At 43.5% G+C, this 144,179-nt stretch overlaps 8 protein-coding genes and 1 long non-coding RNA gene across 12 annotated transcripts; 5 read left to right on the forward strand and 4 right to left on the reverse strand.

The window, feature by feature from the left end:
• Window positions 1-385: 385 nt before the first annotated feature.
• LOC117523312 (adenosine kinase-like) lies at window positions 386-26,880 on the forward strand. The gene is given in 13 exon segments (XM_034184799.1): window positions 386-585; window positions 3,127-3,128; window positions 5,225-5,300; window positions 15,517-15,570; window positions 23,804-23,882; window positions 24,008-24,180; window positions 24,751-24,812; window positions 24,815-24,858; window positions 25,032-25,202; window positions 25,379-25,414; window positions 25,516-25,630; window positions 25,958-26,044; window positions 26,142-26,880. Coding segments are annotated over 13 exon segments (1,116 nt in total). The 5' UTR covers window positions 386-493; the 3' UTR covers window positions 26,267-26,880.
• A 3,548-nt stretch (window positions 26,881-30,428) lies between these two features.
• Window positions 30,429-48,222, reverse strand: LOC117523311 (dual specificity phosphatase DUPD1-like). Its single transcript, XM_034184798.1, is given in 3 exon segments — window positions 30,429-30,889; window positions 31,005-31,228; window positions 47,934-48,222. Coding segments are annotated over 3 exon segments (633 nt in total). The 5' UTR covers window positions 48,113-48,222; the 3' UTR covers window positions 30,429-30,659.
• LOC117523313 lies at window positions 30,879-54,372 on the forward strand. Its single transcript, XR_004564473.1, has 3 exons — window positions 30,879-30,891; window positions 33,151-33,152; window positions 54,255-54,372. It is a non-coding gene; the product is annotated as an uncharacterized LOC117523313 (long non-coding RNA).
• LOC117523310 (inactive dual specificity phosphatase 27-like) lies at window positions 53,217-63,405 on the reverse strand. Its single transcript, XM_034184797.1, has 7 exons — window positions 63,131-63,405; window positions 60,337-60,462; window positions 60,014-60,255; window positions 58,288-58,504; window positions 58,091-58,213; window positions 57,792-58,009; window positions 53,217-53,478 (listed from the first exon to the last, which is right to left on the reverse strand). Exons 2-7 carry the CDS (start codon window positions 60,459-60,461, stop codon window positions 53,246-53,248), a joined length of 1,158 nt encoding a protein of 385 aa, XP_034040688.1. The 5' UTR covers window position 60,462; window positions 63,131-63,405; the 3' UTR covers window positions 53,217-53,245.
• Window positions 63,406-78,293: 14,888 nt separating this feature from the next.
• Window positions 78,294-79,451, reverse strand: zgc:153981 (dual specificity protein phosphatase family protein). Its single transcript, XM_034184957.1, has 3 exons — window positions 79,072-79,451; window positions 78,712-78,929; window positions 78,294-78,602 (listed from the first exon to the last, which is right to left on the reverse strand). The coding sequence occupies exons 1-3, from the start codon at window positions 79,194-79,196 to the stop codon at window positions 78,391-78,393; spliced, it is 555 nt and encodes a 184-aa protein (XP_034040848.1). The 5' UTR covers window positions 79,197-79,451; the 3' UTR covers window positions 78,294-78,390.
• Window positions 79,452-82,579: 3,128 nt separating this feature from the next.
• Window positions 82,580-83,502, reverse strand: si:ch211-223p8.8 (dual specificity protein phosphatase 13A family protein). Its single transcript, XM_034184785.1, has 3 exons — window positions 83,215-83,502; window positions 82,938-83,143; window positions 82,580-82,816 (listed from the first exon to the last, which is right to left on the reverse strand). Exons 1-3 carry the CDS (start codon window positions 83,466-83,468, stop codon window positions 82,608-82,610), a joined length of 669 nt encoding a protein of 222 aa, XP_034040676.1. The 5' UTR covers window positions 83,469-83,502; the 3' UTR covers window positions 82,580-82,607.
• Window positions 83,503-85,816: 2,314 nt separating this feature from the next.
• On the forward strand, window positions 85,817-96,920 carry LOC117523294 (sphingomyelin synthase-related protein 1-like). Of its 4 annotated transcripts, none has more exons than XM_034184781.1 (6): window positions 85,817-85,954; window positions 92,588-93,214; window positions 94,937-95,032; window positions 95,212-95,329; window positions 95,422-95,572; window positions 95,649-96,920. In XM_034184781.1, the coding sequence occupies exons 2-6, from the start codon at window positions 92,592-92,594 to the stop codon at window positions 95,951-95,953; spliced, it is 1,293 nt and encodes a 430-aa protein (XP_034040672.1). In that variant the 5' UTR covers window positions 85,817-85,954; window positions 92,588-92,591; the 3' UTR covers window positions 95,954-96,920. The 4 variants fall into 4 exon arrangements, with proteins under 4 accessions (XP_034040672.1, XP_034040673.1, XP_034040674.1 ...); XM_034184782.1 differs by having other exon boundaries at window positions 92,591-93,214; XM_034184780.1 differs by lacking the exon at window positions 85,817-85,954 and adding an exon at window positions 86,704-86,801.
• A 245-nt stretch (window positions 96,921-97,165) lies between these two features.
• On the forward strand, window positions 97,166-103,036 carry LOC117523296 (beta-microseminoprotein). Its single transcript, XM_034184786.1, has 4 exons — window positions 97,166-97,234; window positions 102,205-102,310; window positions 102,596-102,698; window positions 102,844-103,036. Exons 1-4 carry the CDS (start codon window positions 97,232-97,234, stop codon window positions 102,962-102,964), a joined length of 333 nt encoding a protein of 110 aa, XP_034040677.1. The 5' UTR covers window positions 97,166-97,231; the 3' UTR covers window positions 102,965-103,036.
• Window positions 103,037-103,317: 281 nt separating this feature from the next.
• On the forward strand, window positions 103,318-140,690 carry npy4r (neuropeptide Y receptor Y4). The gene is made up of 2 exons (XM_034184779.1): window positions 103,318-103,452; window positions 138,690-140,690. Exon 2 carries the CDS (start codon window positions 138,760-138,762, stop codon window positions 140,122-140,124), a length of 1,365 nt encoding a protein of 454 aa, XP_034040670.1. The 5' UTR covers window positions 103,318-103,452; window positions 138,690-138,759; the 3' UTR covers window positions 140,125-140,690.
• Window positions 140,691-144,179: the final 3,489 nt, after the last annotated feature.

A 144,179-nucleotide genomic window follows, 5' to 3' on the forward strand; every position in this document is an offset into this window, starting at 1 on the left:
ATGGGGCACACAAGGTCTCCGCCATAATTCACTGCAATCCCCCACTTGATCCATTACCAAGGGGTGTGATTTTGACAACCTTTTTAATACTGTAATGGGGACTTTAATCAGACTAGAGTATGACATGGATGGGCTCAGCCCTGAATACTGGGAATTTGAGGCTCGACTTGGAATCAAGGTTTATTTATTTGAGTACAACAAAATTTATTTATTTATTTAATCTTTATTTTGACTCTTTTGTGACTTGGACTTGGGCTCTGATTTAAACACTAGAGATTCAAGACTGGACACATCCTCGACACTTAGTGACTCACTTAGGGGCACTACCAAAAACATGGTGTCTATCTATCCATCTGATGAAACAAGCTTCGATACAGCGATTCGAACAACTACCTTATCGAGTCCGAAACATGGTTCAGAATGCCAGCAGAAGACTATCGCGCTTTGTCACAGGTCATGTTATCGCAGCGTGCTGGTCTGACTGCTCTCAGCTATGGCTTTTGAAGAACCAAGGACAAAAAAACCCAAACTTTCGGAAGGGGAGCAGAAAGAGTCTTCAGCTGAAGAGACATCCACGGAACTAAGGTGACCGGGGGGGAAATACAACAACAAAAGAACAAAAACCGGGCATTGTTTCAGAGTGAGTTGTTGGGCTACGAACAGGGCAGGGGATCAAATCTGTGTTTCCAACGTTTAAATTAGTTTATATCAACAGAGGTCTGAGCTTGAACATTTCCGAGGTTTTGAATCCATTCGGTTCGTAGTGACTGATAGCCGGTGTTAAGTCCTTGTAGGCAGCTGGCGCTAGCTAAACTAAGCTAAGGCAGAGCTACACAGACTTAGCTTTATGAAGTCAAGACTTGTTTAAACTGCCAAGGAGAACTCATTGCTAGTTCAATCCTTTTGGAATATAGTGACTTTTGTATTGCTCATTGCATTGGCCAGTTTAATTCAGAATGTGGAAGTATGTGGTTAACAGCGTGCTTGCTCTCATTTTACAAATTCAGATTGTTTTCAGTGGCAGACAAATCAGTTATCAGACAGGATACACTAGCCCCGCCCCTCCTCACATGCCACCAATTACTTCGATTCGAGGAGGAGGAGCTATGGTTGCAGGGGAAAAATTGATGTAGAAGCTGAATTTGAGTTTTGGTATTTAGATCTTTCTGAACTGGTTTTAGGTTGTTGAACAGCTCTGATTCACACACACTGAGGCACCATGTTTACTGCAAGGTAAGATCATGGAGAAAAGATCTGATGGCATGCTTTCATCTGGATTTAAGTGGTTGCACATGGACGGTAATAATTTGACAGCATATTGACTGGATGAATTGATCTGGAGGAAAGGCTGTATTATGTACTGGAGATTGTTTTTCCTCTCATCCTTACCCCAGTGCAAAGAGACATAAGCACATGTTCATGTGAAGGTGACATGTGCTTGCTCCAGCTGGGTTGTTTCCAGAAAATATGAGCAAGACACTGTTTACATCAAAGCAAGAGAAGACGGCACGCTTGCTTGCTGTGTGTTAAATAACGATATATAGCACTGGTATGCAGTAATAGTTGACATTGTTGACATATAAGAGCAACGTTTGAGGCGTACTCCCCCCACCACCGGCTATAAATGTTGCTGAATGGTAAGTAAGATGACTTCCAGCAGGAACATTAGATGATTGAAGCACATGTTCCTTTTTTTTGTTCTTCTTCTTTTACATTTGCCCTCTGGGTTTAGTCATTTCGTTCCAATCAACCTCGTTACACCCACACATGCACGCAAGATGTTACTTTCCCACTTTCGAGCTGCTGCTATTTCTTGATGTCTCACTACAAAGTTTTATAATGTATGCATGACTGAACAGTTACCACTGTTGTCTTTTTTGTGCATAGTGTGCAGGACTTGTCTGTGTCTGTAGACACTTTGTGTGATAGTACACTTAGATTGAATGGTTAATACTTGGTACTTTCTCTGTATTTATCTACTAGAGAGTAGATGAGCTGATTAGGATGCAGATGTGCATGTTGCACATTCATGAGGATGAGGTACAGTAATTTGTCAAAGCAAAAAAAGAAAGTTCTCCGCGCTTCTGCCAAGCACATAAATTCAGTGCAACCAGCTACAGAAAGACTAGTAGAAAAGGAGAACATCTAGTGCAACACAGAAGTAAGTGCAAAAAAAATTTATTAAGGTGCCAAAAATATAATGTTTTTGGCACCTTAATAAAAATTTTTGCACACGAGGCCTCAATCACTTACACCATCATTATCCCCTAGGGAGTAGCTGCGCTAGTTAGATTTTAAGGTTGTATCATGCATATATTTGCATGCTAATGAGGCTGAAGTGAGTTTAGGGTCTGTTGATCCCTCAAACAGTCATTATTTGAATGTTTAATGACTGAACCGGTTCCGTAGTGTGGCGAATGTGGTGACGTGTCATCAGTGCACACTCCCAGACCTGTCATGGTCTGTGCGATCGAGACTGTATTTTCAGAATGTGTGTATTATGGTGACAAACAGGATGATTTATATAAATATATCAATTGCAAGCAGGGGTGGTGGCCAAGTGGTTTGGTTTCAGTGCAGAAGGTTCCGGGTTCAAATCCCACCCCTGCCACATTTCTCCATGTAATGTGGAGTTGCGTCAGGAAGGGCATTCGGCGTAAAACCTGTGCCAATTCAACATGCAGATCCATCTTGGATTTGCTGTGGTGACCATATAAATACTCAACAAAAATATAAACGCAACACTTTTGGTTTTGCTCCAATTTTGTATGAGATGAACTCAAAGATCTAAAACTTTTTCCACATACACAATATCACCATTTCCCTCAAATATTGTTCACAAACCAGTCTAAATCTGTGATAGTGAGCACTTCTCCTTTGCTGAGATAATCCATCCCACCTCACAGGTGTGCCATACCAAGATGCTGATTAGACACCATGATTAGTGCACACGTGGGCCTTAGACTGCCCACAATAAAAGGCCACTCTGAAAGGTGCAGTTTTATCACACAGCACAATGCCACAGATGTCGCAAGATTTGAGGGAGCGTGCAATTGGCATGCTGACAGCAGGAATGTCAACCAGAGCTGTTGCTCGTGTATTGAATGTTCATTTCTCTACCATAAGCCGTCTCCAAAGGCGTTTCAGAGAATTTGTCAGTACATCCAACCAGCCTCACAACCGCAGACCACGTGTAACCACACCAGCCCAGGACCTCCACATCCAGCATGTTCACCCTCCAAGATCGTCTGAGACCAGCCACTCGGGACAGCTGCTGAAACAATCGGTTTGCATAACCAAAGAATTTCTGCACAAACTGTCAGAAACTGTCTCAGGGAAGCTCATCTGCATGCTCTCGTCCTCATCGGGGTCTCGACCTGACTCCAGTTCATCGTCGTAACCGACTTGAGTGGGCAAATGCTCACATTCGCTGGCGTTTGGCACGTTGGATGAATCCCGGTTCACACTGTCCAGGGCAGATGGCAGACAACATGTGTGGCGTCGTGTGGGTGAGCGGTTTCTGATGTCAATGTTGTGGATCGAGTGGCCCATGGGGGTGGTGGGGTTATGGTATGGGCAGGCGTCTGTTTATGGACGAAGAACACAGGTGCATTTATTGATGGCATTTTGAATGCACAGAGATAACCGTGACGAGATCCTGAGGCCCATTGTTGTGCCATACATCCAAGAACATCACCTCATGTTGCAGCAGGATAATGCACGGCCCCATGTTGCAAGGATCTGTACACAGTTCTTGGAAGCTGTAAATGTCCCAGTTCTTGCATGGCCGGCATACTCACCGGACATGTCACCCATTGAGCATGTTTGGGATGCTCTGGACCGGCGTATACGACAGCGTGTACCAGTTCCTGCGAATATCCAGCAACTTCGCACAGCCATTGAAGAGGAGTGGACCAACATTCCACAGGCCACAATTGACAACCTATCAACTCTATGCGAAGGAGAGTGTTGCACTGCATGAGGCAAATGGTGGTCACACTAGATACTGACTGGTATCCCCCCCCCAATAAAACAAAACTGCACCTTTCAGAGTGGCCTTTTATTGTGGACAGTCTAAGGCACACCTGTGCACTAATCATGGTGTCTAATCAGCATCTTGATATGGCACACCTGTGAGGTGGGATGGATTAGCTCAGCAAAGGAGAAGTGCTCACTATCACAGATTTAAATTGGTTTGTGAACAATATTTGAGGGAAATGGTGATATTGTGTATGTGGAAAAAGTTTTAGATCTTTGAGTTCATCTCATACAAAATGGGAGCAAAACCAAAAGTGTTGCGTTTATATTTTTGTTGAGTGTATATCAATTATACAGCTAGTTTTCAAAAATTATTCCAACATCTGTAATTCAGACAGTCATCTCTGTTTACTCTGTATTCAGAATGTGCATAAAGTATTGTGTTGACACATAAGATATATGGATATACTAATTAAGACACTGACTGATGTGCAAACACTGTGTGTTTATTGAAATTCTAGTGTGCCTATTATACATTTCATGTGCCTCTTGATGTGATTCTCTGATTGTTTTTGTTTTTTCCTTTTGTGTCTCAGACATATACCATTTCCTCTTCCTTTTTATTAACTCAAAGGTTTTGACTGTCACAGGGATGGACTCGGATGGAAATAAAACTGGGTTTTGCAAACTAATGATAAACTGTGAGATCAAAAGCACCGTTGCCAACATCAATTTTAAATTCATGAAATGAACCTGGAGAGTGGTGGCAGATCAAAGAAGAAACGGTGTCAGACTGTCAGACCAGCTTCATTGCAGCTTTGCCTTGATTTTACAAGTCTCTTATATTCCCCCGGTGGGATAAACCACTATTCACTCATCTATTCAGATATTTCTTTGAACTTGTCAAGTATTTTATCGATGTTATAGTTTCAGGCAATGGTGTGAAAGTTTGACATCCAATCTTAAACTCTAACGCAGAGTCAAGCTAAACTATGAGGGTGGCTTCAGAGAATCAAGACAGGCAAAATCAGTTAATTTTTTTTAGGCTCTGAGGCAAGGAATGTGTTAGACATTATTTCCTGGAGGGTTTCAATTTTAAAAATTGTCATTGAGGTAGTGTTTCAAATTGTAATCACATGTGATGAAAACTGTGAAAGAAACCGCTATTCCTTGCTGTTCTGTTAAACAAAACCATATGTTGTATTCTATGTTGTATTTTGTATTAAAGACTGATCTTGTGTTTCAGCCCATGCACTCTTTGGGATGGGAAACCCTTTGCTGGACATCTCTGCTGGAGTCGACAAGGACTTTTTGGACAGTAAGTTACAGGGTTGAAGAAACTGGACTAAAGTACTCATTCCATTCAGTTCTGACATGCAGAGAGAGTCATGTTCAATTATACTCAACAAAAATATAAACGCAACACTTTGGGTTTTGCTCCCATTTTGTATGAGATGTACTTCTGGCGAGAAGATTCTTATAAACAGACACGCAGAACGGTGCCCGCGACCGGCCTGCTTGAATGAGGATGCAGAACACAATGAGCTGTAAAAAAAAAAAAAAAACAGCATGCAAAATTGGACTAAAAAAAATCAGCGAAACCACTCAACAAAATATAAACGCAACACTTTGGTTTTGCTCCCATTTTGTATGAGATGAACTCAAAGATCTAAAACTTTTTCCACATACACAATAGCACCATTTCCCTCAAATATTGTTCACAAACCAGTCTAAAATCTGTGATAGTGAGCACTTCTCCTTTGCTGAGATAAGTCCATCCACCGCACAGGTGTGCCATATCAAGATGCTGATTAACACCATGATTAGTGCACAGGTGTGGCCTTAGACTGCCCACATAAAAGGCCACTCTGAAAGGTGCAGTTTTTGTTTTATTGGGGGGGGATACCAGTCAGGATCTGGTGTGACCACCATTTGCCTCATGCAGTGCAACACATCTCCTTCGCATCATCCGTGAAGAGAACACCTCTCCAACGGGCCAAACGCCAGGGAATGTGAGCATTTGCCCACTCAAGTCGGTTACGACGACGAACTGGAGTCAGGTCGAGACCCCGATGAGGAGACGAGCATTGCAGATGAGCTTCCCTGAGACGGTTTCTGACAGTTGTGCAGAAATTCTTTGGTTATGCAAACCGATTGTTTCAGCAGCTGTCCGAGTGGCTTGGTCTCAGACGATCTTGGAGGTGAACATGCTGGATGTGGAGGACCTGGGCTGGTGTGGTTACACGTGGTCTGCGGTTGGGAGGCTGGTTGGATGTACTGCCAAATTCTCTGAAACGCCTTTGGAGACGGCTTATGGTAGAGAAATGAACATTCAATACACGAGCAACAGCTCTGGTTGACATTCCCACTGTCAGCATGCCAATTGCACGCTCCCTCAAATCTTGCGACATCTGTGGCATTGTGCTGTGTGATAAAACTGCACCTTTCAGAGTGGCCTTTATTGTGGGCAGTCTAAGGCACATCTGTGCACTAATCATGGTGTCTAATCAGCATCTTGATATGGCACACCTGTGAGGTGGGATGGATTATCTCAGCAAAGGAGAAGTGCTCACTATCACAGATTTAGACTGGTTTGTGAACAATATTTGAGGGAAATGGTGATATTGTATATGTGGAAAAAGTTTTAGATCTTTGAGTTCATCTCATACAAAATGGGAGCAAAACCAAAAGTGTTGCGTTTATATTGTTTGTTGAGTGTACTTGTACAGTAGACTACTTAATTGGCGCACACAATACAAATCCACACAGCAAATTTTCCCTCAAGTTTATTTAAATACAGTATATCGCTAATACACTCACCATTTTATATTGACTATAGCCAAATAAATAATTAACATTTTCATTTTTATTGTTGTTTTTTGTATTTAAAGGGTACTTTTACTCTGGCTTCTAAAAGTTCATTTCACTGCTATAGCAGATTAAAGTTAACCATATGGTGCCCGTTTGTTATCAATCCTGATACTGAGTTTTTTTTGTTTGTTTGTTTGTTTGTTCATGGTCTAATGGCTGAAAACCTCATTCCTTTGGACTTTTCCCATTTGGCTCGGGTCACCTGAGATTTGATTTCACACAGGCTTTACGCCGTATGCTCGTCTTGAGCAACTCCAGATGTACATGGGGACTAGGGCATGGGTGGACTTGAAACTGGGGACCTTCTTTTTGGGTGGTGAATGTATTAACCACTTGCAGTCTGTTGACAGGCCTTCCTGGCAATAGGGCACCACAGTCTCATTTGAACCCTGCGTGATATCACGGGATTTGACCACTTACGGGGATCTACGCTCCGCTGTGCAATATATACACAGCATAAGTTCATCCATCCATCCATTTTCTTCCGCTTTATCCGGAGTCGGGTTGCGGGGCAGCAGCTCAAGCAAAGCCACCCAGACCTCCCGATCCACACACACCTCTCCCAGCTCCTCCGGGGAACGCCAAGGCGTTCCCAAGCCAGCCGAGAGATGTAGTCCCTCCAGTGTGTCCTGGGTCTTCCCTGGGGCCTCCTCCCAATGGGATGTGCCCGGAACACCTCTCCAGCGAGGCGTCCAGGGGGCATCCGGAAAAGATGCCCGAGCCACCTCAACTGACTCTTTTCGACGTGGAGGGAGCAGCGGCTCAACTCCGTGCTCCTCACCCTATCTCTAAGGGAGCGCCCAGCCACCCTATGGAGGAAACTCATCTCGGCCGCTTGTACTCGCGATCTCGTTCATTTCGGTCATGAGCCAAATCTCATGACCATAGGTGAGGATCAGAACGTAGATTGATCGGTAAATCGAGAGCTTTGCCCCCCTACTCAGCTCCGCTTCACCACGATGGTCCGATACAGCGACCGCAACACTGCAGATGCGCAACCGATCCGTCTATCGATCTCACGCTCCATCCGTCTCTCACTCGTGAACAAGACCCCGAGATACTTAAACTCCTCCACTTGAGGCAAGGACACTCCACCGACCTGAAGAGGGCAAAGCACCTTTTTCCGGTCGAGAACCATGGCCTCGGATTTGGAGGTGCTGATTTTCATCCCGGGTCGCTTCACACTCGGCTGCAAACCGCCCCAGTGCAAACATCCCCAGTCAGGGTCAACAGCTCTCCACCCGCACCGTAAACAGTGCTGGTGGAGAGCTGCTTCCGCCTCCTGAGGCGTTGGACGGTTTGCCAGAATCTCTTCAAGGCCGACCGTAGTCCTCCTCCATGGCCTCCCCGAACCCCCCCCCCCAGACCCAAGTTTTTGCCTCTGCAACCGCATCGGGCTGCGGCACGCTTGGCCTGCCGGTACCTGTCAGCTGCCTCTGGGGTCCCACCTACTAACAAAGATAAGTAGAACTCCTTTTTCAGCTTGACGGCATCACTTACTTCCGGTGTCCACCACCGGGTTCGGGGATTAACCGCTGCGACAGCACCAGAGACCTTGTGACCCACAGCTACGAGTGGCCGCATCGACAGTGGAGGTGGAGAACATGGTCCACTCGGAATCCATGTCTCCAACCTCCCCCGGGATCTGGGAGAAGCTCTCCGGAGGTGGGAGTTGAAGACCTCGCTGACAGAGGGTTCCGCCAGTCGTTCCCAGCAGACCCTCACAATACGTTTGGGCCTGCCAGGTCTGACCGGCTTTCTTCCCTCCCAGCGGATCCAACTCACCACCAGGTGGTGATCGGTCGACAGCTCTGCCCCTCTCTTCACTCGAGTGTCTGAGACACATGGCCAAAGGTCAGATGATATGACTACAAAGTCGATCATCGACCTCCGCTCAGGGTGTACTTATGGACACCCTTGTGCTCGAACATGGTGTTCGTGATGGACAAACTGTGACTAGCACAGAAGTCCACAACTGAACACCACTCGGGTTCAGATCAGGGAGACCGGGTCTCCACTGTTGCCCGCCCACATGGGCATTGAAATCCCCCATGAGAACAATGGAGTCCCCAGTCGGAGCGCTATCTAGTACCCCTCCCAGGGACTCCAGGAAGGTCGGGTACTCTGCAACTGCTGCTCTGGCCCATAGGCCAAGACAACGGTGACAACAACTCCCCCTCTAGCTGCCACCTTATCGGTGTGGGGGAGTTTGCGTACCCGGATGATCCTAGGAGCTATGTTGTCGGGGGCTTTGTGCTCTCTATAGGGTTCTCCCAAGGCAGACAGGTCCTAGGTGACGGATCAGACTAAGGGCAGTTCAGAACCTCCATGACCAGTAAAAAATCAAGGACCGAGACGTCGCCCGGTATGGCGGAGCCGGGGCCCCACCCTGGAGCCAGGCCTGGGGTCGCCTGGTGGTAGGGCCTTAGCCCATGGGGCCCGGCCGGGCTCAGCCCGAAAGAGCAACGTGGGCCCGCCCTCCTGTGGGTTCACCACCTGCAGAGGGGGTCATGCGGGTCGGGTGCAGAGGATTGGGTGGCACGGCGGCCCGGTCCATGCGCACAGCCCCTGGCTGTTGGGATGTGGAATGTCACCTCGCTGGGGGTGAAGGAGCCTGAGCTTGTGCGGGAGGTTGAGAGATACTGACTAGAGATAGTCAGGCTCACCTCCACGCACAGCTTGGCTCTGGTACCCAACTCCTGGAGAGGGGCTGGACGCTTCATTTTTCTGGCGTTGCCCACGGGGAGAGGCAGAGAGCTGGGGTCGCATTGCTTATTGCTCCCCAGCTCAGTCGCCATGTGTTGGAGTTCACTCCGGTGAACGAGAGGGTCGCGTCCCTACGCCTTCGGGTCGGTGACAGGTCTACACAGCATAAGTTCACACAGAAAAATGGTGTACTGTTTTGTTTGCGGCTACAACCACCGAAGTGGTCGCGAAAAATTTTTTTGTTTTGTTTATTTTGGTTCTCAGTGGAGAAGAGAAGACAAGGTCGATTGGAGATGTCATGACTTGTGCCGGTAAGTGTTAGCCTAAACAGCTAACCAGAGTAGCTCTGTTCTGTCACCTGCAAAACCGCCTCGACATGTTTGCGCTCCGGGTCATAAACAAACTGCAACACATGTCCACTTTCCCACCGCGTAGTCACTTTTTCTTTGCATTTTCACTTTGTTTGCGTGTAATTTGCCCAGAAACCCTTTGAAAATACTGTGATTTTTTTCCCCTGGAAGTAGAGAAATTACGTCATATGTGCCATATTTTACGCCTTTAGCACCCGCCCTCAAACAGGACTGCGGTGTCCTATTATGAACCTGTAGCAAGATTTTGAGACACAGTTTATCTTTATTGGTGTTTTTGCTCACATTTCTTTTACAAAAAGGCAACCTTGTAAAAAAAAAAAAAAAAAAAAAGTTGCCTGTTGGTTGTGAAATGAGGCTAAAGGTTGTATTAAGGTTTCCCAACAATAAAGTGATAACTTTATTTGTGAAGCACTTTTAGGTTCAGCTTTTACAAAGTTCTTTACATCAGCAGTTTTCAAAATCAAAAGTAATCCTTCTTTAGGCTCAACACCATTTGTTATGTATGAATTTGTTTTGTGATTATGCAGCTATCATTTCCATCAGTCCTTCTTGTTGTGTCAACAACCTTAGAATTTTTTCTAGTGCACACTGTCTTTACACTGAATTGACCTGGACAAAGTGCAGCTTTGGGTTCCAGCTCAGAATGAATGATCAAATACACCATGTAAATTTACTAGATCACTCACAGTTCTAATTTAGAATAAGAGTTAAGTGTATTTATACCTTAATCACCAATTTCTTTATCTTTCAAGCCAACCAGTGGTGGGCACAGTTACTCTAATCTTCTAACTGCTAATTATCGAATATAGTGTTTTCATTATAGGATTAGCTTTTCAGACAACTTTGAAAACCATCAACGGACCAATTGTCTTCCGATAAGTTTTGGTCCGATAATTTTTAGCCCACTAACATGTTTTTGCAGGCGTGGTGAACAAAGCTTTATAATTACAAACATTTATTAAGTCTAAAATCAGTTGATTACCTACCTGCTAAATGTTTTGTAGTAGATGCGCAGTTCTATCCTCTGCAAACAGAGGAGAGCTGGTTCTAGAAGAACCCGCTCTATCCTCTGCAGGCAAAGGAGAACTAGTCACAGAAAAGAAAAAAGCTATTTTTTTTTACCCCATACTGATACGCTGACAATATCACCTAAGTCATCCAGAGGCATGCAGTTTTAACTTATGGTTAAAATTTTAGCCAAACTAATTTCGGACAAGTTATTTAAATTAACATCACGTCTAAAGTTTTGTAAAATGAAAATATCAGATATATGTTTTAGTTTTAAAGTAATGCACTAATTTTGAAGGTTTTAGTGTGGGCATGCTGTGCCTAGTGCATTATGGGTAATCTCAGTACATTCATGACAGAAGAAATGCATTTTAGACGCTCTGATCAGGCTCCACAAGGACAGCAGCATTAAACTCTTTGTATATTGTGCCTAAAACTCTCGTGAATATATTCTCTGGGGTTATAGACGTTATTGTGTTTGTTTTACACTCAACAAAAATATAAACGGAACACTTTTGGTTTTGCTCCCATTTTGTATGAGATGAACTCAAAGATCTAAAACTTTTTCCACATACACAATATCACCATTTCCCTCAAATATTGTTCACAAACCAGTCTAAATCTGTGATAGTGAGCACTTCTCCTTTGCTGAGATAATCCATCCCACCTCACAGGTGTGCCATATCAAGATGTTGATTAGACACCATGATTAGTGCACAGGTGTGCCTTAGACTGCCCACAATAAAAGGCCACTGTGAAAGGTGCAGTTTTATCACACAGCACAATGCCACAGATGTCGCAAGATTTGAGGGAGTGTGCAATTGGCATGCTGACAGCAGGAATGTCAACCAGAGCTGTTGCTCGTGTATTGAATGTTCATTTCTCTACCATAAGCCGTCTCCAAAGGCATTTCAGAGAATTTGGCAGTACATCCAACCAGCCTCACAACCGCAGACCACGTGTACCACACCAGCCCAGGACCTCCACATCCAGCATGTTCACCTCCAAGATCGTCTGAGACCAGCCACTCGGACAGCTGCTGAAACAATCGGTTTGCATAACCAAAGAATTTCTGTACAAACTGTCAGAAACCGTCTCAGGGAAGCTCATCTGCATGCTCGTCGTCCTCATCGGGGTCTCGATCTGACTCCAGTTCGTCGTCGTAACTGACTTGAGTGGGCACATGCTCACATTCGCTGGCGTTTGGCACGTTGGAGAGGTGTCCTCTTCACGGATGAATCTGCAGATGGCAGACAGCGTGTGTGGCGTCGTGTGGGTGAGCGGTTTTCTGATGTCAGTGTTGTGGATGGAGTGGCCCATGGTGGCGGTGGGGTTATGGTATGGGCAGGCGTCTGTTATGGACGAAGAACACGGGTGCATTTTATTGATGGCATTTTGAATGCACAGAGATACCGTGACGAGATCCTGAGGCCCATTGTTGTGCCATACAAGAACATCAGCTTATGTTGCAGCAGGATAATGCACGGCCTCATGTTGCAAGGATCTGTACACAATTCTTGGAAGCTGAAAATGTCCCAGTTCTTGCATGGCCGGCATACTCACCGGACATGTCACCCATTGAGCATGTTTGAGATGCTCTGGACCGGCGTATACGACAATGTGTACCAGTTCCTGCCAGTATCCAGCAACTTCGCACAGCCTTTGAAGGGGAGTGGACCAACATTCCACAGGGTCACAATTGACAACCTGATCAACTCTATCGAAATAGATGTGTTGCACTGCATGAGGCAAATGGTGGTCACACCAGATACTGACTGGTATCCCCCCCCCCCCCCCCCCCCCAATAAAACAAAACTGCACCTTTTATTGTGGGCAGTCTAAGGCACACCTGTGCACTAATCATGGTGTCCTAATCAGCATCTTGATATGGCACACCTGTGAGGTGGGATGGATTATCTCAGCAAAGGAGAAGTGCTCACTATCACAGATTTAGACTGGTTTGTGAACAATATTTGAGGAAAATGGTGATATTGTGTATGTGGAAAAAGTTTTAGATCTTTGAGTTCATCTCATACAAAATGGGAGCAAAACCAAAAGTGTTGCGTTTATATTTTTGTTGAGTATATGTAAAAATACCAGAAGAAGCCCAGGTTGCATATCCATTATTTTCAATTGGAACCATTGAAATTGATTCCTGTTTACGCTTTAGAGTCCTGCTTATGTCAGACACTGTCTGTCATCTTTGTTCCAGAGTAATATATATAAGATGTCTGAAATTCAGTTTGCGTTTATTAAATTCCACGCATCTTAAACGTAGCAGACACGGATTATCTGGAATTTTGATTTGGCAAGTTTTCATGGTCTCTATTGCCATCTACTGGCCAGTAGTGTTCATGGCAGTATTCGCCCTTATGCCGCGTTCACACCGGGCGCAATCAGATGCTACAAATTCACGGGAGTCGCATGGCGACGGAAGCGCCTCCTTCACCTGGTGTGTCGCTCTGCTTGGGTGGACTTTCGCTGCGAAAATTCGCCCTGGTGCGTCATCCAATAGGAGGAGCTTCCATTCCGCTCGGCGTCAAGTCATCATGAAGGACCTTGATCACACGGAGCGAGTTGTTGTGAAAAGCTCCCAATACAGAGAGTATCATTATTTGCTGCAGGAGCTGCGTCTGGATGACGGGCGCTTTCAGCGGTCCTTCCGCCGTCTGCGGGACCCAGTTTGAGGACCAACTGTCCCCGTTCACATGCGCACATGTAAACAATAAAAAAAAAAAAAAAAAAAAGAAACTCCGCTGCTTGCTGCAGCTCGCTCTTCCCCCAAAAACTGTCATAATTGTGTTTAGAAACCAGTCACCATTTGTTTTAATTATACATCTGTGTAGTTAATTAATAAAATATTCTCCACAGACGATTCGCTCGCGCACAGCATGTACGAAAATAAGAAAGAAAACTCCGCTGCTTGCTGTGAGGCTGCTCCTCGCTCTTTCCCAAAAAAACTCTGTCATAATTGTCTTTAGAAACCATCACCATTTGCTTTATTATACACCTGTTTAGTTAATAAGTAAAATAATCTCCATGGACGATTCCCTCGTGCGCGCACGTAAAATAAAAATAAAAAGAAACTCCGCTCCCCCTGCTGTGGTGCTGCTGCTCGCTCCAAAAACTCTCTCATAATTGTGAAATAAAGGACAAAAGAGACATAAGTCCTGCTCACAGGCTGCTACCAGAGACAGGACATGTTCACATCTTCAGTCAAACTCCAGACATCTCCACATCACTACATATTCAGTCCCTGATTGGTCATCGCGGCACGAAGAGACGAAAAAGTTCAGATTTTTCAACTTGGGGAGGAGGGCAACGCGACGCAATATCGCGCTACAAAACGCGCAAAAACGCTCAAAAATCGCTTCACTCTGCGTCGCTTCACTTGCGTCCATTGCATCGCGCTACGCAGTTTGGCGCCAAAACGCGTCATTACATAGGAATTACATGGCAACCTGTGGCTGCAGTCGCTCGTGTCGCGCCCGGTGTGAACGCAGCATAAGTACTGAGCGTCTGGGCACCGGTAGATGGCAGTGTTCTATTTATTTTGACCCTGGTCATATCAGACGGTTATCTAATTACAACTTGGCTTTTTTTTTTGCAAATGCCCTTTTTTTTTTAAACAAATAAAAAAATGGCATATTTTACAAAAGCACATTTATATGTAAACACCAACACACACCTCACATTAATATGTTGGTTTTTACGTAGAATGAATGAGTCAACCAATCAGTGTTAGTGGAGGCACATTTTACCCATAATCCCGTTGGCATCTGTCTGTGTTTGTTACAAAACTTCAGAATTAGAGTGCATTATTTAACATTAAAAGATATGTTATATTTTAACTTTGTACAAATGACAGAATTGACATTAATGGAGTTATTCTATCTGTATTAATTTTATTTATAAATCAAAACCATAAGTCAGCACTGCTTTATTTTCCAAGACCTCCGCCTCACTGCGACACTGTTATTGAGTAGAGAGTTGAGGTTCGCTGCTCCTCTCAACTGCTTCTCTGCTGGAAGCTATGTAGTAAACAGGAGCTTCCAGCAGTGGGCAGGGTGCACAAAGACAGAAGTGCTGACTCATTGTGTGGGTCTGTGGTTGCCTTTGATGCTACCAGAAGTGATCGTGGTGTTAAAACTCAAAATCAGCTTGTTAGTAGTTGCAAGTGTACTGGAGACAATACTGGAAGTTATCGGTTATCGGTTATTACCACTGAAGCCAACTATGTGTAACATTGATTAACAAAATAAGTTGACGTTATAGACTTATGGAAAGGCTTTGCACAGTCTTCCCTGGTGTTTTGACAACTGAATCACATTCTGTATATGTTTCACAGCGGTGATCATTTGAGCACAGCCCTTTCTGCAGCCATAATCCAAATAAACAGAGTCCGCCTGTAGAGCCTTATGGTATGAGTTTGAATGTGGGACCATTTTTAAATTTGGGAGGGTATGTAAGAAAATGGTGATTGTTGGTGACAAAATACGTAAACCCACAGGAACTAGATTTTATTAATCTGGCTAATGACCCAGAGAAGCTAATGCATCTTTTTCTGCTGTCTTCTTCACAGGTTTGGTCTGAAGCCCAATGATCAGATCTTGGCAGAAGACAAACACAAAGCAATGTATGTATTGTCCTTTTTTGTGACTCTCTTATCTTACGTCTTATAGAATGAAGCTGAAACTGATCTTTTATCCTGGAGGTCTTACACGTGGATTTAGTACAGTCTGTAACTATGTACAGAGATTAGTTAATGTGCCTGTGTTAATTTGGAGTTTGCTTCTGTCTGTTCTGGTGGTGGGCCAGTCAAAACAGGCGCACACTAGAAATTGCCACAGTCATCCTCTGTTTCTTTTAGCCAGTGGCTGGGAGCAGATTCAACACATAGGCAGACTCGGCCAATAGAAAAATGGGACACTTCACCTCCCAGTTTCTCTGAAGCAAGAACCACAAAGCAAACATCTAACAGCAGACGATAAGATAGTTATGTGTAGAAAGTTTATATTCATGTATTTTGACTTTATGGTATGAAGACAACATGGCATGATAGTCCTTCAGTATAATGTATCTTAGAATTCCAACAAAACAATTCTGTAATTCTAAAATGTTTGTATACATGCTGTTTATTTTGCACAGCAAATGATTTTTGACAATATAGTTTATTATAACTGTAAAGTGCGTGCCACTGTTTATGCAACCACTAAAGAAAATCTTTTACTCGAATGTAAAGTTGTAGTTATGATCCTGAGCTTTGAACTTGCCAGTTTTCCTTGTTTGAAGGTACAAGGGCATACACATTAACTCACAAATTTGTTCCCTGCTGCATTTGACATTCTTAGCACTGGGAGCTCAGTCGTTGAGAGTGAAAGATGCCTATGAAGAGCTTAGTCAGGAGGTCCCTGGACGGAGGTGCATAGTGATGCCAGTGTCTTTGTAGGCTAACCAGTGGCCAAAAGTGATGATGGATATCTTTGGTACTCTCTGGGCTAGGGTGTCACCAACCCTGCTCCCGGAGATCACCTGCCCTGCATGATTTCCATGTGTACCTGCTGGAACCAGGGCTGATAAGTCGAGTCTAGTATTTCCTAGTTCTTGATTGTCTGAGAACACTTCTTCTTCTTTGTTTTTTGGCGGTTCCCATTAGGGGTCGCCACAGCAGATGAATCGTTTCCATATCACCGTGTCCTCTGTATCTTCCTCTGTCACACCAACCACCTGCATGTCCTCCCTCAGCACATCCATAAACCTCCTCTTTGGCCTCCCTCTTCTCCTCCTGCCTGGTGGCTCCATCCTCAGCATCCTTTTTCCTGTATACCCTGGGTCCCTCCTCTGGACATGTCCAAACCATCTCTATCTCGCCTCTCTGACTTTGTCTCCAAACCGTCCCACCTGAGCCATCCCTCTGATATGTTCATTCCTAATCTTGTCCATTCTCGTCACTCCCAAAGAGAATCTCAACATTTTTAGCTCTGCCACCTCCAGCTCTGCCTCCTGTCTTTTTGTTAGTGCCACAGTCTCTAAACCGTACAACATAGCTGGTCTCACTACTGTCTTGTAAACTTTCCCCTTGCTGATATTCTTTGGTCACAAATCACTCCTGCCATCTTCCTCCAACCACTCCACCCTGCCTGCACTCTCTTCTTCACCTCGCTACCACACTCTCCATTACTTTGAACAGTTGACCCCAAATATTTAAACTCATCTACTTTCACCACTTCTACTCCTTGTAACTGCACTATTCCACTGGGCTCCCTCCCATTCACACACATGTACTCAGTCTTGTTCCTACTGACTTTCATTCCCCTTCTCTCCAGAGCATATCTCCACCTTTCCAGACTAGACTCAAACTGTTCTCTACTCTCACTACAGATCACAATGTCATCTGCAAACATCGTAGTCCATGGGGACTCCTGTCTGATCTCATCTGTCAACCTGTCCATAACCACTGCAAACAAGAAAGGACTCAGAGCTGATCCTTGGTGTAATCCCACCTCCACCTTGAATGAGTCTGTCATTCCAACTGCACATCTCACCACTGTCACACTATTCTTGTACATGTCCTGCACTACCCTAACATACTTCTCTGCCACTCCAGACTTCCTCATACAATACCACAGCTCTTCTCTTGGCACCCTATCATAAGCTTTTTCTAAGTCCACAAACACACAATGTAACTCTTTCTGGCCTTCTCTGTACTTTTCCAACAGTATTGTCAGAGAAACATTGCATCTGTAGTGCTCTTTCTCAGCATGAAACATATTGCTGCTCACAGATCTTCACCTGTTTTCTAAGCCTAGCTTCTACTACTCTTTCCCATAACTTCATGCTGTGGCTGATCAACTTTATGCCTCTGTAGTTACTGCAGCTCTGCACATCACCTTTGTTCTTGAAAATAGGAACCAGCACACTTCGTCTCCACTCCTCAGACATCCTTTCACTTTCTAAGATTTTATTAAACAATCTGGTTAGAAACTCCACTGCCATCTCTCCTAGACATTTCCATGCCTCCACTGAAATCATCTGGACTAACTGCCTTTCCACTTTTCATCCTCTTCATAGCAGTCCTCACTTCTTCCTTACTAATCTCTTGTACTTCCTGACTTCCTCTCACCACATCATCCAGCCTTTTCTCTCGCTCATTTTCTTCATTCATCAGCTCTTCAAAATATTCCCTCCACCTTCTCAGCACACACTCCTCACTTGTCAGCACATTACCATGTGCATCTTTTACCACTCTAACCTGCTGCACATCCTTTCCAGCTCTGTCCCTTTGTCTGGCCAATCGGTATAAGTCCTTTTCCTCCTTCCCTTACTATTCATCTCTTGTACAGCTTGCAATATGCCTTTTCCTTCGCTTTTGTCACTTCTCTTTTCACCTTAACATGCTGCATCTCCTTGTAATCCTGTCTACTTTCTTCATCTCTCCAACTATCCCAAAACTTTTTCGCCAACCTCTTTCTCCTTATGCTTTCCTGGACCTCTTTATTCCACCACTAAGTCTCCTTGTGTTTCCTTCCACTGTCCAGATGTCACACCCAGTACTGTCCTAGCTGTCCTCCCTCACCACATCTGCAGTACTTTTCCAGTTGTCCAAAATTGCTTTCCCCCTCCATCCAGTGCTTCGCTCACCTGCTTGCTAAATTTCACACAACAGTCCTTCGTCCTTCAGCTTCCACCATCTGATCCTTTGAGCTTCACTCTCTTCTTCTTTACCTCTAAAGTCATCCTACAAAAAAAAACATCCTATGCTGTCTAACTACACTCTCTCCTGCCACCACCTTACAGTCTCTGATTTCTTTTAGCTTGCATCTCCTATAAAGAATGTAGTCCTTCCTCCACTCTTATGTTACCCTGTGCTCCTCCCTTTTCTTAAAGTAGGTATTCCTCATAGCCATTTCCATCCTTTTTGCAAAATCAACTACCATCTGTCCTTCCCCATTCCTATCCTTTCATACCATATCTACCCATTACTTCTTCATCACCTCTGTTCCCTTCACCAACATGCCCACTGAAGTCCGCTCCTATCACCACTCTTTCATGCTTGGGTACACTCTCCACCACCTCATCTAACACACTCCAGAAATCTTCTTTCTCCTTCATCTCACAACCTACCTGTGGGGCATATGCACTGATGATATTCATCATCACACCCTTCAATTTCCAACTTCACATTCATGCACCCTGTCAGACACTCGCTTAACCTCCAATACACTTTTAACATACTCTTCCTTTAAAATGACCCCAACACCATTTCTCCTCCTGTCCTCACCATGGTACACCAACTTGTACCCACCACCAATGCTCCTGCACTTACTTCCCTTCCACTTAGTCTCTTGCACACACATGATGTCTACCTTCTCTTCTCCATCATATCACCAGCTCTCTCCTTTACCAGTCATACTACCAACATTCAAAGTCCCCACTCTCATTTCCACCCTTCTAGTTTCCTTCTTCTCCCGCTGTTTGTGGAAACGTTCTCCTCCCCTTCTTTGTCGTCTTCCGCCCAGCAGTAGCCCAATTTCCACCGGGCACCCTGTTGGGCAACAGCACCGGTGGACGGATTGTTGTTAACCCGGGCCTCGACCGATCCAGTATGGAAATTTGATTCTTAGTCTGCATAGTTGGGGTTGGCTTGTTTTAACGCTGGATGCCCTTCCTGACGCAACCCTCCTCATTTATCTGGGGCTTGGGAACTCTCACTCAGAATGTACTGGCTGCACACCCCATGTGGCTTAGTTATTGTCTGAGCGCACTTGATTTTGTTAATTAGCAGTGGGTGGAGCAGGAAGATTTGGACAACATGCAGAGCAGTGCTCTCTAACATGGTTGTACTATTGTTGTGTACCTCTGGAATGACTTTGGTGTCAACTGAATGGTTATTTATGAAGACCCAGATTGGTGTACCGTTGATATGTGAGCGAACGTCAACTACAGCTTTGCCATATGGCCCACTTCTTTGAGCATGAATCCAGTGCACATGTGCTCCAATGTTGAGAACCCTTGAATTGGAAATGACAGGATGACCAATGTTTCACCGACTGCAGCAGGTTCGATGCTGGGATGAACTGGTTGTCATTCAGGGCCCAAGGCAATTCTCTAGTGTGGCAGATGGGGCTACATTTCCAGACATGACCTGACGGAGGTTGTTTTTAGCTTCAACAGTTCATGTTTCTGTTCCACCTCAGCAAACCATCCATCTCTGAGCTTAGGACAAGTGTACACTATAAATAATGATAAGAAAAAGAGGGAGGAGAAGAATAATAAGATGAGTAATAAAAAAATAGTAAGAGAATTTTTAGCTCCACGTTCAGTCATCTGTTTTTAAGCTTTTGACATTATTCATTTCAGTATTAGTACGGATATGGTGCCTGGAAAAAAGAGTCTGTTGCTCTATAAAAAAACCCTCCGTAAAGCTAGGACATCTTTCTACTCATCACTAATTGAAGAAAATAAGAACAACCCCAGGTTTCTTTTCAGCACTGTAGCCAGGCTGACAAAGAGTCAGAAGCTCTATTGAGCTGAGTATTCCATTAACTTTAACTAGTAATGATTCTGACTTTCTTTGCTAACAAATTTTAACTATTAGAGAAAAAATTACTCATAACCATCCCAAAGACGTATCGTTATCTTTGGCTGCTTTCAGTGATGCCAGTATTTGGTTAGACTCTTTCTCTCCGATTGTTCTGTCTGAGTTATTTTCATTAGTTACTTCATCCAAACCATCAACATGTTTATTAGACCCCATTCCTACCAGGCTGCTCAAGGAAGCCCTACCATTATTTAATGCTTCGATCTTAAATATGATCAATCTATCTTTGTTAGTTGGCTATGTACCACAGGCTTTTAAGGTGGCAGTAATTAAACCATTACTTAAAAAGCCATCACTTGACCCAGCTATCTTAGCTAATTATAGGCCAATCTCCAACCTTCCTTTTCTCTCAAAATTCTTGAAAGGGTAGTTGTAAAACAGCTAACTGATCATCTGCAGAGGAATGGTCTATTTGAAGAGTTTCAGTCAGGTTTTAGAATTCATCATAGTACAGAAACAGCATTAGTGAAGGTTACAAATGATCTTCTTATGGCCTCGGACAGTGGACTCATCTCTGTGCTTGTTCTGTTAGACCTCAGTGCTGCTTTTGATACTGTTGACCATAAAATTTTATTACAGAGATTAGAGCATGCCATAGGTATTAAAGGCACTGCGCTGCGGTGGTTTGAATCATATTTGTCTAATAGATTACAATTTGTTCATGTAAATGGGGAATCTTCTTCACAGACTAAGGTTAATTATGGAGTTCCACAAGGTTCTGTGCTAGGACCAATTTTATTCACTTTATATATGCTTCCCTTAGGCAGTATTATTAGACGGTATTGCTTAAATTTTCATTGTTACGCAGATGATACCCAGCTTTATCTATCCATGAAGCCAGACGACACACACCAATTAGCTAAACTGCAGGATTGTCTTACAGACATAAAGACATGGATGACCTCTAATTTCCTGCTTTTAAACTCAGATAAAACTGAAGTTATTGTACTTGGCCCCACAAATCTTAGAAACATGGTGTCTAACCAGATCCTTACTCTGGATGGCATTACCCTGACCTCTAGTAATACTGTGAGAAATCTTGGAGTCATTTTTGATCAGGATATGTCATTCAAAGCGCATATTAAACAAATATGTAGGACTGCTTTTTTGCATTTACGCAATATCTCTAAAATCAGAAAGGTCTTGTCTCAGAGTGATGCTGAAAAACTAATTCATGCATTTATTTCCTCTAGGCTGGACTATTGTAATTCATTATTATCAGGTTGTCCTAAAAGTTCCCTAAAAAGCCTTCAGTTAATTCAAAATGCTGCAGCTAGAGTGCTGACGGGGACTAGAAGGAGAGAGCATATCTCACCCATATTGGCCTCTCTTCATTGGCTTCCTGTTAATTCTAGAATAGAATTTAAAATTCTTCTTCTTACTTATAAGGTTTTGAATAATCAGGTCCCATCTTATCTTAGGGACCTCGTAGTACTATATCACCCCAATAGAGCGCTTCGCTCTCAGACTGCAGGCTTACTTGTAGTTCCTAGGGTTTGTAAGAGTAGAATGGGAGGCAGAGCCTTCAGCTTTCAGGCTCCTCTCCTGTGGAACCAGCTCCCAATTCAGATCAGGGAGACAGACACCCTCTCTACTTTTAAGATTAGGCTTAAAACTTTCCTTTTTGCTAAAGCTTATAGTTAGGGCTGGATCAGGTGACCCTGAACCATCCCTTAGTTATGCTGCTATAGACGTAGACTGCTGGGGGGTTCCCATGATGCACTGTTTCTTTCTCTTTTTGCTCTGTATGCACCACTCTGCATTTAATCATTAGTGATCGATCTCTGCTCCCCTCCACAGCATGTCTTTTTCCTGGTTCTCTCCCTCAGCCCCAACCAGTCCCAGCAGAAGACTGCCCCTCCCTGAGCCTGGTTCTGCTGGAGGTTTCTTCCTGTTAAAAGGGAGTTTTTTCCTTCCCACTGTAGCCAAGTGCTTGCTCACAGGGGGTCGTTTTGACCGTTGGGGTTTTACATCATTATTGTATGGCCTTGCCTTACAATATAAAGCGCCTTGGGGCAACTGTTTGTTGTGATTTGGCGCTATAAAAAAAAAAAAATTGATTGATTGATTGATTGATATATTTAGGCAGGTATTCTATCAAAGTCAAAATTGACGTATCCTGAAAACTATAAACTTTCTCCCACTACAGTTTTTTTTTTGTTTGTTTTTTGCTCCTTATCCCAGCTGTATGCTTCTCGGCAACCTCTGACTCACTCTCAGGACCTCTACCAGCAGTAGGTCTGTTTGTTTCCAGTACTGTGTTTGAAGACTCTTCTGTGACACTCACATGAATCCCTCAAACATGCCACGCGTGTGTGTGTGAGAGCCTTCTTTGATAACACTGCTATATTTAGATTCATGACGTATCAAATTAGTGATGCTCTGATTCTCGGATGAACATCTCAGCATTTATTTGCCATTTTGCACTCATGGTTTAAGTAGTACAGTGAATGGTTACTCATGTCAGAAATGTTATACTGCCCTCTTCAGATAGTACATTTCACTAACAGGTGAGGTTTGTGACCCACATGCCCTCCATTCATCACTATGCATAAAACAGGAGTGTGTGTGTGTGTATGTGCTTTTATGATGCCTCCCCCAGTCTGCAGTTAGGAGACACTGGCAGCTATGTGTGGGTGGTGCTATTACTTGAATCATGTCCTTATTCTTATTAGTAGGACAGTATTTCACAGTGTATAAAGACAATCTCTGCAACGCCTGCAGGATGCGTGTGAGGAAAGCTTGTTCCGTTTGCCTTCAGTTCATCAACTTGCAGATTTGTCTTGCATCTTAAAGGGGAGTGACTGAAACATACGGAAAAGATGTGATGAGTGTACCAGTTGTGGACTCAGTTTAGAGCTTTGGAATTCTGCCATGAGGACAGTATTTTTTATTACTATTTATTTATTTTAACATAAACAGTCAGGTACATAAAAGACCTGGCAAAAAATGTCCAGTGAACAAAGAGACAAAGAGGATACATCACTTTGAGATCAACAGAGACTTTTCTGACTGACTCAGTTTGTCAGCAGATTTCACACTTCAGGAAACTGGACAGTGGCACAGTTTTGGGGAATTGTGTGGTATTTTTTGTTGAACCCTTTGAATTAAAGCGAACAGGCTACGCAACAAGCAGCATGCCTTTATTGTTTAATTTCAACTCCATTGTGGTGGTACATGGATACAAAAAATTTAAAATGGTTATTGTCCAAATACATATGGGCCTGGCTGACTGGAAATTCACAAATTATTTGTGTGTGTTCTGCAGGTTTGACGAGCTGGTCAAAAAGTTCAGTGTTGAGTACCATGCTGGAGGAGCTACGCAGAACGCTATAAAGATTGCTCAGGTACATATTCTTGTGCACCAGAATTCCTTCAGCTTTCAGTTTTTAAATTTTAAATTTAAATTCGTTCATTCTGTCAGCACTCTCTGAAATTTTACTGTAGGTGTTGCTGTTGTCACTGTTTGCAGTGGATGATCCAGGAACCTCGTTATGTAGGTACTTTCTTTGGTTGTATCGGCAAAGACAAGTTTGGTAAGATCCTCAAGCAGAAGGCCGAGGAGGGTCACATAGACGCCCACTACTACGAGCAGGATGAAGAGCCCACGGGAACCTGCGCTGCTTGTATCACCGGAGACAACAGGTGGCTAACTGAAATAAATTTCATATGTTGAACAGTGGTGGACACAGCTAATCTAAACGATAGTTCTGATAACCACTAATCTTCTAGGCTTAATGCTAAATGTGGTAACACAAAACTGATAACCTCCTAAAACATTTAGCTGAAGCTGCAGATAACTGCTGTTATTATAGTAATTTACCTTTGACTCAGTATTTTGGCTTAAGCACCCACACCCAAAAAAACAGATTTGAAGAGATGAAATTTTAATTTGTTGAAGCATAAACATGGACATTCCCAATGGATGGATGGATGGATGGATGGATGGTTTAACGTGCTAAGGTCAGACAATGATCAAGATGTACATAAATAATTAAAATAAACACAATTTAAAAAATGTTTGTTCAGTTGACGTTAGAGGAACTACATTTAGTGGAAGGTAATAGGTCCGCAATTAGATTTCAGTTAGCTGAAAAGCTAATCCACTCATGAAAACGTTAGCTTTACTGATTAGCTAAACTGCCACCACTGAGGTTGAATCCACATGTTCTCATGTATCTGAAAGAATATATAATTTTGGTTTTCTTCTTTGAGGTCACTGGTGGCTAACTTAGCTGCTGCTAACTGTTATAAGAAAGATAAACATCTAGACCTTGAAGAAACTGGAAACTTGTGGAAAAAGCTAAAGTCTACTACATTGCGGTGAGTAGAAATTCCCAAAGCTCTAAGTTCTTAAGCTCTAAGCTCTTAAGCCAAAGCTTAAAAAAGGACTGGGGTTAGAATTCATTTAATGTAAGGATGTATTTTGTGTTTAAACACTTACATTAATATCCATCAGAGTTGTAATCAGTGGGGCATTCTTTGTTTGTTTCCAGGGTTTCTTTCTGACTGTTTCTTTGGAGTCTATTCTGAAAGTAGCCAAGCATGCGGCTGAACACAACAAGCTGTTTTGTATGAACCTGTCTGCACCCTTCATCTGCCAGTTCTTCAAGGATAACCTCATGCAGGTTTTGCCCTATGTGGACATACTCTTCGGCAATGAGATGGTAAAGCAGAACGAGACGTGCTCTGAATATGAGCTACACGCTCGCACATACACACAATTCAGTTTTTTTATTTAAAATGATACCAAATCACAACATAGAGCATCCCAAGGTGCTTCACAAGGGTAAAACCTGTTGTACTGTAGGTGCTAATAACAACAGCCTTGTTTGTTATTTAGGAAGCCACTGCATTTGCTAAAGAGCAAATGTTTGAGGTGAGTTGAGTGACAGTGTCTCCTGACATTTGCACATTGTTCATGTATTATTTTCAGATTTCAGTGAGTTAAAATGTAATACAGTGATTTTTGTTTTGTAGACCAAGGATATGAAGGAAGTTGCCAGAAAAGCGCAGGCTCTGCCAAAAGTCAACACAAAGAGACACAGGATTGTTGTGGTGACTCGGGGACATGATGAAACTGTTGTGGCCCAAAGTAAGATTCCTCTCCCTCTTTTCTCCTGACATTTTGTGTTTCTCTGATTCTCTTAGGCCAGAGGTATTCAACTCCAGTCCTCAGTGGCCGGTGTTCTGTAAGTTTTAGATGTCTCTGCTTCAACACACCTGAGTCAATAATTGAGGTCATTAGCAGCCCTCTGGAGAACTTGACTGCATACCGAGGAGGTCATTCAGCCATTTGATTGAGGTGTGTTGGACCAGGGACACATCTAAAAGTGGCAGGACACTGACCCTCAGGGACTAGAGTTGAGTATCCCTGTCTTAGTCCAACAGTGCAGAGTCATTTTCATTTTTGTCTGTTTAGATGGCAAACTTGACACTTTTCCAGTCATAAAGATTGATCCCAGTGATATTGTTGACACAAATGGTGCAGGTGATGCCTTTGTTGGAGGTGAGTTTGTTGTCATGAGTTCACATTGATGCAGTGCTAAGTTACCTTGCATATTTCTTCCTGAAAGAAATGTCACAACTTGTCCTTGATGCTGCAGGTTTTCTGTCTGAGCTGGTTCAGGAGAAGCCACTGGCTCAGTGTGTAAAGGCAGCACACTATGCTGCTAACGTCATCATCAAACGAGTAGGTTGTACTCACCCAGAAAAACCTGACTTCAACTGAGGGCTATGTTTTCTTCACCCAGAACCCCTACACTCAGTCTGCCCATATGTAACCCAGACTCAACTACTTCTTTCTACAAACATGCCCCTCAGTTCATTTCAGCCGCCTGTGATCCGTCTGTGCAGCTTGCAGCCTTTCACACGTGGCTATTCTTTTTTTTGGCCAGTTATTTTGGTGCTTCCTGAGTTCTCCACTTGGGGACACTGTAAGCACTTGCATACAAACCCAATAAGTTCATGTTTTTAGTCTAAATATAAAAGATGCTGTACAAGAATCACAAGGCCAAAGGCTGTGACCATTTTCATTTTCACAAATGTTAAGTGAGGAAAATCCTGTTTTCTTGGATAGTTGTGATTGTGACTCAGATGCTGCTACACCTGGCTGCACTAACGCACAAATGTCTCATACTCTACAGCCGGCACTCATTATCACATTACACATCTGTCTCGTCAATATGAAGACAGATGTAAAGCACAAAAGCTAATTTCATGTCTGAAGGATGCAATAATCCTCTGGCAAGGGAATGCGTACCAGTGATTTCTTTTAGAAATTTTATAACTATTATTCCTGATTACAAGTTTTAATTTAAAAGAAATTTGCCAGCCATGTTGGGATACCAAATGGTTATCTTCAAAGTGCACATTTTTTCTAAAGGACATCAAGTCCTGTGGTTACTTTGGTTTCTGTAACAATGGTGTTTGCTTGTAGGTTGCAGCTGCTTCATCTGAAGAGTGCCTTCTTTCTGTCTTAAATCTTATAGTATTTGAAAGCCTGGTAAGCAAAGGCCTACAGTGTTTTGTTAGTTTGAGATTCTCCATGTTGTTGGCCAACAAAGGCATCTTGCATTCTAGACCAGTGATGCACAACTGGTGGCTTGTTTAAATGACCTATAATATTCTGTTATGGATAAGACGCGGATTGAGGAGCCGTCCAGTATCTGACTGAACCCAGCATGAAATAATCAGAAGCAGTTCCAAAAAGAAAACACATTTATTTTTCTCCCTTTGTGCTATACATGAAATACTAAATAATTAAGTTCTGGTGAGGTGAAAAGGCGGCGCGCTCTCTCAGCGTCTCAACAGTCGGAGTCCAAACGTTCAGGACTCAGGAGTTCTGCCGACACCCCCCCCCCCCCCCCCCCCCCCAGGTGACTTCCCAGACTACTCTGCGAAGGAGGACAGAGATAGATTATTCAACACTTATTACTACAAAATATTGTTTAGAGGCAAACTTATCAGCTACACGTTTAGGTCTGGTTTCAAACTTAGTTCAAAGAGGCTGCTGCTCACAGCTAGTGGAGGGATCATTAATCCGCACAGCCACTGCCGTGAGGAGCACACCAAACATTTCCACAATAATTACTTATAGCTGCGTATAAACGCCAATTTACATTCAGGGATAAACTTTTCAGAATAGTTCACCTCTGTCGTGTGCTGACCAGCGTTTGCCTCTCACCCTCGTCCTCCTTCACAGGCGCGATTCAGACTCTGAAACGGCCCTCAGCGTCCCCACACGGTCGTCACAAGGTCATATTCTCCGGCAATCTTATCCAACTCACTGCTGGTTTAAATGTAGTTCTTCATCACTACATTGGTACCAGCTGGAAGTCCTCAGATCTGCACGTGAACATCACAGGTGTCGTGGATTGTCCTGATAGAGAGCCGCACGAGAATGCAACAGGTGCAGCCAATCATTGTAACAGAGGAGAGAGACTCTTCTGCAGCACATTTTCCTCAGAGAACAGCCCCAAATCACCTGGGAAGGAAAATAAACACAAAACAACCCAACCTTCTCCAGCCAAACCCCCCCCCCCAACACACAACAATATACAGTGCGTCCAGAAAGTATTCACATCGCTTCTCTTTTTCCACATTTTGTTATGTTACAGCCTTATTCCACAATGGAGTAAATTAATTTTTCTCTCAGAATTCTTTCACTATAGTCCATAATGACAACATGGATTTTTTTTTAATTTTTGCAAATGTATTAAAAATAACAAATTAGGAAATCACATATACCTAAGTGTTCACACTCTTTGCCCAATACTTTGTTGATGCACTTTTGATAGCAATTACATCTTCAATTCTTCTTGAATATCATGCCACAAGCGTGGTGCACCTATCTTTGGGCAGTTTTCGGTGACATTCCTGTTTGCAGCACCTCTCAACTTCCATCAGGTTGGATGGGGAGCGTTGGTGCACAGCCATTTTCAGATCTCTCCAGAGATGTTCAATGAGATTCAGGTCTGGACTCTGGCTGGGTCACTCAAGGACATTCACAGAGTTGTCCTGAATCCACTCCTTTGATATCTTGGCTGTGTGCTTAGAGTCATTGTCCTGCTGAAAGATGAACCATCGCCCGAGTTTGAGGTCAAGAGCGCTCTGGAGCAGGTTTTCATCCAGGATGTCTCTGTACATTGCTGCATACATCTTTCCCTCAATCCTGACTAGTCTCCCAGTTCCTGCTGCTGAAAAACATCCCCACAGCATGATGCTGCCACCACCATGCTTCACTGTAGGGATGATGCCTGGTTTCCTCCAAACATGACACCTGGCATTCACACCAAAGAGTTCAATCTTTGTCTCATCAGACCAGAAGAATTTTCTTTCTCATTGTCTGAGAATCCTTCAGGTGCTTTTTGGCAAACTCCAGGCAGGCTGCCATGTGCTTTTTACTAAAGCCACATAGCAGCCCGTCTGGCCTCTACCATACAGGTCTGATTGGTGGATTGCTGCAGAGGTGGTTGTCCTTCTGGAAGGTTCTCCTCTCTCCACAGAGAAATGCTGGAGCTCTGACAGAGTGAATGTAGGGGATTTTCTTGCCCGGCTGATCCCCTCCTGGTAACATGAACATCAGGTTCTTGGTCACCTCCCTGACTATTGCCCTTCTCCCCCAATGCTCAGTTTAAATGGGTGACCAACTCTAGGAAGAGTCCTGGTGGATCCAGTCTTCTTCCATTTACGGATGATGGAGGCCACTGTGCTCATTGGACCTTCAAATCAGACGAAAATATTTCTAAAGTCTTCCTCAGATTTGTGTCTCGAGGCAATCCCATCTCGGAGGTCCACAGGCAATTTCTTTGACTTCATGCTTGGTTTGTGATCTGATGTGCACTGTCAACTGTGGGACCTTATATGTAGATAGGTCTGTGTCTTTCCAAATCATGTCCAATCAACTGAAATTTACTCCAGGTGGACTCCAGTTAAGCTGTAGAAACATCTCAAGGATGATCAGTAGAAACAGGATGCACTTGAGCCCAAGTTTGAGCTTCATGACAAAGGCTGTGAATACTTATGTACACGTGATTTCTTAGTTTGTTTGTTTTTTTTGTTTGTTTGTTGGTTTTTGTTTTGTTTGTTTTTTTACATTTTAATTTTGCAAAAAACTTTTTCACCTGTCATTATGGGGTATTGTGTAATAGATTTTGAGGAAAAATTAATTTCATCAATTTGGAATGAGGCTGTAACATAACAAAATGTGGAAAAAGTGAAGTGCTGTGGAAATATTTTCTGTATGCACTGCATATACATAGATAGATAACAGAGTACCCTGCTTTAATGATAATGTCCACCAGGTGACATAGTGCTCCATTTCAAGAACCTTGAGTATATATAATTCTTGTTTATGCTGATATCTTGTATTATGAGAATGTGTAATCCCTGATGTTTGGCACTTCAGTACCATAGGTTTGGACATGAAAACGTGTTAATTTCAACTTTGTCCTGCCATTATACATATGTGCTGTTTTTTTACATGGTCATACTTGCCAATGTTCATATCTAATATTGGTGACTGGTTTATGCTACCCATCTCTCATCCATCATTATATGTATAATTAGCAAATAAAACTTTTGCTGCTGATCTTAACAGTCTATCCTTGACTCTTGATGCTTTCTGTATAGAACCTCCATAAATCATCAGGTTAACACCAGTTTTTTGTTTTGTACAGAAGAAAACATTAGGCCTTCAACTGAGTTTCTCTAAGGAACCTGTTAATACCATAGACTGTGTATATAGGTTATTACACACCCTTTATTGATATAAACAGCATAATATTGTCCTGTGGTTATGTATGCAGTCTTCCAAAGGGGCACCAGTGGACCAGACTTGGGACTATTTGCAGTGTGTTGTGGTTTTATCATTGGGTATATTATTGGGTATATATATAGATTCCAATTTGCTATACAACATACTTTAGTTTCTATTTGATTAATTGGATGACAGGATCTGAGTCAGATACAGTTCCATTTAATTCCATTTAGTTCCATTTAATTATGAGCCTTGAATTTTCCAGAGTGTCATGAAACTTTAATTATGTAGTAGTTTCAAACAGTTCAACATTCATTTACCTCAGATACCTTTGTTAGGAAAGTATGAGGGATGAACTGTTCTGTTACTGTATGCTGCTGGTTGCGTGTGTCTTTTGTCTCAGCCTCTCCTCTTGCAGTGTTATGTCCAGGGTTCGCAGCTGTCTTAAGAAGCCGTGATTGGGTAAGATACAACGATGCTGGCATACATGTTTTATCACATCCACAACAGTTAAATTATGCTTCATCATCAGGTATGCCAAGACCAAGGTCGCAGATCTACTCCGACCCATCACACAGTGCACCAGCACCTTGTCTGTGACAAAGGAAATTAATTTAGTTCAGTGAGGTACCAAAGAATGTCATCTTCTTGTTATCTTTATTTCATTTCCATGTAAATAAAATGTAATGTTTTTGCTTTCATAACTTACTCTGTGGCTGACTGAGAGCTTCGTGGATGAACTCGGCAGCAGGGGAGAAGTATTGGGAGATGTTGAAGGTGGGCTTGTCATCAGCCTCTATGCCGTAGTACTTAATGGCCATGTCGCTGTAGTAACCGACACCAGTCAACACATTGTTCCAACTTTCCCTCTGCTGCATTCAGACATGTGTGATACCCAGATCCTTCAGGCCAGGCCGCTCCAGAGCCGTCTTTCTGGTCCGTATAAACACACCCAGTTTGAAATTACTGTTCAAACTCTACATTGTGGAAACAGACATGACTTTATTTACACCTTGGGTAAACACTTTGAATTTTCCCTTCCTGAGCATTCTCTGATAGTAAGTTAGAATGTCTAATAGTCTGGGTTTATATATTTATTTATACCCCTGACAGTTGAAGGCAGGTGGACCAACAACTGATTAAAGATTGGTCACATTCACCTACTTTTTCTGGGAGAACTGGTGAACTTGGCCAGTAATGGCTAAGTGATGTCTATCATTTTGCTGTCAGTGACTAATGGAATGGACCAGAAGCCTGCTGATAATGCTGACTTTAGCCTATTCAGTCTGGTGAAAATACATCACATTGGTCAATAACTACATAAACACCTGAACACACTACGGGATGTTCCTTACAGTAATGTCAGGGATGCATGTTTGAGTGGAGAAGAAGCCTTTTAAAGACTGTTGACCTTGGTTGACCTGCTTTTCGAACATTGCTGCTTATTGACCAGTCATGGTTGTCTTCACATCAGTAGAGGGGTCCGAAGTTCGAAAACATGGCATGTTTGTTTACCATGTCAGATTGACAGCAAAAAAAGCCTATAAATAGCAGTGAAGACTCCAGATGAGTCCCAGAAATTGATAGAATAGCTTCCAAAGGTATCTGTATCGTTTGGTATTTAATTGGTAATGTGAGAGAAGATAATCTCGATATTAAATTTTCCTTTTACACATAATCTATTTGTGAACAATTTCTTTTTAATATCGCAAATTTAAACTATAAAATTGAAGACTGTTCTTATGATGCCATCTTAATCTCAGATCATGGTCCAAACCACCTGTTATATCAAGACTGTAAACTAGTGAGAGCTCCTCCAAGATGGTGCTTAAACAGAAATGGCTGGAGGATCCCGGAATTGTCACTTTGCTGGATGACCAGATAAAATTCATACAATTGAAACCTCAGCTAGTATCAGGTGAGAAGCCTTTATCATATTTATAAGAGGCAAATAATCACATCAGAACCATCAGTTCAGAACCTCCATGACCAGTAAAAAATCAAGGACCGAGAGTCGCCCGGTATGGCCGGAGACGGGGGTCCCACCCTGGAGCCAGGCCTGGGGTTGGGGCTCACGCGCGAGTGCCTGATGGTCGGGCCTCAGCCCATGGGGCCCGGCCGGGCTCAGCCCGAAAGAGCGACGTGGGCCCGCCCTCCTGTGGGTTCACCACCTGCAGAGGGGGCCATGGGGGTCGGGTGCAGAGAGGATTGGGTGGCGGTCGAGGGCGGGTGGCCCGGTGGCCCGGTCCATGCTCACAGCCCCTGACTGTTGGGACGTGGAATGTCACCTCGCTAGGGGGAAGGAGCCTGAGCTTGTGCGGGAGGTTGAGAGATACCAACTAGAGATAGTCGAGCTCACCTCCATGCACAGCTTGGGCTCTGGTACCCAACTCCTGGAGAGGGGTTGGACGCTTCATTTTTCTGGCGTTGCCCACGGGGAGAGGCGTAGAGCTGGGGTCACATTGCTTATTGCTCCCCAGCTCAGTCGCCATGTGTTGGAGTTCACTCCGGTGAACGAGAGGGTCGCGTCCCTACACCTTTGGGTCGGGGACAGGTCTCTCACCGTTGTCTCGGCCTACGGGCTGAGCAGCAGTGCATAGTACCCGACCTTCCTGGAGTCCCTGGGAGGGGTACTAGCTAGCGCTCCGACTGGGGACTCCATTGTTCTCCTGTGGGATTTCAACGCCCACGTGGGTGGCGACAGTGAGACCTGGAGGGGGGTGATCGGGAAGCACAGCCTGCCCGATCTGAACCCAAGTCGTGTTCAGTTGTTGGACTTCTGTGCTAGTCACAGTTTGTCCATCACGAACACCATGTTCGAGCACAAGGGTGTCCATAAGTGCACATGGCACCAGGAGTCCAGGACACCCTGAGCCGGAGGTCGATGATCGACTTTGTAGTCATATCATCTGACCTTCGGCCATGTGTCTCGGACACTCGAGTGAAGAGAGGGGCAGAGCTGTCGACCGATCACCACCTGTTGGTGAGTTGGATCCGCTGGGGGGAAGCTGGTCAGACCTGGCAGGCCCAAACGTATCGTGAGGGTCTGCTGGGAACGACTGGCTTAACCCTTTGTCAGCGAGGTCTTCAACTCCCACCTCCGGGAGAGCTTCTCCCAGATCCCGGGGGAGGTTGGAGACATGGAGTCCCAGTGGACCATGTTCTCCACCTCCATTGTCGATGCGGCCGCTTGTAGCTGTGGTCGCAAGGTCTCTGGTGCCTGTTGCGGCGGCAATCCCCGAACCCGGTGGTGGACACCGGAAGTAAGGGATGCCGTCAAGCTGAAAAAGGAGTCCTACTTATCTTTGTTGGTAGGTGGGACCCCAGAGGCAGCTAACAGGTACCGGGAGACCAAGTGTGCTGCAGCTCTGCGGTCGCAGAGGCAAAAACTCGGGTCTGGGAGGAGTTCGGGGAGGCTATGGAGGAGGACTATCGGTCGGCCTCGAAGAGATTCTGGCAAACCGTCCGACGCCTCAGGAGGTGGAAGCAGCTCTCCACCAGCACTGTTTACGGTGCGGGTGGGGAGCTGTTGACCCTGACTGGGGATGTTGTCGGGCGGTGGAAGGAGTACTTCGAGGATCTCCTCAATCCCATCGTCACGTCTTCCGAAGAGGAAGCAGAGACTGGGGACTCAGAGGCGGACTCATCCATTACCCAGGCCATGCACAGAGGTGGTTAGAAAGCTCCACGGTGGCAAGGCTCCTGGGGTGGATGAAATACGTCCTGAGTACCTTAAATCTCTGGATGTTGTGGGACTGTCTTGGCTGACACGCCTCTGCAACATCGCGTGGCGATCGGGGACAGTGCCTCTGGATTGGCAGACCGGGGTGGTGGTTCCTCTGTTTAAGAAGGGGGACTGGAGGGTGTGTTCCAACTATAGGGGGATCACACTCCTCAGCCTCCCAGGTAAGGTCTATTCCAGAGTACTGGAGAGGAGAATTCAACTGATGGTCGAACCTCGGATTCAGGAGGAGCAGTGTGGTTTTCGTCCTGGTCGGGGCACACTGGACCAGCTCTACACGCTCCATCGGGTGCTTGAGGGTTCATGGGAGTTCGCCCAACCAGTCCACATGTGTTTTGTGGATCTGGAGGCGGCGTTTGACCGTGTCCCTCGGGGCATCCTGTGGGGAGTGCTCCGGGAGTACGGAGTCCAGGGTCCTTTGTTAAGGGCTATCCGGTCCCTGTACAACCGCAGCAGGAGCTTGGTTCGCATTGCCGGTAGTAAGTCAAACCTGTTTCCAGTGCACGTTGGCCTCCGCCAGGGCTGCCCTTTGTCACCGGTTCTGTTCATTATTTTTATGGACAGAATTTGTAGGTGCAGCCAGGGTGTAGATGGGGTCTGGTTTGGGAACCACAGAATCTCGTCTCTGCTGTTTGCGGACGATGAGGTTCTGTTGGCTTCGTCAAATCAGGACCTTCAGCGTGCACTGGGGCGGTTTGCAGCCGAATGTGAAGCGTCCGGGATGAAATCAGCACCTCCAAATCCGAGGCCATGGTTCTCGACCGGAAAAAGGTGCTTTGCCCTCTTCAGGTCTGTGGAGTGTCCTTGCCTCAAGTGGAGGAGTTTAAGTATCTCGGGGTCTTGTTCACGAGTGAGGGACGGATGGAGCGTGAGATCGATAGACGGATCGGTGCAGCATCTGCAGTGATGCAGTCGCTGTATCGGACCGTCGTGAAGAGAGAGCTGAGTAGGGGGGCAAAGCTCTCGATTTACCGATCGATCTACGTTCCGATCCTCACCTATGGTCATGAGATTTGGCTCATGACCGAAAGAACGAGATCGCGAGTACAAGCGACCCGAGATGAGTTTCCCTCGCAGGGTGGCTGGGCGCTCCCTTAGAGATAGGGTGAGGAGCTCGGTCACTCGGGAGGAGCTCGGAGTCGAGCCGCTGTGCCTCCACGTCGAAAGGAGTCGGTTGAGGTGGCTCGGGCATCTTTTCCGGATGCCCCCTGGACGCCTCGCTGGAGAGGTGTTCCGGGCATGTCCCATTGGGAGGAGGCCCCGGAGAAGACCCAGGACACGCTGGAGGGACTATATCTCTCGGCTGGCTTGGGAACACCTTGGGGTTCCCCCGGAGGAGCTGGGGAGGTGTGTGTGGATCGGGAGGTCTGGGCGGCTTTGCTTGAGCTGCTGCCCCCACGACCCGACTCCAGATAAAGTGGAAGAAAATGGATGGATGGATGGATGGATAATCAACATCACTAGCTCTAAAGCTAAGCTGACATATCAAAAGGCCAAAACACTGGAAACAAAAATAAATGCGTAGAAAAAGAATACTACCATTCAGGTTCACCTGAAGATCATAACCAATTACTCCTGTTGAGAGCACAGTATAATGAATTATCAGCATCAAAAGGAATTGCAAGTCTTATACAACTTAAACCTTCTATGAACAGGGAGAAATACCAGGGAAGGTGCTGGCATGGTGCATTAAGCAGTTACAGAGCGAGAGGCTTATTACTTCACTAAAGAATAACCAAGGAGAAACCATTATTGACCCGATTTAATTAAATGTAACATTTAAAGATCATTGCAAAAAGCTTTACAGTTAAGAGGTAAATAACGACGCAGCAGAAGAAGATGCTTTTTTTAGATTGAATTCATATACCAGTACTCAGTCATATCTTTAGAGGAAATATCTGCAGCTATTGATAGTCTAAAAACAGGAAATTTATATAAAAAAAAGTTTAAAGGTAGCTTGCTGACACCACTTTTGGAAATGTTTGGGGAATCCTTTGACCATGGTATTATACCGTTTTCTTTGAGAGGAGTGTTGATCACCTTACTTCCTGAGACTAGTAAACCAAAAAATAAATGTGAAAACTTGAGACCAGTTGTCTGCTAAATGTAGATATAAAGGTGCAAGATTTTAGCAAGAAGGATTAAAGGAATTTTACCAGAGATAATTGGTAGGGAACAGAATAGCTCAGTTAGGGTCAGGCAGGGTTTCCACAATGATAGAAATCTTCTAAATACAGTGTTCAGAATAATAGTAGTGCTATGTGACTAAAAAGACTAATCCAGGTTTTGAATATATTTCTTATTGTTACATGGGAAACAAGGTACCAGTAGATTCAGTAGATTCTCACAAATCCAACAAGACCAAGCATTCATGATATGCACACTCTAAGGCTATGAAATTGGGCTAATAGTAAAAAAAAAAAAAGTAGAAAAGGGGGTGTTCACAATAATAGCATCTGCTGTTGACGCTACAAACTCAAAACTGTTATGTTCAAACTGCTTTTTAGCAATCCTGTTAATCATTAAACTAGTATTTAGTTGTATAACCACAGTTTTTCATGATTTTTTCACATCTGCGAGGCATTAATTTTGTTGGTTTGGAACCAAGATTTTGCTCATTTCCTAGTGTGCTTGGGGTCATTGTCTTGTTGAAACACCCATTTCAAGGGCCTATCCTCGGATTCAGGAGGAGCAGTGTGGTTTTCGTCCTGGTCGGGGCACACTGGACCAGCTCTACACGCTCCATCGGGTGCTTGAGGGTTCATGGGAGTTCGCCCAACCAGTCCACATGTGTTTTGTGGATCTGGAGGCGGCGTTTGACCGTGTCCCTCGGGGCATCCTGTGGGGAGTGCTCCGGGAGTACGGGGTCCAGGGTCCTTTGTTAAGGGCTATCCGGTCCCTGTACAACCGCAGCAGGAGCTTGGTTTGCATTGCCGGTAGTAAGTCAAACCTGTTTCCAGTGCACGTTGGCCTCCGCCAGGGCTGCCCTTTGTCACCGGTTCTGTTCATTATTTTTATGGACAGAATTTGTAGGTGCAGCCAGGGTGTAGATGGGGTCTGGTTTGGGAACCACAGAATCTCGTCTCTGCTGTTTGCGGACGATGAGGTTCTGTTGGCTTCGTCAAATCAGGACCTTCAGCGTGCACTGGGGCGGTTTGCAGCCGAATGTGAAGCGTCCGGGATGAAAATCAGCACCTCCAAATCCGAGGCCATGGTTCTCGACCGGAAAAAGGTGCTTTGCCCTCTTCAGGTCGGTGGAGTGTCCTTGCCTCAAGTGGAGGAGTTTAAGTATCTCGGGGTCTTGTTCACGAGTGAGGGACGGATGGAGCGTGAGATCGATAGACGGATCGGTGCAGCATCTGCAGTGATGCAGTCGCTGTATCGGACCGTCGTGAAGAGAGAGCTGAGTAGGGGGGCAAAGCTCTCGATTTACCGATCGATCTACGTTCCGATCCTCACCTATGGTCATGAGATTTGGCTCATGACCGAAAGAACGAGATCGCGAGTACAAGCGACCCGAGATGAGTTTCCTCCGCAGGGTGGCTGGGCGCTCCCTTAGAGATAGGGTGAGGAGCTCGGTCACTCGGGAGGAGCTCGGAGTCGAGCCGCTGTGCCTCCACGTCGAAAGGAGTCGGTTGAGGTGGCTCGGGCATCTTTTCCGGATGCCCCCTGGACGCCTCGCTGGAGAGGTGTTCCGGGCATGTCCCATTGGGAGGAGGCCCCGGGGAAGACCCAGGACACGCTGGAGGGACTATATCTCTCGGCTGGCTTGGGAACACCTTGGGGTTCCCCCGGAGGAGCTGGGGAGGTGTGTGTGGATCGGGAGGTCTGGGCGGCTTTGCTTGAGCTGCTGCCCCCACGACCCGACTCCAGATAAAGTGGAAGAAAATGGATGGATGGATGGATGGATGGATGGATAATCAACATCACTAGCTCTAAAGCTAAGCTGACATATCAAAAGGCCAAAACACTGGAAACAAAAATAAAATGCGTAGAAAAAGAATACTACCATTCAGGTTCACCTGAAGATCATAACCAATTACTCCTGTTGAGAGCACAGTATAATGAATTATCAGCATCAAAAGAAATTTGCAAGTCTTATACAACTTAAACCTTCTATGAACAGGGAGAAATACCAGGGAAGGTGCTGGCATGGTGCATTAAGCAGTTACAGAACGAGAGGCTTATTACTTCACTAAAGAATAACCAAGGAGAAACCATTATTGACCCGATTTAATTAAATGTAACATTTAAAGATCATTGCAAAAAGCTTTACAGTTAAGAGGTAAATAACGACGCAGCAGAAGAAGATGCTTTTTTTAGATTGAATTCATATACCAGTACTCAGTCATATCTTTAGAGGAAATATCTGCAGCTATTGATAGTCTAAAAACAGGAAATTTATATAAAAAAAGTTTAAAGGTAGCTTGCTGACACCACTTTTGGAAATGTTTGGGGAATCCTTTGACCATGGTATTATACCGTTTTCTTTGAGAGGAGTGTTGATCACCTTACTTCCTGAGACTAGTAAACCAAAAAATAAATGTGAAAACTTGAGACCAGTTGTCTGCTAAATGTAGATATAAAGGTGCAAGATTTTAGCAAGAAGGATTAAAGGAATTTTACCAGAGATAATTGGTAGGGAACAGAATAGCTCAGTTAGGGTCAGGCAGGGTTTCCACAATGATAGAAATCTTCTAAATACAGTGTTCAGAATAATAGTAGTGCTATGTGACTAAAAAGATTAATCCAGGTTTTGAATATATTTCTTATTGTTACATGGGAAACAAGGTACCAGTAGATTCAGTAGATTCTCACAAATCCAACAAGACCAAGCATTCATGATATGCACACTCTAAGGCTATGAAATTGGGCTAATAGTAAAAAAAAAAAAAAGTAGAAAAGGGGGTGTTCACAATAATAGCATCTGCTGTTGACGCTACAAACTCAAAACTGTTATGTTCAAACTGCTTTTTAGCAATCCTGTTAATCATTAAACTAGTATTTAGTTGTATAACCACAGTTTTTCATGATTTTTTCACATCTGCGAGGCATTAATTTTGTTGGTTTGGAACCAAGATTTTGCTCATTTCCTAGTGTGCTTGGTGTCATTGTCTTGTTGAAACACCCATTTCAAGGGCCTATCCTCGGATTCAGGAGGAGCAGTGTGGTTTTCGTCCTGGTCGGGGCACACTGGACCAGCTCTACACGCTCCATCGGGTGCTTGAGGGTTCATGGGAGTTCGCCCAACCAGTCCACATGTGTTTTGTGGATCTGGAGGCGGCGTTTGACCGTGTCCCTCGGGGCATCCTGTGGGGAGTGCTCCGGGAGTACGGGGTCCAGGGTCCTTTGTTAAGGGCTATCCGGTCCCTGTACAACCGCAGCAGGAGCTTGGTTCGCATTGCCGGTAGTAAGTCAAACCTGTTTCCAGTGCACGTTGGCCTCCGCCAGGGCTGCCCTTTGTCACCGGTTCTGTTCATTATTTTTATGGACAGAATTTGTAGGTGCAGCCAGGGTGTAGATGGGGTCTGGTTTGGGAACCACAGAATCTCGTCTCTGCTGTTTGCGGACGATGAGGTTCTGTTGGCTTCGTCAAATCAGGACCTTCAGCGTGCACTGGGGCGGTTTGCAGCCGAATGTGAAGCGTCCGGGATGAAAATCAGCACCTCCAAATCCGAGGCCATGGTTCTCGACCGGAAAAAAGGTGCTTTGCCCTCTTCAGGTCGGTGGAGTGTCCTTGCCTCAAGTGGAGGAGTTTAAGTATCTCGGGGTCTTGTTCACGAGTGAGGGACGGATGGAGCGTGAGATCGATAGACGGATCGGTGCAGCATCTGCAGTGATGCAGTCGCTGTATCGGACCGTCGTGAAGAGAGAGCTGAGTAGGGGGGCAAAGCTCTCGATTTACCGATCGATCTACGTTCCGATCCTCACCTATGGTCATGAGATTTGGCTCATGACCGAAAGAACGAGATCGCGAGTACAAGCGACCCGAGATGAGTTTCCTCCGCAGGGTGGCTGGGCGCTCCCTTAGAGATAGGGTGAGGAGCTCGGTCACTCGGGAGGAGCTCGGAGTCGAGCCGCTGTGCCTCCACGTCGAAAGGAGTCGGTTGAGGTGGCTCGGGCATCTTTTCCGGATGCCCCCTGGACGCCTCGCTGGAGAGGTGTTCCGGGCATGTCCCATTGGGAGGAGGCCCCGGGGAAGACCCAGGACACGCTGGAGGGACTATATCTCTCGGCTGGCTTGGGAACACCTTGGGGTTCCCCCGGAGGAGCTGGGGAGGTGTGTGTGGATCGGGAGGTCTGGGCGGCTTTGCTTGAGCTGCTGCCCCCACGACCCGACTCCAGATAAAGTGGAAGAAAATGGATGGATGGATGGATGGATGGATAATCAACATCACTAGCTCTAAAGGTAAGCTGACATATCAAAAGGCCAAAACACTGGAAACAAAAATAAAATGCGTAGAAAAAGAATACTACCATTCAGGTTCACCTGAAGATCATAACCAATTACTCCTGTTGAGAGCACAGTATAATGAATTATCAGCATCAAAAGAAATTTGCAAGTCTTATACAACTTAAACCTTCTATGAACAGGGAGAAATACCAGGGAAGGTGCTGGCATGGTGCATTAAGCAGTTACAGAGCGAGAGGCTTATTACTTCACTAAAGAATAACCAAGGAGAAACCATTATTGACCCGATTTAATTAAATGTAACATTTAAAGATCATTGCAAAAAGCTTTACAGTTAAGAGGTAAATAACGACGCAGCAGAAGAAGATGCTTTTTTTTTAGATTGAATTCATATACCAGTACTCAGTCATATCTTTAGAGGAAATATCTGCAGCTATTGATAGTCTAAAAACAGGAAATTTATATAAAAAAAAGTTTAAAGGTAGCTTGCTGACACCACTTTTGGAAATGTTTGGGGAATCCTTTGACCATGGTATTATACCGTTTTCTTTGAGAGGAGTGTTGATCACCTTACTTCCTGAGACTAGTAAACCAAAAAATAAATGTGAAAACTTGAGACCAGTTGTCTGCTAAATGTAGATATAAAGGTGCAAGATTTTAGCAAGAAGGATTAAAGGAATTTTACCAGAGATAATTGGTAGGGAACAGAATAGCTCAGTTAGGGTCAGGCAGGGTTTCCACAATGATAGAAATCTTCTAAATACAGTGTTCAGAATAATAGTAGTGCTATGTGACTAAAAAGATTAATCCAGGTTTTGAATATATTTCTTATTGTTACATGGGAAACAAGGTACCAGTAGATTCAGTAGATTCTCACAAATCCAACAAGACCAAGCATTCATGATATGCACACTCTAAGGCTATGAAATTGGGCTAATAGTAAAAAACAAAAAATGTAGAAAAGGGGGTGTTCACAATAATAGCATCTGCTGTTGACGCTACAAACTCAAAACTGTTATGTTCAAACTGCTTTTTAGCAATCCTGTGAATCATTAAACTAGTATTTAGTTGTATAACCACAGTTTTTCATGATTTTTTCACATCTGCGAGGCATTAATTTTGTTGGTTTGGAACCAAGATTTTGCTCATTTCCTAGTGTGCTTGGGGTCATTGTCTTGTTGAAACACCCATTTCAAGGGCCTATCCTCTTCGGCATAAGGCAACATGACCTCCTCAACTATTGTGACATATCCAAACTGATCCATGATACCTGCTATGCGATATATAGGCCCAGCACCATAGTAGGACAAACATGCCCATATCATGATGCTTGCACCACCATGCTTCACTGTCTTCACTGTGAACTGTGGGTTGAATTCAGAGTTTGGGGGTCATCTCACAAACTGTCTGCGGCCCTTGGACCCAAAAAGAACAATTTTACTCTCATCAGTCCACAAAATATTCCTCCATTTCTCTTTAAGCCAGTTGATGTGTTCTTTGGCAAATTGTAACCTCTTCTGCACGTCTTTTATTTGACAGAGGGACTTTGCAGGGGATTCTTGCAAATAAATTAGCTTCACACAGGCGTCTTCTAACTGTCACAGCACTTACAGGTAACTCCAGACTGTCTTTGATCATCTTGGAGCTGATCAATGGGTGAGCCTTTGCCATTCTGGTTATTCTTCTATCCATTTTGATGGCTGTTTTCCGTTTTCTTCCACGTGTCTCTGTTTTTTGTTTTGTTTGTTTTGTTTTCTCTTGTCCATTTTAAAGCATTGGAGATCATTGTAGATGAACAGCCTATCATTTTTTGCACCTGCATATAAGTTTTCCCCTCTCCAATCAACTTTTTAATCAAACTACACTGTTCTTCTGAACAATGTCTTGAACGTCCCATTTTCCTCAGGCTTTCAAAGAGAAAAGCATGTTCAACAGGTGCTGACTTCATCCTTAAATAAGGGACACCTGATTCACACCTGTTTGTTCCACAAAATTGACGAACTCACTGACTATATGCCACACTACTATTATTGTGAACACCCCCTTTTCTACTTTTTTTTTACTAATAGCCCAGTTTCATAGCCTTAAGAGTGTGCATATCATGAATGCTTTGTCTTGTTGGATTTGTGAGAATCTACTGAATCTACTGCTACCTTGTTTCTCATGTAACAATAGGAAATATACTCAAAACCTGGATTAATCTTTTTAGTCACATAGCACTACTATTATTCTGAACACTACTGTATACTCTTCATACAGCTGTGATGTCACTGGATGCCAAAAAGGCTTTCGATGGAGAGGAATGGCCCTGCCTGTTCAAAATCCTTACACGCTTTGGCCTAGGGGAATGTTTTTGTAAATGGAAGAGACTGCTGAAATAATGACTAATATTTCAGAAATGGTCAAGATTAAACAAGGTTGTAGACATGGTGAGTCTCTGTCTTTGATGGTATTTATCATGGGATTTGAACCTCTAGCACTTATAGTAAAGAATTGTAAAACTACTTTAGGAATAACCATAGCACAGCAACAACACTGTTTGGCTATGTATGCAGATGATGTCATTATCTTCCTTAAGATATTAAAACATCTATCCCAGCCTTGTTGGATCAAATAAAGACTTTTGGCAATATCTCACGTTATCAGATAAATAACTCAAAAACCTCCATTATGTTTCTAAACCATAATGAAAGGGAAAAACTCACCTGAGGAAGCTGCACAGTTTGAAGTTGTTGATTGCTTTACTTATTTGGGAATTATAGTGTACCAGGTCATGAAAATATCGTTGAACCCAGTTATAGTCTTAGATTCGGTAAATCGCTGTAATCTATACCAGTGTCATTAATAGGCAAAATTAATACTTTGAAAATGAACATTCTCCCTAAACTATTGTATTTATTAAAAAAAAAAAACCATTCCTTTGCCACCTCCAAGCACCCTAATTGTGTAAATAAGCTTTTTACTAGATTTTTATGGAACAATAGATGCCACAGGCTGCGGCTGTTGCTGCAGCATTTACCTTATGATACAGGAGGTCTTAAATGCCTCAACTTATATCGGTATTCTATGGCAGCAAAATTAACAACACTGATCTTCTGTTTTAACAAAGAAGAACGCCCCCTTGTCGAGGGAAATGGAATTTAAAAAACTCAAAAAAATTCTATTGTTAGAAATATGATAAACGTGAGGCATGAAGTTAAGTATCGGTACTTGGACCCAAACTGTTTATTTTGTATATCAATGATTTTGTGAATGTATCCAATGTGCTTGGCAGCATTTTATTTGCTGATGATACAACGCTGTTTTACTCTGGATCAGATATACAGGAAGTAGCACAAGTGATAAATACAGAGTTGGAAAAAGTTAAACATTGGTTTGATATAAACAGATTGTCACTAAATATTAATAAGACAAATTTCATATTGTTTAATGATAGAGCGAAAGAAAATAATGTGTCATTACAAATAGATGGAATGGATATACAAAGGGTAAAAGAAATGAAATTTTTAGGAGTCATGATTGATGAAGATCTTACATGGAAGTCACACATAAATTACATAAAAGGAAAAATAGCGAAAGCCATTGCTGTTTTGCATAAAGTAAAATATTCATTAAATAGTTATGGTTTATTAACATTGTACAATTCATTGATTGTCCCATATTTAACTTACTGTGTAGAAATCTGGGGATCAACATATACAACCTATATACAACCTTTATTTATTTTGCAGAAAAGAGCTTTAAAAGTGATTAGTAACAGTGGTTTTAGAGATTCATCTAATCCATTGTTTATTAAGTATAGGGTACTTAAATTTCATGATTTAGTTGATTTGAAAATATTACAAACGATGTACCAAGTTAATAAAAATACTTTACCAACAAACATTCAAAATATGTTTGAAAAAAGAGTAAGTAGTTATAAATTGAAAGGAATAGAAGTCTTTAAAAAAAACAAGATTTAGAACCAAAGTAAAGGAAAGGAGTATTGCAGTAAATGGTGTCAAATTATGGAACAATCTTAATAAAGAAATTAAAGAATTAAGGTCGCTTAAATTATTTAAAAAACATATTAAATTAGATGTATTAAGTAAGTATGAAACTATGAAGTAAGTCAGTGGGCTGCAAGAAAGTCAAAAAAAAAAAAAAGTAAACTTAATAATGTTTGGAGTGTCTTAAGTTTAAATGTAACCTGTCAGTGATGTAATCTATTAATTAATGGTCATAATTATGAAATGGGTCAGTGGTATGTGACAAGTTAAAGAAATGCAATCTGTTAAATAATGTTGACTATGATGCTGTATATTGAAAGATTGTATTGTTAAAAGGGGCAGAAATCATAAGACTTCTTCTTTCTGCTCCTTTTCATTCTGGTATTGTGGTGCTTTTGTTTTTTGCTTTTCTGTTTTTCTTTTAAATGAATGAAATAAATATTAAAGAAAAAAGTACCTGAAGGACAATGCAACTCTCTCAGGCTTTAGCCCGATAAGTGGAAATGACTTTTTTCTCTGGGAAATTTGACAGAGTTTAAAATGTGGGTAGCGAAGTGACTGCAGAAAATTAGAGATCATTCTGACAGCAAACATTTGATGTAATTTGAAGAACTTGTTGATAAATATAGCATACCACAAAACCATTTCAGCTATTTACAATTGGGAAATTTCATTGGAACACAACAAAATCAGTCGCTACTGCTCCTCCCTCCGTGTCTACAGTAGAAACAGTTATAATTATGGGCTGTTTAGGGAGGGGTTTAATATTTAATTTTATATGACCTGCTGGTAGATGAGTCCTCTGAGTTGTCTATAAAGAAGCTGGTGGTATGGAGAAAAGATTTACATGAGGAAATTAACACAAGACTGGGAAAGGACTTGCGCAAAATCACAATCAACACGCGTCTTAAACTATTACAGTACAGTTGGCTTATGCGTACATACAGTTGTGATCAAAAGTTTTCATACCCTGGCAGAATTTTTTTTCTGGGGGGCATTTTTCAGAGAATATGAATGATAAAAACAAAAACTTTTCACTCATGGCTGGTGGTTGTATGAAGCCATTGTTTTATCAACAACAATGTTTATGCTTAATAAATCATGATGACAACAAAAACTACCCAAATGACCCTGATCAAAAGTTTACATACCCCAGATCATAATTCCATGTAGTATTGTCCCCTTTAACATCAATGACAGCTTGGAGTCTTGTGGTTCATTGTGGATGAGGATCGTTATTTTCTCTGATGGTAAAGCTGCCCGTTGCTCTTGGCAAAAAGCCTCCAGTTCCTGTAAATTCGTGGGGTGTCTTGCATGAACTGCATGTTTGAGATCTCCCCAGAGTGACTCAATGATATTGAGGTCAGGAGACTGAGATGGTCACTCCAGAACCTACATTTTATTCTGCTGTAGCCAATGACAGGTCAACCTGACCTTGTATTTTGGATCATTGTCATATTGGAACATTCAAGTACGTCCCATGCACAGCCTCTGGGCTGATGAGTACAATTTATCTCCAGTATTTTATGATAACGTGCCACATTCATCCTGCCATCACTTTTGACCAAGTTTCCTGTGCCTTGGAGTTCACACATCCCCAAAACATCAATGATTCACCTCTGTGCTTCACAGTAGGAAGGGTGTACCTTTCATCAAAGGCCTTGTTGACTCTTCTCCAAATGTAACATTTATGGTTGTGGCCAATGTGTATTTTGGTCTCATCACTCCAAATGACTTTGTTCTCTGTGCTGTTTGGCGTATTGTAAGCGGGATACTTTGTGGCATTTGTGTAGTAATGGCTTTCTTCTTGCGACTTAACCACGCAGCCCATTTTTCTTGAAGTGTCTCTTTACTGTGCATCTTGAAACAGTCACACCACTTTTTTCAGAGAGTCCTGTATTTCAGGTGAAGTTATTTGTGGTTTTTCTTTGCATCCCAAACATTTTTCCTGGCAGTTGTTGCTGAAATTTTTGTTGGTCTACCGGACCATGGTTTGGTTCCAGCAGAGTCCCTCATTTTCCACTTCTTAATTAGAATTTGAACACTGCTGATTGGCATTTCTCAGTTGTTTGGCTATCTTTTTCTATCCATTTCTTGGTTTATACAGTTCAATTACCTTTTCTTTGACAATTATTTTGCTTTCCCTATGACTCAGAAACCAGAAATGTCAGTGTAGCACTGGATGAAAGAAGCAAGGGTCTGTCCAGAGCCCAGAAACTCAGTGATAAGTAAACAGCTCACAGCTGAGGATGGTTACCTTTTTGTAGCTATTCAAACCTGTTTGTGTGCATGGCACCAGGCCAAAATCACCATGGCATGTAAATGTTTGAGTAGGGTAATTTTATGATTATTATGGTTATTATGTAGGTAGGTAGGTTATTATGATTTTTTTTTAAGAGTAAACACAGTTTGACAATAAATGGCTTCACACAACCACTGACCATGAGTGAAAACATGTTTTTGTGTTATCATTCATATTCTCTGAAGAATGGCCAAAAAAATTATAAAATTCTGCCAGGGTGTGTAAACGTTTGAGCACAGCTGTATATCATTTTATAAATACAACAGTGCTATACCTGATACATGTATTAAATGTGGAAAAGACAAAGGTTTTTTTCACTATATTTGGTAGTGTACTGAAATTAAGTTCTGGGAAACGGCAAGAAAGTGCATTCAGGATATAGTGTAATTCCATCCATCCATCCATTTTCTTCCGCTTTATCCGGAGTCGGGTCGCGGGGCAGCAGCTCAAGCAAAGCCGCCCAGACCTCCCGATCCACACACCTCCCCCAGCTCCTCCGGGGGAACCCCAAGGTGTTCCCAAGCCAGCCGAGAGATGTAATCCTTCCAGCGTGTCCTGGGTCTTCCCCGGGGCCTCCTCCCAATGGGACGTGCCCGGAACACCTCTCCAGCGAGGCGTCCAGGGGGCATCCGGAAAAGATGCCCGAGCCACCTCAACTGACTCCTTTCGACATGGAGGAGCAGCGGCTCGACTCTGAGCTCCTCCCGAGTGACCGAGCTCCTCACCCTATCTCTAAGGGAGCGCCCAGCCACGCTGCGGAGGAAACTCATCTCGGCCGCTTGTACTCGCGATCTCGTTCTTTTGGTCATGAGCCAAATCTCATGACCATAGGTGAGGATCGGAACGTAGATCAATCGGTAAATCGAGAGCTTTGCCCCCCTACTCAGCAAGTAAGAGCAAGAGTAAGGGGAGATATAGTGTAATATCCATTCAAATGCCTTTAGATCCAAAATTCTGCATACTGGGTAAGATAACAAGGGGACAATCTGATATGATGAAATAAATTATCTAAACGTATCAAGCAACTGTAGAAATACGTAGAAATAAAGTAGATTTTCTAGCTGAGTTAACACACAAATAGATTATGCACAGTTGGGGAAAAATTATGTTTGAAAGTTTTTAGCCAAGGTGTATGTAAACTTGTGTTTGCAACTGTATAGATGAAGCCGTCTCTAGATTTTGTGTTTACTTACTCATCACCAATATAAATACCGGGCCAGACTTGATTAACATGTGCATATTTAACTCCAGTGCTGGTCCAGAAGAGCTGTTCCAGGTCTAATGTTCCTGGTGTGATATAATCACTGTCTGGGTCCACCTGAACTGATGTGTATAGGTTTCTACCTCTGGACTTCACCACACAGGAAGACATGATTCACGGTCCAGAGAAAGAGAAAGTCAGCCTTCAGAATCTGTAAATTTAATTACACATTCTATTCATGCATCAAGGCAACACTGCAAAAGCTATACAGTAAATTAAAAATGAAGGTACAAGGAAAGTGAAATCAGGAAGTGAAAAAGGCTTAATTCACATTGCAATTTAACAAAACATTTTAATGCGAAAATTTGAATTTGTGTCACAAATGTGGTGTTATATGTGATTCCTTGTGGGCCTTTCTGCAATAAAACATTCATCAGCTGAGAAACTTAAAAATCTTAATTGTATGCCTCTGCAGCCAAAGATTATGGTCAAGTGATAACGTAACACAAAATTTATATTATTGTGTTTCTAATTTAATAATCATTTGCAAAGAATTCTAACTATGCTGGGTATTCTAAACAAGCTGCAGAGTTATGATGTGTGGGCTTTAGCTGAATATTTGAAAGGTATAGTCCCCTTTGATGGTTTGAACATTTAAGCTTTTTTCAGCACCACTATCATTTTGTTCTAAAGGATTCCCAGTTTTATATTGTTACACTATCATCAAAATCCCTCATGTTTGGAAACAGTTTAGTATTTGGACCCATGTGGAAGGAATGGCATCCTGGGAAATATGTTAAACGTGATAGACCGTCTTTTGCAACTAAAAGTGACAAAAAAAAAATCACACAAAATGGAAAGAAATATTTTCTTAGATTACGTCTAAGAAATTAGATGACATTAGGTTAAATATATCCCACCAAGCCTTAGTTCTGCTACTGCACCATGTTATTGATGTAGGAGCCATCACTGATACATCACCTAGATTTACTGAATTTGATATTATTTCACTTGGTGTGCTGATGAAACATAGAACATCTGCAAAATGTGCAACCTGTATTTTCGACCCGATACCACCAAAACTGTTTAAGGACCTGTGGCCCACTCAGGCCTGCTGTATTGGAAATTATTAACCTGTCACTAACCTCGGGATCTGTTCCTAAATGTTTCACATTTGCAGTAATTAAATCAATAGATAAGAAATCTAACCTTGACCCCAGTCTACTGAAAAATTATAGGCTGATATCAAACCTATCATTTTGTTCTAAAGTTATGTGCTGACGCGGGTCAGAGAACCGAACCAGCATCTGACAATGGCCCAGTGCTAAATAACCCGAAAGCGGTTCCAAGAAACAAATTTATTCCCCCTCATGTGCAATAATCCGTGTACAACATAGTCAGCTGTCTTGGCAAGGTGAAGGACGGTGCGCTCTCCAGCGCCCAAATGGATCAAAGCCCGGCACTTCTGGACTTAGATTCACCGCCGAACACCCCCCAGGTGAATACGACAAACTACGAAAAAGACGGGAAAAACGACGGAAAAGATGAGGTAAGTCAACAGAGCTACAACAAATATCCTTCAGAGGCACACACTATCAGCAACACATTCAGGTCTGAATTTAAGCCTTATGTAAATGAGCAGCTTCTCACAACAGGTGGAGGATCATCAACCGTATGCCACGGCAGTGAGAAGCAAACTGCACAATTCTCATCAATGTTCAAATATACTGCGTAACAAAACACCAAATTACTATTAACAATTATTCAGACGATAATCACCTCTGATGTGTGCTGACAGCATGTGTCCCTCACCCGTCCTCCTTCACAGGCACGATGTGTCAAACCCTGGTGCGGTCCTCAGCATCTCATAACCGAACGTCACAAGGTCGAGTTCCCGGCAATTCTGCTCAAATCACTCATGGCTTAAATGCAGAACGCCATCTCATTATCTGCTTCAGCTGAAAGTCTTTAAGTCTGCACGTGAGCATCATCCACAGGTGCTGCAAGTTGTTAGGCCTGCACGTGAACATCCTCCACAGGTGCAGCCAATAGTTCTGATGAGGGTGAAGGACTCTTCCGCCAGCACCTTCTCCACAGAAAAAAACTGTTTGCATACCACCTGGAGAGCAAAGAAAAGAAAACAGCACCCAAATGTCCAGCCAAACCCCCCAACACACAACAAAAGTGCTTTAAAAAGTGGATTCACAGTAGCTCGTGGCTCACCTTACTGAGAATAACCTCTTTGAGCCACTGCAGTCTGTATTTAGAACGCACCATACCATGGAGACATCTCACTAAAGTGGTAAATGATCTGCCTGCAATGGATTCAGACACCACCACGTTTCTGTTATTGTTACATCTTAGTGCTGCGTTTGATATGGTGGATCATATACTACTCAATAGGACAAGGCTGAAATTTTGGGATTGCTGGGAATGCCATTGCATGGTTGACATCCTACCTAAAGTCGCTCTCACTGTCCTGTACAGTAACGTTACCCCTCACCTTGTCATGAAATACGGGGTTCCACAGGCGTCTGTCTTAGGCCCACTGCTTTTCCGTGTTTATATAGCACCTCTTGGGCATATACACTGAGGCACTATGGAATTACTTTTCATTACTACACTGATGACACCCAGTTGTATGTACCCATAACTGCTGGCAACCTCATACACATCAAGACTTTAGAGAACTGCTTTGCACCAGTGAAAAGCTGGATATCCAGCAATTTCTTACTTTTAAATTCGGACAAGGCTGAATTGATGATCCTTGGTCCAGCAAGATATCATCATCAGTTTGACCAGCTTACACTTAGCTTAGGCTCGTGCATCATACATCACACTGACAAAATGAGCAACCTTGGGGTGATTTTTGATCCCACGTTGTGGTACGTCTTTTGAGCTACACATCAAATAAATCTCAAGGACTGCTTTCTTCCACTGATTCAGAGACTCTGATGCATGCATTTGTCTCTTCAAGACTGGACTACTGCAATGTTCTGTTTTCTGGTTTACCACAGTCCAGCATTAGGGGTCTCCAATTGATTCAAAATGCTGCTCCCAGAATTTTGACAAGAAGCAAAAGGTTTGACCACATTACACCGCTTTTGACATCACTGGCTTCATGTCTCTGTGAGGTCAGATTTTAAGGTTCTGTTGTTAACCTACAAAATTATTCACGGACTCACACCTCAACTGCAAAAAAAAAAAAGACGTGTCTAGCAACAAGATAAAAACACTAAATCAGAGAAAAGGTGCTCAAAAAAATTTTTTGAATTTCATCACAATGTCAATTGTGTCAGTTCTGTGGAAAATCAAAAGGGACTACACCTTTAATAGTCATATTTTATGACATACTGTAAACAGTGTGGCATAGTAAAAACGAAAAGACTGAGCAGTTTAAAAACATTCTGGAATGGTGGCCATCTTGAATTTTTCTATTTATTTTGCTGTGTTTGGCATATAGCTAAAAATCTTATATGTCAAGCAATGTCTGTGCAAAATTTGGTGCTTTTCACATAAAATGCACAACCGTTTCACATATCTGTCCTGTTATAAATGAAGGTGATCTACTTGTAATTTTAGACACTAAAAACATTGAAGGCTCAAATTAATACACTAATTTCTTACATTCATCTGACCTCTGAAAGCATGAAATCTAAATAAGAGTGTATCCTGTTTAGAAAATACACATTGCCAAAGCATATCTTACCTGTTTCTAATGACTGTTGATTCACTGCAGAATAACAGTATCCTGAATGTGTGTATTTATTTACTCAGACTAAGATCAAGAGCATTAACTGCTCTCCCAGGCGCTGTTTAACATGATATTTTTAGAATGCTCAGTTGCAGCACCTGACGTCTACAACCTAACTCTTAAACGCATACACACACACACACACACACGTGATCTGAGAACTCAAATGTGACTATAGTTACCTTTTTAACCTGTTAAAAACATGAACAGAGACTCGTGAGATACAAGCAGGTAGATTTTTACGCAAGTGTGACACACTACATTACAATTCTCCACTAAAGCAGATTTTTAGAGTGGCTGTAGTATAGTATATTGACTTTCACATGCAATGCCAGCATGCAAAACCAGTTCCGTTCTACATTATGTCACATTAAGATGAAAGATGATTAATCTGTGATTCTAAACATTCTATTAAGTTCAGGCTTCACCTGTCAGGCGAGAGGAGACTCACAGAATTTCATCGTTCTCTTCAAGAATGTTCTCTTTCTCTCCAGATATAAGTGGAAAATGTCAAGAAAGTACTTGCTTTCTATACTCTCTCTCTCTGGAGACGGTAGCAGAGAAGAGAACACTGGATAAACTGCTGGACATTATGGACAATGCCAGTCACTCTCTGCACACCGTCATCAGCAACCAGAGGAGCCTCTTGACCACAGACTGCTCCTCCCCAAGTGCAGGACTAACAGACTGAAAAACTACTTTGTCCATCAGGCTGTACAACTCCTCACTCAGGGAGCAGGAGGAGTAACAGGAAGACAGAGGACAGGAAGGAGAGGAATAGTAGTAGTCAGTAGTGAGCAGAATTTCTGGTATTTGTATTTACATTTTGTAAATTGTTTTTTTATTCCACTTTTGATACTCTGTGTGCTTCTTACAATGGTGCTGGAATCTCAATTTCCATGAGGGAGTCTTCCCAAAAGATCAGTAAAGTTCTAGCTAATCTAATCTGCTTTACATTTTATTGAGATATTACCGTGCAATGTAGAATTTTTGTGTTAAAAATGGATGGGTTCTTGGCACACAAGATTATTCATCAACAGCCGCAGCAGTAGGTTTGGTAGTTGGGATTTCCCTTATTGTTTCCCTAATTTCAATTTATTTCATTTATATAGCGCCAAATCACAACAAAGTTGCCTCACGGTGCTTCACACAAGTAAAGTCTAACCTTACAATTTCAATTTTCAATTTTATTAATTTATATAGCCCCATCTCACAACAAGGTCACATCAAGGTACTTCACACAACACAATTCATAGCAATTCTCACAGGTTCCACAGATCCCGTTGATTTCATGACCATTACAGAAGACACCCACCCCAACAAAAACATCCAGTTACTCACCGATTTTGACTTCACCAGTTTATCTAGTTTGATATAGTCATTTATTGATTATTAATGTGTGCGCAGGTGCAGAGAGATCAGGTTGGAACCGACAACTGCTGTTATGTCAGAACACAAATAACTTCACAGCATTCAGTTGCTTGTTCAGTAAAAGTCTACAAAAACATGTCAGGATGAGACTCCAATTTTTTTATTTAATAATAATCGATTCAAACGTGACCTATCAAATCACAGTGCTTTGGGGTTTGTGGTCTGTCTACTTTGAGGCTGAGGTCAGTCTGTATGAGTTGCTCCAAAAATCCACTGTTGGGTCCAATATCTCTGGTCAAACGCACAGCGATGATGGCTTCCACTAAAGACAGGCCGTGGCAGATCATCAGATACGCTAAAACCAGCGCTCCAGAACGACTGACTCCCATGGCACAGTGCACCAACACCTTCCCTGGAAGTACATTTGATAACACTTTTGTTTTAAAGGGAGCCTATTCATTGACGTTCACCACAACTACTGTATATCACACTATCAGAGATGTCTAAAGTTTCACTACCTTTTTCTTTTAAATGACACACTCCAGTTGAACTACAGTGGTCTTTAAAATTTTAAAACCAAGTCTCTTGGTTTTAAAATTGTTTTGACAAAATTAAGTTTATTTACAGAAGCTGGATTTAAAAAAAAAAAAAAAAATAGACCCCCGACCTCGTAATTATGAGATCGGGGGTCTAATTTTTTTTTTTTAATCCAGTGAATGCAGTGCGCTTCCATATTTAATAATGGCATTATATATACATAACCACAAATTCTGCATATGATCTGGTGTTAAATAACAAACACAAAAATGTGCATTTACACATTTTCCAATGAAAATGTACAAAAGTGTAATTCTACATTACTGTAATATGTGCAAAGACTTTGCAGTAAAATAAAACAGGAGGCCTTTAATATTAAAATGTCTGTAGTTGTTGCTTCCAAATAGATTTCTGATCAGAATTTAACTTTTTTTCCTTTGCTTTTGCCTTCTTTTATACTGTGTTTATGCTTGAATATCCAATTATACATTGTGTCAGTTCATTAAAATCATTTTGTGGGGAAAAATTGTCACAAAATTATTTAAATTATTATCCGACTGCAACGATGAGAGATTCAAGTCTTTATTGTGTCACACAGTATGAATTTCTGTGTAGATTAAATCTGACCAAAAGAGAGGCACGGTGGAACAGTGGTTAGCACTGTTGCCTAACAGCAAGAAGGTCCTGGGACTGCTTCCCATTTGGTCCTTTCTTTGTGGAATTTGCATATTGTCCCTGTGTTCATGTGGGTTTCCTCTGGCTTCCTCCTGCTTCCAAAGACATGCAGGTTAGGTGGATTGGGGACTTTTAATTGAACGAAGGTGTGTGAATGAGTTTGTCTGGCTTCGTGTGGCCCTGCAATAGACTGGAGTCTTGTCCAGGGTGTACCACGCACACTTCACACCCTGTGAGTGCTGGGATAGGCTCCAGCTCCACTGTGGGGTTCACCCTGCCATGTTCTTCAATCACTGACAACCTCTTATGTCCTACTTTTTAATCATGTGGTGATCATGTGGTGCTTACTGCATTTCTCTGACTGTACAACCACAATAATGTGTTCAAAAAAAAAAAAAAAAAAAAATGTACAAGGGGAACCAAAAGAGAAGAAGGCCACACATTAGGCTATATTAAGGTTCAAGATGCCCCAGTGCCCTTTATCTAGATCTACCTCTGGATTTATTATGTACTGTAGGCTCAGCCTTTCACCAAGATCCATAAATATTTAATCACTTTACTCCCATTATTCATCCAGGAGTCCTCTCTCTTATTGTCAATCTGTGCATGTGAAAGATTTTAATACAAATGATAATGAAAACAAGTTTGCAACCCAATACATTAGCAGAATCTAAGTCATCAATAGGCATGATATATTTTTACATTTTAGACATGTTTGCATTTTCGTGGCTTTATATATATATATATATATATATATATATATATATATATATATTACACACACACACACACACACAGTGGGGATAATAAGCATTTGATCCACTGTTGATTTTGCAAGTTTTCCCACCTACAAAGAATAGAGCAGTCTGGAACTCTTATCGTAGGTACATTTCAAATATGAGAGACATAATCTAAAAAAAAAAAAATCAATAAATCCAGAAAATCACATTGTATGATTTTTGAATAATTAATTTGCATTTTATTGTCATGCATTGGCCCTTTTGGGGTCAGCTGTTATGATTCTGGACCTTTTTCTGAGTTCTGAGCGTCTGATTCTTTTATTCTCTGTGTATCTTCTCTTTGCCACATATTTAGTTCTGCTTTATTGTTTATTATTTGCTTTCACTGTTGGTCCCTTAGTTGCTTTAGTCTTAGTTTCATTCTGTTTATCACATTTATTATATTGTGCTTCAGTCACAGGATTTTGTTAATATTTATCTTGAGTGTTTCTTATCTGATTATGTTCCATTTGTTATTTAGTGCACTTTCTGTTTATCAGTTACTTTGTTTCATTAATTACATTACTCTGTAGTCATCTGGTTTGTTTATTCTCTGTTTGTCAGTAGTTTATTTTGGCTCCTCTCATTTGTGATTTCAGCTATGCTTTAATATTGGGTTTTGGTTTTCAGTTATCATGTTCATGTTCTGTTCCTGATACTGGTTATAGTTGCATTTTATTCTGTCCATGGTTTCTGTTTTTGCTTCATCTTCTTTGTTTGCCCCTGCACCAGCTCTTGTGTCTTCATCTGTCACTATGACTCTTTTTTGCTCTGTTTTCATCCTCTTCCACTCTTGCACCTGCTCACGTGTCTGTCTCTTTCATCACTCCACTGTTTTCCTGCCTTCACTATCTTGCCTATGCATATCTTTGTTCACTAGCCACGCCCCCTTCCAGAACTTTCACTGACACCTGCATCTTGTTTCACTAATTACACCATCAGTTATTTAAGCCTTCACAGTCTCACAGCTCACTGCCAGATTGTTGTCTTTGTACACTTTCCAGCCTTGTTCCTCACTTTGTTTTTTGCCTGCATGTATTTTGACTCTGCCTCATTTTTTACCTTGACTTTGCCTTGCCTTTGATAGCCCATTCATCATGTTTTTGACCTGTGCCTGTTTATTGTACCACGTCTCAGCCTCTTGCCTTTTTGCTACCTTTGCCTTGCTGCTGGACCTCCTGTGTACTGAACCCCTGCCTGTCATTAAACCATCTGAACTTTATCAGTCTAGTGAGCTTGTATTTGTGTCCATCTGGTTTGTGCCACGCCTGATATTTATTGCATGAAATACAGTAAGTATTTGATCACATACCAAAAAGCAAGAATTCTGGTTCTCACAGACCTGTTAATTTTTCTTTAAGAAGCCCTGCTATTCTGCACTCTTTACCTGCATTAATTGCACCTGTTTGAACTCATTACCTGTATAAAAAACACCTGTACACACAATCAATCACACTCCAACCTATCCACTATGGCCAAGACCAAAGAGTTGTCTAAGGACACCAGGGACAAAATTGCAGACCTGCGCAAGGCTGGAATGGGCAACAGGCAAGCAGCTTGGTGAGAAGACAACTGTTGGTGTAATTACTAGAAACTGGAAGAGACACAAGATGACTGTCAGTCTTCCTCGGTCTTGGGCTCCATGCAAGATCTCACGTTGTGGGGTAAGGATGATTCTGAGAAAGCACAGAACTACACAGGAGGACCTGGTCAATGACCTGAAAAGAGCTGGGACCACAGTCGCAAAGATTATATTAGTAACACACGGTGCCGTCATGGTTTAAAATCCTACAGGGCAGCAAGGTCCCCCTGCTCAAGCCAGCACATGTCCAGGCCCATTTGAAATTCATCAGTGACCATCTGGATGTTCCAGAGGAGGCATGGGAGAAGACCATGTGGAGAAAGATGAGACCAAAATAGAGCTTTTTGATATCATCTCCATTCGCCGTGTTTGGAAGAGAAGAAGGATGAGTACAACCCCAAGACCACCATTCCAACCGTGAAGCATGGGGGTGGAAACATTTTGCAGGTGCTTTTCTGCAAAGAGGACATGACGATTGCACCTTATTGAAGGGAGGATGGATGGGGTCATGTATCTTGAGATTTTGGCAAACAACCTCCTTCCCTCAGTAAGAACATTGAAGATGGGTCGTGCCTGGGTCTTCCAGCATGACAATGACCCAAACCACACAGCCAGGGCAACTAAGCAGTGGCTCCGTAAGAGGCATTTCAAGGTCCTGGAGTGGCCGAGCCAGTCTCCAGACCGTCACTCAATAGAAAGTCTTTGGAGGGAGCAGAAACTCAAAACCTGAAAGATCTGTATGGAGGAGTTGTCCAAAATCAATGCTGCAGTGTGCAAACTTGTTCAAGAACTACAGGAAACATCTGACCTCTGTGATTGCAAACAAAGGTTTCTGTACCGAATGTTAAGTTCTGTTTTTCTATTGTATCATATACCTATTCCATCCAATGAAAGGCAAATCAATTATTTAAAAATCATACAATGTGATTTTCAGAATTTTTTTTTTTTTTTTTTTTTTTTAGATTCTGTCTCTCACAGTTGAAGTGTACCTACAATAAAAATTACAGACCTCTCCATTCTTTGTCGGTGGGGAAACTTGCTAAATTGACAGTGGATCAAAATACTTATTTTCTCCACTGTATTTGTAATTGCACTGTTTGTTCCACTGTGTTTGTGCTGCGGGGTTTTGCATTGTCGTATTTGCATGCTGACCGTTTTTCTTTAGGGCACCGTCTATGAACTGTGCAGTGGGGAGAAAGTAGGGATGGAGGTTGAACTCTGGATGGTCCGCCGCCTCAACGCTGTAATATTCCACATCAAGATCACTGTAGAACTGCCGGCCCGTGTTGATCCGGTGTCGGCCTGCTGCAGCGTTCACGATGTGAGTTACGCCCAGAGACGAGAGTATGGCTTTGTCACAAGCTACAGCCCTGCAGACACACACACCGTACACAAACTGACTCATTATGATAACTCACTGCAACATCTCAAGCTGCTGGTTTTATACTCACTCATTTCCGATGTACAGGTTTGGCCACACTTGATCAACGGGTTCCACTGGCTTCCTGTTGAGCCAGATCATTTGCCTCAAGTCCGTCAGTGATGGTGTTTCCAACTGTGAGGTTAAGTGACCACTGCGGTAATAAAGATGTGTGTGCATATCAGTATGTATGTTAGGTGATTAATGTGCACGGCCGTGTGTCTTTACACTCTTTCAGCCTGTCTCTGTCTCCTCCTCTCCCTCTCCAGGCTCATGTCCAGGCTCCGGAGCTGCTGCAGGAAGCCCGGATTGGGGCAGATGTCTCTGTGTACCCTAACGGCAGCCACTGCCTCCTGCAACTGCAGTCCCTCACATATCATCAGGAAGGCGAGGACCAATGTAGCTGAGCGGCTCACACCCATCAGGCAGTGGACAAAGACGCGTCCTAGGAGAAGACACATCACTGTTATTTTTAAGTCCCAACCATTATGTATAAAGTAAGCGGGATATGATGTCACACTTGAGTGTGTGTGTGTTGGGGTGGGGATGGACTGATTGTCTGCCTGGATGGTTGCTGAAGCTTCACACCGGCCCTACGTGGAGTTGCATAATGCGGCGTATCAATGACGCTGCGGCAATACGCTGAGGGACGCAAAGGGGTCCACAAAATGGATGCAAGAAATTAAACGTTTAATTTTTTTCGTGGACATTCGGTGCAACACTCCGTAACTGTATGCAAGTCTATGCAACTGTGCTACTGTACACCAAGCCTCCGCAATTGTACGCTACCCTACACCAGTCCGGCAAAAAATCCTTTTAGGTTTTTTTTTATCAGTACATGCCTGCATTGTTAGAATTTATTCATCACACTGGACTCTGGACCTTTCCATGTAGTGGTAAATTCTACGATGCCTAAAACATACAAGGTGTTGGGAAGGTGTCGTAGCACGGACCCACAACAGGGGGCGCAAATGAACGGACAATGAGTAAGCCAAAAGGTAACAATTTAATGTTGTGACAACACACAACTAAACACACAAAATTTGTAAAGCCAATTAACACCAGGTGACGTGTGGGCAGGCTCGAAGATAGAAGACCCCGACGAGAGAGAAGCCGCGTCCCACACGGCCTCCACCACCAACGGTCTGAAGAACACCGGAGCCGCCAAGTCCCGTATCCCCAGGTGACCTCTGTCTTCGGCTGTCGACCCTGGTACTGCTGGCAGAAAGCAGAGACAAGATGAATGAGTGTAAGTCCGTACACTCAGTGGTCCACGGTCTGTACACAGTTAGGAGGGGGAACCTCCACCTCCAAATCACACACTCGTGCAGCTCTTGATTAACCACTTATCTGTTCAGAGAGTGAGGCGCAGTCGTCGTAGTCACGCCAAACGCCAAAATCCCAGATAAGGCAACGACCACAGGACAATGGCTGCAAATGAGATCTAGATTAGTACACAACGTGTCAGTCAGCAGAGAAATTACCTCTTGGTAGTCGATTTCTCGGCGGGGAGGTGGAGTTGCAGTCCGGCTTAAGTAGTGGTGTAGATGAGTGACAGCTGGTGTGATGAGTGACAGCTGTCACTTCCTCTGGGTCTGGCGCCCTCTCGTGCTTGGAGCCCGCACTCCAAGCAGGGCGCCCTCTGGTGGTAGTGGGCCAGCAGTACCTCCTCTTCAGCGGCCCACATAACACAAGGGACATTAAGATACTGTAATTACAATAAGGTTGAGGGCCAACGGTCAGCAGGAGTTTCATGTTAATCAAACACTAGTTTGCAGGCGAAGATGATATTTTAAGTCTGCTCAGAAATGAAAACCTGTACTGACTGATGGCCATCTATACATGATTGTATACAGAGAACTGTTGCCTCAGTCGCACACACATTTATAATTTCAGACAAATCAAAGTATGGCTGAATTACAATTTCAGACAAATCAAAGTATGGCTGAATTACCTCCCATGCCCAACGCTGCTCTGATGTATCGTGCTGTTGGGTAAAAAAATGGGCTAAGGATAAAATCTATTGCATCATCAGCCTCGACTCCATAGTAATCCACTGACATGTCTCTGTAGAAGCGAGGGCCAGTCTTGACATAGAAACAGGGTCCTGGACTGGGGTTGGGAGGTCCGTGAGCAGCATTTACAATGTGAGTTATGCCCAAACTGTGGAGAATGCCTTTATCACGAGCTGCCACCCTGAAATACACAAATTAAATTCCCCAGTGAATGATGCAAAACGGCACAGGCACATGTACGGGGTATTTTGTGTGAACCTACTCGTTGCCGATGTAAAGGTTAGGCCAAACTTGATTGACGTGCCCAGTGGGCCGTCTGTCTGCCAGCAGGAACTGCTGCAGCTCAGAGACAGAAGGGGGCTCATATGGCGGGTTCCTGAGAGACATTCTGATGCACACAAAGCCGAGACATTTACTTCATTTTCTCTATGTTTAAATGTTAAAGTAGTCATATTATACACCTTTGCAGCATGGTTATAGAGGTCATCAGGTGTTTTTAAAATAAATATTAAATTTTGTTTATTCACGGTTTTAGAGTATCACAGAATCCTTTACGAGCTGGGGAGGGAGGCCTGAGAATGGCTCAGCTTCATGCTAACTTTAACATTGAAAATGCTGTAGACATGCTAACGCGTTAGCATTGGTCCTGTTTTTAAGTTATAAAAATACATCTATCAACTGTTTCAGAAGACCATAACAGGTTGGTTTAACATAAAAAAGGTAAATATTACTCACAGACATATGCTCTTTGGGGTTTTAGCGGGGAAAAATTAAGATAAAGTGAAATAAAACAAAGAACCCACGAAGCAGCAGATTGAAGATCGAAGCACTGCTTCATTGGTTCAAGGTTCAAAGCAAAGCCGTGCTGCAGAAATGGTTGATTATACAGACCCGCTGCGGGGTCTGTAATCAATGTAGAGAAATGATCTTTTTTCTGACAAACACCCCCAAAAACAATGGCCACTCTGAAGGGAATAAGGGAATCGTTAAGCAAAAAGGCTATTAATGCCAATGGATCGAATCACTTCTTAAGGATATCCGATAAGAACCCTAACAGCAACATGCTTTTTTTTTTATTTTTATAAAACTCACATTAAAGACTCATGATTATCTTAGTTAAACACCTAAATACATATTTTGATTGAACTCACCTCCATAACGATGACTTGTTTGCAGCATTGCTCTTTGCTCAGCATTGCTCAGCATTGTCCACTCTACCACCCACAAATGCTTGTTTACACTGACAAAGAAATTTCGGCCTCCCCAGCAAGAACGCGATTACGCGCGAGATTTGACACCATAAAGGTGTCAATAGAAAATGGCCTTTAGCCACTGAGGTGATGCATTGTCCAAAAAGTTTTTTTTATTGTTGTTGTTCTCTAACAAATGACTTGTTTCAGTGTCTGTAGCTTTAAATGAAAAGAGACTGCTCCAGGCCACAACCCCTCTCCTTTCACAAAAGGGACATCTCCTTTCCTATGTGCTAAATGTCAGTTAGGAACCTACTGTAACCTTACTATTGTATGTACTAGAAGTAAGCAAGCTAGTGGTAGGGATACAATTTGGATGTTATTACCACTATTTTACTTGCCCTGGATGCTTACAGATGACACATATGCGTTTGCCCACTTATGGTGCAAACATTTTTATTTTTATAATTTGTTTGCACACTATGGATGTAGTCGATCATCCAGATACCTTTCGATTACTACAAAATGCATACTCTGTATTCAGATGCATACCCTACTGATTGTGAAGTACTGCTTTTTGCCGACAATATAATAAAGTAGTATGGGTATTTGGATGTAGCCTTTGTTTCTCCCACAATATGGGCGTTTCTCACACAACACAATCCAGTTGAGTGGGTGTGTCTCACGGAGCAGGAGGAGTTCAGATGTGGACTTGTATGACATATGTGACAAAAGTCTAAAACAAGCCAATTTAGGCCAGTTTCCTTATAGTATGAGGATTTACACACATGCAGTCATAGAATATCAGGGATTTTGGAGATATACTGTATATATTTATATTCACAGTTTTAGAGTATCCCAGAATCCTTTGCGCGCTGGGGAGGGAGGCTTGAGAATGGCTCAGCGTCATGCTAACTTTAACATTGAAAATGCCATAGACATGCTAATGCGTTAGCATTGGTCCCATTTTTAAGTTATAAAATACAATGCGTTAGCATTGGTCCCATTTTTAAGTTATAAAATACATCTATCAACTGTTTCAGAAGACCATAACAGGTCAGTTTAACATAAAAAATGTAAATATTACTCACAGACATATGCTCTTTAGGGTTTTAGCGGGAAAAAATTAACATAAAGCAAAATAAAACAAAGAACCAAGAAGCAGCAGATTGAAGATCGAAGCACTGCTTCACTGGTTCAAGGTTCAAAGCAAAGCCACGCTGCAGAAACGCTTAATTACAGACCCTGCAGGGGGTCTGTAATTAAGCATAAAGAAATGATCATTTTCCTGACAAACACCCCCAAAAACAACGGCCACTCTGAAGGACCGATAAGGGAATCGTTAAGCAAAAAGGCTGTTGATGTCGATGGATCGAATCATTTCTTAACGATACCTGAAAGAACTGGTTCTCGACACACAACACTAACAGCAACACGCTTTTTCTTTTTTTTTTTCAATAAAACTCACATTAAAGAGTCACGATTAGCTTAGTTAAACACCTAAATACATATTTTGGTTGAATTAACCTCCATAACAACGCAATGTTGTAAACAAGTTGCTGCAAACGCTTGTTTACACTGACAACGAAATCTCGGCCTCCCCAGCGAGAACGTGATTATGCGCGAGATTTGACACCGTAAAGGCGTCTATGTAAACACGAAACCTCAAATGCGCAGCTTTAAAAAGCAGCTCAAACAGATTTTGCACAATATGACCCCTTTAAAATATTACCTTATGATCTTGATGCCTCTTTTAACAGTATACTTTCATTAAATGTTATATTATGAGAAAGCAACATGAACACATTGGATATTCACCAGTTGACTGAGCAAACAGACTGAGTGAGCAAACAGATTTGAATTTACCTTCTTTAAAGGAGGTTGGAGCTCTTCTGCTGCTGTGTTTACTGTTATTCCAAGATAAAACTTCACAGCTACACACTAACACCTGCTGCCCGTTGCCTTTTATAACTGTAATCATACACTGGCTGCTTAAAAAAAAATAAAAAATCATCCTGCTGCACACTACTGTCAATCAGAGCTCTTTCAACTCATCTGAGCTGTTTTGAATGCAGGAACGCAGCTTTATCCTGCAAAGTCTAATGCACCTGCTTATTTTCCATAATGACTGATAGTTACGTAACGTATCCCGCCACAGTATGGTTCAATGCTGTCAGCCAGAGGCTGAATAATCTCTGCTGCTCTGCTCCCTTAACAGAGACGATTAACATTTAGCAGTGGCATATTTACTTCAGCTGCAGCTGTCACATTGATAAGGTTGTGCCAATTAGAAGGTTATGCTCATTAAAAGAACCTGTATTAGGCATAAAAATAAGAAAAGGAAAATGACAATGCCATGGTGGACTGTAAGGGAACAGTTTCACGGTCTGCTTCAGATTATTTCGATACATGGTGATAGGAAATCTTTGGGTTACAATCCATTTTATACTGAAATTTTTCTTCATTATTTTCTGTATTTGCTGCGATCTTTGCGGAATCAGTAGATACCCTGACTGCATCACTTAAGAAGCTGAGTTAGGAGGCAGGAGTGTCTGGGTTTGTGACTGTCCTGGATTGAGTTTAAGATCCAGGCTTTCAATGACTTTGTGGAATCAGCCATCAGAAGTGTATCTGTATGTGGCGAACGTGTAAAAACTTAGAGACATTCATTTATCTCAGCAGCAGTGACTAGTGTCTGGGTTCTTGGACTTTGATATCAAGAGATGCCTGGAAAGATCTTATAGAGTCATGAGGTGACTGGACAGAGCTGTTTGGTGATGTTGATATCTTTGCAGAATGAAGGATCAAGTCTTTAAGGTCCTAGTGCTTCCTGTCTTATCATATGATTGTGAGACTTTGACGCTAACTCATGATGTGGGGTGACAACCGGATGTCTTTATAGGTCTCTTCAGAGCATCCTTGGGTACTGATGGAATGAACGGGACGGTTCCTTCGGGAGACTAAGATGACGAATATCAATTGCATTATTAGTGAGCGTCAGCTTCGACATATTAGGTACGTTGCGTGTTTCTCTGTTTATGAGCTAGCATGAAGGAGTCTCAGTATTGAATGGCGAAGGCCAAGGAGACGCCCACTGTTCACCTGGCTATGGCAGATACACGGTTACTTTTTAGATGCGGTAACCGGTTGTCTGCCTGGGTGGTTGGCATCCGGGACCCATTGTGGTTCCGTTGTGTGATGGATATGTTAATGTGGCATTAACACATGATCCCGCACCTAATCTGCTGCGATATAATGGAGATAAAATCTTGCTTTTAATCACATTTTTATCCTGACCATCTTCAGTCAGTATCTAATGTTATTGCAGATCATTGTACTTTAGTTGCAATGCAATGCATTGCACTTTTCTCTTTTGAGAGTTGTAATCGTTCTTGGAATGAAAGAGTTCTTGCAAGATGGGTTACGGTAAAAAAAAAAAAAAAAGAAGCCATACTTAATAATAATACTATGAGATAAAATGTATAATTCTTTATCATTCACTCACTCATCTTCAACTGCTTATCCGGGATCAGGTCACGGGGGCAACAGCTCTAGCAGGGGACCCCAGACTTCCCTTTCCCGGGCCAAATATTTTATATAAAATATTTTGGCTTACCAAGATAAACTTTAGTAGTCTTGGCTTGGCATACTGAAAATGGCATACTAAAAAGAAAAATCCTGTGTTTATTAAATGAGATGTGTTGCTTAATTGAGCAAATAATAATGCAGATTTTATTCTGATGCACAGTGCTATTCACAAGATTTAGACACTTTAGTATTTTGATTCCGAAATGCAGTCTTTGATGTGTTCTTTTTTCAATGGATGATGATCAAAAACGAAGTTACAAACTTCAGATCCAGTAGAGGTCAGTATTGGGATTTTGCACAGGTTCCCGGATTCCCTACTGAAACTTCATCTGTACATGACGAAAACATGTGGCGCTCCTGGTGTTCCTAAGCAATTTTCCAGCCAAGTACGAATCAAGCCCTACTCTGCTTAAGATCCAATGAGCTGCACAGAACACTGTGGGTGTACAATTTTAAAAATAAATACAACCCCAATTCCATTGAAGTTGGGACGTTGTGTAAAATGTAAATAAAAACAGAATACAATGATTTGCAAATCCTCTTCAACCTATACGTTTGAATACACCACAAAGACAAGATATTTAATGTTCAAACTGATAAACTTTATTGTTTTTGTGTAAATATTTGCTCATTTTGAAATGGATGCTTGTAACACATTTCAAAAAATCTGGGACAGGGGCAACAAAAGACTGGGAAAGTTGATGACTGCTCAAAGAACACCTGTTTGGAACATTCCACAGGTGAACAGGTTAATTGAAAACAGGTGAGTGTCATGACTGGGTATAAAAGGAGCATCCCCAAAAGGCTCAGCCGTTCACAAGCAAAGATGGGCAAAGTTCCGCCACTTTGTGAACAACCGCGTGAAAATATAGTCCAACAGTTTAAGAATAATGTTTCTCAACGTTCAATTGCAAGGAATTTAGGGATTCCATCATCTACAGTCCATAATATAATCAGAAGATTCAGAGAATCTGGAGAACTTTCTACATGTAAGCGGCAAGTACGAAAACCAACATCGAATCCCCGTGACCTTCGATCTCTCAGGCAGCACTGCATTAAAAACTGACATCATAGTATGAACACTTCAGTTAACACAGTTCATCGCTACATCTACAAGTGCAAATAAAACTCTACCATGCAAAGTGAAAGCCATACATCAACAACATCCAGAAACACTGCTGCCTTCTCTGGGCCTGAGCTCATTTGAAATGGACAGACGCAAAGTGGAAAAGTGTGCTGTGGTCTGATGAGTCCACATTTCAAATTGTTTTTGGAAATCATGGACGTCGTGTCCTTCAGACAAAAGAGGAAAAAGACCATCCAGATTGTTACCGGTGCAAAGTTCAAAAGCCAGCATCTGTGATGGCACCATCAATGCTGAAAGGTACATCCAGAGTTTGGTGCAACACATGCTGCCATCCAAGCAACGTCTTTTTCAGGGATGTCCCTGCTTTTTTCAGCAAGACAATGCCAAGCCACATTCTACACGTGGTGTGGTGGCTTTGTACAACCCCAATTCCAATGAAGTTGGGAGGTTGTGTTAAATGTAAATGAAAACAGAATACAATGACTTGCAAATCTTCTCCAACCTATATTCAACGCTTATTGAGTGTTGTTAGAAGGAAAGGTGATGTAACACAGTGGTAAATATACCACTGTTCCAACATTTTTGAAACGTGTTGCAGGCATCCATTTCAAAATGAGCAAATATTTACACAAAAACAATAACGTTTATCAGTTTGAACATTAAATATCTTGTCTTTGTGGTGTATTCAACTGAATATAGGTGGAAGAGGATTTGCAAATCAGTGTACCGGTATTCTGTTTTTATTTACATTTTACACAATGTGCCGACTTCATTGGAATTGGGGTTGTCTATATACGAGGTCTATTAGAAAAGTATCCAACCTTATTTTTTAAAAAAACATATGGATTTGAATCACGTGTGCTTGCGTGAGCCAACCTTGAACCTTCATGTGCATGCGTGATTCTTTTCACGCCTGTCGGTTGCGTCATTCGCCTGTGAGCAGGCTTTGAGTGAGGAGTGGTCCACCCCCCTCGGCGGATTTTCATTGTCAGGGAAATGGCTGAGAGACTGCTGCTTTGCTTGATCAAATTTTTTTTAGAAACTGTGAGGCACATCCATGTGGACACCATTCGAGAAATTCAGGTGGTTTTTGGTGAAAATTTTATGGGCTTCAAAGACATTAAGGGATGTTACTGTCTCTTTAAGGATGCCCTCAGCAGCTGTGGGGCGCGCCGTGCTCCAGCTGCCATTGACAGGCTGAACAACCATTTCATTTCTAAACGGATGGCTCTGTGGATCCGTGACCATCGTGTGCACTTTCTCTGGTTATCACAAGAGCTGGACATCAACTATTTTCCTGCAGATTTCACTTTTAACAAGAGATTTTGTCATGGAAAGCCGAGCGGATGCTTCGCGCATCATGATGGATTCGCTGCTGGACCGACACAAAACCACCTCCATTTTGGTCTCACAGGACGGCTTTGAGATGGCGTTCAGACAGCTGTCGGTGGTTTTTCAGTCGAGTGATTATCCAAGAAATTGTGGATGTGCCTGGACATGCCAGAACATGTTCTGTGACGCTTCATCACGGCGTTGCTTTACGCGTCGCGTCTCAATTTGCCAAAAAACTGCTGATGTCCACGTCTTTTCACAATTCCTGTGCTAGTCCAGATGACGTCCCGGATAAAACACAGCGTCCAGTTTGAAATGAACGGCACATTCCACTGTTACGAGGAGTTTTTGTCATGGAAAGGAGCGGACGCTTCGCACGACAAGCGAGACAAAGAACACCTCCGTTTCAGAGTGCCAGAAGGACAAGCTGGGACATGCCTTTCAAGGCTTACCAGCCATTTCCCTGACAATGAAAATCCGCCAAGGGGGTGGACCACTCCTCACTCAAAGCCTGCTCACAGGGGAATGACGCAACCGACAGGCGTGAAAAAAATCACGCATGCGCATGAAGGTTCAAGGTTGGCTCACGCAAGCACACGTGATTCAAATCCATATGTTTTTTTTTTAAATAAGGTCGGATACTTTTCTAATAGACCTCGTATGTATATATATATATGTGTGTGTGTGTGTGTGTGTGTGTGTGTGTGTGTGTGTGTGTGTGTGTGTGTGTGTGTGTGTGTGTGTGTGTGTGTGTGTGTGTGTGTGTGTGTGTGTGTGTGTGTGTAAAACATAAGCCACCCCAAGGCGCTTCACAATAGGTCTGAGCAAGCACATAGGCAACAGTAGTTTGAGGAAGAAACCTCAAACAGACCAGACTCAAAGGGTGACCAACTGCTTTGGCCATACTAACAGCAAATTAACAATGTTCAACAAAGAATTTTCAAAGATGCAAAACAAGAACAGGGAAAAAAAAAGTCTGGTTATTGTCTTTCAGCAGTTGTCATCCAAAAATTTTCCTGGATGGTGAAGATCTTTCATATGCAAAATCAATCAAACTGCATCTTTAGACAGGGGAGCAATATACAAAAAGAGTTCAAAGACCGCACCTCAAACAGAAAAAAAAGGAGAGTAAATCAGGCAGAGCTAACAACTGCTAGAACACTATTTCTCTACAGTAAAAGAACAGACAGAATACAAATGTGATCGCCGGCACATATCCTTTGCTTTACAAAGAGTCCCAGAATTTAGATATGATGAGACTGAGTCACGCTCTATTATTAGTAACAAAATTATGTTGAAGAGGATTAATTATTTCAGTACAGCACTAATACAGTGCATCCAGAAAGTATTCACAGCATTAGTGCTGAATGTTTTCCACATTGTTTATATTACAGCCTTTTTCCAAAATGAATGAAATTCATTCCTCAAACTTCTACACACAATACCTCATAATGACAATGTGAAGAATGTTTTAATGAGTTTTTTTTTTTTTTGCAAATTTATTAAAATAATTTAAAAAAGAAATCACATGTACATAAGTATTCACAGCCTTTGCCATGAAGCTCAGAATTGACCTCAGTTGCATCCTGTTACCACTGATCATCCTTGAGATGTTTCTAAGGATTTATTGGAGTCTACCTGTGGTAAATTCAGTTGATTGGATATGATTTGGAAAGGTACACACCTGTCTACATATACTGTCCTAGTTGACAGTGCATGTCAGAGCACAAACCAAGCATGAAGTCATAGGAATTGTCTGCAGACCTCCAAGACAGGATTGTCTCAAGGCACAAATCGGGGGAAGCGTATAGAAACATTTCTGCTGCTTTGAAGGTCCCAACGAGCACAGTGGCCTCTATCATCTGTAAATGTTGTTCAGATCCACCAGGACTCTTCCTAGAGCTGGCCACCCGTCTAAACTGAGAGATCGGGGGAGAAGGGCCTTAGTCAGGGAGGTGACCATAAACCAGATGGTCACTCTGTCAGAGCTCCAGCATTCCTCTGTGGAGAGAGGAGAACCTTCCAAAAGGACAACCCTCTCTGCAGCAATCCGACAAGCAGGCCAGATGGAAGCCACTCCTTAGGAAAAGGTACATGGCAGCGCACCTGGAGTTTTCCAAAAGGCACCTGAAGAATTTTTCAGACCATGAGAAACAAAATTCTTTGGTCTGATGAGACAAAGATTGAACACATTGGTGTGAATGCCAGGTGTCATGTTTGGAGTAAACCATACACCATCCTTACAGTGATGCATGGTGGTGGCAGCATCATACTGTGGGTCTTTCAGGTTTTTCAGTGGCAAGAACTGGGAGACTAGTCAGGACTGAGGGAAAGATGAATGTAGCAATGTACAAAGACATCCTGGATGAAAACCTGCTACAGATTGTTTTTGACTTCAGGGTTCATCTTTCAGCAGGACAATAACCCTATGCACACAGCCAAGATATCAAAGCAGTGGCTTCAGGACAACTCTGTGAATGTGCTTGAGTGACCCAGTCAGAGCTCAGACCTGAATCTGATTGAATATCTCTGGAGAGATCTGAAAATGGCTGTAAACCGACGCTCCGCATCCAACTTGATGGAGCTTGAGAGGTGCTGCAAAGAGAAATGGACAAAACTGCCCAGTGATATGTGTGCCAAGTTTGTGGCAGCATATTCATGAAGACTTGAGACTGTAATTGCTGCCAAAAGTGCATCAACACAGTATTGAGCAAAGGGTGTGAATATTTATGTACATGTGATTTCTTAGTTTTTATGTTTAATGGAGTAGCAAAAAAAAATAAAAAATCTTTCATGTTGTCATTATGGGGTGTTGTGAGTAGAATTTTGAGGGGAAAAATGATTTCCCCCCCCCCCCCCCCCCCCCATTTTGGAATATGGCTGTAACATAAAATGTGGAAAAATAAAGCACTCTGAATACTTTCTGGATACACTGTATGATAGTCATACAAAATGGAGAACAGATGGGTCTTTAATCTGGATTTGAATGACTCCAGAGAATTGGATTGTTTTATCTCAGTAGGCAGGCTGTTCCAAAGAACAGGTGTATGGTAAGCATAAGCTTTGTGGCCTGCTGACTTCTTTTTAACCTTCAGAACACACAGCAATCCTGTCTCCTGAGGTCACAGTTTTAGGAGATGGGTTTTAGGAGTACTGCCCAGTATGCAAAAACACAGGGAAATTTGCTGTTGTAAACTGACATGACAACTCTCATACCAAACAAAGAACAGAGGATTCAGATGACCATCTGTTGTACTGTCATAATTCATTACTGCTCATAATGTGGCACAATAAAGTTCATCCTGAAATGCAAAGTGCAGTCTTTCTCTGTCTCCTTTTATACTTTTGTGTAGAATGTGTACATATGTGGATCAGCCTTGATGGCTTGTTTGGACTTTATCTGAACTGCACACACAGACACCATTGTGGCTGTTCTTGCATTTTTATCTCTGTTCTTTCCACACAGTCAGCTCAGAGGTTCAGCCCATATGGATGTCATATATGTTTTCAATGAACCACTGTAATTGTAGCTGCCAAGCTCTAACCTGTTGTGGGCTGGGGTGTTTGGCTGGCTTGGTTTTTGTTTTCTGTTTCTCCCACCAGGTGGTATGCATTCAGGACTGAGTGGCTGAGCATTAGGACCTCATCCTGAACACCTGAGGCTTGTTTTCACATGCAGGTCATCAGGACTCACAGCTGTGGTGTATTTTGTCTTGATCAGAGATTGCTGCATTTAAACCTTGAATGCACAGTGTGTGATTGCCAGAGACTCGACCTTGTGAGCAGACGTGTGAGATCGACGTCAGGAGAACAATCTCACCATCATGGACGCAGAGACCGCTCCAGGTTTGACGCCACAGTCTGTGAAGGAGGATTGGGTGAGGTCTCACGCTCTTCAGCACACTTCCTGAGGTAATTTGGATTTGGTGTCCCTCACACCTTGTGTTATTGGGCTGTCACGTTATGCTAATTGTCTAATCAGCTTCTGCTGCAGTGGAGATTTGAACTGAGTTGTTCCGTGCCTGCAGGGTGAGAAGCTGATGTATAGATTTAAGCCAGGAAGTGTTTGCTGATTGCGTGTACCTTTGAGTTGTGTCTCTCTGTGTGGAGTTGGACTCACCTCATGTTTTCTTTCTTCACAGACTTGGTTTGTCGCGGCCACCTGGGGGGTGTCGGCGGGGTCCCTGGGTCCGAACTGCTGTGGCTCCGGACCGTTTGCGCTGTTGAGAGCGCGCCGTGTTTCCACCTCACCAGACCCCGGACGTTTTGGTTGTTTAGCACTGCTCACGGTTATGTTTATTAAATTGTTATCCTTTGAACCGTGCTCTGCTTATTTCGTGCTGGGTCCTTTCAAACGCTGGGTCGGTGCTCCGACCGCGTCCGAAACATAACAGTAGTCTCTGGCTATTTAACAATGGACCAGCGGAAGCAGAGACGATATTTTTGCCGGGAAGGCTGCAGCAGATGTTGAAGTTGATCCGGGATCAGTTGCGGGTGCTCTCCGCCCGGGTTGTGCGCGTTGGTGCGCGCATGGCAGAGTTTACAGCTTGGGTCGCGTCGCACCCCGCTGTTACGGCTGTAGCCCCGTGTCCTCCCGTGCAGCTGGCTCCGACGCCTGTTGTAGCAGCCCCGGTGGTATTTAGTTTGCACTTTAAGCTGTTTGTTATAACCTGCTGTTATTTACAGCAGCGTGAATGGGTTTTTACTCTGTTACCACGGGGATTTTCTTATTTGGCACTTTGGCTCCCTCTGTTGGTGACAGTCACATTACCGTTCAGGTTCAAAGGATGGAAAACAATGTTTTTCCATTCTTTGCACTTGACGACGTAGGCCAATGTTGTTGTTGTTTTTTATTGGTCTATTATCTGTTTCTTGTTTTAGTATGAGGTGTTTTTATCAGGGGTTAATTTGTTGTTTTTTGTGGGTTTTAAAGCACTGTCTGTGGTCTGGTGGAGTTGAAAATGCAGGCTGTCTGGAGCATAGTTTGACCCAGGTGACTTTATGTTTGTCTGTTGGTCTTTTTTATTTCTTTTGGTTTCACCTCCCAGGGTTTGATGGGACGGTCCTCTGGGGGGTAATTGGGTTGTTTTTTCTTTTTTTTTGTTTTTGTTGTTCCCTCTCTTCTCCTCTGGCTCCAGCCGTGTGAGCCGTACGTTGTCGGCGTTGCTGGAGTGGTGCAGTTTGGTTATGCTGGGCGTTTCCCAGCTAACCTCTGCACCCGGGTTGGGGGGGGGGGGGTTAGGGGTGTTTTTTTTGTTACTTCCCTGTTCCACCTCCGGCTTCAGCACGCCTTTGAGCCGTACGCCATCGGCGTAGCAGAGGTTTGGGGCAGTGGAATATACCCACAGCTGGTGGCTGGTTTGAAAGTCGGAGGGGTGGCGCCGTCTTGTGCCCTACGCCATTACCGCTGTTCCACTCCTCCCGGTTGACTTTTGGGGTATAGTCATGGTTGGTGTCACTGGACGTACTTCCAGTTTCCACTGCGCTGAGGGGGTGGGGTTGGGGTTGTTTTTTTGTTTTGTTTTTTTCCCCCCCAGTTTCCGTCCTCAGGGTGTGACTGTGGTGTCCTCTGGGGGGGAAAGGGCGGTGGGTCCATCTAGCCGTAGACGGCCGGGGCTGGGTCTGTTAGTCATGAGGGGGGGCGTCTCCTGGGGTTTGATGGAACAGTCCTCTGGGAGGCGCTGGGAGTCCCCGTGGGTGACTTTGGATCCCAGAGGGACCTCGGCTGTGGTTATTACTCCTGGAGGTGGCGGGATGTCCTCTGGGGGGTGTTGGTCCCTACATGTCGTCCGGGGGGGGGGGGGGGGGGGGTGTTAGCATTTTTTTTGTTTGTTTGCAAGCTTAAGTTTGGGTTGTGTTTTTCTTTTCTCCTCTTCCCAGGGTTTGATGGGACGGTCCTCTGGGGAGGGGGGGGGGTTGGTATGGTTGTTTGTGTTTGTCTTTTTTTGTTTTATGACTAAGCAGACTTTAACACACAGTCGGAAGAAGGCTGAGTGCACAGGTTCAAGAACTCCTGGCCAAAATTATGCAAAGTGAACAACTGAAGCAAGAGTCGACAGGAATGAAAGCAAAGGTGGAGACTCTAACAGGTTTGCTAAATGAAACAGAGGGCAAGACCATTAAAGTCAACAAAGGATGTCTCTGCACTGGAGTGTCAGCTGCGGAGCAGTCTGCTGCAGACAGGCTCAGGGTGGGAAAGGATGAGCTCCAGGATGAGAGTGATGGTCTCGGCACGGAGTTCCCTGTTGACAGAGAAGAGGCGGCTGGAAGCGTGCGTTATCCAGCTGAGGGAAGAGCTGGAAGAGCTGGAGAGGCTCAACATTGAGATGATCAATGACTGCATGAAGAAATTAACATTGCAGGTGGAGCAGCTGATGATGGAGCTGTCGTCAGAGCACAGTAACGCACAGCTCCTGGAGACGGGCCTTTCCCAGCTGGATCGTCAGCACAAGGAGCCGAAACTGAAGCTGCAGGAGGTGTTTTTTGTTCCCAGCCAACATTCCAGCCATAGTCCCTGGAGGGGGGCTTTGTTTTTTCTGGCCCAGGTCCGTGTGGTCGCCGGGAGGCTTCCCGTGAGGGTGGGGTACTGTTGTGGGCTGGGGTGGTTGGCTGGCTTGGTTTTTGTTTTCTGTTTCTCCCACCAGGTGGTATGCATTCAGGACTGAGTGGCTGAGCAATAGGACCTCACCCTGAACACCTGAGGCTTGTTTTCACATGCAAGTCATCAGGACTCACAGCTGTGGTGTATGATCTCTTGATCAGAGATTGCTGCATTTAAACCTTGAATGCACAGTGTGTGATTGCCAAAGACCCGACCTTGTGAGCAGACGTGTGAGATCGACGTCAGGAGAACAATCTCACCATCACAGACGCAGAGACCGCTCCAGGTTTGACGCCACAGTCTGTGAAGGAGGATTGGGTGAGGTCTCACGCTCTTCAGCACACTTCCTGAGGTGATTTGGTGTCCCTCACACCTTGTGTTATTGGGCTGTCATGTTATGCTAATTGTCTAATCAGCTTCTGCTGCAGTGGAGATTTGAACTGAGTTGTTCCGTGCCTGCAGGGTGAGAAGCTGATGTATAGATTTAAGCCAGGAAGTGTTTGCTGATTGCGTGCACCTTTGAGTTGTGTCTCTCTGTGTGGAGTTGGACTCACCTCATGTTTTCTTTCTTCACAGACTTGGTTTGTCGCGGCCACCTGGGGGGTGTCGGCGGGGTCCCTGGGTCCGAACTGCTGTGGCTCCGGACCGTTTGCGCTGTTGAGAGCGCGCCGTGTTTCCACCTCACCAGACCCCGGACTTTTTGGTTGTTTAGCACTGCTCACGGTTATGTTTATTAAATTCTGTTATCCTTTGAACCGTGCTCTGCTTATTTTATGCTGGGTCGGTGCTCCGACCGCGTCCGAAACATAACACTAACCATCGTCAACATCTTTTATCTCACCTCCCCCATACTGCTATTTTAGGAACAAATTCATGAGTTCAGAAAAACAGCACAAAGCACAGGTTGGCAATTCATATAACAGCATTTTAAAGATATTAACGATTGGAAGTTGAAAGAGTAATAAAAAAATTCTTCAATACGATTCAGGAACAAAACAATTGCAAATATCTCACTATTGTAACTGTATTTTCTTATAAATTTTAGGAAAGTACTTAAAAATGAAAAGTGGACACATTATTTATTTATGTATTTATTAGGAAAAAAGCAGCAAGTTTTTCTTGCACAACTTTTGTACCATACATAGTCCATAATATAAGAATATATACACCATATCCACATTTTATTTCCATTGATCAATAAGGAATGTACATGCTAGTGCGCATACAAACACTGCAGTGGCTGTCGCCTTTCAAAATGAAATTTGTCATTTGATATGCATGCATATTCATGAACTGTCCAGCAGGTGCCAGTGTTCAGCATGTCTTCCTTTTTATACAGAATCTGGAATAATGTTGTGAAACAAGGTTTCAAAATGTTCCTAAGCAGTGTTGTGAGTTTGTCACTAATTTGCAGTACTGATGATGAATTTTTGCACCGTTCACAGCCACACATTGTCCATTCTTTAAATCACTTTTACTTTCCTGTTCTGTTGTATATTTCATCATTTATTTTGCTTCGTAGTGGGCATAATTTTGTCCCCATGGTTACTAGTTTAACGTGTTCCCTGATGCTGACAGTGCAGCAGGCAGAGTGTGCATGGCATGCCGAGTGTTGAGCAGGCGGCAGACAAATTTGGACACATCTGTGCCTAATTTACCATATATCCAGCATTATATTTGATGCTGAATTATTTGGGACATTTTATTGGAAAAGATAAGCTGCTCTTTTGATTGAACCGGTGCATCAAAGTTATCCATGAACTAATCAGTTCACCCTCATTATATACCCTTTTAATATACTGAGCTATAAGATATGATTGTTTTTAAGTTATTGACCACACAAGGTGGCTGGGATGGATGAACCTATCCACTCATCTACATTTTTACTGTTCAAGCCCTATGCTCGGCCAGCATGGATGGGGAACAATTTTTTAATGAAATATCATGAAATGGAATTTAATTGACCTTTAAAAGCCATCAAGCTGTATATGCAAAGCTCCATGACAAACCATACAAGGTACTGTTAATACTAAACATCTGAAAATGAAAATCAACTTTTAAGAAATGTGATGCATCCCTATATTTACAACATGAGGGAAATGCTTTGACGTGAAAATTTGTCAACTTTAGAAATAAAATATATGACATACAAATATAAATCAGTCTAATTTTCAAAGTCTAGCTTGCAGTATGAAAGTCATATCATCAGCATATGCAGTTAGGTAGGAAGTTATTATTTACATATATTATTTCTATACAAGTGGAGGAGGTGCAACATATCGAAATCCTTTGGTGTTCTTTGCTAATTAGTCCAGCAGCATAGTCAAATATGAAAAACCAGTTGTTCAGTTTTGTCTAAAAATCATCAAATTTGGCACACGTAGACTGTATTCACCTGTACCGCGAGGAAAACCCTCACGGTAGCCGGGCTAGTAAGCCTTCCGGCTCTTAACGCCCGTCCGCCTTCCGCGGAGCTTTATCCAATTGCTTCTTGAAGCCATTAACTGAAGTTACTGTGACTACATGAGCGAGGAGCAAATTCCATTGGTTAATAACTCGCTGGCTGAAGTATTTTTTTCTCAAATCAAGATTACATCTTGTCTTTTCCAGTTTCACTGTGTGGCCTCTGGTCCCGTGGGTATTAGTTACTCTGCAGAAGAACTTGCCCGATTCAACACATTCAAAACCTCCCATGATTTTAAATGTCTCAATTAAGTCTCCTCTTGTTCTACGTACTTCTAGTGTAGTCAGCCTCAGTTTTTATAGTCTTGCTTCATACTTGAGGTTCTTCAAGTCAGGAATCATCTTTGTTTCTGCTCTTTGTACTCTCTCTAACAGGTTTATATCTTGAATATATATCTTGACTGAATATTAAGCCTTCTGGGATTTTGCCAAGGACAGACATGGTAGCCACTAGCCAGTGTCACAATTATAAAAGATGCATCATTATCGAGATATTTGTCTTACCAAGACTCATCATGTTCTCCAAACCATTGGTCTAGGATTGATTACTCACTATTCATGCCATTAATTTTGTTTAAACCAATCACTAGTTTAAAAAATGACCCCAATATTCTATGGGTGTAACAGGAAATCTGCAGAGGCCCTACCTTGTATTGCTTGTGGTATTCGGACCACTTGTTGAAATAGTATGTAATGGGAACAGAACAGTAAATGATTGAGAGGTATTTATGGAAGACATTTTGCAAAAACATTATGTTAGCCATTTTTAAATTTTTAATGGCATGGTTGTTTTTGTGATTGGCAGTATACTGTCTGTATATATCATCTCAAAATAGTTTGAACTGATCTACAAACTAAAGGACAAAATAACCCTTTACAGAGGAAACTGACTTGTGCAAATGTTATTTAACTTATTCACATTTTACTTATTCAAACATTTCTGTTTTCAGTTATCTTCACATATTTTTGTGTCCGAAGATAGCAGCTTAATTGTTTAAAAAAGAAGAAACCATTTTTCAGACAGGTTTCCAAAATGGCCACCATGTTGATTTAAAAAAAAAAAACTATATTAAGGAAAAAATTATCAGTTCCAGCACAATTTGTGAAACTTGCCCATCTTGCTAGTGTAACAAGGTGAAGTTCAGATTGAAACATTGTTGGCTAGTTTGGAATTCCCCTTGGGCTAACAGTGTGCCGGTCTCAAGAACTTGACATTTGGTGTTTGAACCCCATTGTGGCCATAAAGATATGTCACTTCGCTACCCTCGCACTAATATCTACATAATGTCACATCCTCTATGGCTGTCATGAGTCTCCTGGGAAAAATTCCTGAGGGTTCAATATCAAGATGTGCTTATAACATATCAATTTACATTAGAGCCCAATCATTATGTTGGTCGGCTGATATGAGCCTTTCACAAACATATCAGTGTTATTTTTGCTGATATGAAAACTTTTATCAAATAATACAGAAAATCACTTTCTCTTGGAAATGGTATCATGTATATAGTTTGGCCAGCAGAGGGCATTCTGGCAGCATTCTTTACAATTCTGTCAAGCATAGCTGGGACCCCATTACCCCTTGGCCACATAAGCGATAAGAAACAGAGGCAAAGTGACCAGCTGCCATTCATTTTCAATCTTAGTGGGTGCTTACAGAAAGAAGAGACAAGTGCTCCCTATGCCGTCAGCTAGCCGGGGCCAAAATTGCAGAGAAGTGTATTATGGAAAAGCTGAGGGATGCAACACTGTGACTGCCAATCTGATTGAATGCAGTGTGACATACGTTGGTTGGTTGCTCAAACAAAATAATCTGAGATGATGGAATATGCACCAAGATAGCTGTATTTCTGTGTAAATTTCTTTCACATTTTCCCCTCTCACATTTTATAAAAGTTTGTCCTGCCTAAAAAAATTCATATCAGTTGGGTTATCATTTACATGTGTGCCAGATTTAGAGCATTGAGACAAAACCGAACATAGTTGTTCAGTTGTTGTTTGTGCCGCTGGACTAAACTCGAGGAAAAGGGAGGAAGTGAGAAATGAGGAGCGCTGTCAGAGAAGAGGACACAACCTCCTCTTGCGTGCCAACTGTCCATCAAGTTTAAGGAGGAGGGACAGAAAGTTCCTGTTGGGATAGATGGCTCGTTTTTGAGTGACATGCCTGACAGCATCAGAAAGTGACAGATGCTGTCGCAGCATCAAGTACGCCAGGACCAAAGTGGCCGATCGACTCATTCCCACGATGCAGTGCACCAGCACTTTTCCTGCGTAACAGAAAGGGGAAAGGAAAATAGCTGAATGAGAAATGCAGGAGTTTGCTGTGACATGGGTGTGACCGTGACCGTGTGTGTGTGTGTGTACTGCTGGACACACCGTCTTTGCTTTTCAGTGCTTGATGTATAAAGTCAGCTGCAGGTTTAAAGTACTGACTGAGGTCATAATGGTCTGAATCATCTGCTGGGATGCCGCAGTAAATGCAGGCATTGCCGTAAAACCTCTGGTCACCGATGCTGCCTTGCTTGGAGTGTGCTGCATTCAGGACGTGAGTGATGCCGAGCTTACATAATGTAGCCCTGTTCTGTGCTACACCTCTGCAAAACACACACACAAAAAAGAGACCCACAATACAAACTACCAATTCTTTAAAAATACCTTGAAGGCTGAGCAGTTTCTCACTTGGAGAACTCAGCAGGGAGTCCATCTGTTATAACCTCCCCGCTATGAGGGACTCACATGTTGCCGATGTACAGGTTAGGCCAAACCTCGTCCACCGGCGTGAGATCCACTGTGCAGGAATCCAAGATGAGTTCCAGTTCCTTAATCAGCGCCAGGTCCTGTAGCTGGTTGCTCCTTGACATTCTCTTTTGACAACAGGTGACGTTCCAACAAATCCCAGCGCTGCCCTCGCTGCTGTCTGTGTTCTCTTTCTCTCACAGTTAGCTTTGTGTGCAGTGTGACAGTGAGGGACATGAGCAGGTGGGTTTTTTAATGCCACTATTCCAAAATTAGCTATCGGTCTGTTCTCCATAGGCGGCTCAAAGGTAGGGCCTCATGGGGCTGTAGCCCCATCGGCCAATTAAATTACATTTGCTAATCAAAACATTCCACTTATAGCTTAGGTTGTCATGTTCTCTCTCTGTTTGTTCAGTTGGATAGTGAGACAATTTATTTTTTAAGTTTGCCTCTGTACACCACCACAGTTGAGCTGAAATGACACAATCAAGAGGATTTCCCATTAAGGCATTTACTAGCATGTTGTCCGTGAAGATCCACGGGTTCTACATTGGGTGGTGTTTATAAACTAGGTAGCTGACATTTTTGTGGTAATGCTGGTAATAAATTAAGCAAAACTTGTATAATGAGTTTGAATGGCGTGTGAGACCACAATGTTTTTAGAACCTTAGACCTCAACAATTTTTAGTAGAAGAACTCAACCCTTTTATTTCCTGTTAATTATGTCATTTTAATGTTAATTTGCTGTCTTAATGTATTTATAAATTGTTTAGGTTATTGTTATCATATACACTATTATTATTTAAGTTCTCCTTCTATTTAGTCAATTGATTTTTAAATGGACCACAATGAAAATAAGTGCTTCCTCTTTCTTGTGTCATTCACGTATTTTTAACATATTTACAATTATATTATGCACTTGAACTTAAAATCACTCACCACACTCACACTTTTAATATAAAGATGACTTACCAGCCACTGTTGGAATGGCGTGTGTCCAGAAAGTAGTTGGCAACATGCATACACGCACAGCCATTGTAAGTAGGTAGTTTTAATTTGAAAAGCAAAGATGGTGGCTGAAGACATTAAAACCACTAAACATTTCACTCATGGTACCAACGTGAAACTCATGGTAATAGCAATATGGGACTTAACTAAACTGACTGAACCAATTGAGCTACAAAAACACAGCAAATCATTAACACTAACAACACTGTTAAACTAACATAAACTACAATAACATTTAAAACCTAAAAACCCCAAACTCCCATGGTGCACTGCAGCACAGCATCAATTGTTTATTTGTTAGCTAAAATTGCTAATTTCTCAAAAAAATATTGTCATGTCATATATCGTTTTCACAGCAGTCATCATTAACCCAAAATACATAAGAAAGCCAAAAGGCAAATGTCAGCTCTCCCTGGTGTTTGCATGATCGAAGACATACACACACACACACACACACACACACACACACACACACACACACACACACACACACACACACACACACACACACCACACACACACACACACACACACACACACACACACACACACACACACACACACACACACACACACACACACACAGGACACTTGGCTATTATAATATAGATTGTCATTTGCTGGTTCTAGTCCACTGTGCTTTTCCAAGTCCAAAGTCAGCACAGCCATCTACCATGAGATTTTAAAACGCATCATGCTGTCAAGCTTTATGGAGATGCTGATTTCCTTTTCCAGCGAGACTTGACACCTGTCCACAGTGCCCAAACTACTACTAACTAGTTTGCTGACCATGATACTACTGTATTTGATTGGCCAGCCAATTTGCCCCCACAGAGAATCAAAGTGTTATTGTCAAGAGGAGAGACACTAGACCCAACAATACAGACAAACTGAAGGCTACTGTCAAAGCAACCTGGGGTCCATAACCCCATCAGTGGTGCCATAGGCTGATCACCTCCATGCACCACCGTATTGATGCGGTAATTTGTATGTAATTGGAGCTCCAAATAAGTATTGAGTGTATAAATGAACATACTTTTCAAAAGTTTGACATTTCTGTATTATAAATCCTTTTATGGACTGAGGTTATTTTTTTTTCCTATGTGTTGGAGCTATAAGTATCAGTATTAAATTTTTTAAATGCCTGAAATATTTCAGTTTATATGTAATGGGTCTAGAATATATAATATTTTCACTTTGCTAAATAACTGACTAAATACTGAACTTTTTCACAATGTTCAAATTTTTGAGATGCACTTCTATACTCAACAAAAATATAAACGCAACACTTTTGGTTTTGCTCCAATTTTGTATGAGATGAACTCAAAGATCTAAAACTTTTTCCACATACACAATATCAAATATTGTTCACAAACCAGTCTAAATCTGTGATAGTGAGCACTTCTCCTTTGCTGAGATAATCCATCCCACCTCACAGGTGTGCCATATCAAGATGCTGATTAGGCACCATGATTAGTGCACAGGTGTGCCTTAGACTGCCCACAATAAAAGGCCACTCTGAAAGGTGCAGTTTTGTTTTATTGGGGGGGATACCAGTCAGTATCTAGTGTGACCACCATTTGCCTCATGCAGTGCAACACATCTCCTTCGCATCATCCGTGAAGAGAACACCTCTCCAACGTGCCAAACGCCAGCGAATGTGAGCATTTGCCCGCTCAAGTCGGTTACGACAATGAACTGGAGTCAGGTCGAGACCCCGATGAGGACGACGAGCATGCAGATGAGCTTCCCTGAGACGGTTTCTGACAGTTTGTGCAGAAATTCTTTGGTTATGCAAACCGATTGTTTCAGCAGCTGTCCGAGTGGCTGGTCTCAGACGATGTTGGAGGTGAACATGCTGGATGTGGAGGTCCTGGGCTGGTGTGGTTACACGTGGTCTGCGGTTGTGAGGCTGGTTGGATGTACTGCCAAATTCTCTGAAACGCCTTTGGAGACGACTTATGGTAGAGAAATGAACATTCAATACACGAGCAACAGCTCTGGTTGACATTCCTGCTGTCAGCATGCCAATTGCACACTCCCTCAAATCTTGTGACATCTGTGGCATTGTGCTGTGTGATAAAACTGCACCTTTCAGAGTGGCCTTTTATTGTGGACAGTCTAAGGCACACCTGTGCACTAATCATGGTGTCTAATCAGCATCTTGGTATGGCACACCTGTGAGATGGGATGGATTATCTCAGCAAAGGAGAAGTGCTCACTAGCACAGATTTAGACTGGTTTGTGAACAATATTTGAGGGAAATGGTGATATTGTGTATGTGGAAAAAGTTTTAGATCTTTGAGTTCATCTCATACAAAATGGGAGCAAAACCAAAAGTGTTGCATTTATATTTTTGTTGAGTGGCCCTGAGGCACACACTGCTACTCGCACTTATGTCTGGATTCTAAAGCGTGAAGTGGATGACAGTCAACCTCTTGTGATAAATAATGCCACAGATCACTGCAGAGGTCACATCAGGTGAAGATGTGGAAGGACAGGAGTGGACAATAAGATTCCTTCTAACTTTATTTTGGCCTCATTGGCCGTTTGGCCTGCAGCCTTTGCTCCAGATTAATAAGCTGCTGCAGGAAGCCTCTATTTGGGAAAATCCAGCGTTTCTGTTGCACGCAGCGTATCGCGTGTAGCAGACTGAAATGGTGATGAATCATTAGGTAGGCAAGCACCAGAGCAGCTGAGCGACTCACACCCACAGCACAGTGTACGAACACCTTTCCTGAAATCGTAAGAGGCACAGACGACAGGGGCGGGGTCAGCAAAACACCAACAAGTGAGTATAACAGACTTTAATACCGCATCTTTGGGGGAAAAAAGGGGTTCCGATACAGTTCCAGTACCTCCAGATGTCAAAGCCTGGTGAATGAACTGAGCAGCAGGGTCGAAGTAAGGGGTAAGGTCAAAGGTGGGCAAGTCATTGGCTGGAACTCCGTAGTATTTCACTGTTGTTCCGTAAAAATCATCACAGCACAGTTTACTGTGAGCTGCGTTCAGGACGTGAGACACGCCCAGCTGCCAGAGGCCGAACTTGTCACGAGACATGTACCTGAATCACAAATCACATTTAACACATTAACAACCAACCGGACCCTGTTACCTGAATCATAGGACACTCACATGTCTCCCAGGTAGAGGTTTGGCCATACTTCATCTCCATGGTGACAGGAGGGTGGTGCTGAATGCAAAATCTCCTCCAGGTCCTTTACAGACAAACTCTCCCACATGGAATTCATCCCTTCTGGATCCTCTGTAGCACATCTGCACTTTTCATCATCGTCTTCTGGGTCTGCGTCACCTGTGATTGTCCGCTCAGGTTGTTGTGCATCAACTCTTGTGTCTGACACAGGACCGAACGACTTTCTCTCACTCATCTCAACACGCCGTCTCTGCTTCTTTTCCTAAAACTAAACCACTCTGTCATGTGATTCCTCTGGTTGGATTCTGAAAACAGTCGCGGCAGCACTTCAGTCGGTGCTTGATGGTTAAAAACAGGTGGTGCAGTTTGGCAAAGACACTTGGTCAGGCACTCAGAAACCGATATTGCCTCAGAACTGTTCACTCCAGAAAAAACTCATGGATGAAGAGTGAAACATCTTCAACAAACTAAACAAGTCCAGCTGACCTGACTCAGCCTATGTGGTTTTACCTCAGTGTGCCACCACAATGAGGTTGAAATGAAACAGTCACAATGTGCTTATAGTGTAGAGCTTTAGCTTTAATTCAAGAGGTTTAACAAAAATGTTGCATTAACCATTTAGGAATTATGTTCATTTCATTGTAAACATTGCAAAATATAATATACTAAGGTGAAAAAGAAGTCAGCTGGTCATAGAGCCTTTTCTTGTCATGCACCTTGGTTGTGGAATAGGTTGGGAATTGAGATAAAACAGGCAGATTCTGTTGGCTTATTTAAGTTTAGGTTAAAAACTCATTTGTTTTCTTTACCATTTAATGATCAAGAAAACACAGACAGTCTTATCTGTGTTGACATGTTGCACACTGTCGTTCTTAATTTTATTGTGTTTTTACATTTTGATTTGTTTTTATTCTAACTTTTTATTCCTTGTTTTGGGGCTGATTTGGCCCTTGCCCTTGTGAAGCCCCTTGAGAGACTGATTTGGCGCTGTATAAATAAAACTGAAATTAAATATAGTACTCTGTGGTAAACAGAGTAGGAAGTTCTCAAACACTGAGCGACCCTAAAAGAAAGTAGTGTGGAGAGCTACAATACACAGACAATTCTGGAGGAGTTATAGTACATTTTCAGACACTAGGTGATCGTGAAGGAAACTATTGAGGGAAGCCACCAAGACACAGACAGTTCTGGAGGAGTTATAGGAATTTTTCACACACCGAGTGACTCTGAAGGAAAGCATTGAGGGAAGCTCCCAAAACACAGACAGTTGTAGAGGAGTCAGGCTTTTGTATTCATAGTGGCACAGAGAAAGATTATCTTAAAAATAAGACTAGAAATTTTATGTGCAGTTTGGCAAAAGGCACATGGGATCTGTTGTTTGAATGAAACTCCCTCATGCATTATGCATATACGAGGGCTGTCAATAAAGTATAGGTCCTTTTTATTTTTTTCAAAAACTATATGGATTTCATTCATATGTTTTTACGTCAGACATGCTTGAACCCTCGTGCGCATACGTGAGTTTTTCCACGCCTGTCAGTGACGTCATTCGCTTGTGAGCACTCCTTGTGGGAGGAGTCGTCCAGCCCCTCGTCGGAATTCCTTTGTCTGAGAAGTTGCTGAAAGACTGGCGCTTTGTTTGATCAAAATTTTTTCTAAACCTGTGAGACACATCGAAGTGGACACGGTTCGAAAAATTAAGCTGGTTTTCGGTGAAAATTTTAACGGCTGATGAGAGATTTTGAGGTGATACTGTCGCTTTAAGGACTTACCACGGTGTGAGACGTAGTGCAGCACTCTCAGGCGCCGTCGTCAGCCTGCTTCAAGCTAAAAACATCCACATTTCAGGCTCTATTGATCCAGGACGTCGTGAGAGAACAGAGAAGTTTCAGAAGAAGTCAGTTTCAGCATTTTGTCCGGATATTCCATTGTTAAAGGAGATTTTTTAAATAAAAGACGTGCGGACGGGTCCGCGTGTCGGGACGCAGCCGGCGCGGTGCGGCGGCACAGGAAAAACACCTCCGTGTTGATAACCATTTGTAAAATCCAGGCGGCTTTTGATGGCTTTCAGTGGAGTGAGTATATGAGAAATTGTTTAACAGCTGGACATGTTCCAACTTGTCCTTAAGGCTTCCAACAGAGGTGTTTTTCCAGTGGCGGAGCGTCGTGGTGGCTGCGAGCCGACGCTGCAATCCGCCCGCACGTCTTTCATTAAAAAAAAATCTCCTTTAACAGTGGAATATCTATATATATCTATCTATATCTATCTATCTATCTATATATATATATATATATATATATATGTTCCCCTGGAGGAGCTGGAGGAGGTGTGTGTGGATTGGGAGGTCTGGGCAGTTTTGCTCGATCTGCTGCCCCCGCGACCCGACTCCAGATAAAGCGGAAGAAAATGGATGGATGGATGGATGTATATATATATATATATACTCATGGCTCGAATCTAAATCATGATTCTTTGTCACCCTAAAAAACAAATTCTACGTTTCCCTTTGTTGCCCGGTAGGTGTCGCTGTGGCGAGCGTGGGGGCCTGGAGCCAGCAGCTCTTCTTCGCGGCGCGCGTGTTGTTTATTATTATCGTGTCTTCCTGTTTGCTGTTGCCTGGTTGTTCTGAAGCATGTTGGCAAAGAGACACTTCTGCGAGCTGAAACACGGACAAACAGCTCAACTACGCACTTCAACGCGCGGGTCACTGTGAACTTATGGTAAGAGAGTGAACTGCTGTTCGTATTGTCATCTTTAGAAACGCCCAAGTGGACTTTTTTTCCTAGTTTCGTGTAGTTTTTGTCTCGTCCACGCCTTAATAAGAACGGTCAGCGTGTGAAGTGACGTCATTGGGGACTGAATGACTGACTGACTGACTGACTGTGGGCTCTTGTTAAAACTGTGTCACCAATTCATGTGCTGTGTGAGTGTGAATCACTGGAAGACAAACTAGCTGACATGGCACTTTGGGAATCTCCAAGTTAACCTCAGGCCAGACAAGCTGCTTGATGCTGCCAGTTAATCATTTAAGTTCTGCACAGATCAGATCAGGCTGCAGCTGCACGGGTAAGTTATTTATATTTATTTGCACAGACCGTTCGTCTATATTTGGGTTTGTGTTGACCTCAGAGAGCTTTCATGACCAACCCTGCTGGGATGACCGATGTATAATCACACGTATGATATAAGACCTATAAATCTGCATTCTTATCAGCACTGTGATATTAGTTAGGTGTGGCTGTTCGTACTGGGTTCACACATTGGCAAGCAGAAATGTTAAAGGGGATTCTACCTTTAACTGGAGCTGCAGTGATTAGTTGACTATTACATTAATCACTCATTACTTTGGTAATCCTTAAATCATTTTGAGTATTATTTTTTTTTCCAAATGCCCAGCTTCTTGAATGTGAATATTTTCTGGTTTCTTTCCTCCTTTCTGACAGTAGACTGAATATCTTTGGGTTTTGAAGACATCTTCTGACTGACTGATATTTTTCACCATTTTCTGATGTTTTATGGACCAAACAACAAATGGATCAATCCAGAAAAGAATCAACAGTTTGATTGGTAATGAAAATAATTGTTTCTTGCAGCCCTATGAAAAATGTTAGGATTTTATTTTTGTGTTTATCTTTTTGTGTCTGAGAAAGTGGCAAAGCTGTGTGAGAGATTTTCTTCCATATTTCTTCCCTTGAATGCCTTTATAATTTTTGGTACTTTTATGCTTTATATATTGGGATTTTTTAAATATGTCTAATAAATGCTTTTTTTATCATAAATCATTTGTATATTAGGTTGAAAGTTTATTTATATAATTTATGGTTGTGATTTATTGGTAAATTAACAAAAAAAAAATCACTAACGCTAAAAATTCAGAACTTAATCAATAGATAAAATAAAAATCATTAGATTAATCAATTTGCAGTCCAAATTACAATATGACTTAAGTAAATGTATGGCATTTGGAGGATATGCTTGCAAGCCCAGATTTAAAATGCCATAAGTGTATTTGGCATTTTGTCATTTAACATAATGACAAAATGACAATGCATCGCAGCATTGTTGAGCTTGCGCATGAAGTCATTGGAATTTCATTTTCAGTCGTGATTTTTCAGGAATATAGAGAGCCTAAGATTGGCAAAGATTAGGTGACTGCCAGCAAGGTGAACTGCAAATCTCTAACTTTTGTTCAGTGGGTTTTGTTTTTTGAAAGAATGCTGAAGGAAAGAACACCAATACAGAGTAAAGAGAGCAGCACCAAAGCAGAACTCTTCCAACAATTTCATATGCATCCACCACTGCCCAGCAATACTTTGCATTATGGGTAAGGGCAAAACAGCAAATTGAACCATGAGCCTTGTGCTCTGTACTGAATGGTCTGGTGAGCTTCCTGTAATGTTACACCCTGTGGTTATGATCCAGTATGTCATCTGTAGTTGGTGAAACTGTTCCACACAGTCTGCGAACCAGGACAAAGTCAGGATTTTTTGCACTACTGAAACTGGCTTCCACATGTGGAAGTGCATTGTATGCTTCCGGTGTCATGATAAGGATTAGAGTTTAGGTTTAGTTTTGTGAAATGCATAAAAAGTTGGTAAATTTTAACAATACGTCCGCTTCTGGAGCTCAGCTTTGTGAACTTCATGGAGTCTTGCACAGAAGCACAAGTCCAAGTCCAATTCAGGAATATCCTGAAAAAGATTTTTTAGCAGTCACTTCAGAAATGATCACATTAAAGTTTAATATGACCTCGAATACGTGCGTATGCAGGGCATGCATGCGATCATCTGTATGTTGGCTTGTAAATCACTGAAGAGGTGTTATCTGGTTTCAAAACAGTGTTTTTTAGATTTAGACGTGTTTATTTCTCACTAACTTTTACAGTGGGGCAAATAAGTATTTCATCCGCTGTCGATTTTGCAAATTTTCCCACCTACAAAGAATGGAGAGGTCTGTAAGTTTTATCATAGGTACACATCAACTGTGAGAGAGAGAATTTAAAAAAAGTTCTGAAAAATTACATTGATTTTTAAATAATTAATTTGCATTTTATTGCATGAAATAAGTATTTAATCACCTACCAACCAGCAAGAATTCTGGTTCTCACAGACCTGTTAGTTTTTGTTTAAGAAGCCCTCCTTTTCTGCACTCTTGACCTGTGTTAATTGCACCTGTTTGAACTCATTACCTGTATAAAAGACACCTGTGCACACACTCAATCAATCACACTCCAACCTATCCACCATGACCAAGACCAAAGAGCTGTCTAAGGACACCAGGGACAAAACTGTAGACCTGCACAAGGCTGGGATGGACTACAGGACAACAGGCAAGCAGCTTGGTGAGAAGACAACAACTGTTGGCATAATTCTTAGAAAATGGAAGAAACACATGATGACTGTCAGTCTTCCCTCGTTTTGGGCGCCATGCAAGATCTCACCTTGTGGGGTAAGGATGATTCTGAGCAAGTCCAGAACAACACAGGAGGACCTGGTCAATGACCTGAAGAGAGCTGTCACAAAGATTACATCAGTAACAGATGATGCCATCATGGTTTAAAATCCTGCAGGGCAGCAAGGTCCCCCTGTTCATACCAGTACATTTCCAGTCCCGTTGAAGTTCACCAGTGACCATCTGGATGATCCAGAGGAGGCATGGGAGACGGTCATGTGGTCAGATGAGACCAGAATAGAGCTTTCTGGCATCAACTCCACTCGCTGTGTTTGGAGGATGAGAACAACCCCAAGAACACCGTCCCAACCGTGAAGCATGGGAGTGGAAACATCATTTTTGGGGGCGCTTTTCTGCAAAGGGGACAGGACAACTGCACTGTATTGAAGGGAGGATGGATGGGGTCATGTATCGTGAGATTTTGGGAAACAACCTCCTTCCCTCAGTAAGAACACTGAAGATGGGTCATGCCTGGGTCTTCCAGCATGACAATGACCCAAAACACACAGCCAGGGCAACTAAGGAGGGGCTCCATAAGAAGCATTTCAGGGTCCTGGAGTGTCCTGGCCAGTCTCCAGGCCTGAACTCGATAGAAATTCTTTGGAGGGAGCTGAAACTCCAAACCTGAAAGGTCTGGAGAAGATCTGTATGGAGGAGTGGACCAAAATCCCTGCTGCAGTGTGCAAACTTGGTCAAGAACTACAGCAAACGTCTGTCCTCTGTAACTGCAAACAAAGGTTTCTGTACCAAATTTTAAGTTCTGTTTTTCTATTGTATCAAATACTTATGCAATAAAATGCAAATTAATTATTTAAAAATCACAATGTGATTTTCTGATTTTGTTTTTTTGTTTTTGTTTTGTTTTTTTGTTTTTTTTTAGATTCTGTCTCTCACAGTTGAAGTGTACCTACGATAAAACTTACAGACCTCTCCATTCTTTGTAGGTTGGAAAACTTGCAAAATCGACAGTGGATCAAATACTTATTTGCCTCACTGTGTATGACAAAAATATTATATTTATACATAAAGACGTTGTTTTGGAGGTTTTTCTGCCATCTTGGTTTATTTTGTTCGAGCGAGCAGCCAGCTGATTTTGCTGTACCTTTCTCTACTCTGACTGGCTGTCAATGTATGGTTCCCAGCATCCCTCATGGAATTTGAGGGAAGCCCTCATGTAATTTGTGACTATGACTTTGCTACAGTCACTACCATAACTAGTTCAAGGCAGTCTGTTCGTTTGAAATTTTGTAAGTATTTTTATCGACCTGAAAAAAGCTTTTGATGTTATCGACCACTCAAGATTGTTTCACAGGTTACAACAATATGGAATTAGAGGTATTGCACATCAGTGGGTAAAAAGCTACTTAGAAAATAGAAAACAGTTTGTTCAGATAAATAATACTAAACCAGAATTGTGTAACATTATTTATGGAGTACCACAAGGGTCGGTACTTGGACCCAAACTGTTTATTTGTATATCAGTGACTTTGTGAATGTATCTAAAGTACTTGGCAGCATATTATTTGCTGACGATACAACATTATTTTACTCTGGATCAGATATACAGGAAGTAGTACAAGTGATAAATACAGAGTTGGAAAAAGTTAAACATTGGTTTGATATAAACAGATTGTCACTAAATCTTAATAAGACAAATTTCACATTGTTTAATGACAGAGTGGAAAAAATGATGTGTCATTAAAAATAGATGGAATGGACATACAAAGAGTAAAAGAAACGAAATTTCTAGGAGTCATGATTGATGAAGATCTTACATGGAAGTCACACATAAATTACACAAAAGGAAAAATAGTGAAAGCCATTGCTGTTTTGCATAAAATAAAATCTTTGTTAAATAGTTATGGTTTATTAACATTGTACAATTCATTGATTGTCCCATATTTAACTTATTGTGTAGAAATCTGGGGATCAACATGTAAAACTTATACACAACCATTATGTATTCTGCAGAAAAGAGCTTTAAAAATGATTAGCAATAGTCGTTTTAGAGATCCATCTAATCCATTATTCATTAAGTATAGGGTACTTAAATTTCATGATTTAATTGATTTGAAAATATTACAAACAACGCACCAAGCTAATAAAAATACCTTACCAATAAATATTCAAAATATGTTTGAAAAAAGAGTAAGTAGTTATAATTTGAAAGGAATAGAAGTCTTTAAAAAACCAAGATTCAGAACCAAAGTAAAGGAACGGAGTGCAGTGAATGGTGTAAAATTATGGAACAACCTCAACAAAGAAATCAAAGAATCAAGGTCGCTTAAATTATTTAAAAAACGTATTAAACTAGATGTATTAAGTAAGTATGAAACTATGAAATAAGTCAGTGGGTTGTGACAAAGTCTAAAATGTAATCTGTTAATGTCTAAAATGTTTTAAGTCTAAAATGTAACCTGTTAAAAATGTAATCTTTTAAATAATGGCTAAAATTATGAAATAAGTCAGTGGTATGTGACAAAGTCAAAAAATGTAATCTGTTAAATAATGTTGAATAATGATGCTTAAAATTGAAAGATTGTATTGTAAAAAGGGGCATAAAATATAAGACTTGTTCTTCCCTCTGCTCCTTTTCATTCAATGTCTTGTAATATATTCATTTCTGCTTTTCTGTTTTTCTTTTAAATGAATGAAATAAATATTGGAAGAAAAAAAATTTCCCTTCAGGAGAACTCTTTTTTTTTTTTCCAGACAGCGCACATTTTAATCATATTGGCAATGTCATATTATGAATCTCTTGCTTAAAGGCTACGAAATAACATTATAGAGGTGCCAAAGAAAATTCTTGTTTCAATTTAAATCTTAAAAAGCTCAGTGGTTGTACACCTTTTAAAATAGTAACCACAGGGAGAAAACGTGCGCAAATGCAGGATAAAGAATACAGCTGAATGTTAAAGTAACACTGGAATTTACAAATGAATAGAATGTGTGGCTGGGAATCATACCAATACTAACTTGTGAAGCAAGTTCGTGTTGCCAAACTTGAAACATTGTTCTGGGACATTTCATAACCTTTAGCAACACCCATGTTTTGAAACTTTTTTTCTGTAACATTGCAAGATAGGAGTTTTTGTGTGTATGAATGTGTCCTTTTGTTGTCACAAATATGTGACATAGATTAGATTGCAAGGGGTGTTGATGGCATTGGCCATTAATTACAGCTGATTATTTTATCCAGTCATACCTTCGGAGCAGCAGGATGTGCAGTCAGAGCAGTGTTACTACTAGTGAGCTTATTGGCAGGTCAAAGGTTAGAAAACCCAAGCGCACAGAGGACGGGAGCAGGTTTCATCAGTATCTTGAGTGTGAGTGAGGGAGAGGAACAGTCATCTCTGCTCGCTACTGAGAATGGTTTTCATTTGTAAATTATGTGAACTAAAAAAGTTAGGAAAATGTTATTTAATGGTTAGCACTGCAATGACTAAAAAAAATTAGACTACTATTAATCTGACTGGTATCCAGTTCACAGTAGTTTAAGTTCAACATTTCTTCCATGTGGTGGCTTTTAAAACCGTATTTACTTGCTTGTAAGAGGGACCAGAGCCAAACAACAGCACACCCCCTTTTTGAAGAAAATTGGTTAAACACCCACCTGAAAAAAAAAAAAAAAAAATGACATGGAGTATATTGAATCAATGAGAAAAGGACAAAAAATGGACACAATCAGGTGAGTTATTTGTGATATATATCTTTTTTGTGTGATGAAATTAAACATTTTATTGAAATTGGCATTCAGATGTACATGATATTGGCCATGCTTGTGCATTGGCCCACCCTCTCTTCAGGCAGATTTTCTCATTGAGAGCCCTGGGCCCTGCAATAGGAGGATGTATATTTACTGGAGGATGTGTACCGCTAACTATTTATATTTGTGTGTGCAGCAGAATGGTGCCACCACAAGATAATGTGATGGCCTGGCACTGCACGCAAGTGGCCCAGTGGCTGCAGGAAGAAGGTTTCGGGGAGTATGTGGAGTTGCTGTGCACCCATCACCGCCTGGATGGCCCCAGCCTGCTGACTCTGACTGAGGCTGACCTGCGTGGGCCTCCATTGGGCCTCACTGTGCTCGGAGATATCAAGAGATTAGTCTTATCCCTACGCCGACTACAGAGGCAGAACCGGACCCAGTTAGAGGATCTGGGCTTGAGACCTACAGACCGATTTTCAGCTGAAATTCTGCAGAGTGCTGTGGGGTTTGAGTGGACTTGTAATGGAGCTGATTGGAGGTCCAGCATAAGTGACCGTGAGTGTAACGGGACTGAGCTGCGGCAAAGGAACCGTGATAGATTACGTTATAGCACAAGAGAGGGGCTGTGTCACGTGCACTCCAACGGGAGTTGTCAGGAGCACCTGCCAGGCCGATTGGACCCAGAGGTGTGGAAGACGGTCCTCAGCTCCATCTATGTGATGTTTGTGTTCGGATTCACTTCGTTTGTCATGGTTATCGTGCATGAACGTGTGCCAGACATGAGGACGTATCCACCACTGCCTGACATATTCCTGGACAGGTACACACCATCTATCTTTACTGTTGGTGCAGCATAAAAGCTGGTTTTTATTTCACATAGACACAGATTTAGCTTGTTCTCTATCAGCCCAATAGTCGTGATGAAGGACATTTCCTCAGAAACTCTCGACTGTTAATTACTTAAGTCAGGTGAGTTTAGCCAATCAAGAGCAGGTTGCAGCAGGTACAAATGGGAAAATATACAGGCCAGGTGATCTCAAGCTTTGACATCCCTCCCCCAACCTGAGAGACTCACATGTTACTTATGAGAAGTGAGTCATACGGTGGCCATGTTTAAACTGATGTAATGTTCAAAATTCTGATGTTTGTAGGGTTCCTCAGCTGTCATTACTCATCACATGGCTCGCAGGAAATGTACGAGTCTCCCTTCTTTCATGATGACCCTGAAAAAAATTATACTACATACCCAGAAATGGAACAAGAAACCTCTGACTCTTGTGCCAATCACTTATTAAAGAAGGCCATCGTGTTTTTCTCATCTTTTTTCCTCCTTTGAAAAACTCAAATCCTCACATCAACCACATACAGAGACGAGTTCATATTTTTTACATTCAACAGTTATCTCATGAAAGTCAAGTCGAGGTCATCTAACTGTAGATGACATTAAAAAAGAGAGTGGATTACTTTATAGTGATCAGCTCTGTCTGCAAAAAGTAATGTATATGCTGACAGCTCATAATGAATATGTTTTACAGAAATGAGTCAAAATTACAACACAAGTTTAATTTAAGTGTAAAAGAAGAAAAGCTTGTATTATCTGTAAGTGAAAATTAACTCATGCAATATTTTGTGCTAATCTCAACTTGGTCACGACAAGGTAGACTTGATAAAATGTTTAAAGCTTGGAACGTCATCCTTTTCCAACTCAGCTGTCAGTCATTTATAACCATCCGATATGATCAGGAAGATCAAATGCACACTTTTCTTTGTTGCTGTCATAGTTTGCTCTAGCGACAGATGGCAGTTCCCACTGGTGCTTTGCGTAGCACCAGTGGGAACTGCATTGGTGACATCCCTGGTGTCTGGTGTTTTGAAGAAATGGAAAAACTGGGTCACCATTTTGTATCCAGATAATGCTACCTCAACATATGCATGTGCCTGAAGCACATAATGCTGGCAGATACATGATGAATGTGGGCTATCGAATCTTATTGGGTTGTCCTGCGTGACACTGGCCTTAAAACGTCTCTTCACCCTTGTGGTCCTCCATTCGCAGTTTTTGCTTTGTGCATCTGTAATGCTGAATACCATGAGGAGACTGTGGTAGGAAGTGGGAGGCTGTTTTTTATGGTTTGATAACTACCCCCGGACCAACAGACTGAAAAACTCCTTTGTCCCCTCAGGCCATCAGACTGTACAACTCCTCACTCAGGGAGCGAAGTAACAGGAAGACAGAGGACGGGAAGGAGAGGAACAGTAGTAGCCAGTAAATCAGTAGCGAGCAGTATTTCTGGTATTTACATTTGTGTATTTATATTTGAAAACATTTACTTTTTTCACTTTGATACTCTGTGTGCTGCTACACAATGTTGTTGCAACCTCAATTTCCCTGAGGGAGTCTTCCCAGGGGATCAGTAAAGTTCTATCTAATCTAACTAGTAAACAGTGTTGAGCAATTACCCAGACTCCATAGTTCATGTCCACGCTCTCCAGCACATATCTAATCTATACGTTAATGCACATATTTTTTTATTCTTGACAGTGTTCCCAGAATTCCTTGGGCCTTTGCAATGGCTGAAGCATGTGGTGTCATCCTGTGCTACATGTTTTTGTTGGTCCTCCTGCTTCACAAACACAGGTTGGCCCACATTTCTGTTATGGATGCACTGTGCCACAATAACATGTGAAACTCACCAGCATGGGTTGTTTCTTATTGAGATGAGGGTATCATTTGATCTGAATACAAAAATGTTTTGAAGCATTAAAATGTGACCTTTTTTTATCATTTTGTGACAGTTATTAATGTCTCTCTGTCAGATCCATTCTCTTCAGGCGCCTGTGCTGTTTGATGGGGACGGTGTTTTTGCTCCGTTGCTGCACCATGTTTGTCACCTCACTCTCTGTGCCTGGGCAACACCTACAGTGTGTGAGTAAGGTGGGAAGCACACACGTAATTTTTGCACAGATTAGATAAGGACTGTCGATTTTTCATACTGCATAGCTGACAGGTCGAGTTTTGTTCCCTAGATGTACGGCGATACCTGGGCAAAGATAGAGAGGGCGCTGGCAATCTGGAGTGGATTTGGAATGACGCTGACTGGAGTCCAAACCTGTGGAGACTACATGTTCAGCGGCCACACTGTCGTCATCACTATGCTCAACTTTTTTGTCACCGAATGTGAGTGCTAATGTCTGCCCCCCCCACTCTGCATCATCAGAGTATGTGGGAGTAATTACTGTGTCCAACATTGCAGACACTCCACGAAGCTGGCATCTGATTCACACCATCTCGTGGGTGTTGAACCTGTTTGGGATTTTCTTCATCCTGGCGGCTCACGAGCACTACTCCATCGACGTGTTCATCGCCTTCTACATCACCACCCGCCTCTTCTTGTACTACCACACCTTAGCCAACACACGTGCCTACCACCAGAGCCGCAGGGCTCGAATTTGGTTCCCCATGTTCTCCTTCTTTGAGTGCAATGTGAACGGGCCAGTCCCCAACCAGTACCACTGGCCTTTTAACAAACCTTCCTTCATGAAGACACTTATTGGATAGTGTATTTTTTTCTTTTTAAGTAATGCTAAAACTGCAGCTTTTTACTTGAAATGTCGTGGCGCTTTGGGCAGGTATCATTTTATTACCTGTAAGACCAACTCCCTCTTTCACATGTGCACAGATGTTTGCAGTGTCGCCCGATCATGTGTTTTAAATTCATTTGGATGCTGTCTGCAACAAACTAGCTTGTTGTGGGGCCTCCACCTTTCAGGGATAGATGTGGCACCCTGGACAGTTCTTTAAAGGTTTTCAGGCATTTATTTTCCTTTGAAATAACCGCTTTGATTATTCATTTGTCACTTGGCTTCAGCTTCACTGGTGCTGTGACGTCTTTGCCTCACACCATATTTATTGCAAACTGAGTGTGTCACACAGTTATAATGCCTGTTTGTTAGGTGTCACTTCAAATGCTTTGCAGCAAACAGCTTTGGCACCTATTTGGCTACCAAAGTAAGTCAGATGTGCAACATAAAAGCACCACCTGTTTTTTAAAATTATTTATTTTTTTATTAAGGACACTTTGTGGACAGATCTGTGCAGTTCATGCACGTTTCATTGGATGATTCTGACATGTTTATTGCAATGTTTGTCCATTTAATCCTCAGCAAACTTGATTTAGGTATTTTTTTTAAACGGTATTAAATTAATATAGAGCATTGGTTATAAGTATATACAGAATACAAATGTTTGTGACTGAATTTTCTTGGTGCGTTATTGACCAAAAATGAGTTTTGCACTGACTTTTGATTACTAATGTTGGCACACTCCTGTCTATCAAAGATCCAAACATAGACATTGTTTACTGTATTGTTGTTGATACAAATTTTGATAATTTGTTTACAATTTGTGCCATTATTTGCAATGTATAAGTAATGCATATCTGCCTTTTGGCTCTCCAGTTAATGTTTACAAATAATGAGGACAATTTTGTTTTTATATTTAATTGTATTTAACACTGACAGTTTCCTTGGCTGTTTTTTTTTTTTTTTTTTTACTTTTTTTTTTTTTTGGCAATTGATAAATAAAGTGAATTTAAAAAATAATCACAAATCCAGATTCTTTGCCATTTTTAAATCAGTCATTTAATCTTTCTTTTTAATGTGGTACTTACTTGACCAACAAAACTGATCTTCCACACCTTAAAACAAACAACTGACCACAAAACTGTTCTAATCTTATTAACGATATGATATGGAGGAGTGTTCTCGGCAGTTAAACAGTTGACTATGAGCACTCAGCCCTCATTTTTGAGTTGGATGGAGTCACATCACGCTGACAATGGTAAATATTTCACACTGAGGCAAACTGGTTAACATGTTAGGATATATGAATTCTTGTACAATTTCATTAATGTAGAAAATTTTAAGGGATTATTTATTTGTGCTTCTGATTGTGTGATTGTCTGTGTAGCGTTTTTTAATTAAGAATTACAAGGTTCTAATTGAGGCCCTCTGAAATTTTTATTTTGTAAAGCTTAAAATAAGCAGTTGAAGAAACAAACAGTACATCAACACATAGGGGGGAAATCAAAGTAGCCTATTTGATATGAATTTGCTATTTCAAGGAGAAGATGGTTAGAATGTTAAGGAAAAGAATAAAAATACAATTCCAGGAGACATTTTTTTTCAAGTTCTATACCATTTTTCAATGGATAGGTTGAAACCCAATCTCACTGCCGTTTGTGATGACATGAAAAGTAAATCCATGGTTTGTGACAGTTTTTGTTATGGGAGCACAAATTCATTTTGTGACGGGGCACAAAATGTGGGATGAAGTGGTGGGGGTGTTCCTGGGAGGTTTATCGTTAGGAGTTAGGAGAAGAGGTAGTATCAGAAATGGTAAAATTTTTAAAAATACACGATAAAAGTGTGGGACTGTTGGCTGAATCATTTAAAAACTGAAGTGCCATTTTTTTATTAAATAGTGCCCATATTTCTCCATACACGTGACATGTCAATTGATCAGATTACGATTACAGGCAAAAATGTCTGCTGTGACAGATTCATGTTTGTGAAAGCACTGCAGGACAGTGACAGAAATTTAACACTGAACTACCAATATGTGCTTAGCTGAATTGCTGCTGATTTTGCATGATGCAAAGGATTTTGCTGTAATGGAAATAAAATACAATAAACAAAATTCATCTGACTATGCAAGACTCGGGTAAAAAATGCATTCAGATATTTTCACAAAATTTAATGTACAAATAGATTTTAAGTTTATTTATTAAAATGATATAAATTTAAAACAATGATTACTGTCAGCTGTTTTATAATTGTTTCATGAAGGTGCATTGGTTTCACTGAATATGATATAAAGCTACAACCGGTTGCTGTTGAACTCGGTATAGTGTGTCTGCCTCCTGAACACTGGAGACGGTGTGTGCTTGCTCCTTCACTTTGTGTAGCTAAACAGCTAGCAACTGTGGGATGCTCTCTATGTGGGCAAATAATATACGAGGTCTGTTAGAAAAGTATCCGACCTTTTTATTTTTTTCAAAAACCATATAAGATTTGAATCACGTGTGATTGCATCAGCCAAGCTTGAACCTTCGTGCACATGCGTGAGTTTTTTCATGCCTGTCGGTTGCGTCATTCGCCTGTGAGCAGGCTTTGTGTGAGCAGTGGTCCACCCCTCTCGTCGGATTTTTATTGCGAATAAATGTCTGAACGATTTGGAGCTTTGCTGCATCATTTTTTTCCAGAAACTGTGAGAGACCTCCAGGTGGACACCATTCGGAAAATTCAGATGGCTTTCAGGGACGATTTTATGGGGATTACACAGATTAAGGAGTGCTCCAGCCGGTTTAAAGACCGCCCACAGCGGCTGAGAGCGCACCGCGCTCCGAACAGCGATCGACAGGCTGAAACCCCGCTGAAACAACCAGATAATTTCCAACGTGAAGGCTTTGTTGATCCGGGACGTCGTCTGACTTACACAAAAATGGCAGGAGACGTGGACATCAGTACTTTTTTGGCACATTCCACTGTTACAGGAGTTTTTTTCATGGAAAGAGAAGCGGAGGGATGCGCCACGGAGCCGTTCATGCTGCGGGACAAAACCACCTCCGTGTTGGTCTCACAGGACGGCTTTGAGATGGCTTTCATGGTTTTTCAGTCATGTGACTATCCAAGAAATTGTGGATGAGCCTGGACATGCCAGAACATGTCCTGTGAGGCTTCATCACGGCATTGCCTTGTGCCATGCGGCACCGCCGCAACGCGCGGAATTCCTCCGCACGTCTGTCTCAATGTGCAGAAAAAGTGCTGATGTCCACGTCTTCCGCAATTCCTGTGCTAGTCAGACTACGTCCCGGATAAAACACAGCGTCCAGTTTGGAAATGAACGGCACATTCCACTGTTACAGGAGTTTTTGTCATGGAAAGAGGAGCGGAGGAATTCCGTGCGTCGCGGTGGTGCCGCATGGCGCAAAGCAACGCCGTGATGAAGCCTCACAGGACATGTTCTGGCATGCCCAGGCTCATCCACAATTTCTCAGATAGTCACACTGAAAAACCACCAAAAGCCGTCTGAAAGCCATCTCAAAGCCGTCCTGTGAGACCAACACGGAGGTGGTTTTGTCCCGCGGCATGAACGGCTCCGTGGCGCATCCTCTGTCCATGAAAAAACTCCTGTAACAGTGGAAGGTGCCGAAAAAGTACTGATGTCCACGTCTCCTGCCATTTTTGTGTAAGTCAGACAACGTCCCGGATCAACAAAGCCTTCACGTTGGAAATGATCTGGTTGATTCAGCCTGTCGATCGGCACTCGGAGCGCGGCACGCTCTCAGCAGCTGTGGGCGGTCTTTAAACCAGCTGGAGCACTCCTTAATCTGTGTAATTCCCATAAAATCGTCCCTGAAAGCCATCTGAATTTTCCGAATGGTGTCCACCTGGAGGTCTCTCACAGTTTCTGGAAAAAATTCAGACATTTATTCGCAATAAAAATCCAACTTGAGGGGTGTACCACTGCTCACACAAAGCCTGCTCACAGGCGAATGACGCAACCGACAGGCGTGAAAAAACTCACGCATGCGCATGAAGGTTCAAGCTTGGCTGATGCAATCACACGTGATTCAAATCCATATGGTTTTTGAAAAAAATAAAAAGGTCAGATACTTTTCTAACAGACCTCGTATGTGTTGGGAAAGTGAATGCACGGACCTACGTTAAGGGGTGTAAATGAACGGTCAATAGGAGTTCAAATAAATAATTTATTATGCAAAAGTGCAAACAAAGTCGAATACGCTTAGTCCAATTAACAACAAAATGGTGACACGTGGGCAGGCCCGAGGGTAGGAGACGCCTATCCAGAGAGGAGCCGGAACTCACGAAGCCCCACCGCCAACCGGAGGCCTGCAATACACCAGAGCCGCCAAGACCTGATTCCCCAGGTGGCCCCCGCTCGAGGCTGTCGGACCGGTACTACTGGCAGGAGGAAAAACAGGTTAAGGTGGGTGAGTGTACACCCAGCAAACAGTCAGCAACTCACAGAAAACCTCCTGAAGGAATAAATCCAGATAGTCCCAGAGTACAGAGGAAAACTGGAGAACGTGCAGTGTCAATGGTTATATTCAGTAAGTCAGAAGTGAGGAGTGGAGACGCCAACTCCTCCAACTTTCTCAAACCCAGCTACAAGCTGCAAGTATAAGTCACAACTGCAAAGACTTCAGTACACTGAATGGCCGTATGGCTCAAAACGGCTGAGTAGGTTGACCTGTGTCGTAAGCTGATAACTCGGCAGAGTTATGGTGTCCTTCCCAGGCTTTTATGGATGATAGTGATGACAATCAGCTGACAGCCAACGAGCGCACCTGGAGATGTCAGAGAGGCCAACCGGCCCGTGCACCCTCTAAGGGCCAAAAAGTGCCAGTGTGGCATGGCGCCATCTGGTGGTGGCCAGCAGTACCTCCTCTTCAGGGGCCCACATAACAATATGTGGACTATATAAAATAGAATGCAGAAGTAAAACCAGAATTAAACAACAGATAGAATGTATGACTGGGTATAGTTAAAAGATTTGCATCAGCACTGCAAATTAGTGATGGTTAACTTGGAAGCACTTCTCCGGAATGTTTTGGAACCTGTTTCAAACATTGTTTTAGAGTTTGTACCAAAAGTAAAACATCACAAACAGACTGTATATATACTGGACAAACCCGCTGTGACATCATCCACGGGTCTTCTGAAGAGCAGTTCTGAAGCTCAAATAGGACGGTTCCAAATGTCACCATCTTAGCAATGCCTGACTTCTGGCCAACCCATAAATGGTTAAAGAGGTGCAGCATGGGCAGGACTAGGACCTGGGTGGGAGCAGTGAAGCCCAAACACATCTCCCATCTCACACTTACCAAACAAGTGAAGCTACCGCTAACAGCTCAACTTGATTCATGTGTTTGATTAATGTCTATTTTATATGGGTGGTGCTCTTCATAATGGGTGGCTTCGGTGCAGGTATTTAAATGTATGAGCAGCATATTGCCGTAGTAATGACCGTGGCATCACTGGAACGAAAGTCACCAAGCTACCTGCTAATTAGAGCTAATCTGGTACTAATGGTGCTAACGTAAATTAAATGATACTAAAATTTCACTCAATGGCAATACTCGAGTAATGACTTTTTGATGGTCAGTTTGCACAATTAACTGCACAGCAACTTATAATAGCTCAGATATTTGTAATAAAATGCTCTGCTAGTGGGTTCTTGACATGTCTCTTCAGCATGCAACTGTCACTTGAAGAAACCATGCCTTAATAATGTGTAACTTTTTGACTTAAAATAGCTTAAACTGATGAGTAATGAAAAAATTCACCCACTGTACAGTTGTCATGAAAATGGACACTAGCTATAGAGACCAAAAGTGTTTTTTGTACCAGGCTGTACATATGTTTATTTCCACTGTGAAGTTAGCCATTTTAACATGGGGTTCTATGTGGACTGACTCGCTTTTTCAGCCATACTCAAGCAGTCATTCACGGAACTGCAAGATTTGCCAACTCCGTGTTTGCTTCATTTTTCAGCATCATTGTATCATCAGCTGATTCGAAACATTCCACTTGATTTGCTCACCCTGATGTTGAAACAATAAAATAAGTGAATGAATTAGAATTGCACTGCTTTTAAAATTTAATATTTAAAACTACAGCTGCACAGTGCTTGTTTAACAGAATAATGAGATATACTAGGGCTTTGGTGGAGGTATGCACTCTGTGTTCTTTTCAACTGACTTTTTTTTTCATATTTTCTTTCAGGCTTCTGTTCAGGTCCTCATATGTCTGCTTGGACTGGTTGTCATGTGTCACTCCACCTGCTTACTCCATAAATTAGAAATTACAGATCTGCACAACCCCCCAAACGGTGTGTATACACAGCATCACAGATGTGATAATATCAGACTTCAGTTTATACAGACCCATTGAAAATAATATTTCTCTGCCTTGTTTGATGAAGGCTTTCAAAATTTAATGAGTCATTACCTCTGTGCGTTCCACCTGTTTCATTGTGTTTATTTAACCCTGAGAATGAGATTAAAACATATCCCACCTATGCACACACCCACAAATAAACACAGCCACAAATTTATCTGGGCGTGATCTTGGTTATTAGGCTGACTGAGCTGTGGTTTGGATTGTTTTTGTGCAGGCTGTGTGGATAAGGAGGGAACCCGACGGGCCTTTGGTGACAAGTGGGTGACAGACTGCATGGAGTGCTCCTGCACACAACAAGGCATATCCTGCTGCAACAAGTAAGATTTCCATCTGTGCCTCACCTCACATCAAAGTGTGTATCCAGAATGCACTTGTGCATGGTTTTGTGCACAAGCCTCTATTTTTTTTTTTTAGAAGGCCGCTTGCTGTTTTACATTTAAAAATCATTTCCTTTTCTCTCAGGATGCTGGAACCAGGGAGTATAGATATCCCTGAGGAGTGTGAGCTGGTTGTGAATAAGGAGGCCTGCTATGCCAAAGTGGTGCTGAAGTCAGACAAGACAAAGGAGTGTAACCCTGTCTGAGCACAGTGTACCCTACATGTGCGCAAAACAGCCTCCTCGGTCTATGGTGCTGACATGCAAACCAGTGATTAATCTTTTGTCTTATTTCCAATAAAGGTTGACCTTAAAAACCAGTTCCATCTCTGATGCTTTACAACACACACCAGTCATTTTCAGGATGTAATTTAATAACTCTGCCACTGTGTGACAGCAGAGCTTGGTTCTCGGCGGGACTCCGACACCCACTGGGGGTCTAACAGCACCATAATAGATGCTCTCCCCTTGCTGCTCTCTCTCTCTCTCTCTCACACACACACTCACACACACACACACACACACACACACACACACACACACACACACACACACACACACACACACACACGATCTGGTTGTTTGGGTGTTCGTGTCTTTTACCGGATCACCTCTGTGAATTCACACCTGTTCTGAGTGTCATATTCTCAGTCATCCTGGCATCACAGACTCAACCGGATCAGCCAAACCACCACGTAAGTGCTTTACTTTGTCTGTTCCGCACAAAAACGACATTGTAGCTTTGATGTGTCTCACTGAACTTGTTACTTGTATTTTTATTCATTATTTTTGTAGAGGTAAGTGCGTCTGCTATTGAAAAGATTTCTGGGTGATTCATTTGGGCAGGACTGTGAAAATATCTGCATAAATGCAGAGAAAAACAGTCCACAGATGGTAAGATTCACGGTGTGTGAAATGAGGTTGGGTCATGAGAAGTCGAGCGCTGCACGGTGCCTGCTGCTATTATGCCACTTCACAGTCATTCTGGAGGGAAAAGCAAAGACTGGCTTAGAAATTGCAATTTTTTCTAAGTGTCACGCTGATTGAATGTGCAAAAATAATTCGGCTGTATTTCTATCTGATGCAGAGACGTTCAAAGCGCTTTACATTGATGCCTCACATTCACACATCGATGTTAGGGTGAAGGCGACCAAATGCACGCAGGGAGCAACTTCTTTATTAAGGAACTTACACAAGTGCACCTTCGTATGGTTTCCTGTTTATTTAAGGATCCGTTGGTCATAATCCTGCTTTTCCAGCGTCCCAACCACAACCCTCCCAATATTACGTTGGTGATTTGAATATGTGTGCACACGCATACACAAACTGAACATGATGCATATGCACTGTACAGATTAATATGTTGCACAGTTTTTCTTCCTCCTGTGCACATGTACCTATCATTTTCATATCTAGGCACATTTATTTATGGAGCTGCCGTGTTTATTACATTCAGTTTACACTACAAAAAATGCCTGTAAAATTAACAGTGAAATTGTGTTAAATGATGACATGAAATATTGTAAACAGAAAAACAATGAAGCAGTGTTCAAAGTATATTTCAGTAGAATACTGAAGCAAACACGTTGATTTTACAGTAACAAACATTTAGATTTTTATTGTATTATTTATTTATTTTTACCAAATCATTCTGGTAACAACAGCTTTTGATCCATACCTCTACCTGCCCTCCCCCAACAAAAACAACAACAATCAAAAACAAACAGAATTCTTTTTTTTTTTTGTAGTTTATTTTGAATATTATCTATCTGCCAACCACTGGTGAACTGGCAGAACAGCACTGCTTGTCCAGGGCAAGACAGATAATCAGGGACACTTCACATCCCTTTAACAATCTGTTTTCCCTCCTGCCAGCAGGGAGACGGTACCGTAGCCAGATTCAGGGACAGCTTTTACCCAACCGTCATAAGACAGTTAAATACAAATCAATAGAAAGAACTGTGCAATACAGAATGTAGGATATAGAATACACTGCGGCATCTAGTTGCAACTTTGTCCTTGTAGCATCTTCATATGCGCAATAACCTGTGTCCTTTATTTATTATTGCATATTGTGTATACACAGATGCAGAGACAGCTCTCAATAGTTTTTTTTAACCTATCACTCTCACACACCTTGGACTGGTATTCTGTGCTTTATTCTGTTTTTATCTATTCATACAGTGCATCAATATTTCATTCTGCAACAGCATCTGCGATGTTTTTTACTGAATGACAGTAAAAATGAGTCAACGTCTAAGCATGGGTGGGTAATCACAAAATAAAGATGCAGCAACATAAATTAATTTAAATCGCCTATCCCAACTTTCACAATTAACAATGTTTAACATAGCTCACGTTGTGCTACTCTCAAAATAAAATCCTACTTTTATACTTAATTACAAGCACGGATTGTGCAAAACATCTTGGCACAGTTCGAGGTAAAAGCATTTTGTTATTGTTTTACTCTTTTGCATCTAATGATTATTTCTCATTCTGTGTATGTGTGTGTGTGTGTCTTGGGGGAGGATATTTAATTGAAAGGACATGAGATTACATGATGAAATGCACAGCCCTATTGTGTTTAGAAAATCCCCTATGTCACAAATCGAAGATGATGCGGTCTGATGGGGGAGGATAAAAAATTCTTTCACTTCTCTGCAAAGGGAAAAAAAAATAGGAATATGATGCACAGAGCAGTGTCATGTCATTATTATGGCTCATACTGCGTGAGAATTTACTCTTGTGGGTGTCAGTAATAATGGTGCAAGGCTTTCCAGAAAAGGTTCCAAACTGGCTTTTAAAAAGGAATCGTCAGTTTCTTGAAAACGAAGATGCTGATGGTTCTCCTGTCATGTTATATCTGATTTATGATAATATTATATACTGTATACAGTCCTCTCTGAACAGGGAGGATGATGATCAATGACTTGCCGCGCTGCCTGCAGCTCACTCACACGATGACAGTGTGTTAGTAATGATGCACAACGACGCAACTAATGCCAGTGTGTGTGTGTGTGTGCGTGTGCATGTGCATGTGTGTGTGTGTGTGCCATTTATGGAAAATGACAGGATGGTTTTCTTTGTCATGCTGGCTTTTATGCACACGGTAGAAGTTTCACAGCAAAGAGCTCCAACCTTTTTTAGGATTCTGCCAAGTCCTCTCCTTTTTTTTGGTGACATACTATTTTGTTCATTGCGTACTTGGGTGGGGGGGGGGGGGGGGGGGGGGGGGGGGGGGGATAGAGGTCTCTCTTCAAATTATTCATGGCAATTTTACTGTCATTAATCCATTGTGCTCATGCTTGCAACCTGACTGGCAGACACTCATGTGGGAGGAGAAGTGACAACTGAAATGTTCGGACGGGTAGAAGAACAGAGAGAAGAGTGAATATAACTCGTAAAGATGAAGAACAGAAAGTCACCTGTACAACAGCAGTATTTCTTAAACATGAGTATAGCAGAAAATGTACTTGTGTACATTTTGAAGTTGTATTGAACAAAATTACAGTACATCCACAGTCACATCCATAAGTATACGGACAGTGAGGCAATTTTTGTTATTTGTTGGCTGTACACCAGAGCTAAAGGACTTGGATTACCAATATGTAGACCTGGCTTTGAGTCCTGGTCAGGCTACTTGTCAGAGTCCATGAACAAGACACTTCCTCTGCAATGTCCCAGTCCATCTAGCTGAAAATGAACATCCACCTTGGCTGGAGTAATAACATGCTTCACATTGGTGTCCTGTCTAGGGGGAGTTGTAGACTCTCATCCACAAATGAAATTGAAGTATTATTGTTAACACAAATAAACACTTTTACAGCCACATCATAGCCAAGACTCAGGACAACAGAACGATTAGGTTCTATTCTCCTGATTCCTCGGTGTCTCCAAGCCCAAGGAAGTATAGATGATCTCCACAACCTGGGGACAGAGCACCCAGGGTACAAGTAAGCTGTGGAAGGTCATTCCCTCATCCAGGAGCCTGTCACCTATGGTAAGCCACCTTGTCACAGTGCTTGAAATTGTCCCACTGAGAGTGGTAGGCTTTTACCAACAGTTCCAGCCCTGATATCTCTGGCTACTTAGGATGCTGTCCACCAGCCAGCCAGCCTATCACCAGCGCCACAGGCATATCTTCCTCCTGCTGTTCCTCCTGTGTGGTCAACAGCAGACTCTCTCCTTGTTCTTGGTAATATTAAAGGCTGTCAATGTCTGGCAGTAGCAGCCTTCCAAAGCAGCACAGGGACCACGGGAGAGATTGTCAGCATTACCATGATGATGCCGTTGATGCTGGATTTCCAAGTTGTACCAGCCATCAGGTCACCTGATGTGCTTAGGGGCCCCTTCACACATAAGACAAAATTGGGCGAAAGAAGCAGAAACTGGCCGGAATAGCCCCCCCGAATTGGCGGACGACAAAAAAATTCCACCTGCTGTTGGGAGGGACACACGGTCGGACAGGTGTGAACGATCCCACAGCGGCAGTTCTGTGCACGTGCACATGAGTGTGCACAAACACAGTGCAAGGATGTGTGATACCACATCGTGCTCACAGCAGCAGCAGATAGTATAAGGCCACGTGTTGCGGAATTTGCACTAAGATGTTAATATGTTTTCTATTGATTATGTAGTTATATTTTAACTTTGATCTACTATGTGGTTGTTTTTGATGTATGGGTGGTATGTGTCAGATGTGTTGTTGTGTAGCAGACCCTTCTGTCCAAGGCAACTTCTCCTTAGGGAGACAAATAAAGACACTTAGACTTTGATGTTACTGGTAATGATTCTGTTCTCACTGTAAGACAAAACAAAACAAAACACACACAGACACACACACACACACAAAAAACAATGTTTAATATTTAATTCCTGTTATAAAGTGTGACAATACAAGAATTATCCTCCTCCTGTTCCGTTATTACATGAACCATGAGCATGGATGTAAACAAGGAAGTAATTTACTGGTATGAATGAAGCCATGCACTCATATCATGAACACATCAGCCGGCTCCATGTGTCCAGCTGTTTAGTGTGTACTGAAGCGCTGGTGACTGCGTTGCAAAGGTGATATGTGGTTTTATTTATTACCATGTGAGGAGAGCCCGCCGATGCACATGTATTGCGGTGGTGTGTTGAGAAGAGATATTCTGCATGGCACGATATGTGTTCCCCAGCTGTGTGTAGCAATGATGCAGCGGTCAGGTGCAGCTTTGACTGCAACACATCACTGTGCATGCTGAGATGTGGTTGGAGCGATCCCGTTTGTTTTTATTGTTCCCCCATGTCGTCATCGTTTGCAGACACATGTGCAGCACCGTGCCTTGCACATGGGTGAATGGCGCACATGTTGTTATGTGGGCCGCTGAAGAGGAGGTACTGCTGGCCCACCACCACCAGAGGGCGCCCTGCTTGGAGTGTGGGCTCCAAGCACAAGAGGGCGCCAGACCCAGAGGAAGTGACAGCTGTCACTCATCGCACCAGCTGTCACTCATCTACACCAATACATAAGCCGGACTGCAACTCCACCTCCCCACCGAGAAATCGACTACCAAGAGGTAATTTCTCTGCTGACACATACGTTGTGTAATAATCTGAACTTCTGTTGCAGCCGTTTTCCTGGTGGTTTTCTTATCTTGGCTTGCCTCTACTGGTGGTTGGCTCTCACTGCGGTATTGTATCACTTCCTGTTCTGGAGCACAGCGGTGTTTTGCTGTATCTGTTAGCTGTTTAATCTGCACAGTTAGATTGATCTAGTTATCTAGATTACGATTTGTTTCCCAGTGTAATCTTTACGTGCCTTAACTAAAGCACTCCTTCTGCTGAATCACCTCTAAATTATTTACACATTATTCACTTTGCGTGTTTTTAGGAATCCGCTAGCTTAGCGTAGCTACTAGCTCTTAGCCGATTTAGCATGGTGGCTTCTCCTGTCTCTCCCGCACTTTTCTGCTCTGGGTGTGAAATGTTTAGTTATTCCTCGGCCTCCTTTAGCAGTAACGGTACTTGTAATAAGTGTAGCTTATTCGTAGCTTTGGAGGCCAGGCTGGGCGAATTGGAGACTCGGCTCCGCACCGTGGAAAATTCTACAGCTAGCCAGGCCCCTGTAGTCGGTGCGGACCAAGGTAGCTTAGCCACCGTTAGGAGTGACATGTTTAGCCGCATGTTCTCCTTGAATTGCTGGCTGTCTGAGTGGTGTCCAAAAAATGAGGTGGGCTTCATAGATAATTGGCAAAGCTTCTGGGGAAAACCTGGTCTTGTTAGGAGAGACGGCATCCATCCCACTTTGGATGGAGCAGCTCTCATTTCTAGAAATCTGGCCAATTTTCTTAAATCCTCCAAACCGTGACTATCCAGGGTTGGGACCAGGAAGCAGAGTTGTAGTCTTACACACCTCTCTGCAGCTTCTCTCCCCCTGCCATCCCCTCATTACCCCATCCCCGTAGAGATGGTGCCTGCTCCCAGACTACCAATAGCCAGCAAAAATCTATTTAAGCATAAAAATTCAAAAAGAAAAAATAATATAGCACCTTCAACTGCACCACAGACTAAAACAGTTAAATGTGGTCTATTAAACATTAGGTCTCTCTCTTCTAAGTCCCTGTTGGTAAATGATATAATAATTGATCAACGTATTGATTTATTCTGCCTTACAGAACCTGGTTACAGCAGGATGAATATGTTAGTTTAAATGAGTCAACACCCCCGAGTCACACTAACTGTCAGAATGCTCGTAGCACGGGCCGGGGCGGAGGATTAGCAGCAATCTTCCATTCCAGCTTATTAATTAATCAAAAACCCAGACAGAGCTTTAATTCATTTGAAAGCTTGACTCTTAGTCTTGTCCATCCAAATTGGAAGTCCCAAAAACCAGTTTTATTTGTTATTATCTATCGTCCACCTGGTCGTTACTGTGAGTTTCTCTGTGAATTTTCAGACCTTTTGTCTGACTAGTGCTTAGCTCAGATAAGATAATTATAGTGGGCGATTTTAACATCCACACAGATGCTGAGAATGACAGCCTCAACACTGCATTTAATCTATTATTAGACTCTATTGGCTTTGCTCAAAAGTAAATGAGTCCACCCACCACTTTAATCATATCTTAGATCTTGTTCTGACTTATGGTATGGAAATAGAAGACTTAACAGTATTCCCTGAAAACTCCCTTCTGTCTGATCATTTCTTAATAACATTTACATTTACTCTGATGGACTACCCCAGCAGTGGGGAATAAGTTTCATTACACTAGAAGTCTTTCAGAAAGCGCTGTAACTAGGTTTAAGGATATGATTCCTTCTTTATGTTCTCTAATGCCATATACCAACACAGTGCAGAGTAGCTACCTAAACTCTGTAAGTGAGATAGAGTATCTCGTCAATAGTTTTACATCCTCATTGAAGACAACTTTGGATGCTGTAGCTCCTCTAAAAAAGAGGAGCTTTAAATCAGAAGTGCCTGACTCCGTGGTATAACTCACAAACTCGTAGCTTAAGCAGATAACCCGTACGTTGGAGGGAAATGGCATCTCACTAATTTAGAAGATCTCACTTAGCCTGGAAAAAGAGTCTGTTGCTCTATAAAAAAAGCCCTCCGTAAAGCTAGGACATCTTTCTACTCATCACTAATTGAAGAAAATAAGAACAACCCCAGGTTTCTTTTCAGCACTGTAGCCAGGCTGACAAAGAGTCAGAGCTCTATTGAGCTGAGTATTCCATTAACTTTAACTAGTAATGACTTCATGACTTCTTTGCTAACAAAATTTTAACTATTAGAGAAAAAATTACTCATAACCATCCCAAAGACGTATCGTTATCTTTGGCTGCTTTTCAGTGATGCCGGTATTTGGTTAGACTCTTTCTCTCCGATTGTTCTGTCTGAGTTATTTTCATTAGTTACTTCATCCAAACCATCAACATGTTTATTAGACCCCATTCCTACCAGGCTGCTCAAGGAAGCCCTACCATTATTTAATGCTTCGATCTTAAATATGATCAATCTATCTTTGTTAGTTGGCTATGTACCACAGGCTTTTAAGGTGGCAGTAATTAAACCATTACTTAAAAAGCCATCACTTGACCCAGCTATCTTAGCTAATTATAGGCCAATCTCCAACCTTCCTTTTCTCTCAAAAATTCTTGAAAGGGTAGTTGTAAAACAGCTAACTGATCATCTGCAGAGGAATGGTCTATTTGAAGAGTTTCAGTCAGGTTTTAGAATTCATCATAGTACAGAAACAGCATTAGTGAAGGTTACAAATGATCTTCTTATGGCCTCGGACAGTGGACTCATCTCTGTACTTGTTCTGTTAGACCTCAGTGCTGCTTTTGATACTGTTGACCATAAAATTTTATTACAGAGATTAGAGCATGCCATAGGTATTAAAGGCACTGCGCTGCGGTGGTTTGAATCATATTTGTCTAATAGATTACAATTTGTTCATGTAAATGGGGAATCTTCTTCACAGACTAAAGTTAATTATGGAGTTCCACAAGGTTCTGTGCTAGGACCAATTTTATTCACTTTATACATGCTTCCCTTAGGCAGTATTATTAGACGGTATTGCTTAAATTTTCATTGTTACGCAGATGATACCCAGCTTTATCTATCCATGAAGCCAGAGGACACACACCAATTACCTAAACTGCAGGATTGTCTTACAGACATAAAGACATGGATGACCTCTAATTTCCTGCTTTTAAACTCAGATAAAACTGAAGTTATTGTACTTGGCCCCACAAATCTTAGAAACATGGTGTCTAACCAGATCCTTACTCTGGATGGCATTACCCTGACCTCTAGTAATACTGTGAGAAATCTTGGAGTCATTTTTGATCAGGATATGTCATTCAAAGCGCATATTAAACAAATATGTAGGACTGCTTTTTTGCATTTACGCAATATCTCTAAAATCAGAAAGGTCTTGTCTCAGAGTGATGCTGAAAAACTAATTCATGCATTTATTTCCTCTAGGCTGCACTATTGTAATTCATTATTATCAGGTTGTCCTAAAAGTTCCCTAAAAAGCCTTCAGTTAATTCAAAATGCTGCAGCTAGAGTACTGACGGGGACTAGAAGGAGAGAGCATATCTCACCCATATTGGCCTCTCTTCATTGGCTTCCTGTTAATTCTAGAATAGAATTTAAAATTCTTCTTCTTACTTATAAGGTTTTGAATAATCAGGTCCCATCTTATCTTAGGGACCTCGTAGTACCATATCACCCCAATAGAGCGCTTCGCTCTCAGACTGCAGGCTTACTTGTAGTTCCTAGGGTTTGTAAGAGTAGAATGGGAGGCAGAGCCTTCAGCTTTCAGGCTCCTCTCCTGTGGAACCAGCTCCCAATTCAGATCAGGGAGACAGACACCCTCTCTACTTTTAAGATTAGGCTTAAAACTTTCCTTTTTGCTAAAGCTTATAGTTAGGGCTGGATCAGGTGACCCTGAACCATCCCTTAGTTATGCTGCTATAGACGTAGACTGCTGGGGGGTTCCCATGATGCACTGTTTCTTTCTCTTTTTGCTCTGTATGCACCACTCTGCATTTAATCATTAGTGATCGATCTCTGCTCCCCTCCACAGCATGTCTTTTTCCTGGTTCTCTCCCTCAGCCCCAACCAGTCCCAGCAGAAGACTGCCCCTCCCTAAGCCTGGTTCTGCTGGAGGTTTCTTCCTGTTAAAAGGGAGTTTTTCCTTCCCACTGTAGCCAAGTGCTTGCTCACAGGGGGTCGTTTTGACCGTTGGGGTTTTACATAATTATTGTATGGCCTTGCCTTACAATATAAAGCGCCTTGGGCAACTGTTTGTTGTGATTTGGCGCTATATAAAAAAATTGATTGATTGATTGATTGATTGATCTGTGGAATTGGCATTTGGTGTGACAGCGACGGCTTCGCCTCACACCCCAAACCAGATAAGTGGTTAATCAGGAGCTGCACGAGTGTGTGATTGGAGGTGGAGGTGCTCCCTCCTAACTGTGTACAGACTGTGGACTACTGAGTGTGCGGACTCACACTCATTCATCTTGTCTCTGCTTTCTGCCAGCAGTACCAGGGTCGACAGCCGAAGACAGAGGCCACCTGGGGACGCGAGACTTGGCGGCTCCGGTGTTCTTCAGACCGTTGGTGGTGGAAGCCGTGTGGGACGCGGCTTCTCTCTCGTCGGGGGTCTTCTATTTCCGAGCCTGCCCACACGTCACCTGGTGTTAATTGACTTTACAATTTTTGTGTGTTTAGTTATGTGTTGTCACAACATTAAATTGTTACTTTTTGGCTTATTCATTGTCCGTTCTTTAGCGCCCCCTGTTGTGGGTCCGTGCTATGACACCTTCCCAACAGGATTTCTCGGCCATTCGTCATGGACTCTGAGGGGCGTCAACCCGAGCTTGAACGGCCAATGGAAGAGCCAGGAGCGCAGGCGTCAGCGGGAGGCTTGTTGAGTGAGCTGCAGCAAATCTTAACCGCCTTCACGGCTCGGCTGGATTTAGTGGCCGAGCAGAATGTTCTCCTTAACTGGAGGGTGGAGGCTCTCACCGCCAGGGTGGAAGCGCGCGATCAGGGCGCTGCTGCAGCCACTCCTCTTGCTGGTCCTGGGCCTGTAACAGACGTTCCACTGGTCATTCAATGACCCCCCCCCACCGTCCCCTGAAGCATACATAAGCCCTCCGGAACCGTACGGAGGCTGTGTTGAGACATGCGCAGATTTCCTCATGCAGTGTTCACTCGTCTTTTCACAGCGTCCTGTCATGTATGAGTCAGACGCCAGCCGGGTGGCTTATGTTATTAGTCTGCTTCAAGGAGAGGCACGCGCCTGGGCTACGGCGCTTTGGGAGCAGAATTCACGGCTCCTAACGTCTTATGCTGAGTTCATACGGGAGTTCAAACAAGTTTTTGACCATCCCAACAGAGGCGAGACCGCTTCGAGCATGCTGCTGTCAATGAGACAGGTGCGCCGCAGCGCAGCCGAGTATGCAGTCGACTTCCGCATCGCGGCAGCGAGGTCCGGCTGGAATAATGTTGCGCTCCGCGCCGCCTTCGTAAATGGACTGTCTCCGGTCCTGAAGGAGCACCTGCTGGCTAAGGAAGAACCGCGGGATTTTGACGGGCTTGTCGATTTGGTTATACGCTTAGACAACCGTTTGAATGAGCATCGTCGGGAGCAGGCCGGGGGGCGTGACCGGGCACGAGCCGTCCCTCCCCCTTCCGGTTCCGAAAGGGTGACGTCGTCCCCACTCTTCACTGCCAGAGAGCTCTGTGTGGCTACAGCTCCCCCTGCTGAGGAGGCTATGGACACGAGCAGGGCCAAAATAAAAACAAACATCAGACAAAGGAGGCTGGCCCGTGGGGAATGTTTTGTCTGTGGCTCTTGTGAGCATATGCAGAAGGACTGCCCCAAAACGGTCAAACTACAACGCCCGTCCTTAGAAACTGGGCTAAGGGTGGGTCATAACACGCACGCGGGGAAACCCCGCAAATCTGCACGAATCCCAGTAACGATCCTTTGTGGGGATTTAACCCTTCACGCCCCAGCGCTGGTAGACACGGGGTCGGAAGGGAATCTGCTGGATAGCGGATGGGCAAAGGAAGTAGGGCTCCCCCTGGTGGCTCTGCCGGCACCATTGCAGGTGCGAGCACTAGATGGCACCCTGCTTCCATTAATTACACATCAGACACAGCCAGTGACCTTGGTTGTGTTTGGAAATCACAGGGAGGAGATCGTGTTCCATGTAACACCTTCTACCTCCCGAGTGATTTTGGGATTTCCATGGATGGTGAAGCACAATCCCCGGATAGATTGGCCGTCTGGGGTTGTGATGCAGTGGAGCGAAACCTGCCACCGGGAGTGTTTAGGATCCTCGGTTCCTCCCGGCACGACGGCTAATGAGGAGGTTAAAGTCCCCCCCAATCTATCGGCGGTGCCAAAGGAGTACCACGATCTTGCTGACGTTTTCAGCAAAGATCTCGCGCTCAGTCTTCCCCCGCACCGACCGTACGATTGTGCCATCGATTTGGTCCCGGGCGCTGAGTAGCCGTCCAGCAGGTTGTACAACTTCTCACGTCCGGAACGCGAATCAATGGAGACCTACATCCGGGACTCTTTAGCTGCCGGGCTGATCTGGAACTCCACCTCCCCGATGGGTGCTGGTTTCTTTTTTGTGGGCAAAAAGGACGGCGGACTCCGTCCATGCATTGATTACAGAGGGCTGAACGAGATCACGGTTCACAACCGATACCCGATACCTCTGTTGGATTCAGTGTTCACACCCCTGCATGGAGCCCAAATTTTCACTAAATTGGATCTTAGAAACGCGTACCACATGGTTCGGATCCGGAAGGGAGACAAATGGAAGACGGCATTTAACACCCCATTAGGTCACTTTGAGTACCTGGTCATGCCGTTCGGCCTCACTAACGCCCCCGCGATGTTCCAAGCTTTGGTAAATGACGTCTTGCGGGACTTCCTGCATTGGTTCGTCTTCGTATATCTGGACGATATACTCATCTTTTCCCCGGACCCTGAGACCCATGTCCAGCATGTACGTCAGGTCCTACAGCGGTTGTTGGAGAACCGGCTGTTTGTGAAGGGCAAGAAGTGTGAGTTCCACCGCACTTCTTTGTCCTTCCTGGGGTTCATCATCTCCTCCAACTCCGTCGCCCCTGATCCGGCCAAGGTTGCGGCGGTGAGAGATTGGCCCCAACCAACAAGCCGCAGGAAATTGCAGCAGTTCCTCGGCTTTGCAAATTTCTACCGGAGGTTCATTAAAGGCTACAGTCAGGTAGTTAGCCCCCTGACTGCCCTGACCTCCACCAAGGTCCCCTTCACCTGGTCAGATCGGTGCGAAGCCGCGTTCCAGGAGTTGAAACGCCGGTTCTCGACTGCCCCAGTTCTGGTGCAGCCTGATCCTGATCGCCAGTACATAGTGGAAGTGGACGCCTCTGACTCAGGGATAGGAGCCGTGCTGTCCCACAGCGTGGAGGCTGATAAGGTTCTCCATCCTTGTGCCTATTTTTCCCGCAGGTTGACCCCAGCTGAACGGAACTATGACGTCGGCAATCGGGAGCTCCTCGCGGTGAAGGAGGCTCTTGAAGAGTGGAGACACCTGCTGGAGGGGGCATCGTTGCCTTTCACGGTTTTCATGGACCATCAGAACCTGGAGTACATCCGGACCGCCAAGCAGCTGAACCCCAGGCAAGCCCGCTGGTCTCTGTTCTTCGGGCGCTTTGACTTCCGGATCACGTACCGCCCCGGGACCAAAAACCAAAAATCAGATGCATTGTCCCGGGTGCACGAAGAAGAAGCCAAAGCGGGGCTGTCGAACCCCACCGAGACCATCATCCCCGAGTCCACTGTCGTGGCCTCCCTCACCTGGGACGTGGAGAAGACCGTCCGGGAGGCCCTGGCAAGGAGCCCGGACCCGGGGACCGGCCCCAAGAACAGAATGTACGTCCCACCAGAAGCGAGAGCTGCCGTATTGGACTTCTGTCAAGGGTCCAAGCTGTCCTGTCATCCCGGAGTGCGTAGGACCGTGGCAGTAGTCCAGCAGCGCTTCTGGTGGGTGTCCCTGGAAACCGACGTCCGGGACTACGTCCAGGCCTGTACCATCTGCGCCAGGGGCAAGGCAGACCATTGGAGGACCTCGGGACTCCTCCAACCCCTGCCGGTGCCTCATCGCCCCTGGTCTCACATCGGCCTGGACTTCATCACGGGCCTCCCGCCGTCCCAGGGCAACACCGTTATTCTCACGATAGTGGACCGGTTCTCCAAGGCGGCCCACTTCGTGGCCCTCCCGAAGCTCCCGACGGCCCAGGAGACGGCAGACCTCCTGGTCCACCACGTCATGCGGCTGCATGGGATACCATCGGACATTGTATCAGATCGTGGTCCCCAGTGATCTTCGCAGGTGTGGAAGAGTTTCTGTAAGGAGCTGGGGGCCACCGTGAGTCTCTCGTCCGGGTACCACCCCCAGACAAACGGCCAGGCAGAGTGGGCTAACCAGGAGTTGGAACAGGCCCTTCGCTGCGTCACCTCCGCGCACCCGGCGGGCTGAAGTCACCATCTGGCCTGGATCAAGTATGCCCATAACAGCCAAGTCTCGTCTGCTACCGGCCTCTCCCCTTTTGAGGCATGTTTGGGGTACCAGCCCCCATTGTTCCCGCTGGTGGAGGGAGAGGTCGGTGTGCCCTCGGTCCAGGCCCACCTCAGGAGGTGCCGCCGGGTGTGGCGGTCCGCCCGCTCTGCCCTGTTAAAGGCACGGACGAGGGCCAAGACCCATGCGGACCGCCGGCGTTCCCCGGCCCCCACATACCAGCCCGGGCAGGAGGTGTGGCTCTCGACCAAGGACATCCCTCTTTGTGTTGACTCCCCAAAACTGAAAGACAGGTTCATTGGTCCATTCCGTATCCTCAAGATCATCAACCCGGCCGCAGTGAAGCTCCAACTCCCGGCTTCACTGCGGATTCACCCTGTTTTTCATGTTTCCCGTCTGAAGCCACACCACACCTCGCCCCTCTGTGCTCCGGGACCTACGCCGCCTCCTGCCCGGCTCATCGACGGGGAGCCTGCTTGGACAGTCTGCAGGCTCCTGGACGTCCGTCGTGAGGGCCGGGGGTTCCAATATCTGGTGGACTGGGAGGGGTATGGACCTGAAGAACGCTCCTGGGTGAAGAGGAGCTTCATCCTGGACCCGGCCCTCCTGGCCGATTTCTACAAAAGACACCCGGACAAGCCAGGTTGGGCGCCAGGAGGCGCCCGTTGAGGGGGGGGTCCTGTTATGTGGGCCGCTGAAGAGGAGGTACTGCTGGCCCACCACCACCAGAGGGCGCCCTGCTTGGAGTGCGGGCTCCAAGCACGAGAGGGCGCCAGACCCAGAGGAAGTGACAGCTGTCACTCATCGCACCAGCTGTCACTCATCTACACCAATACATAAGCCGGACTGCAACTCCACCTCCCCGCGGGAAATCAACTACCAAGAGGTAATTTCTCTGCTGACACATATGTTGTGTAATAATCTTAACTTCTGTTGCAGCCGTTTTCCTGGTGGTTTTCTTATCTGTGGAATTGGCGTTTGGTGTGACAGCGACGGCTTCGCCTCACACCCCAAACCAGATAAGTGGTTAATTAGGAGCTGCACGAGTGTGTGATTGGAGGTGGAGGTGCTCCCTCCTAACTGTGTACAGACTGTGGACTACTGAGTGTGCGGACTCACACTCATTCATCTTGTCTCTGCTTTCTGCCAGCAGTACCAGGGTCGACAGCCGAAGACAGAGGCCACCTGGGGACGCAGGACTAGGCGGCTCCGGTGTTCTTCATACCGTTGGTGGTGGAAGCCGTGTGGGACGCGGCTTCTCTCTCGTCGGGGGTCTTCTATCTTCGAGCCTGCCCACACGTCACCTGGTGTTAATTGACTTTACAATTTTTGTGTGTTTAGTTGTGTGTTGTCACAACATTAAATTGTTACTTTTTGGCTTATTCATTGTCCGTTCTTTAGCGCCCCCTGTTGTGGGTCCGTGCTACGACACCTTCCCAACACATGTGACAATATTTGTTCCCCAGCTTTGATTTGCGCTGATGCTGTGGCTGCAATGTGGAGCCATGCAAGCTGCAGGACCGCAGCACTGGCTATAGGCGGTGATCAGCTCGCTTCCTGCTTGATTTCAAATGACATCCAACCCATGACGTGATTACATGTCAACCACAGTCCCCTGACAAATGCATAACTGTAGTGGGTGTGTGCGCATGTGATCATGTCAATCAATATGGATGTCACATCATCGACAAGCGACACGCCCACTTTTCCACTGCAGCAACGCACTCACATAGATGGGCTCACAGCTCCAGACTGTGGGGCAATTGAGCTGCCCACACTGATATATCTGTGAGGCTGTCAGTCAGCCTGTCACAGAACGGATGGACGGTGTAGACATTGCGAATACGTGTCATGTGACATGCCTGTCCAGTACGTAGGGTTTAAGTAGGTCAGCTAACTAGGGAGGTGCTAGTCCGTGAACAATTTTATAGGTTAGTAAAAGAACCTTAAAATCTGACCTCACAGGGACAGGAAGCCAGTGAAGAGACGCCAAAATGGGTGTAATGTGGTCAAACATTCTGCTTCCTGTGAAAAGTTTGGCAGCAGCATTTTTAACCAATTGGAGACACCTAATGCTGGACTGTGGTAAACCAGGAAATAGAACACTGCAGTACTCCAATGTAGAAGAAACAAATGCATGAATCAGGGTCTCAGCATCAGCCATAGGCAGGATGGGCCAATCTTCACTATATTTCGCAGGTGGAAGAAAGCAGACCTCGTAATATCTCTAATGAATAATCTCTAATATCTCTAATAAACACATGAGCCTAGGCTAAGTGTTAGCTGGTCAAACTGATGCTGATGTCTCACTGGACCAACAACCATCATTTCAGTCTTATCAGAGTTTAAAAGTAGGAAATTGCTACACATCCAGCTTCTCACTGACACAAGGCAATCTTCTAAGGACTTTATGTGCATGAGATTACCAGCAGTTATCGGCATGTATAACTGAGTATCATCAACATAGCAATGAAAGGTAATCCCAAAACGTCGCAATATGTGCCCAGGGGGTGCTATATAATGGGAGAAAAGCAGGGGGCCTAAGACAGACCCCTGTGGAACCCCAAATTTCATGTCACTAAGGTCAGAGGCAGTGTAATTGTACAAAACACAGTAAGAACGACTGGTCAGGTATGATGTCAACCATGCCCTTGCTAACTAAATGTTGACCAAAACGACACTTCAGAATGGTGAAATTCAAGTCGGATCTAAATTGATTATGCATTTTTCATGTTTTGTATTCTCGGGCCCAATACAGCACTTCCACACATCAGATTTAAATCCAGAATATTAATTTTTCAGGTCAACTTTGACCTCGTCTGAACTTTTGAAGGTCAAGGTCGAAGACCGAGGTCAATCAGAAAGAGTCTCCCTAACAGGAACGATATGAACTAAATTGGAAGTTTCTACAGTGAGTAGTTCCGAAGTTATGGCTGATTATGCAAGGTTTCCTTTTTGCGTGACCTTGATATTGGAACTTGAGCTATGACCTTGAAAAATGAACTCACTCTATTCTAGGATTATCTGAACTGTATGTCCAAATTCTATGACGATCGATGTAGAACTGTGCCCGTAAGACTGTTAACTAACCAACAAACAACCAAACAAACAAATAAATGCATGCAATCACATAACCTCTGTCCAACTTCTTTAGTGGAGGTAATAATACTGCTTACTACTATGACTACTCATGCTACTAATCATAATTGCATTCTGATTATTATCAGCATATATTACATACGAGGGCTGTCCATAAAGTATAGGTCCTTTTTATTTTTTTTAAAAACTATATGGATTTCATTCATATGTTTTTACGTCAGACATGCATGAAACCTCGTGCGCATGCGTGAGTTTTTCCACGCCTGTCGGTGACGTCATTCGCCTGTGAGCACTCCTTGTGGGAGGAGACGTCCAGCCCCTCGTCGGAATTCCTTTGTCTGAGAAGTTGCTGAGAGACTGGTGCTTTGTTTGATCAAATTTTTTTCTAAACCTGTGAGACACATCGAAGTGGACAAGGTTCGAAAAATTAAGCTGGTTTTCAGTGAAAATTTTAACGGCTGATGAGAGATTTTGAGGTGACACTGTCGTTTTAAGGACTTCCCACGGTGCGAGACGTCACGCTGCGCTCTCAGGCGGCGGCGTCAGCCTGTTTCAAGCTGAAAACCTCCACATTTCAGGCTCTATTGATCCAGGACGTCGTGAGAGAACAGAGAAGTTTCAGAAGAAGTCAGTTTCAGCATTTTATCCGGATATTCCACTGTTAAAGGAGATTTTTTTAATGAAAGACGTGCGGACGGGTCCGCACGTCGGGACGCAGCCGGCGCGGAGCGGCGGCACAGGAAAAACACCTCCGTGTTGATAACCTCTTTAAGGCTTCCAACAGAGGTGTTTTTCCTGTGGTGGAGCGTCGCGGCGGCTGCGTCCCGACGCGCGGACCCGTCCGCACATCTTTCATAAAAAAATCTCCTTTAACAGTGGAATATCCGGATAAAATGCTGAAACCGACTTCTTCTGAAACTTCTCTGTTCTCCTCACGACGTCCTGGATCAATAGAGCCTGAAATGTGGAGGTTTTCAGCTTGAAACAGGCTGATGACGCCACCTGAGAGCGCAGCGCGACGTCTCGCACCGTGGGAAGTCCTTAAAGCGACAGTGTCACCTCAAAATCTCTCATCAGCCGTTAAAATTTTCACTGAAAACCAGCTTAATTTTTCGAACCGTGTCCACTTCGATGTGTCTCACAGGTTTAGAAAAAATTCTGATCAAACAAAGCGCCAGTCTCTCAGCAACTTCTCAGACAAAGGAATTCCGACGAGGGGCTGGACGACTCCTCCCACAAGGAGTGCTCACAGGCGAATGACGTCACCGACAGGCGTGGAAAAACTCACGCATGCGCACGAGGGTTCAAGCATGTCTGACGTAAAAACATATGAATGAAATCCATATAGTTTTTGAAAAAAATAAAAAGGACCTATACTTTATGGACAGACCTCGTATATGGTTCTGCACTATTATGTATGATTTTGATTGCAATATTTTGACTCATTTCAGTTTTTTGAGTTCAGAGTAAAAGTGATAATGAAATTTTAATACTGTTATTGCTGTTTAAATCTATGACATACCCAAACACTCTTGCTATCATCTATGATTTTGACCTTTCAATGCCAATTTACCTGTCAATTTAGATTTAGCTATTCTGTAGTCTGTGATCATATTCCCTGTGATTCGCAGAGCAAGCAGTAAAGGAGACAGTCAGTCAGTGAGTCATTGAGTAGGCTGGCAAAAGTTCTGCAACTCATTAAAATTACAGCATATTCAGATCTGAAATCTGGGGTCATGATAGATACAAGTGAGGATCACTGAGCCTCTTATTTTGGCATGTTGGCCTCTTTAACATGTAGAATGACTATAACACAAAATAAAGACAGACAGGCCTATAAAGTTGCTTGTGAAGCCTTGTTGCTACTTATAGGGTCCTAATGGCCACTAAGGCCACTGTTGCCTATGTTACATGTAATATGCTGAAGGAAAATGTCTGAGTATCCAAGATGAAATGTTATGTTCAGAAAAAGAACAATTTTGTGCAAAACAATAGCTTGAAGGGTCACATACAACATTTTTACTTTTTTTTTATCTACATACAAATGGCAGTCATAACAATCATGTTCTATAGTTAACCAAAGGTCCTATAGTTTGTCCTATAGTTAACCAAAGGTATGTCCTCATTTGAGTTTTTAAAATTTCTCATACGTATGTATACACCTGCTCTTTGATGGTATGGGGCTATGGTAAGTGCCATCTTTTATTGTCATTAAAAAATACAGGTACAAAGACAGGTGAGATATCTGAAAAAGGATGTTCAACAGAAGAGACTCAACAGATTAGTCAGAAGGGCTGGCTCTGTCCTGGAATGTACGTACTCTGTAGGGATGTGAATCTTACAACAACTCACGATTCAATTTGATTCTGATTCTTGGGGTGACGATTTGATTCAGAATCGATTTTCGATTGAAAGAGCACTTAAAAAATGTTTATGTTTCAGAAAATGGAGCTTTGCAAGGTTAATCAAGTGATTCTAAAGATGTAAATTTACTTATCTGTTTTGCTCGTTCAGAGTTGGCTGGCAGTTTAGCGAAGCGCTGGTCAGTAGTCGGCAGATACCGCTGCTCCTCTTCTTCTAGCTCTGGGTGATGGCATAGCATGTGGGCTTGCAGATTTGAAGTGTTTCCAAAGTACTTGACTTTCATTTTGCAGATTTTGCACACTGCATAAGTCATGTCAAGCTCCTTCTTACGCAGCGAATAATAAAATCCAAAATGTGCCCAAACATTTGCCTTCAGCAAAGACGGTGCTGGCTGAACTAGCTCTTTGTCCGCCATACTAAGCTGCAGCTCACGAATGTTTGAAGCACGCCGGACCCTCCCCTCACGGAGACGCTGTAGTAAGGAGGCCGTTGCCTGACAAACAGTACACGCAGAGAGTAAGCAAAAAAATGTAAAAAAAAAAAATGCTTTTTAAAAATCGATTCTTGGACATTTTGGATCGATTCAGAATCTTAATAAATAAGAATTGCCATTCGGACATGAATTGATTTTTTCCGGCACCCCTACTACTCTGGACCCCATGGAGGTGGAAGGTGAGATGAGGATGTTAGCTAAATTGACATCAATTACGGACAACCCCTCTCACCCCTTACATAAGACTGTGGGAGCCTTAAGCCAACTGCAATCACACTGTATAATACCTCAAATGTTTTTGGCACCATAACCACCTGCTGATTTTGTACAGATATATACAGTGAGGAAAATAAGTGTTTGAACACCCTACGGTTTTGCAAGTTCTCCCCACTTAGAAATCATGGAGGTGGGCTGAAATTTTCATCTTAGTGCATGTCCACTGTGAGAGACATAATCTAAAAAAAAAAAAAAATCCAGAAATCACAATGTATGATTTTTTAATAATTTATTTGTATTTACTGCTGCAAATAAGTATTTGAACACCTACCAACCAGCAAGAATTCTGGCTCACACAGACCTGTTAATTTTTCTTTAAGAAGCCCTCTTATTCTGCACTCTTTACCTGTATTAATTGCACCTGTTTGAACTTGTTACCTGTATAAAAGACACCTTCTTCACACACTCAATCAATGACACTCCAACCTGTCCACCATAGCCAAGACCAAAGAGCTGTCTAAGGACACCAGGGACAAAACTGTAGACCTGCACAAGGCTGGGATGGTCTACAGGACAACAGGCAAGCAGCTTGGTAGAAGACAACAACTGTTATGATTATTTATTAAAAAAGTGGAAGAAACACAAGATGACTGTCAATCTCCCTCGGTCTGGGATTCCATGCAAAATCTCACTTTGTGGGGTAAAGATGATTCTGCGAAAGCTCAGAACTACAAAGGAGGACCTGGTCAATGACCTGAAGAGAGCTGGGACCACAGTCACAAAGATTACATTAGTAACACATGATGCTGTCATGGTTTAAAATCCTGCAGGGCAGCAAGGTCCCCCTGCTCAAGCCAGCACATGTCCAGGCCCGTTTGAAGTTCACCAATGACCATTTGGATGATCCAGAGGAGGCATGGGAGAAGATCATGTGGTCAGATGAGACCAGAATAGAGCTTTTTGGAATCAACTCCACTTACCATGTTTAGAGGATGAGAACAACCCCAAGAAAACCATCCCAACCGTGAAGCATGGGGGTGGAAACATCATAATCTGGGGGTGCTCTTCTGCAAAGGGAACAGGACGACTGCACCGTATTGAAGGGAGGATGGATGGGGTCATGTATTGCGAGATTTTGGCAAACAACCTCCTTCCCTCAGTAAGAGCATTGAAGATGGGTCATGGCTGGGTTTTCCAGCATGACAATGACCCCAAACACACAGCCAGGGCAACTAAGGAGGGGCTCTGTAAGAAGCATTTCTTTTTTTCTTTTTTTTTTTTTATACTTTTTTATTGGGGGTTTTGCAGTAACAAAACAAACAAACATGTGGGTCACTGTTTACATTTAGTTTACATTTTGTGTGTATTCTAACCATTTTTTCCAGTGTTTTAAAAAGACATGTCCTTGAAGTCTAACGGAAAAGGTCAGTTTCTCCATAATGTAGATTTCTTCGATGATGTCCAGCCAGTGATTAAGACTTGGAGGGTCGGGTTTAGTCCAGTTCCTTGTGATAGCTTTTTTTCGATGCAACTGACATAACTTTAAAAAGGTACATGTCCTCTTTCTGAAAAGCCTCTTCTGTTAGAAGGCCGAGGAGATAGATTTGGGGATCCCTGGGAATTGCATATGACAAAATATTTTGTGTTATTTCAAATACATTGTCCCAGAAAGGTTTTAATTTTGTACACGTCCAAAAAATGTGAGAGTGATTGGCATTCGAGTGACCACACTGTCTCCAACACGGCTGAACAAACCCTTGTATTTTAGCTGTAATTTGAGGAGTAATGAAGAATCGCATGAGGCACTTCCACCCAAATTCCCTCCACCTTTTGGAGCTTGTTGTGGTTTGTTGTGTATTGCACATCTTCAGCCAATCACCCTCTAACAGGACAATGCTGAGTTCTTCTTCCCATTTAGATTTTATATAAAATGTGTTATTACCTTATTGTTTTTGCAGCCCTTTATAAAGTTTGGATACTGTTTTACCGGGTAAAAGTTTATAAGCGTCTGTGAATACTTTCAAAAAGACATTATTTGTGCTGGGATCATCAGATTGAATTTCAACATTATAAAAATGACGAACCTGCAGATATCTGAATAAGTCTGAATTATCCAAATTAAATTCTACTTTCAATTTTCCGAAAGGTTTAAAAATATTTCCCTCAATAAATGTACACAGAGCTGATAAACCTTTTTCTTTCCAAGTTGAGAATGTGGAGTCCAACTTGCCTGGTTGAAACCGTGAAAAGAAGGAGGGCCAGACCAAAATGCCGACTATCTTCGACAAATTATATTTTCTGATTATTCTATGCCATATAAATAAAGTGTTCTGTACAATACAGTTTTTGCTATTTGGCTTGTTCCTTCATGTCTCCCAATAATGCCATTGGTGGTATAGGCTCTAAATCTATCTCAATTTGTTTCCATCCTGATTCAAATTCAGGAGAACACCAACATGCTATATTTCTTAATTGGGCTGCAAAATAATATTCTTTCAGATTAGGAACAGCCAAGCCACCGCTTTCTTTACATATTTGGAGTGTTTTAAATTTAACCCTTGGTCTGGCACCTGCCCATATAAATCGTGAAATTAATTTGTTCCAAGTATTAAAATGTGAGTGTTGTGAAGGTGTCGTAGCACGGACCCACAACAGGGGGCGCAAATGAACGGACAATGAGTAAGCCAAAAGGTAACAATTTAATGTTGTGACAATACACAACTAAATACACAAAATCTGCAAAGTCAATTAACACCAGGTGACGTGTGGGCAGGCTCGAAGATAGGAGACCCCGATGAGAGAGAGGCCGCGTCCCACACGGCTTCCACCACCAACGGCCTGAAGAACACCGGAGCCGCCAAGTCCCGAATCCCCAGGTGACCTCTGTCTTCGACTGTCGACCCTGGTACTGCTGGCAAAAGCAGAAACAAGATGAATGAGTGTACGTCTTTACACTCAGTGGTTCTCGGTCTGTACACCGTTAGGAGGGGGAACCTCCACCTCCGAATCACACACTCGTGCAACGCCTGTGTAACCACTTATCTGTCCAGAGAGTAAGGCGCAGTCGTCGTCGTTAATCTCCGCCACTCCAGATAAGGCTCCGTCCACAGGAATAGGGCTGCAAATAACACAATGTGTCAGTCAGCAGAGAATTTACCTCACGGTAGTCGATTTCTCGGCGGGGAGGTGGAGTTGCAGTCCGGCTTTTATGGTAGTGATGATAACGAGTGACAGCTGGTGCAGAGGATGAGTGACAGCTGTCACTTCTTCTGGGTCTGGCGCCCTCTCGTGCTTGGAGCCCGCACTCCAAGCAGGGCGCCCTCTGGTGGTGGTGGGCCAGCAGTACCTCCTCTTCAGCGGCCCACACAACAGGACCCCCCCCCTCAACGGGCGCCTCCTGGCGTCCGACCAGGCTTGTCCGGATGTCTTGTGTAGAATTCGGCCAGGAGGGCCGGGTCCAGGATGAAGCTCCTCTTCACCCAGGAGCGTTCTTCAGGTCCATACCCCTCCCAGTCCACCAGATATTGGAAACCCCGGCCCTTACGACGGACGTCCAGGAGCCTGCGGACTGTCCAGGCAGGCTCCCCGTCAATGAGCCGGGCAGGAGGCGGGCGTAGGTCCGGAGTACAGAGGGGCGAGGTGTGGTGTGGTTTGAGACGGGAAACATGAAAGACAGGGTGAATCCGCAGTGAAGCCGGGAGTTGAAGCTTCACTGCGGCCGGGTTGATGATCTTGAGGATACGAAAGGGTCCGATGAATCTGTCCTTTAGTTTTGGGGAGTCGACACACAAAGGGATGTCCTTGGTCGAGAGCCACACCTCCTGCCCGGGCTGGTATGTTGGGGCCGGGGAACGTCGGCGGTCCGCATGGGTCTTGGCCCTCGTCCGGGCTTTTAACAGGGCAGAGCGGGCGGTCCGCCACACCCGGCGGCACCTCCTGAGGTGGGCCTGGACCGAGGGCACACCGACCTCTCCCTCCACCAGCGGGAACAATGGGGGCTGGAACCCCACACAAGCCTCAAAAGGGGAGAGGCCGGTAGCAGACGAGACTTGGCTGTTATGGGCATACTCGATCCAGGCCAGATGGTGACTCCAGGCCGCCGGGTGCGCGGAGGTGACGCAGCGAAGGGCCTGTTCCAACTCCTGGTTATCCCGCTCTGCCTGGCCGTTGGTCTGGGGGTGGTACCCGGACGAGAGACTCACGGTGGCCCCCAGCTCCTTACAGAAACTCTTCCACACCTGCGAAGAGAACTGGGGACCACGATCTGATACAATGTCCGATGGTATCCCATGCAGCCGCATGACGTGGTGGACCAGAAGGTCTGCCGTCTCCTGGGCTGTCGGGAGCTTCGGGAGGGCCACGAAGTGGGCCGCCTTGGAGAACCGGTCCACTATCGTGAGAATAACGGTGTTGCCCTGGGACGGCGGGAGGCCCGTGATGAAGTCCAGGCCGATGTGAGACCAGGGGCGATGAGGCACCGGCAGGGGCTGGAGGAGTCCCGTCGTCCTCCGATGGTCTGCCTTGCCCCTGGCGCAGATGGTACAGGCCTGGACGTAGTCCCGGACGTCGCTTTCCAGGGACGCCCACCAGAAGCGCTGCTGGACTACTGCCACGGTCCTACGCACTCCGGGATGACAGGAGAGCTTGGATCCGTGACAGAAGTCCAATACGGCAGCTCTTGCCTCTGGTGGGACGTACAGTCTGTTCTTGGGGCCAGTCCCCGGGTCCGGGCTCCTTGTCAGGGCCTCCCGGACGGTCTTCTCCACGTCCCAGGTGAGGGTGGCCACGACAGTGGACTCGGGGATGATGGTCTCGGTGGGGTTCGACAGCCCCGCTTTGGCTTCTTCTTCGTGTACCCGGGACAATGCATCTGGTTTTTGGTTCTTGGTCCCGGGGCGATACGTGACCTGGAAGTCAAAGCGCCCGAAGAACAGAGACCAGCGGGCTTGCCTGGGGTTCAGCCGCTTGGCGGTCCGGATGTACTCCAGGTTCCGATGGTCAGTGAAAACCGTGAAGGGCAACGATGCCCCCTCCAGCAGGTGTCTCCACTCTTCAAGAGCCTCCTTCACCGCAAGAAGTTCCCGATTGCCGACGTCATAGTTCCGTTCAGCTGGGGTCAACCTGCGGGAATAAAAGGCACAAGGATGGAGGACTTTATCAGCCTCCACGCTCTGGGACAGCACGGCTCCTATCCCTGAGTCAGAGGCGTCCACCTCTACTATGTACTGGCGATCAGGATCAGGCTGCACCAGAACTGGTGCAGTCGAGAACCGGCGTTTCAACTCCTGGAACGCGGCTTTGCACCGATCCGACCAGGCGAAGGGGACCTTGGTGGAGGTCAGGGCAGTCAGGGGGCTAACTACCTGACTGTAACCTTTAATGAACCTCCTGTAGAAATTTGCAAAGCCTAGAAACTGCTGTAGTTTCCTGCGGCTTGTTGGTTGGGGCCAATCTCTCACCGCCGCAACCTTAGCCGGATCAGGGGCGACGGAGTTGGAGGAGATGATGAACCCCAGGAAGGACAAAGAAGTGCGGTGGAACTCGCACTTCTCGCCCTTCACAAACAGCCGGTTCTCCAACAACCGCTGTAGGACCTGACGTACATGCTGGACATGGGTCTCAGGGTCCGGGGAAAAGATGAGTATATCGTCCAGATATACGAAGACGAACCGATGCAGGAAGTCCCGCAAGACGTCATTTACCAAAGCTTGGAACGGCGCGGGGGCGTTAGTGAGGCCGAACGGCATGACCAGGTACTCAAAATGACCTAACGGGGTGTTGAATGCCGTCTTCCATTCGTCTCCCTTCCGGATCCGAACCAGGTGGTACGCGTTTCTAAGATCCAATTTTGTGAAAATTTGGGCTCCATGCAGGGGCGTGAACACTGAATCTAACAGAGATAACGGGTATCGGTTGCGAACCGTGATCTCGTTCAGCCCTCTGTAATCAATGCATGGACGGAGTCCGCCGTCTTTCTTGCCCACAAAAAAGAAACCAGCACCCATCGGGGAGGTGGAGTTCCGGATCAGCCCGGCAGCTAAGGAGTCCCGGATGTAGGTCTCCACTGATTCGCGTTCCGGACGTGAGAGGTTGTACAGCCTGCTGGACGGGTACTCAGCGCCCGGGACCAAATCGATGGCACAATCATACGGTCGGTGCGGGGGAAGAGTGAGTGCCAGATCTTTGCTGAAAACGTCAGCAAGATCGTGGTACTCCTTTGGCACCGCCGATAGATTGGGGGGAACTTTGACCTCCTCATTAGCCGTAGTGCCGGGAGGAACCGAGGATCCTAAGCACTCCCGGTGGCAGGTTTCGCTCCACTGCGTCACAACCCCAGACGGCCAATCAATCCGGGGATTGTGCTTCACCATCCATGGAAAGCCCAAAATCACTCGGGAGGTAGAAGGTGTTACATGGAACACTATCTCCTCCCTGTGATTCCCAGACACAACCAAAGTCACTGGTTGTGTCTGATGTGCGATTAATGGAAGCAGGGTGCCATCTAGTGCTCGCACCTGCAAAGGTGCCGGCAGAGCCACCAGAGGGAGCCCTACTTCCTTTGCCCATCTGCTGTCCAGCAGATTCCCTTCAGACCCTGTGTCTATCAGTGCTGGGGCATGAAGGGTTAAATCCCCACAAAGGATGGTTACTGGGATTCGTGCAGATTTGCGGGGTTTTCCCGCATGCGTGTTATGACCCACCCTTAGCCCAGTTTCTAAGGACGGGCGTTGTAGTTTGACCGTTTTAGGGCAGTCCCTCTGCATGTGCTCGCAAGAGCCGCAGACGAAACACTCCCCGCGGGCCAGCCTCCTTTGTCTGATGTTTGGTTTTAATATGGCCCTGCTCGTGTCCCTAGCCTCCTCAGCAGGGGGAGCTGTAGCCACACGGAGCTCTCTGGCAGTGAAGCGTGGGGACGACGTCATCTTATCGGAACCGGAAGGGGGAGGGACGACTCGTGCCCGGTCACGCCTCCCGGCCTGCTCCCGACGATGCTCATTTAAACGGTTGTCTAAACGTATAACCAAATCGATCAGCCCGTCCAATTCCCGCGGTTCCTCCTTGGCCAGTAGGTGCTCCTTAAGGACCGGGGACAGTCCATTTACAAAGGCGGCGCGGAGCGCAACGTTATTCCAGCCGGACCTCGCTGCCGCGATGCGGAAGCCGACTGCATACTCGGCTGCGCTACGGCGCCCCTGTCTCACCGACAGCAGCACGTTCGAAGCGGTCTCGCCTCTGTTGGGATGATCAAACACTTGTTTGAATTCCCGTACAAACCCAGTATAAGACGTTAGGAGCCGTGAATTCTGCTCCCAAAGCGCCGTAGCCCATGCGCGTGCCTCTCCTCGAAGCAGATTAATAACATAAGCTACCCGGCTAGCATCTGACGCGTACATGACGGGGCGCTGTGAAAAGACGAGCGAACACTGCATGAGGAAGTCCGCGCACGTCTCGACACAGCCCCCGTACGGTTCCGGAGGGCTTATGTATGCTTCAGGGGACGGTGGGGGGGTTCGTTGAACGACCAGTGGAACGTTCGATACGGGCCCAGGACCAGCCAGAGGAGTGGCTGCAGCAGCGCCCTGATCGCGCGCTTCCACCCTGGCGGTGAGAGCCTCCACCCTCCGATTAAGGAGGACACTCTGCTCGGTCACTAATTCTAACCGGGCCTTGAAGGCGGTTAAGATCTGCTGCAGCTCACTCAACCCGCCTCCCGCTGACGCCTGCGCTCCTGGCTCTTCCATTGGCCGTTCAAGCTGAAGTTGACGCCCCTCGGAGTCCATGACGATGGCCGAGAAATCCTGTTGTGAAGGTGTCGTAGCACGGACCCACAACAGGGGGCGCAAATGAACGGACAATGAGTAAGCCAAAAGGTAACAATTTAATGTTGTGACAATACACAACTAAATACACAAAATCTGCAAAGTCAATTAACACCAGGTGACGTGTGGGCAGGCTCGAAGATAGGAGACCCCGATGAGAGAGAGGCCGCGTCCCACACGGCTTCCACCACCAACGGCCTGAAGAACACCGGAGCCGCCAAGTCCCGAATCCCCAGGTGACCTCTGTCTTCGACTGTCGACCCTGGTACTGCTGGCAAAAGCAGAAACAAGATGAATGAGTGTACGTCTTTACACTCAGTGGTTCTCGGTCTGTACACCATTAGGAGGGGGAACCTCCACCTCCGAATCACACACTCGTGCAACGCCTGTGTAACCACTTATCTGTCCAGAGAGTAAGGCGCAGTCGTCGTCGTTAATCTCCACCACTCCAGATAAGGCTCCGTCCACAGGAATAGGGCTGCAAATAACACAATGTGTCAGTCAGCAGAGAATTTACCTCACGGTAGTCGATTTCTCGGCGGGGAGGTGGAGTTGCAGTCCGGCTTTTATGGTAGTGATGATAACGAGTGACAGCTGGTGCAGAGGATGAGTGACAGCTGTCACTTCTTCTGGGTCTGGCGCCCTCTCGTGCTTGGAGCCCGCACTCCAAGCAGGGCGCCCTCTGGTGGTGGTGGGCCAGCAGTACCTCCTCTTCAGCGGCCCACACAACAGTGAGTCTGGGATTATAATGGGCAGTGCCATAAAGAAATATAAAAATCTTGGTAAAATATTAAACTTCACTATCTCAATTCTTGAACCAAAATCCAATGTAAGTGATGACCATCGATTAATGTCCTTCTGTATCGAGTCAATTATTTTATTAAAATTTAAGTAAAATAATTTATCAAATTCCTGTGTGATGAACACACCTAAATATTTTAACTGTTTTGTGTCCCATTTTAGTTTGTATTGTTGTCTTATTAAATTACTTGGTTGATAATCGATGGTCAAGACTTGGGTCTTCGTAATATTTAAGTGATAACCTGACAAATGTCCAAACTCTTTTAAAATTGACATAAGTTTTGGAATTGATTCATTAGGATTCTGTAGGTAAGTGATAATATCATCAGCAAACAGGGCTATTACATGTTTAGTGTTGGCTATTGTGATACCTTGAATTTCATCATTTTGTCGTATTTCCTGAGCCAGAGGCTCAATAAATAAAGCAAAGAGGGAGGGGCTGAGCCCAAAACCCTGACGATTTCCCCTATACAATTGAAAACTAGATGTCAGATGGCCATTAATTTTGATTCTAGCTACTGGATTGTTATAAAGCTTCTGGATACAAGTGATAAATTTACTGTTAAATCCAAGTCGTTCCAGTACTTTGTATAAAAATGGCCATCTGACCAGATCGAAGGCCTTCTCCGCGTCTAGGCTTACTAAGGCCATGTTCAGTTTCTGTTTCTTTGCTTCCTCAATAATATGCAGTGTTTGTCTTATGCTATCTTATGCTTTTATGAATCCTGTCTGGTCTTCGTGTATCACCTCCAGTAAATAGTTCTCTAGTCTTTTGGACATAATATGGGTAAACAATTTGTAGTCTACATTCAAAATTGAGATGGGGCGGTAGGATTCACAATATTCTTTGTTTTTGCCTTCTTTGGGTATGACAGATATGATTGCCTCTCTCCAGGATGGGGGTATTTCAGCTCTGTCTAATGTCCAATTAAATGATTTTAGCAATAAAGGTGCAAGGTCTTGTTTAAATAATTTATACCACTCATTAGGGTATCCATCACTGCCAGGCATTTTAGAGTTTTTAAGATGACCAATTGCAATATCTAATTCTTTTCTAGTAATGGGGGCAGTTAGGACTTCATTTTGTGTTATTCCTAGTGAAGGCAAATCTAGTTGAGATAAGTAATTAGTGATATCACTATCCGTCACTGGAGGGGGGCTTGAGTACAATTTTTCATAATATTTTTCAAAGATAGTATGGATTTGCTTTATGTCATGAGTCAATTTACCTGAGGAGGGGTCCCTGATTCCGAGGACTGCATGTTTTTGTTCTTGTGTCCGAAGACGTCTCGCTAATAGTTTTGTTGCTTTGGGGCCTGATTCATAATAGGTTTGTTTACAGAATCTTAACCGTTTTTCTACTTCTTCCTGGACTAAATCATTTATTTGGTGTTTAGTGTGTTTTATTTTATCTAACAATTTTTTGTCAGTATTGTGTATTAATTCGAGTTCGAGATTTCTTAATTTTTTTTTCCCAATTGTCGTATGTTTCTCTTCTCACCTTCTGTAAATAGGATGTCCTCGAAATGAGTTTCCCCCTTAACACTGCTTTAACTGTATCCCACACCATAGTTGGGCTCACTTGACCATTGTCATTAACCTCTATACATTCTGCTATTTCCTTTTTTATTTCTTTTACTATGGCTTCTTTATTGAGTATCCCAATATTTAATCTCCACAGAGTAACCTTTGGTATGTTAGACAGTTGCAAGGTAGACAATATGGTGGTCTGATAAATCAGATGTGCCAATTGAGCACTCCTTCACTCTGTGGATATCAACATTATTTAACAAAAAGAAATCAAGTCTTGAGTGCACTTTATGTGTGTGGGAGTAATGAGTAAAAACCTTTTCTTTAGGATTCAGGTCTCTCCAGATGTCGCATAGCCCGGATTGTTTAATTAAGGCCCTCAGATCTTTGGATCTATATGTTTTCTGTCTTTTATAACTTGTTGTGGAGAAAAATTTTGAATTGTATTCCAATCTCCACCACAGATCAATATTCCATCACTGTTGGTGATAATTATATCAAAGAGCGATTTGAGAAATTTTCTATCACTTTCAGGTGGGACATAGACGTTAGCAGATGTGACCACCACATTATCCACCCTCCCCTTTACTATTATATACCTGCCCTCCTTGTCTGCAACTTTAGTGTCAGCTTTAAAATTTACAGAATTAGAGATAAGAGTTATCACCCGCCTTTGGTATTTTTACAAGAACTATAAAATGCATTGGTATAACCAAAGCCTTTAAATTTTTCATGCTCAGTCATCGACATGTGCGTTTCCTGTAAGAAAGCAACCTGTATTCTGTCTTTTTTAATTTTTGTGAGAATCCTTTTCCGTTTTACTGGACCACTTAGACCGTTTACATTCAAAGATGCTATTTTTATGTCATTAACATTCAGAAACTGTAAAACTTTGTAATGCACATTTAAAACAGTGACTCCAAGAAACAAAAGAACAATAACACAATATGGAACTAGAAAAAACATAACAGAAACTTGACTTCCAAAAAGAAGAGTCACCTCCTCTGTTCTGACCCTGTTGGGGGGTCCAGGGGAAAACCTCTCAGATAGAGAGGGCCCAAAAGGGATAGCTGATGTGTCTATCTGAGTAAACACTTCTATCTTATGTGTCCAACTAAAAATAAGTAGTAAGGGTTGCCTTCTCTCCCACGTTTGTGGTTTAGCTGAAAAAAGAAAACAAAGCCGAAGATTCGCTGCCCTTTAATCAAGAGGATGCTCTGCGTCATCCTACTCATCTGTTTCTCTCTGGAAGCTCCGCAGTTTGGTCTTAGCTGTTCGTGTCACAGCAAATCCGCTGCTGTCCACTTGCTGCCACCCCAGAAGCTCCCGGAGCTGGGTCACCGCGCTGGTCACGTTGTCCTCCAGGACAGGCACCTCCACATCCAAGCCACGGGGCCGCAGCTCCTCCTAGACGTGCCGCACGCTGCTGTAAGTGCGCGCGCCCGACTCCCAGTGTATCCTCATATTGGTGAACGGGGTTTGAAAGTGCACTCCTTTTCTTTGAGTATTTTCTTGATCACGCTGTATTCCTTGCGCTTGGCCACGATCTCTGGAGGGTAGTCGTGATCGAAGTAAATAGAATTGGAGCCCACCTGAACTTTTTTCTTTTTCCACGCTTCTCTCAAGACCAGCTCCTTCGTTGAATATTCCAGGAAATTGACAATGACAGCTCTTGGAGGGGCACCGGGCGGTAGTTTGCTCGCCAGGGAGCGGTGGGCGCGCTGGATCCTCAGGTCACGAGGTATTTGCAGGTGTTCTTTAAGAAAGCTCTCGATAAACTGCAGGATGGGCTTATTTTCCTCAATGCCCTCTGGCAAGTTAAAAATACGGACATTATTCCTGCGTGACCTTGATTCAATATCAGTAGTTTTAAGCTGAAGTTTTCTCTGCTGCTCCAGACATGTGCACAGCAGTTTGGTGGCTTCTTCTGCCCAGCTCTCCACTTGCATTGTTCGTGATTCTGCTTCATCCATTCTGCGCGCCAGGCTTTTGACTTCGCTCACGGCACTGTCCAGCTTTCCGTTAAAGTCGTTCCCAAATCTGCCCAGCTTTTCATGTATTTCTTGACTTAGTTTGTCCAGGTTAAGCGCAGTGCGGCCTTGAAGTTCCTCTCTCAGCTCTTTTATTGCTCTCAGTATCTCAGAGTCTGTGTCTGGCGTGGCGTTGTTGCTAGCTTTAGCTTGGTCCGAGAGGGAGCTAGCTTTAGCAGACGAAGTGTTCTTTTCTGGTTGAGATTTAGGCATTTTGGCTTTGTTTTCTAATGAATATAATCCCTAGTAACAATCTTTCCCAGTTAAAGGATTTAAAAAAAGTTTGATTTTGGGATGTTCAAACTTAAAGCGGGAGAGAGGTTCCCGACACATCTATCTACTCCATTCGCTCCACTGGAAGTCCGGTAAGAAGCATTTCAAGGTCCTGGAGTGGCCTGGCCAGTCTCCAGACCTGAACTCAATAGAAAATCTTTGGAGGGAGCTGAAACTCCAAACCTGAAAGATTTGGAGAAGATCTGTATAAAAGTAAAAAGTGCTGATGTCCACGTCTTTTCACAATTCCTGTGTTAGTCAGACGACATCCCGGATAAAACACAGCGTCTAGTTTGGAAATGAACGGCACATTCCACTGTTACAGGAGTTTTTGCCAAGGAAAGAGGAGCGGAGGCTTCGCGCGTCGCGGCGGTGCCGCATGGCGCGAAGCAATGCTGTGATGAAGCCTCACAGGACATGTTCTGCCCAGCTCTCCACAATTTCTCTTATACTCACTCGACTGGTAAGCACCGAAAGCCGAGATAGGCATGTCCCAACTTGTCCTCTAACACTCCGAAACGGAGGTGTTCCTTTGTCTCGCTTCATCAGCGAATCGGTCGTGACGCGCAAAGCCTCCGTACGGCTTTCCATGACAAAATCTCTTGTTAAAAGTGAAATCTGCCGGAAAATGGCTGATGTCCAGCTCTTGTGATAACCAGAGAAATTGCACATGACGGTCCGGCTCCACACAGCCATCCATTTAGAAATGATGTGGTGGTTTCTGCCTCTCGATGGCGGCTCGGAGCGTGGCGCGCCGTGCGCCATTGTGGGCCGTCCTTAAAGCTGTAGTAACACTCCTTATTCTCTGTGAATCCCGTAAAATTTTCACAGAAAACCAGATAAATTTTTCGAATGGTTTCCAGCTGCCTGTCTCTAACAGTTTCTGAAAAAATTCAGATGGAAAAAAAGCCAAAATCATTCTGCCATTTCCTCGCAATGAAACAACGACGAGAGGGGTGGACCAGTGCTCACTCAAAGCCTGCCCACAGGCGAATGACGCAACCGACAGGCGTGGAAAAACTCACGCACGAAGGTTCAAGCTTGGCTGACGTAAAAACATATGAATCAAATCCATATAGTTTTTGAAAAAAATAAAAAGGTCCGTTACTTTTCTAAGAGACCTCATGTATGTATTTTTATTATATATATATATATATATATATATATATATATATATATATATATATATATACGAGGGCTGTCAATAAAGTAACGGTCCTTTTTATTTTTTTCAAAAACTATATGGATTTCATTCATATGTTTTTACGTCAGACATGCTTGAACCCTCGTGCGCATGCGTGAGTTTTTCCACGCCTGTCGGTGACGTCATTCGCCTGTGAGCACTCCTTGTGGGAGGAGTCGTCCAGCCCCTCGTCGGAATTCCTTTGTCTGAGAAGTTGCTGAGAGACTGGCGCGTTGTTTAATCAAAATTTTTTCTAAACCTGTGAGACACATCGAAGTGGACACGGTTCGAAAAATTAAGCTGGTTTTCAGTGAAAATTTTAACGGCTGATGAGAGATTTTGAGGTGATTCTGTCACTTTAAGGACTTTTCACGGTGCAAGACGTCGCGCAGCGCTCTCAGGCGGCGTCATCAGCCTGTTCAAGCTGAAAACCTCCACATTTCAGGCTCTATTAATCCAGGACGTCGTGAGAGAACAGAGAAGTTTCAGAAGAAGTCGGTTTCAGCATTTTATCCGGATATTCCACTGTTAAAGGAGATTTTTTTAATGAAAGACGTGCGGACGGATCCGCGCGTCGGGACGCAGCCGGCGCGGTGCAGCGGCACAGGAAAAACACCTCCGTGTTGATAACCATTTGTAAAATCCAGGCGGCTTTTGATGGCTTTCAGTGGAGTGAGTATATGAGAAATTGTTTAACAGCAGGACATGTTCCAACTTGTCCTTAAGGCTTTCAACAGAGGTGTTTTTCCTGTGGCGGAGCGTCGCGGCGGCTGCGTCCCGACGCGCGGACCCGTCCGCACGTCTTTCATTAAAAAAATCTCCTTTAACAGTGGAATATCCGGATAAAATGCTGAAACCGACTTCTTCTGAAACTTCTCTGTTCTCTCACGACGTCCTGGATCAATAGAGCCTGAAATGTGGAGGTTTTCAGCTTGAACAGGCTGATGACGCCGCCTGAGAGCGCTGAGCGACGTCTTGCACCGTGGGAAGTCCTTAAAGCGACAGAATCACCTCAAAATCTCTCATCAGCCGTTAAAATTTTCACTGAAAACCAGCTTAATTTTTCGAACCGTGTCCACTTCGATGTGTCTCACAGGTTTAGAAAAAATTTTGATCAAACAACGCGCCAGTCTCTCAGCAACTTCTTAGACAAAGGAATTCCGACGAGGGGCTGAACGACTCCTCCCACAAGGAGTGCTCACAGGCGAATGACGTCACCGACAGGCGTGGAAAAACTCACGCATGCGCACGAGGGTTCAAGCATGTCTGATGTAAAAACATATGAATGAAATCCATATAGTTTTTGAAAAAAATAAAAAGGACCGTTACTTTATTGACAGCCCTCGTATATATATATACTCACTTATATTCTACTTTTCACGTAAACTGTTCACAGCAGTATTAATGCACCCACCAGAAAACATTACAATATACTTTAGTCACCTTTCTTTAATGTTAATATTTTTCTTTTCTTTACTACTGTACGACTCTTGGCGCTGCAACAAATGATTTCCCCACTGTGGGATCAATAAAGTTTATCTTATCTTATCTTTTCTTTCATCTCTCATATTTCAATACCTATTTGTCACACTGCTGGGGACCAATATTAGCTCACTGAAATATCAATAATGTCACCTTTAAATGTGTTGTTGTTCACAATGTTCCTCTGTCTCCAGCATGACTCAATGTGATATGTAACAGCGCGTTCTTTTTGGATGATTAGGGTGTTTCTGAACAATCACCCAAAGAGCTCAACAATTATACCCCAAAAAGAAGAAGAAAAAAATTCATGTGGATATGCTTTGTTATGATGATAACAGTTTAAAAATAAACCTTATCTCACATTAACTTGCAGTGAGTTACATGTATTCTGCATTTGCAGTGTTATTTCTTCGATTTTTTATTTTCTTCTCTGCCACAGACGCTTCGCCCTTTCTCTCAGCACGTGAACAGATGCTTTGACCTATGAGTGTGATTGCTGTGCAGCCGAATGATGTTTTCTTCTCTCTCTTGTGCTTTCTTTCTCTTCATCTCAGACGGGTATTCTCACAAGGCTGGGATGGATGGTTTGATCCCAGGAGCTGGAGACACTGTAGTCCTGGTGAGATGTCATTGAGCGGCAACAAAAGCCAGTCTTTTCCACTCGGACTGCCTCTGCCCCTGAACAGCACCAGCTCTCAGTATTCCCAACCATGGGAGGAGGGTGGAAGCAGTTATGAGACGGTGCAACAGTGGAACAAAACGCAGCTCCTCTCAGACCTTTCTGTTCTGGAGAATAATGAGCATTGTCACATGTCACCTGTCCTGACAGCGTTCCTGGTAATGTGGTACTGTATTACGATGGTGCTGGGGCTGGTGGGGAACATCGGCCTCATCTGCATCATTACCCGTCGCAGAGAAAAGGTCAACGTCACCAGCATTTTCATCTGCAACCTGTCCTTCTCTGACATTCTGGTGTGTGTGTTCTGCCTCCCCTTCACCATCGTATACACACTCATGGACCACTGGGTGTTTGGGTCACTGTTATGCCGCCTGGTGCCGTTCATCCAGTGTGTGTCTGTCACCGTGTCCGTGCTATCTCTGGTGGTCATCGCTCTAGAAAGACATCAGCTGATCATTAACCCCTCAGGATGGAGACCTAGCATTATCCAGGCCTACATGGCGGTCATTTTCATCTGGATCCTGGCCTGCTTCACCTCCCTGCCATTCTTAGCTTTTCAGCTGCTCACAAATGAGCCCTACGCCAACGTACCCCTGCCCAATCCTCCGCTCCCTCAGCACGCCTCTCTTTACTCCAAACTTCAGCATTATCACAATGCAACACTCCCACAATCTACCTTCTACATGTACAAAAACTCATCTGCGCTTCCAAATTTGTACCACTCCCTGCTTCGTTATGTTCCCGCCACTCCACATCTGGAAGCCTGCTTGGAGCATTGGCCAAGTCAACAACAGAGGCTAGCTTATACCACGTGGCTCGTGCTCTTCCAGTACTGCGGCCCTCTCCTGCTTGTCCTGCTCTGTTACATTCGGGTATTTGTGCGCCTACGCCACCGCAAAGACATGTTGGACCGTGCCAGAACGCCAGAAAGCGTTCGCATGGCACACAGTCGCCGCATCAACATCATGCTCGCCGCCCTCATAACGGCGTTTGCTCTTTGCTGGCTGCCGCTCACCATCTTTAACGTAGTGTCAGACTGGAACCAGGAGGCTCTGCCTGTCTGCCACCACAACCTGCTGTTCTCCCTCTGCCACCTGCTGGCCATGTCATCCACCTGCATCAACCCAATCATCTACGGCTTCCTCAACTCCAACTTTCGGCAGGAGGTGAGAGAGGTGCTGCTGTTCTGCCAGTGCCGCACGCTAAAAAAAGCGTGTGACCGTTTCCCCGTGAACACTGTGCACATGGAAATGTCGCGCACCTCTGAACCTCTCACCCACACGTGCTACTCTATCGACACCACAACCTAAATGACACTGCCGTCACAGGATGTAGAAATCACTCACTGTGTAGTTTTAAGCCTAACGTATAGTGTAAAAGTTTTCACAGTGGTTTAAAGTGAAGTGTGAGGTACATTATCAAGGTATCTTATTGTACAACCAGGTGTAATTATCCGATGTGTTTGATTAAAAATAGCTTTTGAAAAGAATGCCCAATTTTAATCTAAGCTATGTGTCCCTGTTGTGTTTCTTACTGCACACGTGTTACCTGTCATGTTATTGTCATGGCAGAAGGACACACATGCATGCACATACTGAAGAATAGTAAATGCATTTTGTGACAAAGCAGGCGCATTTTATTTAGTGCCGGTGATTATTGAATGTGCTGCAGCTTCCTGTTGGCTTTGTATTTGTGGCAGTTGTGTTTTAAACCTGGTTCTGCAACAAATTTAAAGACATTGTGTTTATGTCAATTAGAGGTCAATTGCGACAAATTTTCAACACTGTCAATTAGGAATTTCAGCAATTATAGTACGAGACTTTCAGTGTGCATATATTAAAATGTGCTACTTTTTGTTGTATGACAGGAGGTTTTTTTTAAAGCCGCAATCATATTCTGCTGTTATTATGAATTCCTCCAAGATATTTTGGGTATGTGAAGACATTGATTATGGTGTCTGCTGCTTGCTTGCTATTTTGTGTGTGCATACATGCATGATGAACTCATAATACTCCCAGAAATTATGTTTTCAAAGTAAAAGAGAAAGAAAAAAAATTCCTAATGCTAACAACAATTTTAACAACCTTAAATTTTAATTGATTGAAAGTCCAAGAGAATTTGAACATGCAACAAAAATGACTCGTCTGTGTCGGAAAAGATTAGAGTGATAAAAGTGGGGAAGAAATTCTGAGATTACCTACAACTACATGAACGATCAAAAAAAACAAAAAAAAAAAAAACACTAATCCTTGTTTGTTCATTGAATTTAATGACTTGTAATTTTCACATGTTATTATGAACTGTACCTGTATGATAATTAAAAGGTCACTTTGAACTTTTATCTTGAATTAATTATGCTTACTCTGCGGTGGCGGCAGTTGGTTGGATAACAAACACTCAAATGCCAGTTCTGAAATTTTCCTGTGATACATTAGTTGTTATGTATTACAAAGAATAGGTAAAGTGGTTAAACTTTATGAAAACAAACTACACAATTTCATAATCCTTTTTTTTTTCAGCGGTGGCGGGGGTTTCTGTGCAAAAGACTGTTGTTAGATCATATTATTTGTCTGCAACAGGGACTTGTCAAACTAGGAGAAACACAGGTGTTACAGGATGGCTGGAGGAATAGGCACGAAAGAATGAAGACTTTTAATACTTCAATCAAACTGCCTTCAGAATAATGCAGAATGCCTCAACAGTGCCAGGTCACGTTTCAGCTCCGCTCGATGCCATCACTTTGCATCTTTAACATTAGCGCACATGTTTTAGGCCACAACAGCAAAAGTCTATGCAGAAAACCACATTTCATTCTCTTGTCATTCCTGAGATATGGTCATCAGTGTGTTTTAGATGATGACCCCTGACTGAACGTACAACCTGTGTTGTTCGAGAATAATCCAATGTGTTTATCCACCAACTTGGATTGAAATTGTCATTTCAAATTTCTGCATGCATTTTGGAAATGGGCTGGGATGGGGTTTGAACGGGGAACCTTCTGCACTGAAACCAAGCACAGTAACCACTTGGCATGACAAAGCCCGGAGTTTTCAGTCTGGCAGCCGAGTATAGCATCTTATTTCTGTTTGAAATTCATCTGACTTTCTTGATGTCTGATGTAAGCACCTAGCTCCTCAATTTTCTCTATTTTCCTACACCTCCAACCGATTGCATAGCAAAATTTGACACACTGTTGCAAGTTTGTCAGGATGCACATCAAAAAGAAAAAAAAAAAAGAAAACAACTTCTGTGTTTGTAATTTACCCATCATGCTCTTCTTTGCATTGGCCAAAAATCCAAAAGTCCCAAAAGTGACATAGACATGCAGCATGGCAGTTAAAACTGGACTAGTAAACTGGAGTGCTTCATTTAAAAAAAAAGACATAAATCATGCATGTGCAAAAAAAAAGTGCAGTGTGCATTAAGTTTGAACACTGTAAAACAATTAATAACCCTAATTGTTTAACCCAAGCAATGAGGATTATTAACCCTGTGACCTGATCCCAGATAAGTGGTTGAAGATGTATGTATGTGGGTTATTGTTTACCATAAATACTATGCGACAGAACTACTAGGGAGTTTAACATTTAATGTACTGTAGAAAGCACATTTGTCATTATGTGTCAACATTTCACTGCATTAATGTTATACAGTTATGTTTTCTTTGAAGAACAATACTTACCCTAGTCTCCATTGTTGAGCCCAACTTCTTACTTGGGCAACAGAGGCAATGAATTCTCGTGTTTAGATGGATTCACAGACTCCGCCCCCTGGTGGACAAAGTTGCAATTGAAATCTGCTCAACGGTGAACATGTCCAAGATTTTAGTGGTGCAGCTTAGCTAAAATTTCCATAACAATTGTGCATTTTGTGATAAAAGCATAGAATCTGGCAAACATATTCAAAATATACTAATGTATATTTTCAGATATGGAGCCATCCTGGAGCTGACCATTACACCAATTACACGGGGTGAAATTTTTAAAAATCTCCAGTCATGTTGAAAACTATACCATATTATTTGTCTGATCATAATGATTCCAAAAAGGTATAGTTTGGACAACCTATGACGGAATGTTCTGGAGTTATGGTGTAAAAACAGCAAAAATGGTGACAAAGGTTAGTTTCAGTTTGTACAGGGGTCAAAAGTTAAAGTTCCTTCAATTTTGGTAAAAAAGTGATAATAGATAATAGCTAATAGGATTAATAAATGAAATAGTTTGCACCATCTGTCATGTTTAGTTATCATGTTATGTGGTAACATATATCATAAAGGAGCCTTCAGCTTTCAGGCTCCTCTCCTGTGGAACCAGCTCCCAATTCGGATCAGGGAGACAGACACCCTCTCTACTTTTAAGATTAGGCTTAAAACTTTCCTTTTTGCTAAAGCTTATAGTTAGGGCTGGATCAGGTGACCCTGAACCATCCCTTTGTTATGCTGCTATAGACTTAGACTGCTGGGGGGTTCCCATGATGCACTGAGTGTTTCTTTCTCTTTTTGCTCTGTATGCACCACTCTGCATTTAATCATTAGTGATTGATCTCTGCTCCCCTCCACAGCATGTCTTTTTCCTGGTTCTCTCCCTCAGCCCCAACCAGTCCCAGCAGAAGACTGCCCCTCCCTGAGCCTGGTTCTGCTGGAGGTTTCTTCCTGTAAAAAGGGAGTTTTTCCTTCCCACTGTCGCCAAGTGCTTGCTCACAGGGAGTCGTTTCAACCGTTGGGGTTTTTCTGTAATTATTGTATGGCTTTTGCCTTACAATATAAAGCGCCTTGGGGCAACTGTTCGTTGTGATTTGGCGCTATATAAATAAAATTGATTTGATTTGTTTTGATAAAATCCAATGGACGTTGACCTTGTTTGACCTTTACTTTGGACACTAAGCATATAATACAGTCAAAACTATACTATTTATTCCATTCCATTTCCATATCTGGAAATAAACATTAGTTAATTTAGAATATGTATGCCAAATTTGATGTTTTTATTGCAGAATGAACAGTTGTTTTGCTATGGGCAGCATCTATAAGTGAAAGTTAAAACTCTACCATGCAAAGCGAAAGCCATACATCAACAACATCCAGAAACGCCACTGCCTTCTCTGGGCCCGAGCTCATCTGAAATGGACAGATGCAAAGTGGAAAAGTGTACTGTGGTCTGATGAGTCCACATTTCAAATTGTTTTTGGAAATCATGGATGTCGTGTCCTCCGGACAAAAGAGGAAAAAGACCATCCAGATTGTTACCAGCACAAACTTCAAAAGCCAGTATCTGTGATGGTATGGGGGTGTGTTAGTGCCCATGGCATGAGCAACATACACATCTGTGATGGCACCATCAATGCTGAAAGGTACATTCAGGTTTTG

The sequence above is a fragment of the Thalassophryne amazonica genome, chromosome 13, assembly GCF_902500255.1.
Source record: "Thalassophryne amazonica chromosome 13, fThaAma1.1, whole genome shotgun sequence".
Taxonomy (NCBI): domain Eukaryota; kingdom Metazoa; phylum Chordata; class Actinopteri; order Batrachoidiformes; family Batrachoididae; genus Thalassophryne; species Thalassophryne amazonica.

Bases quoted from the DNA above. Each gene is read 5' to 3' on its own strand.
- LOC117523310 (XM_034184797.1), bottom strand. From the start codon at position 60,461: ATGTCTCTCAGGAACCCGCCATATGAGCCCCCTTCTGTCTCTGAGCTG. The intron at 58,505-60,013 runs GTAATTCAGCCA...GTCTTCTCCTAG, and splicing joins AGCAGCGTTGGGCATGGGAG to GACGCGTCTTTGTCCACTGC. The intron at 58,214-58,287 runs GTAAAGACACAC...TTATTACCGCAG, and splicing joins CAGAGACAGGCTGAAAGAGT to TGGTCACTTAACCTCACAGT.
- zgc:153981 (XM_034184957.1), bottom strand. From the start codon at position 79,196: ATGTCAAGGAGCAACCAGCTACAGGACCTGGCGCTGATTAAGGAACTG. The intron at 78,930-79,071 runs GTGAGTCCCTCA...TGTGTTTTGCAG, and splicing joins AACCTGTACATCGGCAACAT to AGGTGTAGCACAGAACAGGG. The intron at 78,603-78,711 runs GTGTGTCCAGCA...TCTGTTACGCAG, and splicing joins AGCACTGAAAAGCAAAGACG to GAAAAGTGCTGGTGCACTGC.
- si:ch211-223p8.8 (XM_034184785.1), bottom strand. From the start codon at position 83,468: ATGAGTGAGAGAAAGTCGTTCGGTCCTGTGTCAGACACAAGAGTTGAT. The intron at 83,144-83,214 runs GTGAGTGTCCTA...TTTGTGATTCAG, and splicing joins AACCTCTACCTGGGAGACAT to GTACATGTCTCGTGACAAGT. The intron at 82,817-82,937 runs GTACTGGAACTG...TTACGATTTCAG, and splicing joins CCAGGCTTTGACATCTGGAG to GAAAGGTGTTCGTACACTGT.
- LOC117523294 (XM_034184780.1), top strand. From the start codon at position 86,743: ATGTTTTATGGACCAAACAACAAATGGATCAATCCAGAAAAGAATCAA. The intron at 86,802-92,587 runs GTAATGAAAATA...TTGTGTGTGCAG, and splicing joins AAGAATCAACAGTTTGATTG to CAGAATGGTGCCACCACAAG. The intron at 95,330-95,421 runs GTGGGAAGCACA...TTTGTTCCCTAG, and splicing joins ACCTACAGTGTGTGAGTAAG to ATGTACGGCGATACCTGGGC.
- LOC117523296 (XM_034184786.1), top strand. The intron at 102,311-102,595 runs GTGTGTATACAC...GTTTTTGTGCAG, and splicing joins TCTGCACAACCCCCCAAACG to GCTGTGTGGATAAGGAGGGA. The intron at 102,699-102,843 runs GTAAGATTTCCA...CTTTTCTCTCAG, and splicing joins GGCATATCCTGCTGCAACAA to GATGCTGGAACCAGGGAGTA.
- npy4r (XM_034184779.1), top strand. From the start codon at position 138,760: ATGTCATTGAGCGGCAACAAAAGCCAGTCTTTTCCACTCGGACTGCCT.